General features: G+C 44.2%; 1 protein-coding gene and 2 long non-coding RNA genes across 5 annotated transcripts; 2 read left to right on the plus strand and 1 right to left on the minus strand.

Annotated features, from left to right (window-relative positions):
- Positions 1–22,078: 22,078 nt before the first annotated feature.
- LOC115172618 (uncharacterized) lies at positions 22,079–47,720 on the minus strand. Its single transcript, XR_003871464.1, has 3 exons — positions 47,599–47,720; positions 45,234–45,266; positions 22,079–22,442 (listed from the first exon to the last, which is right to left on the minus strand). It is a non-coding gene; the product is annotated as an uncharacterized LOC115172618 (long non-coding RNA).
- LOC115172619 (uncharacterized) lies at positions 38,199–40,561 on the plus strand. The gene is made up of 3 exons (XR_003871465.1): positions 38,199–38,363; positions 39,657–39,788; positions 40,523–40,561. It is a non-coding gene; the product is annotated as an uncharacterized LOC115172619 (long non-coding RNA).
- LOC115172617 (steroid hormone receptor ERR2) lies at positions 47,274–110,439 on the plus strand. Of its 3 annotated transcripts, none has more exons than XM_029730238.1 (8): positions 47,274–48,038; positions 60,949–61,017; positions 71,545–71,954; positions 77,677–77,793; positions 84,445–84,555; positions 85,027–85,188; positions 101,212–101,481; positions 107,561–110,439. In XM_029730238.1, the coding sequence occupies exons 3-8, from the start codon at positions 71,558–71,560 to the stop codon at positions 107,803–107,805; spliced, it is 1,302 nt and encodes a 433-aa protein (XP_029586098.1). In that variant the 5' UTR covers positions 47,274–48,038; positions 60,949–61,017; positions 71,545–71,557; the 3' UTR covers positions 107,806–110,439. The 3 variants fall into 3 exon arrangements, with proteins under 3 accessions (XP_029586098.1, XP_029586097.1, XP_029586096.1); XM_029730237.1 differs by lacking the exon at positions 47,274–48,038 and adding an exon at positions 52,423–52,888; XM_029730236.1 differs by lacking the exon at positions 47,274–48,038 and adding an exon at positions 60,417–60,791.
- Positions 110,440–122,139: the final 11,700 nt, after the last annotated feature.

Consider the following 122,139-nt stretch of genomic DNA (forward strand, 5'->3'; position numbering starts at 1 on the left):
CCCATATCGCCTATAACCCCCATATCGCCTATAACACCCATAACCCCCAAATCACCTATAACCGCCATATCACCTATAACCCCCATATCACCTCACCTAGGGCACCGGGGCAATATCACCTATAACACCCATATCACCTATAACACCTATATCACCTATAACCCCTATATCACCTATAACCCCCATATCGCCTATAACACCCATATTAGTGGCTATTTTAGGTCGTACTGGTACGCCAGATTAGTGCAATCATCAATTTCTAGAAACACAACACTTATCACAGATAAGTATCACAGAAACACACCACTTAGAATGAATAACAGATACATGTTCATGAAGAGTTGCTATGGATTAAATGTATCAAAATAACTGTTTAAAACATTCAAAACAACGAATTGGTCTATAACTATGTTATAGTCAAACTGTTTGACAGTTTGACTGTTTGTCATTTTGCCATTATTTCCAATTTGGGGTCAAAAATGACCCCTGTTGGTGCTTTTAGGGGTTGAAATATGTTGGTGCTTTTAGGGTTATGAAGTTAAATAAACATTTTTTTAAATACTATAGTAAGTGCCTATTAAGTGCCAAATAAAGTAACAGGGTTGACCGTAACAGGGTTGACTGTAACAGGGTTGACGATTTCATCTTAAATCTGCTTGTGGCGGGGGATTGGAAACTGGTATGCAACAGGGAGTGGCAACTGAATGCAAGGTAAAAAAAAGTGTAATTGTTAAAACATTTCTAGCCTGTCTATTTATGGGTAACAGGGTTGACGTGTTATGCCCGACCCGCTTAGTTTTCCACAACAAAACACCAGAAAATTGCCAAACAGAGTAGAACTAGTTCACCTGCTTTTACACTATGATTTGACAATTAGATGTTCAATGTTTCTTTTGAAAAAAAATATTTAAAAAGGAATAGTTTCACCATATTAAAATGAGAGATCTCTGTCGCGTAATCATACTGAAGGTAGCTAAGAAGTCAAGCGCAGGAGAGCAGAGATGTCAATGTAGCGTCTTTAATAGGCAAGTCCCAAAACGGTACAGGTACAAGGTCCATAAACGCCCGAGACAATGGAACACACAGTTATACATGGAAGGAGGAAAACAACGCTCCTACTATACTTAACACACGGTACACATGTGAATAAACTGAGGAAAAAACCTCCACGAGCAACGTGAAAATAACCCTGCACAAACCTAAGCGGGGAAACAGGGGTAAATATACACAGAGAAATTAAAGCAAATGAAAACCAGGTGTGAATCAAAGACAAAACCAACAAAAAATGTAAAATGGATCTGTGATGGCTAGTAGGCCGGCGACGCCGACCACCGCCCGAACAAGGAGAGGAACCATCTTTGGTGGAAGTCGTGACAGTACCCCCCCTTGACGCGCGGCTCCCGCAGCACGCCAACGCCGGCCTCGAGAACGACCCAGAGGACGAAGTGCAGGGTGATCCGGATGGAGGTGGTGAAACTCCCTCAGCATCGATGGGTCTAATACATCCTCCACCGGCACCCAGCATCTCTCCTCCGGGCCGTACCCCTCCCAATCCACGAGGTACTGAATGCCCCTCACCCGACGCATCGAGTCCAGTACGGACCGAACTGCATACGCCGGGGCCCCCTTGATGTCCAGAGGGGGCGGAGGAACCTCCCACACCTCAGCTTCTTGAAGCGGACCAGCCACCACCGGCCTGAGGAGAGACACATGAAACGAGGGGTTAATACGGTAATCAGGGGGGAGCTGTAACCTGTAACACACCTCGTTTATTCTCCTCAGGACTGTAAATGGCCCCACAAACCGCGGACCCAGCTTCCGGCAGGGCAGGCTTCGGGTCGAGAGCCAGACCCGGTCTCCGGTGACGGTCAGCGCTCGCCTTCTGCCGCCCTTCGGCCCATTTCAGGTACCCGTGGGCGGCCTCCCAGGTCTCCCTCGAGCGCCTCACCCATTAGTCCACCACAGGAGCCTCGGTCTGGCTCTGATGCCACGGTACCAGATACCCCAACACACACTGGAAGGGCGATAGGTTAGTAGAGGAGTGGCAGAGTGAGTTCTGGGCCATCTCTGCCCATGGAATGAACGTCGCCCACTCCCCTGGCCGGTCCTGGCAATACGACCGCAGAAACCTACCCACATCCTGGTTTACTCTCTCCACCTGCCCATTACTCTCGGGGTGAAAACCTGAGGTAAGGCTGACCGAGACCCCCAGACACTCCATGAACGCCTTCCAAACCCTGGACGTGAACTGGGGACCTCGATCAGAAACTATGTCCTCAGGCACCCCGTAGTGCTGGAAGACATGTGTAAACAGGGCCTCCACAGTCTGTAGGGCCGTAGGGAGACCGGGCAAAGGGAGGAGACGTCAGGATTTAGAAAACCAATCCACAACGACCAGGATCGTGGTGTTGCCCTGTGACGGCGGAAGATCGGTCAGGAAGTCCACCGACAGGTGTGACCAAGGCCGCTGTGGAACAGGAAGGGGTTGTAATTTCCCTCTGGGCAGGTGCCTAGGAGCCTTGCACTGAGCGCACACCGAGCAGGAGGAAACGTAAACCCTCACGTCCATGGCCAAAGTGGACCACCAGTACTTCCCACTAAGACTTCGCTCCGTCCTACCGATGCCCGGATGACCAGAGGAGGGTGACGTGTGAGCCCACCAGATCAATCTGTCGCGAACATCGAACGGAACGTACATCCGTCCAGCTGGACACTATGGTGGAGTAGGCTCTGAACGTGACGCCCGCTTGATGTCCGCGTCCACCTCCCATACCACCGGTGCCATCAGACAAGAGGCCGGAAGTATGGGAGTGGGATCAATGGACCGCTCCTCTGTATCATACAGTCGGGACAGTGCGTCTGCCTTAGTGTTCTGGGAACCTGGTCTATATGACATCGTAAACGTAAACCGGTTGAAAAACATATCCCACCTTGCCTGGCGAGGGTTCAGTCTCCTCCCCGCCCGGATGTACTCCAGATTACGGTGGTCAGTCCAGATGAGAAAAGGGTGTTTAGCCCCCTCAAGCCAATGTCTCCACATCTTCAGAGCCCTGACGACAGCCAACAACTCCCGGTCCCCCACGTCATATTTTCGCTCCGCCAAGCTGAGCTTCCTCAAAAAGAAAGCACAGGGGCGGAGCTTTGGTGGCGTACCCGAGCACTGTGAGAGCACGGCTTCAATCCCAGCCTCGGACGCGTCCACCCCCACTATGAATGCCAAAGAGGGATCCGGATGCGCCAGCATGGGAGCCGAAGTAAACATAGCCTTCAGGCGACCAAAAGCTCTGTCCGTCTCAACCGACCACCGCAGACGCACCAGTCCCCCCTTCAGCAGTGAGGTAATGGGAGCAGCCACCTGCCCAGAACCCCGGATAAACCTCCGGTAGTAGTTGGCAAACCCTAAAAACCCTAAAAATTGCTGCACTTCCTTTACCGTGGTGGGAGTCGGCCAATTACGCACGGCTGCAATGCGGTCACACTACATCACCAACCCTGATGTGGAAATGTGATATCCTAGGAAGGAGACGCCATGTTTGAAGAACAAGCATTTCTCAGCCTTGACGTACAGGTCATGCTCCAACAGTCGCCCAAGTACTCTGCGCACCAGAGACACATGCGTGGCGCATGTAGCGGAATATATCAGAATGTCATCGATATAAACCGCCACACCCTGCCCATGCAGGTCCCTGAGAATCTCGTCAAGAAAGGATTGGAAGACTGCTGGAGCATTCTTCAACCCGTACGGCATGACGAGGTACTCATAATGGCCGGATGTGGTACTAAATGCTGTCTTCCACTCATCTCCCTCCCAAATACGCACCAAGTTATACGCGCTCCTGAGATTCAGTTTTGTGAAGAAGCGTGCCCTGTGAAATGACTCAATCGCTCTGGCGATGAGAGGTAGCAGGCAACTGTACCCCACTGTAATGGAAATTAGACCTCTATAGTCAATGCACGGACGCAGACCTCCCTCCTTCTTCTTCACAAAAAATAAACTCGAGGAGGCAGGTGACGTGGAGGGACAAATGTACCCCTGCCCCAGAGATTCAGAGACATATGTCTTCATAGCCACCGTCTCCTCCTGTGACAGGGAATACACGTGACTCCTGGGAAGTGCGGTGTCTACCAGGAGATTTATCGCACAATCCCCTCGTCGATGAGGTGGTAATTGAGTCGCCTTCCTTTTACAGAAGGCGATAGCCAAATCGGCATATTCTGAGGGAATGCACACGGTGGAGACTTGGTCTGGACTCTCCACCGTCGTTGCACCGATGGACACTCCTACACACCTGCCTGAGCACTCCTCTGACCCCCCCTTCAGAGCCCTCTGTTGCCACGAAATCTTGGGGTTGTGACAGGCCAACCAGGGTATCCCCAGCACCACGGGAAACGCAGGAGAATCAACAAGGAAGAGACTAATTCTCTCCCCATGACCCTCCTGCGTAACCATGTCCAGTGGAGCCGTGGCCTCCCTGATTAGCCCTGACCCTAATGGTCGACTATCTAAAGCATGAACTGGGAAGGGCTTATCAATCCGAACCAGGGGGATCCCTAAACTATAAGCAAAACCACGGTCAATAAAATTCCCCGCTGCGCCTGAATCTACTAGTGCCTTATGCTGGGAATGTGGGGCAAACTCAGGAAAAGAAATTAACACATACATGTGAGCAACAGGGGACTCTAGGTGACCCTGGTGCCTACTCACCTGGGGTGACCGAACAGCCTGTCGTCTCAACTCCCAGAAGAGCTTCTCCAGCACCGGTCAGCAGTATGCCCTCTACGACCACATCTCGTACAGGAAAGGGCTCCTCCTCCGGTCGCCCACTGCAGCACCTCCTAGCTCCATGGGCGTCGGAGTGAAGGTGCTGGGGGATGAAACTGACAGAGCCCGATCCGGACGTCCGTGGGTAGCCAGCAAGTTGTCCAGACGAATGGACATGTTCACCAGCTGGTCCAAGGTGAGGGTGGTATCTCTACAGGCTAGTTCGCGCAAACTGCACCTATAGTGATCGATCAGAGCCCTGTCGTTCCATCCCGCGCCGGCGGCCAAGGTCTGGAACTCCAGTGCGAAGTCCTGCGCGCTTCTCGTCTCCTGCCTCAGATGGAACAGACGTTCACCCGCCACTCGGCCCTCAGGTGGGTGGTTGAACACTGCCCGAAAGCGGCGGGTGAACTCTGGGTAGTGGTCCCTCGCCGAGTCTACCTCATTCCACACCGCGTTGGCCCACTCCAGGGCTTTGCCTGAGAGGCAGGAGACGAGGGCGTTCACGCTCTCACGTCCCGAAGGTTCCAGGTGAACGGTTGCCAGGTAGAGCTCCAGCTGGAGTAGGAACCCCTGGCACCCGGCAGCCGTCCCATCGTACTCCCTCGGGAGCGCGAGCCAAATACCACTGGAACCAGGCGACAAATGAGAGGGTTGTGGGGCAGGTTGTAGTGTGGCTGGTGGAGGTGTAGGAAGGCCACCTCACTCCAACCTGTCCATCGTCGCCATCACCTGATCCATCGCTGTTCCCAGAAGTTGCAGTACTGCCGTGTGTTGTTGAATGCGCTCCTCCATAGATATCGGGAGAGCGTCTGCTCCTGCTGACTCCATAATCCTGGTGCGGGGTTCTGTCACGTAATCGTACTGAAGGTAGCTAAGAAGTCAAGCGCAGGAGAGCAGAGATGTCAATGTAGCGTCTGTAATAGGCAAGTCCCAAAACAGTACAGGTACAAGGTCCATAAACGCCGAGACAATGGAACACACAGTTACACATGGAAGGAGGAAAACAACGCTCTTACTATATTTAACACACGGGAATAAACTGAGGAAAACACCTCCACGAGCAACATGAAAATAACCCCACACAAACCTAAGCGGGGAAACAGAAGTAAATATACACACAGAAATTAAAGCAAATGAAAACCAGGTGTGAATGAATCAAAGACAAAACCAACAGAAAAGGAAAAATGGATCGGTGATGGCTAGTAGGCCGGCGACGCCAACCCCCGAGCACCGCCCGAACAAGGAGAGGAACCACCTTCGGTGGAAGTCGTGACAAGTTCAGTTCACGTAACAGAATTGACTTTAAAATGAGGGACAGACGTAAATGAATCACTAATCACATTAAATAAATAACCATTTTCAGAAATTACTTTATCAAAGCAACAAAATAACTAATGTTTTACATTGATGGTGAAAACTTGAAGAAATGTTGGGGTTAAGTGGGTAAAAATCTTCCTAGAAGTCACAGAGGGTGTACGGAAGTCTATCTAATTTATTGAATTCTCCATGTGGTCTATATTAAAAGGGACTTTATTTAATATAACAGGCTTTTAAAATTCAATACATTTACATTTACATTTAAGTCATTTAGCAGACGCTCTTATCCAGAGCGACTTACAATATTGGTGCACAATTTATACTTAAAATATCAAAGGGACTCTTTTCGTGGAACAACCCCGTAATGATTACCCCTATTGCTTTTAGTATTACCTACAGAAATGAGATATCATCATTATCGCTGGCTGCACAAAGGCAGCCTTGGCATTGTTAAAACAATTTGCTGCGCACTAATATAGGCTGTCAGGGAGCCGCATAGGTCTAGTTCTAAGAGTTAAGTTGTAGGGATGTGTAGCCTGGGGAATCGCAGCGGATAGGAGTCTCATTTCCTCATCAAACAGAGTGAGTGATTTGGAATATTTATGAGGGTCCCAATTTAAGTTAAACATTTAACAAAAAAGCCTCAGATTAAAATTAGACAGCAGAAAGAGTTAGAGTCCCTGTGGGGAAGCTAGGCTAAACGTGGAATGCTTAAGATGAATTAAAGTGTCAATTCAGAGACAGACAGAGGGGTTCCAGTTCTAAAATGGTTCTGTACATACACGATAGTGGTAGATATTGAAAAGTACTGAGTGACTTGAACCATCATTTTGCAGAAAGAAAGAAAAAGTCCTTTGATAAAAAGCTAATTTGCGTTTCTGCTACATGTTCTAGTAGTGTTACGATTTCAAACTTTAAATCAACGAGACACTGATTAATGGTATTATAATTGTGTATGAAAATAATGTAATGAATTAAGTAACTTTAATTAAAGCAATTTTATTCTTTATTACAATAATTCTAGAAGCTTGTAAATGATGATTCTACCGTCCGTAGGCCTATAGTTTAGAGGCAGTTTATGCATTTCAACCCTTTTAATCCTAACATTATTTAATCCATGATAAAATCTAATCATCCAGCTGTTGAATGCAAATGAATTACAAAGCCCCTCTCTAATAGCGGCACTTGCTGCATCATTGCGTAATGTGAGATATGAGTGTTAGACTTAGATACCATGCCTAGGTCAGAGGTTAGACGTAATTCAACTCCATATTGATTCAACTGATAATCCATGTCTCCTTCTTCCCTTCCCTCTCCACCTCTCTCTTTCGCTCCTCCTCTCTCTATCCCAGCAGATCAGTGAGTGAGGGAGGAAGGGTAATGGTATAACTGGCACTCTGGACTGATGCACTCTACTTCCTGTTTAATCACTGGGCCCTGAGGGACTTCCTCCATGAATCAGACGGAGAAAAAGTTCAGGTGCTCTATATCACTGGGAGACAAAGGAAATGTGTCGTGTGTGAGAGAGTGTGTCATGGGCTGTGTTATAACAGCCACCACTGCAGACATCCACGCAGAGAGAGAGTGTGAATAAGAGAGAGAGAGAAACTGCTGAGCTCCCACCATCCCGGGATTTTGGATTTATTCCCCCATCGCTTTATGGTCGCCTCACTGAGTTCCTGCAAGGCCTTTACACCTGGGCTGAAGGCTCAGGTTTGAGGAGGACTGGGAGGCTGGGTAGTTCTTATTGATCACCGGAAACTGCTCCATGCTACTTCACTCTGTTTATGAATGTGAGTTCAGGATTATGCTGGATCCATTTCTCATTCCCTGCCATTTATAAATGGCACACCCTATATTTCAGGGATCTAAGAATGTAAACGGCCTGCCGGCCTTCACTTTCAAACTGATTTGAGTTTCAAAAAATGTATCTGATTGACGTACGTGTTTTTCACATACGGTAAATCACACTTAAATAATGACATGCATACATACTGTAGTCTATAGCAGTAGTCTGCACCTTTGCACTCCCATCCTCCCAGAGTGGAAATCCAGTTTGTTTATGTTTTCAGTGGCAGCCTTCAGGGAGTAAGGGATGCCTCTACCACAGAGCCACAGCTTCAGGCCATCATATGTTGCCCTTCAAAGCTCCCTCTCCTCTCCAATCTGCATCCAATGGCTTGTGTGGTGTGGTGTGGTGGTGGTGGTGTGTGTGTGTCACAACAGCATCCCAACAGGCTGGGGATACTGAGATGAGGCTCCCTGCTATCTGGAAGAGTGCTGCTTAGGGGTCATACACCTGTCTCCCTGGCTTTTCATCTCAGCACTGATGTGTCATTACTCAGCCTCTCCTCAGTAGATGCAGGAGACTACATGTATGTGTATACCCCTGATGATTCACTATGACAAGACAGCCACAGTTAAATGATATCTGCCAGAGGGGATACGACTGGATGGATTGTCAATAGAGTTCATCATTTTATGGCAGTTACCATACTACTGACTATAGATACAGTGCCTTCAGAAAGTGTTCATACGCCTTGACTTATTCCACATTTTGTTGTGTTTCAGCCTGAATTCAAAATTGATTAAATATATTTTTTCTCTCACCCATCTACACACAATACACCATAATGAGAAAGTAAAAAACATGTTTTTAGAAATGTTTACAAATATATTGAAAAAGAAATACAGAAATATCTCATTTACATAAGTTTTCACACCCATGAATCAATACATGTTAGAATCACCTTTGGCAGTGATTACAGCTGTGAGTCTTTCTTGGTAAGTCTCTAAGAACTTTGCACTCCTGGATTGTACAATGTTTGCCCATTATTATTATCAAAATTCTTCAAGCTCTGTCAAATAAGTTGTTGATTATTGCTAGACAACACAGGAGGTTTGTAGTACCTTAATTGGTGCGAACGGACTCGTGGTAATGACTGAAGCGGAATAGGTGGAATGGTATCAAATACATCAAACACATGGTTTCCAGGTGTTTGATGCCATTCCATTTGCACCGTTCCGGCCATTATTATGAGCCGCTCTCCCCTCAGCAACCTTGTGTGCTAGACAACCATTTTCAAGTCTTGCCATAGATTTTCAAGCAGATTTAAGTTAAAACTGTCACAGTAAGCAACTCCAGTGTTTATTTGGCCTTGTGAACTGAAATGTATCTTCCGCATTTAACCCAACCCTTCTGAATCAGAGAGGTGCGGAGGGCTGCCTTAATCAACATCCACGTCTTCAGCGACCGGGGAACAGTGGGTTAACTGTCTTGCTCGGGGGCAGAACGACAGATTTTTACCTTGTCAGCTCGGGGATTCAATCCAGCAAACTTTTGGTTATTGTCCTGCTGTAAGGTGAATTCATCTCCCAGTGTATGGTGGAAAGCAGACTGAACCAGGTTTTCCTCTAGGATTTTGCCTGTGCGTAGCAACATTCCGTTTATTTTTTATACTGAAAAACGATTACAAGCATACCCATGACATGATGCAGCCACCACTATGCTTGAAAATATGGAGACGCGTACTCAATAATGTGTTTTATTTGATTTGCACCAAACATAACACTTTGTATTCGGGACAAAAATGGAATTGCTTTGCCACATCTATTGCAGTGTTACTTTATTGCCTTATAGCAAAAATGATGCATGTTTTGGAATACCTCCCTGGTCTTTGTGGTTGAATCTGTGTTTTAAATTCACAGCTCAACTGAGGGACCTTACATATAATTGTATGTGTGGTGTACAGAGATGAGGTAACACTATTATTGCACACAGAGTGAGTCCATGCAACTTATTATGTGACTTGTTAAGCACATTTTTACTCCTGAACTTATTTAGGCTTGCTAAAGCATAGGGGTTGAATACTTATTGACCCAAGACATTTCAGCTTTGCATGTTTTATTAATTTGTAAGACATATATTATTTTAATCATTCCACTTTGACATTATGTGACATTATGTGTAGGACAGTGACAGAAATCCAAATTTAATCAATTTTAAATTCAGGCTGTAACACAACAAAATGTGCAAAACGTCATGGGATGTGAATACTTTCTGAAGGCACTGTATACAGTAGAACAAAGATAGTACGTGCATGTATGTGAAGACATAGGAAGGACACAAATACAAGCACGGCAAACCACTAAGAATGTGGTGTTGAACCACATGGTGATAAGCCAGTGAATTCAAATATGTGGAAAGGTCTTAGTCTCCAAAAGTTAATACAAATCAACAGGGAATGCAAGACTCTTGTGTTAGAATGCATCTGGCTGTTGAAGAGCTATCTGAATAGGTCTCTCTTGAAAGAGAACAGACCACTTGATAACCTCCCTGCATCTACAATTGGCCTTCATTGAAGTCAATTACAGGCAAAAGCACTCAGTCTCACACAGCTCTGTAGCGAGGGCTGAACGACAATAGCTGAGAGTCAGTTGTTAACACCTGTTAGTGGTAAGCATTAAGAGAATTTATGACTGAGTCTGATTTATTATAATGTTCCCCTGGTTGATGAAAATGTTTTTTTTTGCTATAATCTTCCGGCCTGGAATGAAGGTCCTCAAAGGCAGCCCTCCCATGGTTCTCTTGTGATCTCATTTTCTCTGCAAAGGGGTGAGTTGGTACGCTCCCTGTGATCAGGTAGGCAGGAGGGAGGTGGAGCAGCCATCCCATTGACCTCTGGGTAAATCTTTCCATGGTTGGAGGCCCATGTAGCCTGCGCGAGACGGCGGTGGGGCATGGATGACTGAAGCAATAGGGCTGTGATTAGCTGACATTGCTGCTTCGTTTTGCAAGCTGGTCTATTCTTGGGCGTGGGTGGGCAGATGGGGGCAGGTGAGCTGAAATGGGAATGAAGGTATTGATCCCACAGCCTTTATGAGAATGACACGCACAAGCTATTTCTGTATGGGGGAACATACTATGCATTATGACTGTGACGTAGATAAGCTCTTCAAAAAGTGGATTGGACACATTGTCTATGAGGAGTAGCTGCAGAAGATATTAACTTTATTAAATGATGCATAAACACATGTCATAAAGGCTCTATGGAACATCCATCACACATTGTAAGTAAGGTACACTATGTAACAGGGATTCCAGTGGATCCTTTGCTGACTGGTTCTGGTGAAGATATAATTGTTGGACAGAGAGCCAGTGTGTTGATGACACTTCAGCAACATTAGGAGTAATAATTAAATAAAAAGGGATTCTTTCAAATCCCTTTCATTGACAATGCCAAGCTGTGCCTAAATCATATTTACAGGGCAAGTGGACTCCCTCCTATGTCGAGTCCACATACACTACCGCTCAAAGGTTTGGGGTCACATTTTTTGTCCATTAAAATAACATAAAATGTATCAGAAATACAGTGTAGACATTGTTAATGTTGTAAATGACTATTGTAGCTGGAAATGGCAGATTCTTTATGGAATATCTACATAGGTGTACAGAGGCCCATTATCAGCAACCATCACTCCTGTGTTCCAATGGCATGTTGTGCTAGCTAATCCAAGTTTATCATTTTAAAATGATAATTTATCATCAGAAAACCCTTTTGCAATTATGTTAGCATAGCTGAAAACTGCAATAAAACTGGCCTTCTTTATACTAGTTGAGTATCTGGAGCATCAGCACTTGTGGGTTCGATTACAGGCTGAAAATGGCAAAGAACTTTCTTCTGAAACTCATCAGTCTATTCTTGTTCTGAGAAATAAAGGCTTTTCCATGTGAGAAATTGCCAAGAAAATGAAGATCTCATACAGCAACATTAAGGCAGTTATATACCATTTTAAATATTACATGACATTACATTTCATAACACATTTCACAATACATTAAGTGTGTTCCCTCAGGCAACTACTCTACTACCACATATCTACAATACAGAATCCATGTGTACGTGTGTGTAGAGTGTGCGTGCTAGCATGTGTATGTGTATGCGTTTGTCTGTGCCTGTATGTATGTCTCTTCACAGTCTCTGCTGTTCCATAAGGTGTATTTTTATCCGTTTATTAAATCTGATTCTACTATTACCTGATGTGGAATAGAGTTCCATGTAGTCATGGCTCTATGTAGTACTGTGAGCCTCCCATAGTCTGTTCTGGATTTGGGGACTGAGTGGTTGCTGATGATGTCCACCTGCGCACCCTTATAGTCACTCTTGTTCCTGGACGAGCCTCCAAGTATGTAATGGCCACAGTTCTCTACGTTACATTAACCAGACAACAAGCAAATGGCATGTTGGCACTCACACAACGGTGATGTCAGTGTTTTGGGGAAACATCCCCCTCTGCCCCGTGGTGCTCATGGGAGGTGATTATTGGCATGCTGCGACCAGAGCAGCGCCAACAGCCAGTGTTTTCACCCGTCTTATTCTCACTCACACCACTCTGTGAACTCTCCTCCACTCTTTTTGCATAAAGTAATTGCTGTCAGGGAGTGTGTGCAGTGCAGTGCAGTGCTTGGGTTTCGCTCTAAGAGACAAGATTAGGGAATATAAGAGCTAAGTCAGTGCTCAGGCACTCACAATGCCTCTCACAACACCTCTCACAACATCTACATCTGCCATTGGGCCTGCGTGGATCAGGGCTGACAGTGATGAATATTTGGCCAAAAGTTTGCATTACACATAATGATTTTCCCTAATGAGAATTGATGAATGCAGGCAGGACTGGGGAGAGTGTGATGAGAGGAGAGACCACTCATTAGCATCCAGTCAGGCTGAGCTGAGCTGGGCTCAACTGGGCTAGGCCCGCATTCTTAGGGAAAGATCAACCACTTTGTTTCAATCCCACTAGTCATTTCAGAGATGAAAGCTACTCTATATGTGGGACTCTTTGGAAGCCATCTGATGCCTTAAAAAGGCCAAATCAATAAAGAAGTCTCCTTACCTATCAGAGACCATTTGCACCATGTGTAGACACATTAGACACAAGGGTTCATGCTAGGCCCCCTCCTGTACTCCCTGTTCACCCATGACTGCGTGGCAACGCACGTCCCCAACTCAATCATCAAGTTTACAGACAACCCAACAGTGGTTGGCCTGAGGTCACTTTAATAATGTTTACATGTTGTTTTACACACTTCATACATGGGTTCATCCTTTAAAATTTGCAGCGTACTGCAGCGCAGCTTGCATATACTATATTCTAGTCAAGGCCTATCCTATTTAACTATTGCTGTACATATACTATTCTTCAGATATACTACATATTTGATCCATATACTGTTCATATTTTCTTTACATCCCATCACATATGCATATCTTTATACTCTGGACTCTGACATTGCTCATCCTAATATTTATATATTTCTTAATTCCATTATTTTACTTTTTAGATTAGTGTGCATTGTTGTTTATTGTTAGATATTAATGCACTGTTGGAGCCAGGAACACAAGCATTTCGCTACACCAGCAAAAACATCTGCAAAATATGTGTATGCGACCAATAACATTTGATTTGAAATGTTATTTTATTTTATTTCATGGAGCTACAATAGGCCTAAGTTACAATTCAAATACATGTAGTTCCCCTTTAGAGATGTCTACTTGTCCAACTGCACTTATAATGAAACGTGTGCACTCAGCTCACAGATATGAACAGGAACAATTTAGATATTCCAATATTCAAGCATCCATATGCATGAAGCCAGGCTGCCGCGGACCCACCAATGGCCGTCCTGTGAAGGGGTATCGGCTGCACTAACAGATGGCATGGTGGGGTTTGAAAAGCGATCGCCCTGAACGAGCCCCAGGCAGCCCTAGAGGCCGGCACTGAGCCCTCTCTCCACATGTGGCCAGTCAGGAATGATATTATGTGGTAATAGTAGTTAATAGTGAACCAGGTCATTAGCATCACGTGTAACTTTATGGACCACATCCACCAGCCTGCCTGTGTACACAACGGGCTGTGGCCGGTATCCGCAGGTTTAACTTTTACACTGCACATGATCACTGCCAATAATATATTATTACAGACTATAACTTATTACAGACTCTAAAAGACTTGGATAAACATTGTGCAATGCAGTAGGTGCTTAATGGCTGTGGCTATGATTTATGAAATTCTCAGTAGAAAAATATTTTAGCATAATATTAGCATAATAGTATTCTGTTGGTGATTTGATTAAGAGAATGATTATTAAGAAGCTAAATCTAGCTACTTTTAAAGCTCCTTCTCTGAGTCTGCTGGTGATCCTTCTAAATTCTGGAAAACTGTTCATTAGTTCTGTCAGACAGGCATCACTACTGAAAGAAAATTAGATAAGTGATGAATTTAATCAACATTTTATCTTAACAGGCTTTCCGTTTGAGAGGACTGGTGGTTTAAATAACCCCGATCAGTCAGTTTGCTGCTCCCAGCCTCTCGTTGACTTGAAAACTCGCCAACTACTATTGAATCTGTGTTTTCACTTAAACAAGTTGCTACCTGTGATGTGCCAACTGCCTTGCTTAAAAACCTACTGGGGTCGATGTGCTTCACCTGTTTTTACTGCACCTTTCCGCCCCCTTGATTGCTGAATCATTAACACATATTCTGTATCTGATCATATCTGACCCCCACACATGAGCCTGCTCAACCTGAGAATGCCCGGCTCTTACAATCTCCAACTCAATGGAGTTCAGTAGAGAAGCAACTACTACACCTGCTGCATGGAGTGGTTATACTGAGTGGCTTCAGTATATGCTGTCTTGTGATATGCTAAGACATATTGTCTAAGTATTTGTATTTATTTTTGTATTGATACTGCTCTTCTTGATACAGCATTTTGTGTCAAACTGAGGCAATATGATTCTCATTCAGACAGGCTATGGCTGTGGGTGGACACCATCCACAACCTTTTGTTTGTTTGACAAATGCAGCCAATTCCATATCCATTCCATTTAGGATTTCACAGTCACAGACACAGGGACGGGCTGTCAGGGTCATTGTTAGATGCTAAGGAGGAATATCTAGACAGACATTATAGGATAGACAATTGCTACATTGTATTTTCATTTGATATGATTCAAAAGAGAATTAGAATATCTCTGTCTCCCACAAAGTGAAATAATGTATCTAAGGGAGGCATTGAAAACCATTTAACCACTTTGAGCTGTATTCATAATTGGATTTTAACTGCAGATCCAATCGTACATCCAGCAGTCACCAATCTCCAATATTGGATTTTTCGAATATTTTTATTCGCTGAGTCCTCTCTGTATTCCCATCCTGTTGAAATGTCATGCTTTTTAATCAGCCAATGTGCAAAATGTCTTACTGAATTGTGCACACACACACACACTGTCTGTCCAGCCTATTAGAGAGATGGAAGATTATGTTCTAAATGAAGTCATTAGTTACGCAAACCTAATGATCATCCTATTTGTGTATATAAATATGATCCATTTCCCCTGCTTCAGACAAATATTTATTTCCTCAAATGAATTTGGACACATTGAATAAAATCAACAACAACAACCAAAACAACATCAGGGCCCATAATGAAATGGAGCAGAGGGAGAGGCAGAGGCACTCAGGTGATTGCATTCATTACCCCTCTCCACTATACAGACCCCTTCACAGGGATTACCCCTAGTTCAGGAGAGGTTGATTATTAGACGCTCGCAGAGGTTTCATTCGAATCGCCCCAGTTAAACGAGAAATTACAGGCTGAGGAGAGAGGCTAATAACAGTTGTTAACCCCGCTCGGGCAGCTGCGTAAAAGAGCGCCACAATAACGAGGTGCACCACCAAGGTTTGAGGAGCGACGCAGCTAGCGCACCCCCGAGGAGAAGCTAACTTATTAAAATAATGAATTAGCCAACCAGATTACTGCAGCCTGCGGCAAAGGCAATTATCCCTCTCCAAATCCCTGGACAGGGCTCCCCTGCGCCACGATAAAACAAGTGCTCAGAAAGCAGGAGCCCGCCGCTCCACGTAAATGAATAGGCTGTTAATTAGGATCTCTCCCGCTGCGGGTAGCTTTCCCACAGCCACAACACTACTTCCACTACTAGTACAGAAGAGAGAGAAGGGGAGAGAGAGATAGAGAGAAAGAGGAAAGAGGAGAAGGGGAGGAAATGAGCTATACAAGGAAGACAGTGGGAAGAAAAGAAAGAAAGAGGGAAGGGTTTAGGAGAGAGCATATAGAAAGACAGCAGACTAGAAAATAGCAGAGAGAGAGAGAGAGAGAGAGAGAGAGAGAGAGAGAGAGAGAGAGAGAGAGAGAGAGAGAGAGAGAGAGCAGACAGCCATGGTGGCCCTGATTGTAAGCTTTGTGTGAGAGGCCCCTGTGGAAACAAACAGAGAGAAGCCAATCCCAGGCAGAGCCCAGGGCTGTACTCTCTGCACGGCAGAGCTGTGGGGGAGCGTGTGTGTTTGTGTGGCCTGCCTGGTCTACATAGCCATCCTCTAACAGCTCAACCCTGCTCTCCACTGTGTGTTAGACATGCTTTATACTGTCAAATCAAATCAAAGTTTATTTGTCACATGCGCCGAATACAACAGGTGTAGACCTTACAGTGAAATGCTTACTTACAGGCTCTAACCAACAGTGCAAAAAAAGGTATTAGGTGAACAATAGGTAAGTAAAGAAATAAAAACAACAGTAAAAAGACAGTGAAAAATAACAGTAGCGAGGCTATATAAAGTAGCGAGGCTACATACAGACACAGGTTAGTCGGGCTGATTGAGGAAGTATGTACATGTAGATATGGTTAAAGTGACTATGCATATATGATGAACAGAGAGTAGCAGTAGCGTAAAAGCGTAAAAGAGGGGTTGTTGGGTGGTGGGTGGCAGGACACAATGCAGATAGCCCGGTTAGCCAATGTGCGGGGGCACTGGTTGGTCGGGCCAGTTGAGGTAGTATGTACATGAATGTATAGTTAAAGTGACTATGCATATATGATAAACAGAGAGTAGCAGCAGCGTAAAAGAGGGGTTGGGGGGCACACAATGCAAATAGTCCGGGTAGCCATTTGATTACCTGTTCAGGAGTCTTATGGCTTGGGGGTAAAAACTGTTGAGAAGCCTTTTTGTCATAGACTTGGCACTCCGGTACCGCTTGCCATGCGGTAGTAGAGAGAACAGTCTATGACTGGGGTGGCTGAGGTCTTTGACAATTTTTAGGGCCTTCCTCTGACACCGCCTGGTGTAGAGGTCCTGGATGGCAGTTAGCTAAGCCCCAGTGATGTACTGGGCCGTACGCACTACCCTCTGTAGTGCCTTGCGGTCGGAGGCCGAGCAATTGCCGTACTAGTCAGTGATGCAACCAGTCAGGATGCAACACTGACACTGTGAAGGAGCAGTCTGAGTCTGACAATAACACTGACACTGTGAAGGAGCAGTCTGAGTCTGACAATAACACTGACACTGTGAAGGAGCAGTCTGAGTCTGACAATAACACTGACACTGTGAAGGAGCAGTCTGAGTCTGACAATAACACTGACACTGGGACTGAGATGTTTACGGATACCACTAAGGCCTTTCCTACTACCTTACATTTTGGTGTTACGAAAAAGATTACTTTTATTCCAGGCCTTACACTCAGTTATTAACAATTGGCTGGCTATATGGTGCAAATACGCTCATAGTATAGATTGGAGACAGACCCTCTCCGTCCACTAAGGGTTAAATCTATCTTCTCTCCTGAAGGTGAGTGGGCCATCAGTTCTGGCTTATAAAGAGAGAAAGTCGGGCAAAGATGGGTGACAAGTGAAGTAGGGCAATGGAAACACTGAAAAAGAGTCCTGCTGTACTTTATGACATACAGTATACACACATCTTAACGGTTATAAATACTGAAGTATCACATGCTTGACACCATGAACCAAATCTGGCCACCTTCTGCTTTCACCTTCCAACTACACATCAGTAGGAATCAGAAAGTTTTGAAGAGTGGACTCACCTTGTCCTGTATAGCTATACTTATACATTATAGCAATATTTTGTCAAACCTGGAAACTATGCCAAAATGGATGGCTAATAAAGCTAAAACTGCACCACATTTAGATTTTGTATGAACTCCAATAAGGAGGCAATAGTTATCTCTTAAATTACTGACAATTGAGCAACTGGTCTACTGTAGGTATGCAGATAACTCTGCTGGTCTACTGTAGGTATGCAGATAACTCTGCTGGTCTACTGTAGGTATGCAGATAACTCTGCTGGTCTACTGTAGGTATGCAGATAACTCTGCTGGTCTACTGTAGGTATGCAGATAACTCTGCTGGTCTACTGTAGGTATGCAGATAACTCTGCTGGTCTACTGTAGGTATGCAGATAACTCTGCTGGTCTACTGTAGGTATGCAGATAACTCTACTGGTCTACTGTAGACATGCAGATAACTCTACTGGTCTACTGTAGGTATGCAGATAACTCTACTGGTCTACTGTAGACATGCAGATAACTCTACTGGCCTACTGTAGACGTGCAGATAACTCTGCTGGTCTACTGTAGCTGTGCAGATAACTCTACTGGTCTACTGTAGACACGCAGATAACTCTGCTGGTCTACTGTAGCTGTGCAGATAACTCTGCTGGTCTACTGTAGCTGTGCAGATAACTCTACTGGTCTACTGTAGACATGCAGATAACTCTGCTGGTCTACTGTAGCTGTGCAGATAACTCTGCTGGTCTACTGTAGCTGTGCAGATAACTCTGCTGGTCTACTGTAGCTGTGCAGATAACTCTACTGGTCTACTGTAGACATGCAGATAACTCTACTGGTCTACTGTAGCTGTGCAGATAACTCTGCTGGTCTACTGTAGGTATGCAGATAACTCTGCTGGTCTACTGTAGGTATGCAGATAACTGCTGGTCTACTGTAGACATCCAGATAACTCTACTGGTCTACTGTAGGTATGCAGATAACTCTGCTGGTCTACTGTAGACATGCAGATAACTCTACTGGCCTACTGTAGACGTGCAGATAACTCTGCTGGTCTACTGTAGCTGTGCAGATAACTCTACTGGTCTACTGTAGACATGCAGATAACTCTGCTGGTCTACTGTAGCTGTGCAGATAACTCTGCTGGTCTACTGTAGCTGTGCAGATAACTCTGCTGGTCTACTGTAGCTGTGCAGATAACTCTACTGGTCTACTGTAGACATGCAGATAACTCTGCTGGTCTACTGTAGCTGTGCAGATAACTCTGCTGGTCTACTGTAGCTGTGCAGATAACTCTACTGGTCTACTGTAGACATGCAGATAACTCTGCTGGTCTACTGTAGCTGTGCAGATAACTCTGCTGGTCTACTGTAGCTGTGCAGATAACTCTGCTGGTCTACTGTAGCTGTGCAGATAACTCTACTGGTCTACTGTAGACATGCAGATAACTCTACTGGTCTACTGTAGCTGTGCAGATAACTCTGTTGGTCTACTGTAGGTATGCAGATAACTCTACTGGTCTACTGTAGGTATGCAGATAACTGCTGGTCTACTGTAGACATCCAGATAACTCTACTGGTCTACTGTAGGTATGCAGATAACTCTGCTGGTCTACTGTAGACATGCAGATAACTCTACTGGTCTACTGTAGACGTGCAGATAACTCTGCTGGTCTACTCTAGGTATGCAGATAACTCTGCTGGTCTACTGTAGACACACAGATAACTCTACTGGTCTACTGTAGCTGTGCAGATAACTCTGCTGGTCTACTGTAGACGTGCAGATAACTCTACTGGTCTACTGTAGACATGCAGATAACTCTACTGGTCTACTGCAGGTATGCAGATAACTGCTGGTCTACTGTAGACATGCAGATAACTCTACTGGTCTACTGTAGGTATGCAGATAACTCTGCTGGTCTACTGTAGACGTGCAGATAACTCTGCTGGTCTACTGTAGCTGTGCAGATAACTCTGCTGGTCTACTGTAGCTGTGCAGATAACTCTACTGGTCTACTGTAGACATGCAGATAACTCTACTGGTCTACTGTAGCTGTGCAGATAACTGCTGGTCTACTGTAGACATGCAGATAACTCTACTGGTCTACTGTAGGTATGCAGATAACTGCTGGTCTACTGTAGACATGCAGATAACTCTACTGGTCTACTGTAGGTATGCAGATAACTCTGCTGGTCTACTGTAGACATGCAGATAACTCTACTGGTCTACTGTAGACGTGCAGATAACTCTGCTGGTCTACTGTAGGTATGCAGATAACTCTGCTGGTCTACTGTAGACATGCAGATAACTCTACTGGTCTACTGTAGCTGTGCAGGTAACTCTGCTGGTCTACTGTAGGTATGCAGATAACTCTGCTGGTCTACTGTAGACATGCAGATAACTCTACTGGTCTATTGTCGGTATGCAGATAACTGCTGGTCTACTGTAGACATGCGGATAACTCTACTGGTCTACTGTAGGTATGCAGATAACTCTGCTGGTCTACTGTAGACGTGCAGATAACTCTGCTGGTCTACTGTAGCTGTGCAGATAACTCTACTGGTCTACTGTAGACATGCAGATAACTCTGCTGGTCTACTGTAGACATGCAGATAACTCTACTGGTCTACTGTAGCTGTGCAGATAACTCTGCTGGTCTACTGTAGACATGCAGATAACTCTACTGGTCTACTGTAGACATGCAGATAACTCTACTGGTCTACTGTAGGTATGCAGATAACTCTACTGGTCTACTGTAGGTATGCAGACAACTCTACTGGTCTACTGTAGACATGCAGATAACTCTACTGGTCTACTGTAGGTATGCAGATAACTGCTGGTCTACTGTAGACATGCAGATAACTCTACTGGTCTACTGTAGGTATGCAGATAACTCTGCTGGTCTACTGTAGACGTGCAGATAACTCTGCTGGTCTACTGTAGACATGCAGATAACTCTACTGGTCTACTGTAGCTGTGCAGATAACTCTGCTGGTCTACTGTAGACATGCAGATAACTCTGCTGGTCTACTGTAGACATGCAGATAACTCTACTGGTCTACTGTAGCTGTGCAGTTAACTCTGCTGGTCTACTGTAGACATGCAGATAACTCTACTGGTCTACTGTAGACATGCAGATAACTCTACTGGTCTACTGTAGCTGTGCAGTTAACTCTGCTGGTCTACTGTAGACATGCAGATAACTCTACTGGTCTACTGTAGACATGCAGATAACTCTACTGGTCTACTGTAGGTGTGCAGATAACTCTACTGGTCTACTGTAGGTATGCAGACAACTCTACTGGTCTACTGTAGACATGCAGATAACTCTACTGGTCTACTGTAGACGTGCAGATAACTCTGCTGGTCTACTGTAGACATGCAGATAACTCTACTGGTCTACTGTAGACGTGCAGATAACTCTGCTGGTCTACTGTAGCTGTGCAGATAACTCTACTGGTCTACTGTAGACATGCAGATAACTCTGCTGGTCTACTGTAGGTATGCAGATAACTCTGCTGGTCTACTGTAGACATGCAGATAACTCTACTGGTCTACTGTAGGTGTGCAGATAACTCTACTGGTCTACTGTAGGTGTGCAGATAACTCTACTGATCTACTGTAGGTATGCAGATAACTCTACTGGTCTACTGTAGGTATGCAGATAATTCTACTGGTCTACTGTAGACATGCAGATAACTCTACTGGTCGTTAATACACTGAGTGTACAAAACATCATGAACGTCTGCTCTTTCCATGACATACAGTATTCCCACTGTTATGTCTACTCCCGCTCTCCCACTGTCACAAGCGTCGTATGGAGTGGACCAAAATGCAGCGGGTATGTGAATCATCTTCTTGTTTTATTGAAAGAAAATGAACACTGAACAAAAGAACGACGAAAACAGTCCTGTAAGGTACACTGACTATACATGGAAACAACCACCCACAAAACACAAGCTGAAAACCCCTACTTAAATATGGCCTCCAATTAGAGGCAACGAAGAACAGCTGCCTCCAATTGAAGGACAAAGCAAAACCCTGAACATAGAAATAGAACAACTAGAAAATCACATAGAAATAGATGACATAGAACAGTACCCAAAAAACCCAACAACACAAAACAAACACACCCCTGCCACGTCCTGACCAACTACAATAACAAAATTACCCCTTTACTGGTCAGGGCATGACACCCACTCTGGCTCCCATCTGATCAACGAAATAGAAGGAGCACTGGAGTAGGAAGCCACAGCCTTTTGATGGAGTCCTGTCATATTTGTCCGGGAGGGACAAGCGGGCATCGCTGACCAGTACGGACTGCTGGATGGGCTGGGGTACTGGCTCACTGAGTCGACTCATTGAAGAACGCGGAGGACCCCATCCATAGCTGTTCCCAAATGAGGCAGCTGGTCGTGGTGTTCGCCAACCATCTGGGAGATGTCTTGATTAACTGCTGCTTCCATTTGTAGAGGTAGTATTCTGTAAAGTAGACGCAGGGAGTCAAGAAGCAGATGCCGTTAGTGAGTTTAATGATAACAACAGGGAACGATACAAAACAAGAGAAGCGTCTGACATGGAAACACAAACAATACTACCAGATGACTGACAAAACAGAGTGCTAGATAAACGGTAATTAAGGAAGGTAGTAATAAAGTCCAGGTGTGGCTGAAAGTAAATTGTACAGATGGGTTGCCAGGAGTGATGCTTAGTAGACTGGTGACTGAACCCGCGCCATGCCAGGTGGGCCCTTCACCAGATTCTATATCGAGCTGACATATCACGCAGGTTAAAATAACATCAAAGCTGATGCCCTGTCCCGTCTCTACAAATCGGAAGAGGTTCCTGTCTTGAGTGCACCCATAATTCTGCCCTCTCGAGTCTTAGCCCCCGTGCTCTGGGACGTAGATGTGGATATTTGCCAGGCCCTGGAGAAGGAACCCGCACCTGCTACCTGTCCTCCTGAGCGCACCTACATTCCCACAGGGAAAAGGGATTGGCTGTTGATCATGGCACACACAGCTGTCGTTGCTGGATATCCAGGTATCACCCGCACCATTCAGTTAATCTCTGGAGAGTACTGGTGGTCCACCTTGGGACAGGACATCACTCCTTATGTCAACTCCTGTTTCGTGTGTGCCCAATCCAAATTCCTCCGGAACGTTCCAGCAGGGAAACTCCTTCCCTTTCCAGTGCCTCAGCATCCTTTGTCTCATCTTTCCATTGATTTTGTCACTGATCTCCACTCTTCTGAAGTTTTTTCCAAAATTTTTGTGATAGTGGACAGAATCTCTAAATAATGCTGTTTAATCCCTCGCTATACAGGTCACTAAGGCACTGTTCTGGCTGGCCTTCCGGGGGATATCATCTCTGATTGTGGCCCCCAATTCACATCACGTGTATGGAAGGCCCTGGTGGAGAAGCTAGGGGTCACGGTAAGCCTCACTTCTGGGTACTGGCCTCAGTCTAACGGGCAGGAGGAGAGCATGAACCAGGGGAAGTTCCTGAGGAGCTACTGCCATGACTGTCAGGGGGAGTGACCCAATGCCCAAGTGAGACTCCAGCGCACCGTCCCACGTCCATCCTCCTGATTCCTGCTTACAAGCAAAAATTAAAGCTGGAAGCACCATTGACTAGATCAAAAAGTGGTCAGATGAAGAAAATGCTAAGCTACAGGACTGTTTGGCTTGCACAGACGGGAATATGTTCCGGGATTCCTGCAATGGCATTGAGTAGTACACCACATCTGTCATTGGCATCATCAATAAGTGCATAGATGTGGGCCTGAGCTAAACTACTTCAATGCTCGCTTCGAGGCAAATAACACTGAAACATGCATGAGAGCACCAGCTGTACCGGAAGACTGTGTGATCATGCTCTCCGCAGCCAATGTGAGTAAGACCTTTAGACAGGTCAACATTCACAAGGCCGCAGGGTCAAGAGGGATTACCAGGACGTGTACTGTGAGCATGCGCTGACCAACTAGCAAGTGTCTTCACTGACATTTTCAACCTCTCCCTGTCCGAATCTGTAATACCAACGTGTTTTAAGCAGACCACCATAGTGCCTGTGCCCAAGAACTCTTTTTTTATTTATTTATTTCACCTTTATTTAACCAGGTAGGCAAGTTGAGAACAAGTTCTCATTTACAATTGCGACCTGGCCAAGATAAAGCAAAGCAGTTCGACAACATACAACAACACAGAGTTACACATGGAGTAAACAACATACAGTCAATAATACAGTAGAAAAAAATAAAAATAAGACTATATACAATGTGAGCAAATGATGTGAGATAAGGGAGGTAAAAGCAAAAAAATGCCATGGTGGCAAAGTAAATAAAGTATAGCAAGAAAAACACTGGAATGGTAGATTTGTAGTTTGAAGAAAGTTCAAAGTTCAAATATAAATAATATGGTGCAAAGGAGCAAAATAAATAAAATAAATAAATACAGTAGGGGAAGAGGTAGTAGTTTGGGCTAAATTATAGATGGGCTATGTACAGGTGCAGTGATCTGTGAGCTGCTCTGACAGCTGGTGCTTAAAGCTAGTGAGGGAGATAAGTGTTTCCAATTTCAGAGATTTTTGTAGTTCGTTCCAGTCGTTGGCAGCAGAGAACTGGAAGGAGAGACGACCAAAGGAGGAGTTGGCTTTAGGGGTGACCAGAGAGATATACCTGCTGGAGCGCGTGCTACAGGTGGGTGCTGCTATGGTGACCAGTGAGCGGAGATAAGGGGGGACTTTACCTAGCAGGGTCTTGTAGATGACCTGGAGCCAATGTGTTTGGCGACGATTATGAAGTGAAGGCCAGCCAACGAGAGCATACAGATCGCAGTGGTGGGTTGTATATGGGGCTTTGGTGACAAAATGGATGGCACTGTGATAGACTGCATCCAGCTTGTTGAGTAGGGTATTGGAGGCTATTTTGTAAATGACATCGCCGAAGTCGAGGATTGGTAGGATGGTCAGTTTTACGAGGGTATGTTTGGCAGCATGAGTGAAGGATGCTTTGTTGCGAAATAGGAAGCCAATTCTAGATTTCACTTTGGATTGGAGATGATTGATGTGAGTCTGGAAGGAGAGTTTACAGTCTAACCAGACACCTAGGTATTTGTAGTTGTCCACAAATTCTAAGTTAGAACCGTCCAGAGAAGTTATGCTGGATGGGCGGGCAGGTGCAGGCAGCGATCGGTTGAAGAGCATGCATTTAGTTTTACTTGTGTTTAGGAGCAGTTGGAGGCCACGGAAGGAGAGTTGAATGGCATTGAAGCTCGTCTGGAGGGTTCTTAACACAGTGTCCAAAGAAGGGCCAGAAGTATACAGAATGGTGTAACCTGCCTAAATGACTACCGATCCGTAGCACTCACGTCTGTAGCCATGAAAGGCTGGTCATGGCTTACATAAACACCATCATCCCAGAAACCCTAGACCCACTCCAATTTGCGTACCGCCCAAACAGATCCACAGATGATGCAGTCTCTATTACACTCCACACTGCCCTTTCCCACCTGGACAAAAGGAACACTTATGTGAGAATGCTATTCATTGACTACAGCTCAGCATTCAACACCATAGTGCCCTCAAAGCTCATCAATAAGCTAAGGACCCTGGGACCAAACACCTCCGTCTGCAACTGGATCCTGGACTTCCTGACGGGCCGCCCCCAGGTGGTAAGGGTAAGTAACAACAGATCCGCAACGCTGATGCTCAGCACAGGGGCCCCTCAGGTGTGCGTGCTCAGCCCCCTCCTGTACTCCCTGTTCACTCATGACTGCATGGCCAGGCACGACTCCAAGACCATCATTAAATTTGCTGATGACACAACAGTGGTAGGCCTGATCACCGACAACAACGAGACAGCCTATAGGGAGGAGGTCAGAGACCTGGCCTTGTGGTGCCAGGACAACAACCCCTCAACGTGATCAAGACAAAGGAGATGATTGTGGACTACAGGAAAAGGAGGACCGAGCACACACCCATTCTCATCGACGGGGCTGCAGTGGAGCAGGTTGAGAGCTTCAAGTTCCTTGGTGTCCACATCACCAACAAACTAACATGGTCCAAGCACATCATGACAGTTGTGAAGCGGGCATGACAAAACCTATTCCCCCTCAGGAGACTGAAAAGATTTGGCATGCTCCTCAGATCCTCAAAAGGTTCTACAGCTGCACCATCAAGAGCATCCTGACTGGTTGCATTGTTGCCTGGTATGGCAACTGCTCGGCCTCCGACCCCAAGGCACTACAGAGGCTAGTGCGAACGGCACAGTACATCACTGGGGCCAAGCTTCCTGCCATCCAGGACCTCTATTACGTTTACTCCCACTTTCCCGCTCCAGCACTCAACGTCACCGGTCTACTAACCACCGGTCCTGGCAACGCATCTTTACGCACACCTGGAAACCATCATTACGCACACCTGCGCCCTATTGTCAGTCACACCTGGACTTCATTACTACCTTCATACCAGGCGGTGTCAGAGGAAGGCCCTAAAAATTGTCAAAGACTCCAGCCACCCTAGTCATAGACTGTTCTCTCTGCTACCACACGGCAAGCAGTACCAGAGTGCCAAGTCTAGGTCCAAGAGGCTTCTAAATAGCTTCTACCCCCAAGCCATAAGACTCTTGAACATCTAGTCAAATGGCTACCCAGACTATGCGCATTGCCCTCCCCTCTCCCCTCTCCACACCACCGCCACTCTCTTTGTCATCTATGCATAGTCACTTTAATTAACTCTACCTACATGTACATACTACCTCAACTAACCGGTGCCGTCGCACATTGACTCTGTACCGGCACCTCCCTGTATATATTGTTATTTTTTACTAATGCTCTTTAATTACTTGTTATTTTTATCTCTTGTTCTTATCCATATTTTTTTAAACTGCACTGTCAGTTAGGGGCTCGTAAGTAAGCATTTCACTGTAAAGTCTACACCTGTTGTATTCGACGCATGTGACTAATAAAATTTGATTTGATTTAATTTTGAAAGAGCAGGCGGATCGCCTCCACAGTGAGGCCCCTGTGTTCCATCCTGGTGATCGCGTCTGGCTCTCCACCAGGAACCTTCCGCTCTGCCTGCCCTGTAAGAAGCTGAGTCCCCGGTTTGTGGTGCCATTCAAGGTCCTCCGGAGGGTCAACAAGGTAACTTACAGATTACAACTCGCCATTAACTACCGGATCTCCCCATCTTTTCATGTTTCCCTCCTCAGTCCAGTGGTTCCTGGTCCCTTGGCTGATGCCGTCCCCCACGACACCCCTCCGCCTCCGTTGGACATTGAGGAGAGCCCTGCCTATGCCGTCAGATCCCTCCTGGACTCCCGACTTCGTGGGGGTCGGCTCCAGTACCTGGTGGACTGGGAGGGGTACGGTTCAGAGGAGCGGTGTTGGATTCCGGTGGATGACATTCTAGATCCCAAGATCATCTGAGATTTCCACCTTCCTCGACCGGACTGGTCCGCTCCTCGCCCGCGGGCCCGTCCCCCTGGCTGGTGTCATCCTGGGGATGGAGCCGCTCGTCGGGGGGGGGGGGGGGGGTTACTGTTACATTTACTCCCGCTTTCCCGCTCCAGCACTCGATGTCACCGGTCTACTAACCACCGGTCCTGGCAACGCATCTTTACGCACACCTGGCAACCATCATTACGCACACCTGCGCCCTATTATCAGTCACACCTGGACTTCATTACTACTTTCATTAATTACCGTTTATCTAGCACTCTGTTTCATCAGTCATCAGGGAGAATTGTTTGTGTTTCCATGTCAGACGCTTCTCTAGTTTTGTATCGTTCCTTGTTCGTTATCATTAAACTCACTAACTGCACCTGCTTCCTGACTCCCTGCGTCTACGTTACACCCACCCCTTGACTTTTTACCCATTTTGTTGTGTTACAGCCTGAATTTAACATTGATTAAATTGAGATTTTTTTGTCATTGGCCTACACACAATACCCCATAATGTCAAAGTGGAATTATGTTATTTGAAATTTGTAAAAATGTATTAAATGAAAAGCTGAAATGTACAGTATGTATTGAGTAAACCCCTTTGTTATTTTTTTTATTTATTTCACCTTTATTTAACCAGGTAGGCAAGTTGAGAACAAGTTCTCATTTACAATTGCGACCTGGCCAAGATAAAGCAAAGCAGTTCGACAACATACAAAAACACAGAGTTACACATGGAGTAAAACAACATACAATCAATGATGCAGTAGAAAAAAATAAGACTATATACAATGTGAGCAAATGATGTGAGATAAGGGAGGTAAAGGCAAAAAATGGCATGGTGGCAAAGTAAATAAAGTATAGCAAGAAAAACACTGGAATGGTAGATTTGTAGTTTGAAGAAAGTTCAAAGTTCAAATATAAATAATATGGTGCAAAGGAGCAAAATAAATAAAATAAATAAATAAAGTAGGGGAAGAGGTAGTAGTTTGGGCTAAATTATAGATGGGCTATGTACAGGTGCAGTGATCTGTGAGCTGCTCTGACAGCTGGTGCTTAAAGCTAGTGAGGGAGTTTCAGAGATTTTTGTAGTTCGTTCCAGTCATTGGCAGCAGAGAACTGGAAGGAGAGACGACCAAAGGAGGAGTTGGCTTTAGGGGTGACCAGAGAGATATACCTGCTGGAGCGCGTGCTACAGGTGGGTGCTGCTATAGTGACCAGTGAGCGGAGATAAGGGGGGACTTTACCTAGCAGGGTCTTGTAGATGACCTGGAGCCAATGTGTTTGGCGACGATTATGAAGCGAAGGCCAGCCAACGAGAGCGTACAGGTCGCAGTGGTGGGTAGTATATGGGGCTTTGGTGACAAAACGGATGTTACTGTGATAGACTGCATCCAGCCTGTTGAGTAGGGTATTGGAGGCTATTTTGTAAATGACATCGCCGAAGTCGAGGATTGGTAGGATGGTCAGTTTTACGAGGGTATGTTTGGCAGCATGAGTGAAGGATGCTTTGTTGCGAAATAGGAAGCCAATTCTAGATTTCACTTTGGATTGGAGATGATTGATGTGAGTCTGGAAGGAGAGTTTACAGTCTAACCAGACATCTAGGTATTTGTAGTTGTCCACAAATTCTAAGTTAGAACCGTCCAGAGAAGTGATGCTGGACAGGCGGGCAGGTGCAGGCAGCGATCGGTTGAAGAGCATGCATTTAGTTTTACTTGTGTTGAGGAGCAGTTGGAGACCACGGAAGGAGAGTTGAATGGCATTGAAGCTCGTCTGGAGGGTTGTTAACACAGTGTCCAAAGAAGGGCCAGAAGTATACAGAATGGTGTCGTCTGCGTAGAGGTGGATCAGAGATTCACCAGCAGCAAGAGCGACATCATTTATGTATACAGAGAAAAGAGTTGGCCCAAGAATTGAACCCTGTGGTACCCCATAGAGACTGCCAGAGGTCCAGACAGTAGGCCCTCCGATTTGACACACTGAACTCTATCAGAGAAGTAGTTGGTGAACCAGGCGACGCAATCGTTTGAGAAACCAAGGCTACTGAGTCTGCCGATGAGGATGTGGTGATTAACAGAGTCAAAAGCTTTGGCCAGGTCAATGAATACGGCAGCACAGTATTGTTTCTTATCGATGGCGGTTACGATGTCGTTTAGGACCTTGAGCGTGGCTGAGGTGCACCCATGACCAGCTCTGAAACCAGATTGCATAGCGGAGAGGGTGCGGTGGGATTCGAAATGGTCGGTAATCTGTTTGTTGACTTGGCTTTCGAAGACCTTAGAAAGGCAGGGTAGGATGGATATAGGTCTGTAGCAATTTGGGTCAAGAGTGTCACCTCCTTTGAAGAGGGGGATGACAGCAGCTGCTTTCCAATCTATGGGAATCTCAGACGACACGAAAGAGAGGTTGAACAGGCTAGTAATAGGGGTTGCAATATTTTCGGCAGATAATTTTAGAAAGAAAGGGTCCAGATTGTCAAGCCCAGCTGATTTGTAGGGGTCCAGATTTTGCAGCTCTTTCAGAACATCAGCTGAATGGATTTGGGAGAAGGAGAAATGGGGGAGGCTTGGGCGAGTAGCTGTGGGGGGTGCAGTGCTGTTGAATGCAGTAGGGGTAGTTAGGTGGAAAGCATGGCCAGCCGTGCTTATTGAAAAATGCTTATTGAAAATCTCAATTATAGTGGGCTTATCGGTGACAGAGTTTCCTATCCTCAGTGCAGTGGGCAGTTGGGAGGAGGTGTTCTTATTCTCCATGGACTTTACAATGTCCCAGAACTTTTTAGAGTTGGAGTTGCACGAAGCAAATTTCTGTTTGAAAAAGTTAGCCTTGGCGTTTCTAACTGCCTGTGTGTATTGGTTTCTAACTTCCCTAAAAAGTTGCATATCGCGGGGGCAGTTCGATGCTAATGCAGAACGCCACAGGATATTTTTGTGTTGGTTAAGGGCAGTCAGGTCTGTGGAGAACCAAGGGCTATATCTGTTCCTGGTTCTAAATTTCTTGAAAGGGGCATGCTTATTTAAGATGGAGAGGAAGGCATTTTTAAAAAATAACCAGGCATCCTCTACTGACGGGATGAGGTCAATATCCTTCCAGGATACCAGGGCCAGGTCGATTAGAAAGGCTTGCTCGTTGAAATGTTTCAGGGAGCGTTTGACAGTGATGAGTGGAGGTTGTTTGACCGGTGACCCATTACAGGTGCAGGCAATGAGGCAGTGATCGCTGAGATCTTGGTTGAAAACAGCAGAGGTGTATTTAGAGGGCACGTTGGTTAGGATGATATCTATGAGGGTGCCAGTGTTTGCGGCTTTGGGGTTGTACCTGGTGGGTTCATTAATAATTTGTGTGAGATTGAGGGCATCAAGCTTGGATTGTAGGATGGCTGGGGTGTTAAGCATGTCCCAGTTTAGGTCACCTAGTAGCACGAGCTCTGAAGATAGATGGGGGGCAATCAGTTCACATATGGTGTCCAGAGCACAGCTAGGGGCCGAGGGGGGTCTATAGCAGGCGGCAACGGTGAGAGACTTGTTTTTGGAGAGGTGTATTTTTAAAAGTAGAAGTTCAAATTGTTTGGGTACAGACCTGGATAGCAGGACAGAACTCTGCAGGCTATCTCTGCAGTAGATTGCAACACCGCCCCCTTTGGTCGTTCTATCTTGTCTGAAAACGTTGTAGTTAGGGATGAAGATTTCAGAGTTTTTGGTGGACTTCCTAAGCCAAGATTCAGACACAGCTAGGACATCCGGGTTGGCAGAGTGTGCTAAAGCAGTGAATAAAACAAACTTAGGGAGGAGGCTTCTAATGTTAACATGCATGAAACCAAGGTTATTACGGTTACAGAAGTCATCAAAAGAGAGCGCCTGGGGAGTAGGATTGGAGCCAGGCACTGCAGGGCCTGGATTCACCTCTACATCCCCAGAGGAGCAGAGAAGAATAAGTATGGCAAGCCTAAATAAGTTAAGGAAACAAAATGTGCTTAACAAGTCACACAATAAGTTGCATGAATTCACTAGGTGCGCTATAATAGTGTTAGAAATGATTTATGAATGATGACCTCATCTCTGTACCCCACACATACAATTATCTGTAAAGTCCTTCAGTGAAGCAGTGAATTTCAACCACAGATTCAACCACAAGGACCAGGGAGGTTTTTCAATGCCTCGTAAAGAAGGGCACCTATTGGTAGATGGGTTAAAATAGAAAAAGCAGATATTGAATATCCCTCTGAGCATGGTGAAGTTATTAATTACTCTTTGGATAGTTTATCAAAGATACAGGCATCCTTCCTAACTCAATTTCTGGAGAGGAAGGTAACCGATCATGGATTTAACCATGAGGCCAATGGTGACTTTAAAACCGTTACAGAGTTTAATGGCTGTGATAGGACATAACTGAGGACGGATCAACAACATTGTAGTTACTCCACAATACTAACCTAATTAACTGAGGGAAAAGAAGGGAAGCCTGTAGAGAATATAAATATTTGAAAACATGCATCCTGTTTGCAACAAGGCACTAAAGTAATGCTGCAAAAAATGTGGCAAAGCAATTCACTTTTTGTCCTGAATACAAAGTGATATGTTTGGGGCAAATCCAATAAAACACATTACTGAGTACCACTATCCATATTTTGAAGCGTAGTGGTGGCTGCATCATGTATATGGGTATGCTTGTAATCGTTAAGGACTGGGGAGTTTTTCAGGATAAAAAATCTACGGAATGGAGCTAAGCACAGGCAATATCCTGGAGGAAAACCTGATTCAGTCTGCTTTCCACCAGACACTGGGAGATGAATTCACCTTTCAGCAGGACAATAATCTAAAACACAAGGCCAAATCAACACTGGAGTTGCTTCCCAAGAAGACAGTGAATGTTCCTGAGTGGCCGAGTTACAGTTTTGACTTAATACAACAATCTATGGCAAGACCTGAAAATGGTTGTCTAACAATGATCAACAACCAATTTGACATAGATTGAAAAAAAAGAAAAGAATAATGGGCAAATGTTGCACAATCCAGGTGTGGAAAGGTCTTAGAGACTTACCCTGAGAGACTCACAGCTATATTCACTGCCAAAGGTGCTTCTACAAACTATTGACTCAGGGGTATTTCTTTATTTCATTTACAATACATTTGCACAGCTTTCTAAAAACATGTGTTCACTTTGTCATTATGGGGTATTGTGAGTAGATGGGTGAGAATTTTTTTATGTTATCCATTTTGAATTCAGGCTGCAACACAACAAAATGTGGAATTATCAAGGGTTGTGAATACTTTCTGAAGGCACTGAAGACTGACCAGGTGAATCCAGGTGAAAGCTAAGATCTCTATTTAAGTGCAACTCTATATTAGGAAGGTGTTCTTAATGTTTTGTACACTCAGTGTATTTTATTTACTGTATGGTGCTAACTCATGCAGCCCCATGGTTTATTCACTCTTTGTTTGGTGTAATAATACTGACATTCCTAAATGTTTGTAAGGGTTATTACATCCTCTGCTACATGGAGCAAAATATGAATGCCTTGGAAATATTAATTATCCACTATAATCGTCAAAGTTATTCCTGGGTGTATTACACCACTGAATTATATTAGGAGAGAATACTGTCTCTTCAAAACAACGAAGTCAATCATTTATTTCCTCAACACATATTTTATCACTTGCTTTTGTCCAATCCATGTTTTCTTGAAATCAACATCCTTATGCGTTGAACAGTGTAAATCATACTCTCACAGCTGTTAGAATGAGTGGACCAAGATGCAGCGTTTTCGTAGTTCCACATATTTATTTAACCAGTGAAACCGAATGCAACAATTAAACACTTCAAAATATACACAAAACAACAAACTGTGATGCAGGAGGATCAAATACACTCACAACGAATAATCACCCACAAACACATGTGAAACAAACAACAACTTAAATAGGACCTCCAATTAGAGACAACGACAACCTGCTACCTCTAATTGGAGGTCATGCCAAACAACACCAACATAGAAATGCAAAACTAGAAACTGAACATAGACATAAAAAACTGACAAACACCCCCTGTCACGCCCTGACCACTCCAACATAGAAAATAACCACTCACTATGGTCAGGACGTGACAGTACCCCCCCCCCCCAAAGGTGTGGACTCCGACCACGCCTAAAAAACAACACAACACAAAGGGAGGGTAGGGTGGGTGACAACTGTCTGTGGCGGCGGCTTTGGTTCCGGGCGTGGTACCCCCACTGCCCATTGATACTCCCGCTTCTGTATGTCCGGAGGAACCAGACCAAGGATCCTCGCCGGATGCTTCAGACCACCAACCACCGCTGAAAACTCGAAGCTGCAGGCCGCCGCTGACGACTCTGAGCTGCAGACCGCCGCTGAAGGCTCGGGGCTGCAGACCGTCGCTGGAGACTCGGGGCTGCAGACCGCCGCTGGAGACTCGGGGCTGCAGACCGTCGCTGGAGGCTCGGGGCTGCAGACCGTCGCTGGAGGCTCCGGACTGGGAGGCGTCACTGGAGGCTCCAGACTGGGAGGCGTCGCTGGAGGCTCCGGACTGGGAGGCGTCGCAGGAGGCTCCAGGCTGAGAAGCGTCACTGAGGCTCCGGACTGAAGAGCGTCGCTGGAGGCTCCGGACTGAAGAGCGTCGCTGGAGGCTCCGGACTGGGGACCTTCGCTGCAGGCTCCGTGCCATGGATCATCACTACTGGTTCCGCGTCATGGATAATCACTGGAGGCTTTGTGCCATGGATCATCACTGGAGGCTCCGGGCCATGGATTATCACTGGAGGCTTCGTGCCATGGATTAACAGTACAGGCTCCGGGCCATGGATCCTCACTGGAGGCTTCATGCCATGGATTATCACTGGAGACGTCGTACCATTGACCATCACTAGAGGCTTCCTACAGGGTGCTGGAACTGGTCTCACCAGACTGGGGAGACGCACTGCGAACCGCGTGCTCAAAGCAGGCACCGGTCTTACCGGGCTATGGAGGCGTACTGGAGGAAGAGTGCGCGGAGCAGGCACAGGGAACACTGGGCCTTGGAGGCGCACTGGAGGTCTGCTACGTGGGACTGGCATAGGAGGCGCCAGGCTAGTAACACGCACCTTCGGCCTAGTGCAGGAACAGGACGTACTGGGCTATGGTGGCGCACTGGAGGAAGAGTGCGCGGAGCAGGCACACGGTACACTGGGTCTTGGAGGCGCACTGGAGGTCTGGAGCGTACGGCCTGCACAACCCGCCCTGGTTGGATGCTCAACTCCGCTCGATAACTGCGGGGTGCGGGCACAGTTCACACCGGCCTTTGAATGCACCCTGACGACGCAGTGTGCTTCACCGCAAAATACGGTGTCTGCTCCATCACTTGCTCCCCACAGTAAGCACAGGAAGGTGTCTCAGGACTCCATCCTGACTCTGCCCAACTCCCCTTCTGCCCCCCCCCTAAAAAAAATGTGGGGCTGCCTCTCAGCCTTGCCTTTCGGTGCATATAGAGCCTCGTAGTATCGTCGCTCCTCTTTCGCTGCTTCGATCTCCTCCCTCGGACGACGATACTCCCAAGCCTGCCTCCAGGGTCCTTTACCATTTAAAATCTCCTCCCAAGTCCATTCCTCCAGATACTTCTGCTGCTCCTTACCACGCTGCTTGGTCCTTATTTGGTGGGTGATTCTGTCACAGCTGTTAGAATGAGTGGACCAAGATGCAGCGTTTTCGTAGTTCCACATATTTATTTAACCAGTGAAACCGAATGCAACAATTAAACACTTCAAAATATACACAAAACAACAAACTGTGATGCAGGAGGATCAAATACACTCACAACGAATAATCACCCACAAACACATGTGAAACAAACAACAACTTAAATAGAACATCCAATTAGAGACAACGACAACCTGCTGTCTCTAATTGGAGGTCATGCCAAACAACACCAACATAGAAATGCAAAACTAGAAACTGAACATAGACATAAAAAACAGACAAACACCCCCTGTCACACCCTGACCACTCCACCATAGAAAATAACCACTCACTATGGTCAGGACGTGACACATACATTTTTTCTAAAGAGGATGTTTATACAGCAATGCAGATAGGCAGTGCATGAATCAAGACGTTCTTCTGCGGTGTATATGTGCCTCCCAGGCTTGACATGAATGTCATTTCATGTCACTTGAATGCCTTTTATGGGACAAGGGCTCTTTGAAATATCTAAGAGTCCACCTCCAGTGCTGTAGCTGGATACCACTGGCCCTCAGAACACTGAAGTCATGTAGACAGGGCCAATTAATGGCCCAGAGTTTTCTGAGAGAATGAATGAGGAGCTTTAAGAGGATTCCTCCACCTTAAATCCCCACGCGCTGCGCAGCCAGCTCCCTGACTGCCTGTGAAGAACAATCAAACAGCAGCTCCCCCTCCTATCCATCACTTTAAGACATTAGCCAGACATGGTCTGGAATATTAACGAGCTCCTTTGCCAGGGAGTTCCACACCAGAGCCTGCGTGTGGCAACATACATTTTTAATCACAGGGGGGAAACGAGGGCTTCTCTTCACACTCATCTATTACTGTGTGTTTACCACTCCGTGAATACTCCAGGACTCTCATAACAGTAAACATGAATGAACTTATATAGCACTTTCTGTGCACATTTTTAAAAAGATATCAATAAAGGCATCAATATGATAAGGACAAAAGCAAGAGGGAAATGTTTGTGTTATTGTACTGATCTTACAATATTACATGCTTTTATGCTATTGTTGTCCCCATATCCACACTATTCAAATATAATTTTCTGCAGGCATAGCCAACCTTGGTTACCAATTTATCATGAATTGACATTCCATTTGGGTTCTTTACCTCCATGAGGAAGATCTGTTCCTGAGCCATGATTTGCCTCCCTCACTCTAAGGCTCTCTATCTCCTGTCTCCTAGCTCTATCAGCTCCTAGGGCACAGTCTACTCTATATGTACAGTAAGACTGCTGGGCCTCTCCCTGGCCTGCCTCTCTCCCTGGAGCTGCCCCTCTCCCTGGAGCTGCCCGTCTCCCTGGTCTACCCCTCTCCCTGGAGCTGCCCCTCGCCCTGGAGGTGCCCGTCTCCCTGGAGCTGCCCGTCTCCCTGGTCTACCCCTCTCCCTGGAGCTGCCCCTCTCCCTGGAGCTGCCCGTCTCCCTGGCCTGCCTCTCTCCCTGGAGCTGCCCCTCTCCCTGGAGCTGCCCGTCTCCCTGGTCTACCCCTCTCCCTGGAGCTGCCCCTCTCCCTGGAGCTGCCCGTCTCCCTGGCCTGCCTCTCTCCCTGGAGCTACCCCTCTCCCTGGAGCTGCCCGTCTCCCTGGTCTACCCCTCTCCCTGGAGCTGCCCCTCTCCCTGGAGCTGCCCGTCTCCCTGGTCTACCCCTCTCCCTGGAGCTGCCCCTCTCCCTGGAGCTGCCCGTCTCCCTGGCCTGCCTCTCTCCCTGGAGCTGCCCCTCTCTGGAGCTGCCCGTCTCCCTGGTCTACCCCTCTCCCTGGAGCTGCCCCTCTCCCTGGAGCTGCCCGTCTCCCTGGTCTACCCCTCTCCCTGGAGCTGCCCCTCTCCCTGGAGCTGCCCGTCTCCCTGGTCTACCCCTCTCCCTGGAGCTGCCCCTCTCCCTGGAGCTGCCCGTCTCCCTGGTCTACCCCTCTCCCTGGAGCTGCCCCTCTCCATGGAGCTGCCCGTCTCCCTGGTCTACCCCTCTCCCTGGAGCTGCCCCTCTCCCTGGTGCTGCCCCTCTCCCTGGTGCTGCCCCTCTCCCTGGAGCTTCCCCTCTCCCTGGTGCTGCAGGCGTTCTTAATGTTGCGATAGGGGCAGAGCGGGCAGCATGTGGGTAGGGAGATACCCTGATCACCCCTCCCTGGGTCTACCACTGTGCCTCCCAAAATGCCAGTGTGATACCACTGATCAGCCGCTGATTGGCTGAATACCCAGGATGGTGGCAGTTTTCAAATTACCGGTTGTTTGTTTGGAAAGATATATAAAGTGGTCTGTGCATTTGAACAACTGCATAAATGCACCTATTTCACTTTCGCATGTAAAAACAAAATCTTCTGCTGCCCATGTTGCCACAAATTATCTAACTGGGGATAGTTAGCTAGTATAATGTCACAAGTATGATGAGCTTGCCAGCAACTTTAGTTAGACTTGATTGGTATGCGAGCTAGCAAGCTAGCTACTGGTATGCTAGCTTGCTGGTAGCTAGTGTCCCCTAGCTAGCATCTAACGTCTGGAGGTGACAGAGCCACGTATTCTTTTGTCATACCAGATCTGCGAGAAGGTTCTAGCTAGAGCATCCCTCTATCCTTCGACTGTTGATGGATGTGGATGTCCGGTTCAGGTCCCAGGCTCCCACTGACTCATGATTATTTACTCACATGTTCATTGCAATTTAGAGCCATCTGTTCAGTACCTGATAGTGCAGACCCAGAAGGCGTGGGCATTCATTTCAATGCCCCAGGACTGTCCATTTAATTTGTGCTGTGAAAAACATGTGATGAAATCTTGCAATCTCATTGCTGCAGCCCCCCCCCCCCAATAGCAAGTAATGTAAAAGCTTGCAAGAGCTGGGCGGCAGGCCGAACGTCCGGAGCTGCTAATGGCTGAGCAGTAGGTAAATAAACAGCTTATTTTGAACAATATACTGTATATTTGAAACAGTAAAAGGTACACAAATTAACCACACTTTTATGTCAATTTTAAGCATAGTCCTTGAATTCTATAATATATATTTTGTTGTAAAAAAAATACATATACATTTTTTTTAATTATTATTTGTATTTGTTTCAAGTGGGGCACCACTCCTAACGCCCTAATGGACGCTCCGCCACTGCCACTGGTAGAGATTGGGAGAGGAAAAATTCTCAACCAGAACGTAAGAGAGAATCACTGCTTTGTTGGAAACAAGTCGGTCTAAACAGTAATTGGAATGGAACTAAATTCAAACACATTTCTACAAGGTAATAAAGTCATGATACAAAATTTGATGTTTTGTAAGATAAGTGTTTTGTTTATGGTCAATGAGCAAAATATTTTTTAGAGTGAGATTTATTACAGTCTATGTTTAATTTGTTTAGATGATCACATATAAATCACATTGTTTAGTGTGGAAATTACGTTGCTCAACTAAATGAGGTAGAGCACGCATGGGCTGCTTCTGCCAGCATTTATCAATCTCAATCCCACTCACAGCCTCCCAAATTGAAAACTAAGGAAATTCATTTTGTGCTCAATGGAAGTTTTCCTGTGGAAATTTTGCCTTCCATTAAGAATCAAATTAAGTGCTGGACCACTGCTTTCTGAGAGTCGCTTTTAACTGCTCCCCCCACCACCACCACGATGTGCACAATAGCATGCACGCACATGCTTTAAATGTTTTATTTATTATGTTCTCATGGAGGTAGCCCGAATTGGAATGATGTTGAGTGAGAGGTGGTTTATCACAATGGTGAGTGTGTTTGTGCATTTCTGTGCGTGTGCGCACAATTGTCTGTCATGGGGGGTGTGCAGCTATTATTCATTGCTGTGGGTCAGCCCTTGTAGCTTGTGATGGCAGGTGACCAGTGTCAGACAGGAAAGGTCACAACCCTGCAGTCTATGCTCTCTAACCATTTACTGATGTAGAAAACCATAGACACAGGTGAGGTCTGTTAGTTTGACTCAATATGCACGTTATGCACATCTCATATCCTCACATGACCTACTGAACGTCCAAAGCATGTTGCCAGGTTGGAGGCAAAAGAAGCAACACCTGGATGTACAGGTTTCACTATGCTGACTTAGTTCAGCAGTTCCAAAACTGTTTCACTAAGGTCCCCTTTCCAGCATTTCTTAAAACAACAAATCTTTGAGCAAAAAAATCGAACTAAAAAATGGGCTAGTTGATCTGGACATTTCTAACAAATTATAAATAATATAGCTCTCTAAGGTATGCAATGACTAACATGACAAGAGGAATTGATGATGCACTATCCAATTTCGAAATTACACTTTGTGCATTCTACTATTACAACTTTCAAGAGTAAGTTTAAAGCTGGACTGAGTTGCTAAAAAAAAATCTCTCTATCTATATTATATATTTTTTGGGGGGGTGGGGGACAACCCCAGTGCACCCCCTGCCGACCCCTTGCTCCATTCCTGGGGGGCGCACCCCACAGTTTGGGAACCACTGCCTTAGTTGGATCCCTTTCAGCTTGATGTGTTTTCTCTCTTTCTTTTTCTCTCTCTTTCCCCTCTTCTCTCTCTCTCTCCAGAACTTAGTCGGCACAAATCCTTTCTTCTTCACTGGTGTGTCTGCATGAGTCTGATGACGGTGAAGTCTGGAGGCTGTGTTTTTGAACCGCCTCTCTGCCAGCTATTCTCTGTAGGATTCCACTGAGTTTAAGGTAACTGTTATTTATCTCATGTGTTATGCACCAGACATTCAGCCTTTGTGAATGTGCGTGTGTAGGTGAGAGTGAAAGTGTAGGTGCATAAGTGTATCTGTGTGTGTGCGTGTGTGTGTGTGTGTGTGTGTGTGTGTGTGTGTGTGTGTGTGTGTGTGTGTGTCCAGACGGTTTTCACAGGTTCACAGGCCTGTCAGTGGACTAGATGAAGGTGTATGGCTCTTGTTTCATCCTCTCCACGGCCTCAGGGGTGTCTTCCGTTGATTGCATTACATTCACAGCAACCTTCCCCTCATTAGTGGCAACCATGTTTTAACTCCTTATTTCACTTGGCTGATCTGAGGCTAGACACCTCTCTGCATGCACGCACACGCACACAAATGGACACACACATGCACACGCACACACAAGCAGGCAGGCACTCAAACACACACAATTACAACAAAGGATGTAGTGTTTTTTTGTAGGCTACATATGTCCATATTTTGTCTTAGATTTAAGTTACCATAGACATGGAAGATAAAGAGGGTTATGATTAGATTTAGCTGACCAAATCACATAGAATAGCTATATTTTTGCTTGTAAGATAAATCTCTTAGTTTAAGATAAGCTATGAAGTTCCACGTATGACATGTGCAAATGAAACCTTTGTACTGTCCCCTCTACTGTGAGAAGAGGGCATTGATAGGAAAGTAGATAGGGCTGATCAATAAGAAGTGCCGTTTTTTCCCCAGGCCTTCCTTCATATCTCTCCCCCTGTGTGTGCTGCGGAGGGGTCGGGGGTAGGGTCAGGTAAGTGGTGGCGTGGGCGGGTTTCTGCCCCTTTATCAATCAAGATTTTAATTACACACGTCCAGAGCGACAGCTAGATTAGAAACCAATCGACGCTATCGGCCACAAAATCTAATTACTGTTTATTGACAGATAAGGCCAGGCCCCCTTCACTTTCCCAAATAAGATAAACCTCCCCCACCCCACCCCTAACACAAAGAGGACCTGCTCCAACTGTCCATTAAATACTTTATTATAAGTAATTCTCTACTTAGGAATCAATGTATGCTTATGGAGACAGGTAATCCCCCAAGTATTATATGGTATTCTATGTCAAGTTATCTATGGAGCTGAAGAGATTACCTCTCATGTATCCAGAAACAACAGGAATCTGAATTAGGACCAGTAATTTTACACATAATTGGACAACACAGCCAAGACAAACGAGACAGGTCTTTATTTGGGCAACCATTAATCTCTCCTAACATTATGTTCAAGTGTTGCCAGTGTTGGTACATTATTCAGGTGTCTTCTATAGTTCAGCTGTCAGTTCCACCTTAATATGTGACTGACCGCCTTGATTCGGTCTTATTTGAAATTGTGTTTTTTACATTGCATAAAAGCAGAGACACAGAGCTACAACATGGTATATCATACACTGCATTTGAGGAACAATGGGAAAGTAATTCTGCTTTGAAAGTTAATAAACCTCACTTTTGAGAAAATGGCCTTCGAACATTTTGGTAGCTACTGGAGAGCTCTTCTTTGTCTACACCCATTCAGCATCGTTCACACCCTCTTAAGCTTTAGCCCCACCCATCTCTTTAAGGGTTGATCCGAGCATTCTGTACTAACAACAACAGTCAAGCACCCAAGCTAACTGGCTAACATTGGCTAGCTACTTCAAGACACAAATGAGAGAACAGCTCACTACCAGAGCTGGTTAGGATGCTTTTATGTTATCCAGAGCGTTGGTGACTGCAACTGTGCCGCTGGCAAAAATGTGCGCTTTTTTGACTTAGTTTACTGACAACGGCCATATTCAACGGGTGCTGAATATCAGTTATTCTGCGCTCAGGCACACTCAGACAAGAGTGCTCTTAAATCGGAGTAGTTTTCTAGCTAATTTGCCAGCTTCGTCTATCAACAGTTGTCGCAGTGACATTGTTTTTGAAATGGTTACGTGAATAGTCTTTGGTTAAGACATGTAGTTAGCTAGCTAAACAATGAACCATAATCGCAACTCATGACGTTACTACCCTGCATGAATCTGCAGGTAGTTAACCAACCAGGTTTAATGTTAGCTAGCTAACATCAAGCTATAAATAGCAACGCAAATGGCTCTTAGATACGAATAATAAGATCATACACATAACGTTAGCTAGTGAGCCAGCCAGCTAACGTTAGCTAGCTAGCTAACAGTACACTTTCATTTGAAATTAAAATGATTTCTGTCAAAATTAGAAATGTGTAATATCTGAAAAAGTAGCTAGTTGGAGTATCTTACCAGTATACATTATGGATGGATGCCCCTCCCTGTCACAGATGCCATGGTTGCCCTTAGTTTGAAGATATAATGTGGAGACAGGTGTTTTCTCCATCTCCTTAGCTATCATACTCTAATTCCACTGATTTCAAAATGTGGTCCTTCAGAAAGCGGAGAGCAACACTTACAGTGAGGGAAACAAGTATTTGATCCTCTGTTGATTTTGTACGTTTGCCCACTGACAAAGAAATGATCAGTCTATAATTTTAATGGTAGGTTTATTTGAACAGTGAGAGACAGAATAACAACAAAAAAATCCTGAAAAACGCATGTCAAAAATGTTATATATTGATTTGCATTTTAATGAGGGAAATAAGTATTTGACCCCTCTGCAAAACATGACTTAGTACTTGGTGGCAAAACCCTTGTTGGCAATCACAGAGGTCAGACGTTTCTTGTAGTTGGCCACCAGGTTTGCACACATCTCAGGAGGGATTTTGTCCCACTCCTCTTTGCAGATCTTCTCCAAGTCATTAAGGTTTCGAGGCTGACGTTTGACAACTCGAAACTTCAGCTCCCTCCACAGATTTTCTATGGGATTAAGGTCTGGAGACTGGCTAGGCCACTCCAGGACCTTAATGTGCTTCTTCTTGAGCCACTCCTTTGTTGCCTTGGCCGTGTGTTTTGGGTCATTGTCATGCTGGAATACCCATCCACGACCCATTTTCAATGCCCTGGCTGAGGGAAGGAGGTTCTCACCCAAGATTTGATGGTACATGGCCCTGTCCCTTGTCCCTTTGATGCGGTGAAGTTGTCCTGTCCCCTTAGCAGAAAAACACCCCCAAAGCATAATGTTTCCACCTCCATGTTTGACGGTGGGGATGGTATTCTTGGGGTCATAGGCAGCATTCTTCCTCCTCCAAACACGGCGAGTTGAGTTGATGCCAAAGAGCTCCATTTTGGTCTCATCTGACCACAACACTTTCACCCAGTTGTCCTCTGAATCATTCTGATGTTCATTGGCAAACTTCAGACGGGCATGTATATGTGCTTTCTTGAGCAGGGGAACCTTGCGGACGCTGCAGGTTTTCAGTCCTTCACGGCGTAATGTGTTACCAATTGTTTTCTTGGTGACTATGGTCCCAGCTGCCTTGAGATCATTGACAAGATCCTCCCGTGTAGTTCTGGGCTGATTCCTCACCGTTCTCATGATCATTGCAACTCCACAAGGTGAGATCTTGTATGGAGCCCCAGGCCGAGGGAGATTGACAGTTATTTTGTGTTTCTTCCATATGCGATTAATCGCACCAACTGTTGTCACCTTCTCACCAAGCTGCTTGGCGATGGTCTTGTAGCCCATTCCCACCTTGTGTAGGTCTACAATCTTGTCCCTGACATCCTTGGAGAGGTCTTTGGTCTTGGCCATGGTGGAGAGTTTGGAATCTGATTGATTGATTGCTTCTGTGGACAGGTGTCTTCTATACAGGTAACAAGCTGGGATTAGGAGCACTCCCTTTAAGAGTGTGCTCCTAATCTCAGCTTGTTACCTGTATAAAAAGACACCTGGGAGCCAGAAATCTTTCTGATTAAGAGGGGGTCAAATACTTATTTCCCTCATTGAAATGCAAATCAATTTATAACATTTTTGACATGCGTTTTTCTGGATTTTTTTGTTGTTATTCTGTCTCTCACTGTTCAAATAAACCTACCATTAAAATTATAGACTGATCATTTCTTTGTCAGTGGGCAAACGTACAAAATCAGCAGGGGATCAAATACTTTTTTCCCTCACTGTATGCCCTTGTTCTACGCGATACATTTTTTTTAAAGCCACATTAAGACAGGATTTCCTACACATACTGACCAGCTCAAATAGACAGACGTCTGCTACAGTATATGGCAGACCAATCCAATCTCATCTCTCGGCATGTCCAGCCCACTCATTATCTTAGCCAATCATGGCTAGCGGTAAGGTTGCTGTCTTTTTCTGTGGCTAAACCAACTAGGCTCATAATTTAACAATTTTAATTTGTATTTACAGATGGCATACAAGTCTGTTTTAAGGCGCATGAAAGTTCCCATTTTCCAAAAGGCATTTCTGCAAAAAAACGTATACGTTCAAATGGGTCTCCTGTGAAGTAGTGACCCGCGACATAAGCCTAGTTTCCAGAAACGAGTCACATATATGGTATCTTAATAACCAGTGGTGACCGACCCCTGACCTCTGACCCTGAGGACCATACAGGTAGATCATCAGGCATTGTGACTCCCACTGCTCAGAATGCTGCCCTCCAGAGGACAGTCCACTCCCCCTGCAGTCTGGGGAGCATGGAGGTCCATGCTCTGCTGCTCTCTGGAGCCTGTCTGCTCTCCATCATGGAGGTCCATGCTTTGCTACTCTCTGCTAGTCTGGAGCATGTCCGTCTACTCTCCATCAGCCGCTTTATAGCCCCCACCGCACCGCCACAGTGAGCACTTCACTTTTAAAGCCGAGAATCTGCCTCAGGTAAATATGGAGTAAATGATTGGATTATTGTTCTTTCATTTGGCCGTGTAGTAATGGCTGGATTATAAACATTGCAGAGTATAGATTTCCTGTCAGATCCTATGAATCAGACATCCTTATCTCATTTCCAGACTGCCTCTCCACCCAGCACTGCCATCTCCCAGCCAGGGAGTCTGGGGGAGCAGAAGAAACATCCCTGCAGCCACCCAGCACAGCACAACACAGGCACTCCAAAGTCCATTCAAAGATTTCAAAAACCACTTAGGTCTCCTGTCCATATTTGTTAAGCAAGTAAATCTAAGGGATGAGGTGCACTGAATTCATAGAAATGGGAAGAGAGGGGAGATGTCTTCCAAATTAAATTTAGGGGATGGGGGATAGAGGCGAGCTGACAGCAGTTGTTGGGAGAGAAGCTGCACTCTGATTTGGTTCGAACCATGGAAAGAAAAATGTTTGTCTTTCTTTGAATTATGCAAATGTTTTGAGAGGGAGTTGAGATTAATGCCTGGTTTGTTTGATCCCGGGACATCACTAATGGTGATTCTGTCTGATGGTTGATGTTTCTTAGCTCCTCTCTCTGCCTGTTTGACATGGGAGTTACTTCACTGGGTTTACAACATCATCATGATTAAGTTAGTAAACAGTGTAGAGCTAAAGGAAAGCAGCCATGCACGGAGCTTACCTTATAGTCTCTATCCAGCTCTCTCCTACAGATCTATAGAAATAGGAGAAGAAACACACAATATTAAGTAAATAAGACAATTATAATAGTGGACTACACTGAAAAGCACGAGTGCACAGTAGTTTGAAAAGAAATCAGTCTATTCATTCATCAAATAAAATCAAATGTTATTCATCACATGTTTCGTAAACAACAGGTGTAGACTAACAGTGAAATACTTACTTACGGGTAATTTTCCAACAATGTAGAGTTAAAGATAATGCAAAAAAAATAAACAAATATATAAAACAAATTGTGACACAAGGAATAAATACACAGCGAATAACAAACAACAAGTACAAATAACATGGCTATACAGGGAGTACCTGTACCAAGTTGATGTGCAGGGGAACAAGGCAATTCAGGTAGCTCTGTACATATAAGTAGGGGTAAAGTGACTAGGCAACAGGATAGATAATAGACAGTAGCAGCAGCGTATGTAGAGTGTGTGTGTGTGTGTGTGTGTGTGTGTGTGTGTGTGTGTGTGTGTGTGTGTGTGTGTGTGTGTGTGTGTGTGTGTGTGTGTGTGTATGTGTATGTGTTTGTTTGGTGTCATTGTAAGTATGTGTGAGTGTGTGGGTGGAATTACTGCAAAAAATGGTCAATGTAGGTAGTCCGAGCAGCCATTTGATTAGTTATTTAGTAGTGTGTTTAGCAGTCTCATGGCTTGGGGGTAAAAGCTGTTCAGGGTCCTGTTGGTTCCAGACATGGTACAGTAGTACTGCTTGCCATGGCGCTTGGGTGGCTGGAGTCTCTGACACCACTGATCCCACCAAGGCACTGATAATAACTCCATGCAGGATGGAAACTCACTGGTTTCATTGACCTGCCTAGTAAGTGAGTGAGTTGCTGAAAGCTGAGCCAATAATCACCTTGAAATGTAACCATCTAAGGAAGCGTTTTTTTATTGGGAACTAAACAGGGCCACTGTTGTAATTTCTCCAGCCTGATGGATTCTGTGCGTTTAACAAATTGCATTTATAGATTTTCCCTTTGAAGGGATAATCTGATCTTTTAATTTATATTTCTACCATGAAACTCAAACATCAAGTGATCTTCTGAAACCCCTGGTGCACCTCAATTGGAATACATTTTCACATGCACTTAATTGCATTTAAATATATTGATATTTTAAAAGTGACTATATTATCATTTTAATGTAACTTAGCCTAATGTTCTCTTTCAAAGGACTTTATCAATAGCCTATCAACATGGACCCCAGTATTTTATCTTTGGCTTATTAATGTATTCATTTATAATGATGATTACTTCATGATTTCCATAATAGAAAGGTTTATGTTTTTATTGATCTAGAGTGGGCAAATTACAGAAACAAATTGCATTTTGTTGCTGGCAGGTTCCTGTCATTCCTTCAGTTCATGAATTGCAATGTGTTATAAATAAATAAAAGTGCCTCCCTCGTCCTAGGTGGTCTGGTGAAATACCACTCCCTCTAGCGGAGAAGTTGACGTGCCTGGTAGTCCCTCAACTATAACCTACAAGCCTTCGAGGAAGGTGTATTCAGGAATGAGGGCTTTTCTCAGTTTAAGGCCAGCGTCAAATGGAAGACTTCATGATCATCCCATACTGTGATCTTTAAAAGTAGGCAATTTTATGTTAGCCAACTCATTACATTTTTTTTAATGTATTTTTATTTTACACAATTGCCTACGAAACCTATGAAACAATAGATTTGATAACAAGCATATCAAACACTGAAAATAACTTTTATGTTTACTAAATTCAATGCTGACACACCAACAGTGGCTTACTGTCCATAGTTTACACTAATTTCAGCAACTCTTGATGCATCCCACTGGGCACAGATGGCAGTCAGTTCAACTGTTTATTTACATTCGGTTGAGTTGTCAACTAACGTGAATTACATTCGAAATCAACACAAAAAAAGGCCATTGGATTTAGGTTAAAAGTTGGGTGGTTCCTATGAAATTCGCTTATGTTGATGACTTTTTGCAAATCCAATCAGTTTTCCACGTTGCTTCAACGCGTCACATTGATTGTTTTTGTTGAAATTACGTGAAACAACATTGGATCAACCAGTTTCTGCGCAGTGGGATATTTCCAAGAGGAACAACTAATTACACGTTCTCAGACAATAACTGAAATGAGGTCATCCGTTATGAAGAAAGGGGTTTCTGACAATTTGCATACAAATCTGGCCCCCACTCTCACCGTCTCAAAACTTCCTGGGGATCTGTCACAATGTTAGCTATGTGATACTTTTGCAACGCCCTGATCTCACTCTGCTACAGACGACGCTACTATTGTCTTGTTATCTATTCATCAACAGTGGAATCCAACCGACCTTTTCCAGAACTGCCGTGGTATTTAAGATTTGCACCGCGTGTCAACTGTCACTGTTGTTTTCTTGGTGAAGATTTACACTAATCCAGGCACACGTTGCTGTTATGGACCCCGAGAGGGAGGGGAAAGGGAGCGAATATTCAGTGTCAGTTATCCAAATTATCTCTGACTTTTTCTCAGTAACTATAACAGTAAAGGTCAGTAATGACTTCTCAGCTGCATAGGCATCTTGATCTCTGCGACGGATGTTTGGTTTCGCCGCAGGGGATGGAGAATATAGTGTAAAAGGGCGAAGGCTGGAGGAGGAGTTGATAGATGTAGCCTACTGTCGTATGACTAAAACGGCGCATTCACAATCACAAAGGTAGCCGCTCCTACAACCTGAAGACACCAACCCTACACCGTAGCACCTGAGGGATTTGATATAACCTGTCTGTAAAGGTAGAGTATTCTCCACCTTACTTTTCTCTTCCATTTATTATCATTGAACTACTTTTCTGAAGGCTATTTACAAGTTGTTGGCAGGTCCACTATCACTTCATTTATTAGCCTATGAATTTAATGGTTCAATAAAATATTTTGAATGAAAGATGGTCAGATTTTTTTTATTTACTTGTATTTTGATGGAAGTTATTGTGTGTGGAAACACTGAAATAAATTATCTCATGCAACTTTTTAAAAGTTCATATTTGATGTTGACTGCTGTTATTAATGAAAACGCTATAGCCTACTGCTGACCCCGTTGGCAGCTCATATGCATGTAGGCTACCTAGACTACCAACTTCCGAAACAGTACCCTGAAACAGTGCACACTTTTGATAACCCAGCTATTCAATGTTTTATAACTGTGGACAGTTTCTTTTTTTTTCTTTATGATTTTATTTTTGTATTGATTGTGATGAGGGCTGCCTGTTTTTTTTTATGAAGGACTGTTAATCAATGGGGCTGAAATTTAAATCAACTTGAACTGCGTCGCACGCGCCTCGTGGGCATAATGAAAAACAAGAACATGATTAGAGCGAGGGAGCGAAAGAGAGGAGGACATCCCCTAAAGCCAAACGGTCAACACAATTGCCAGCCCACGTCGTATTCATGTGTTATCTTACCTTCAGAGTTTGAGTGAGTTAAATTGTGATTCGGCACCTCCAATCACTCATTACTGCCACGCACAGGTCGGAAGGCTACAATAGCTCAATACAGTGGAGGTTTTTATTTAGACATTTTGAGGAAGTACATAACGGGAGGAAATGAAGATAGTTGCTCAGCGAAACTCCACATTTGCAGAGTAACAAACGTATTTTGACATTGAAACACTTGCAGCGCTGTCTAATGGGAGCTCGAATCAGAGCTTCTAACGCCAGATACTGGGGCCTACTATTGCTATTGTCTGTTCGAAAAACAGTTGGGACTGTGCAATTTGGGCTGTTGTTTAATTCGCATAACAGTCCCTGTAAGAAACTGGAAGTCCATGACAGACATTTGTTATCATTTTGAGACAGCTGAAGTCGTTGAGAACCCCAAATTCTAGCCACTTCGCAACCAGCAGCCTAGCCTACTTCTTGGATCAAAAACAGGTCATGTGAGATGTCATGGAACTCGGGAGTATTAATGCTGTATCTGTCTAACAGGAAATTAAGACACAAGTATGCGTGTTTTAGTACTTCATAATCTTGTGGTGACACACACACACACAGGACTTCAACACGTTGCTATTCTTATAGAATATGTGCTGTATGTATTGTCTAAATTGAAGCCTTTATATCAGATCTGCAGGGTGCACATTTATTTTTGGTGATCTATGTGCTATGAAATAAGGGAGGTCTGTGAATGCAACACTAGTCCAAATGATTGTATGGCATGAATTGCGAGTGCTGTATTACTTTCTGTTATAACTCTGCTTCCACATTTGCTCACCTAATAGTGATCAAGTGTGTTCAATGCATAGAGCAGTCTCTTCTCTTTTTGTACCCAATTTCTCCCTGTCAAATAATTTTCCACTATAGTGGTAAGGGAAGGTTTCATAACACACCTGATTACGAGGGCATTATAAACAACATAACTTTTTTCATAACTGAGCTTACGCTACGACAGTCTGGCCAATGTCATCTAGTAAGCACCAGAAGTGAAGTGTAATATTTCTCAATGAAATTCCATCATCTCATTCTCTGATATTCAGGCAGGTTGTAAATGTGGGGCAGTATCAACTCTGGTAGGCTCGTAAAGGACAAGGATGAATTTAGCATATTTGCTGAAAGAGACATCACATCCAAATACAAACTTGAATATGTAACCCTGTAAGTAATCCAATTCACTATATAAAAACCTCTGTGTGTGTGTGTGTGCATGTGTGCGTGCGTGTGTAGTTACGTACTGTAGCTGCATAATGAATGAGACAGGGGGTTTTTTCAATGGAGGATTCCAGCAGTGAACGAGCCTTCTTGATAAGCATTCCAAAGGGATTGCACCCATCCCCTTAACCAAATCAGATGGATTACGAATTAGGATGAATGACCTTTAATCCAATGTTTTTCAATGAAATTACAGTCTGTTTCAAAATATCTTAAGACATCATCTATTTGATACAAGGCTCAAAGTTGATGCCTTTAGCACATGCCAAAGCCCTATGCCATGAGGTCGCAGGTCACTGTCTGTTGTATTTTACAGTAGGTTGATAGTAGTTTTATTCCTACTGTATGCTGACTCATGAAATCCCTTGTCAGCGTTGTCTGAAATCTCCACTACGTGTCTTTAGGGTTTTATCTGGGTCAAGGAAATTGGGTAGCACTTTGTTTTTAAGAAAACACATAGTCTTGATTTGTCATTGAGTTTGTCTGGATATTTCTCATTATATCATTGGAATATTCAGTCAGGGTTATTATAACTTTAACAGATGTTTAAGATTTTATAATTGATTCACACTAGTTTGATTTTGGATTGTATATTGTGCTTTATGTACAGTAGCAGCCATGTCAATCAATGGCTTAGATGTGGAAATATAGTTCTTTGGTGGACTGTAAGTCATTTGTTGTATTTTTTAAGAAAGACTAGGTGTTTTTATGTGTGCTACTTTAAAGCAGATCTGATGGGGATGTTGTTGGACATCAATAGGCCTGTGATGATCAAGAGGGATTGCGTGATGTTTTGCATCGATTATGGAAACGTGAGCTGATTAATAGAACTGGATTCTTTGTTAAACTGGAATACCAACATGCAGTTATGGGGCAGTCCTGATTTACCAGACATACTGTTACTGTACTGTAAGGAGGGAGAATTTGCCAACCTCCTCTCTTTTGTAATCTATTATTGGAAGACATTGTACTCAGTTCCCCAAGTTGTCGACTCTTCAATGATGAAATTATTAAATCAACTATGAAAAGTAAGCCACTGGCCACCATCTCTGAACTTGCTTTATTCAAGTAGAGCTAATTAGATAAAAACAGTAAAGTCATGCTATTTGACTTATCCCAGAATTGTGAGCCATTGTTCGACTGCTCTTTTCTACGTTAAGATGCCATGTTAAGCTGTGTTCTTATAATATGGGGATACAGTAACATGGAGCCCCTCAATGACTGTGAAATGGTATCTGCATTCTCCACATTCTTCCTGGGCTTGATCAACAGTGAAACACAGGCGGTTTTAAACGGAGGTCAGAGAAGACAGGGCTGGATTTTCCGCTGCTTTAGAAGCTGATGGGCTCTCAGAGTTTGAGTTATGGCTTGAGATCATCTCTCACAGCTGGTGAAAGGTCCACAATAGTCCTTCACATGTAACACCAAGCGCATATGGCCACGTACAACTCAGTACATGGATTTACTTTCCTCAACGGATGCAAAGTTGTTGTCTTTTGCTAGTAAATGTGTGTTCCCAGTTGTCTCTGTGTTGTTGGGTTTCAGTTTTCTGTGCTTTTTGACTTGTTCTGAATCCTAACATGTCAGATTTGTTGTTACTTCAGCAGAAATCCCAGAAACATTCCTTACCCCATGACTTCAACGGGTGACTATCCAGAAAAATGGATCACTCTGTTTCTGCATAGATCTGAAAGATTTATTGACGGGACATACAAACAGGCTGAAATGCCTCTGGGGTACTGAAAAACCACTACTGCTGTTAGTTAGCAGTTTTAAATTAAGCTAATTTGAAGGATCAACAGTAAAGCATTGCTTTGTTACATTGCTTTGTTGTGGTTATAACCTGCAGAAACAAATACTTTTTATGTAATGAACTGTTGTTATTCTTTTACACTTGTGTATGTTGTGTAAAAAACTTTTTTTTAACATAAATATTCCTTGTGCTATTTCAATTAGTATAAAAACTTTATTTTTGTGAATCTGAAAATAAATGTTGAATTGAATTAATAATATAATTCCTTTTTGTTTTACTATAAATGTTTTCCTTTTTTCCGGACTAATTGAGATTAAGTGGGCTCAAAGAGGAAATCATATTATTTGATTTTTATAGATATGTGCTTTATTTCAACATCAATAGGGCATACATGTCCAGCAACTCCTGTATGTAATCATATTTGAAATTAGCATTGTGAATGGCTGCATGTGAGTTTTTAGCTGTCATATTTTTATTTGTGTGTTTTTCAACATGTTTTAGTGTGTCGTGTGAACTCTTTTAAGTGCATGTTGTAAAGTATATGCATCTGTCTGTTCGAATGACAGTGGCGTTGTGTATGTGTGTGTGTGAGCATGTGTGTGTATTTTTGTGTAGCAGAGAGCTCTATTGAGCGTTTGGTTCCCTCCTCCGTGCTCTGTCCCTTTAAGTCCTACCCCTCGGAGACAACAGCAGCTGTTCCATATTCATCAAGCCACTGAGTCTTAAAGAGCCCTATCCTGACCATGGAAAGAGTCATTCCTCTCTCTCGCTCTCTCACGCTCTCTGCATCTTAGCGCTCATCCGCCGCTGCCTGCGCTCCTCTCGATCTCGCTGTCTCTCGCCCCCCTCTACCTCTTTCTCTCTCCCACTCCCCTCTCTCGATCTCTCATATACACACAGACACACACATACGCGCACAACCATAGACACAGACACAAACACTCTTCAACTCTCTTACGCACACACTCTCGAACACAGTCAGATACAGCATACCTGTGCAGGCTGGGGGAAGCAGTTCTGGAGGGGCTTTTCACCGTTCTCTCTGAGGGTGCTCTGCTGTCATTTTGGGGGAGAAGCAGGTCTCAATTGTTTCCTATTTCCTCTTCCTCTTCTCATTCCTGGAATGCTAAAACTGGACTGATGGACATTTCAGAACTTTGTCTGCCAGACCCTCTCAGCTATCATAACCAGTAGGTGCACTTCTTTCAGCCTTCCTTTTAACATACCCGTCTTTTGTGATGTTGGATATAGCTTTGTTCCCCTCTTGCAATCTTTCTTTCTTTTTCCTCCTCTCTCCTTTCTCTTCATGTTTTCTTGTAGAAGTGCTTGCATTTGTTTCCTTTACAAAGGACCTGCCGATCTCAGCGCTGAACTTTTTACTGCTATTGTTAAGATGCACTGTGCTTTTCCTGGCTCTCTTGCTCACACTCACACTCACACACACACACACACACACACACACACACACACACACACACACACACACACACACACACACACACACACACACACACACTAATGTGCACTATCTGACTCTTTCTCTCTATATATGTTATGGAGGGCTGTTAATTCATACAGGACTGTCTGCTGCCAGTGATACCCTGAAAGCAACAGGACAGGTGTGCTGTGGTGTGTCTTTGGTTGTGTTCAATAGGGAGAGAGGACCATTAGCCCTTTAGCACATTGTCAGCCATGTGTGTCACTGTGCACATTTCATTAAGAGCATGGCCGATCAATTAGGAGTAGCTCATTGCAACGTGCAAGTGTGTTTTTCCTAAAGAACAGGGGGAACGTGTCCTGTTGGGTTAGGAGCTTGTTCTGGGATGGCTTTGTTCTCTGTCCGTGTCCTGGCCAGACTGCCACCCTGACAGAATCAGAATACATTTAAAAAGATTAGATTAAAGTGAATTCATGGAATTAGTGAGGATGAATTGCACGCTGCAATATTTGTATGTCTGGGGATAGACGTATGAAAGAACCGTGTAATCCCAGTGATCAGTCAGATCCATCCCAGCTAGTAGCACATCAGCCAGGCTGCCTGTCTGAGAAGCCCTCATTATCTGTGGGCTTGCTTAAAGTTACCTTGTAATTTTATATGCACTTCTGCTTTTATACATTCATATCTTGTTGGCATGTAGGAGATGTATTTTTTATTTTATAGCTGACTGGTATGATTGCTTGAATAAAAATGCAGAAGTATCTCCAATCCTATTTTATTAATCTACTTTAGAAAGTGTTCTAAAAATACAACAGCTAGATATCTATACATGTATGTTTTAATATACTTTTACAGTACAGCTATATATTTTAAGCCCAATATTCCACTCAGCAGTGACAATCTTTTCATTTGCAGGGTCTGTAAGCATTATCATGTGCTTTTGATGAAATTCTTTATACTTGCTGTCACATCCTCATGTAGTATTCCAGACAGTCATTATTTCAACCCATAACCCGTTCCACGCAAAAATCTAATCAGCCAAATGTGTCTGTCGTTGTTGCAGGATTATGATTAAAAGGCATGTCTGCTGAAAGATTGAGATATATTTATTTATTTTTGTCATTTAGCAGATGCTCTTATCCAGAGCAACTTACTGGAGCAATTAGGGATAAGTGCCTTGCTCAAGGCCACATCAACAGATTTTTCACCTAGTCGGCTTTTTGGATTCAAACCAGCGGCCTTTCAGTTACTGGCCCAACATTCTTAACCACTAAGCTACCCGCCGCACTATGATATGATAGAAAATAATAAATGAAAGAAGTTGAGTAGTATAGATTTTCATGTATAGTATTTCAAAGCAATACAATCAGAGGTGTTTTCAGGAACTCTGGTTTGTGCATTAACCATATCCCGCTCAGAGAGAGAAAAGCCAATCTAGTGAACTCATTAACTCCTTAGACGGACTGTTATAATCTCCTTTGTTTTACAGAGGTTCTATACAACTCTGCCTTTTAGGTACACTTCAGTGGTAAAGGGTCAAAGTAACAAACTTGCTCATCATAATATACAATAACTATACAATAACTACTGAGACATATTTAAGATATCTTTATAAGTATTTACGTTTGCATAGTATACTGATTTATTATGAGAAAATGATTTTTAACGCTCAAACCTTTGAAATGCAGTCATTCACCTCAAAATGTGACTCTCATGTATTCCTTTTTATGATTTTCTTCCAAATCATGTTGTTTGGTGCAATGTTAACAACATTCTAACCTACTTTGGTGGTTATTCACTGTAAGCACTCTAGCCAATATGGGGTGCATAAATTCAATAATTAAATTGCAGTCTATAAAACCAGTTTTTATTTTAGATTGACTGACATTATATTTCCGATAGGGAATGTTGAATTTAAGATCATTGTGGCAAGTGTTTCAACAGAAATTTGCAATATAATGATTTTGAATTTCATTGGAAAGGTGGGCACAGTGCACAATACAAATAATGTTAGTGTTAAATTAAGCAAAGCTTTACTTTGGTGGCTTTAATGATAAATGTACACTAGGTGATGCAGAATTATTTATTTATTTTATTTTGCATCATGTAATATAACATATAGTATATCATTCAGTGGAATCCGATTATTAGATACAAATAATATTGTATCTCAATGTTGTGTTTCACACTTCCACTCATGTAACATTTTTAAGACAAGCAATTCTAATTTGAAATTTGTACAAAAAATACAACTACAAGGGCTGGTTTGCATTGAAAATACTGACTGTGTTTTACATGTTTTATTTTCTATCACATACGATGAAGAGACAGCGTGTATTTCCTTCTCTTCTGTGATATAGAACAGGTAATATCTGTAAATGTAATATATAACACCATATTAATTATAGGTTTGACATAATTGTGGTGTTCTATGATATAGGTATTAGATGTATGTGCATGTAAAAATGAAATTAGCCATGTATAGCAGGAATTACATACAGTAGATGTTTTGACATGCAATGGCTGGCAATGTCTCAAACATAAATCAGTTTAAGATCAGCTGTGATCTTTTTCATAAATTGCATTGAATTAATTTAGATATTTATGTAAAGTAACACTCTAGTATACACTTAAGATGTATTTGAATTTATTTAAAATAAAACGTCCAACAATTTTTTTTAAATAATCTTTACAAAGCAGTTAATCCGAAAGTAAAATCATTACGCAAAAGATTAAAGACTTTATAATGAAAATAACATTGGACAACATCTAAAATTAAAGTCTTTGCTTCTAACTAATGCAGTGTTGTTTGTTATAGGACATAGTTTGCATTGAGTTTACAATGTGTTGTTATCACTGGTCCCTCTGCTTGGTCCGTGGACAGCAGTATTTCCAGCCCCTCGGTGTGGTGTGGTGGTGTGTGTCTCCGGTGCTTGGTTGCTGGGATTACTGGGACGTATGTACACCATGTAATTAGCAGAGCAATGATGTAGAAGCAGTGTAGTATGCTACTCTATAGATTGACCTGGGGGCCTGAGTGACACTGCCTACGACTGTAGGAATCGGATTGAATCAGTGATAGTTTTTATTTCAGACAATATGGAGAAGTATGTATAGCCTATTACTGCTTGTTTGAATTGATCACTCAAATACATTTTCCCTAAAAAAGAGCAATAGTAGGTATGAAGTGGCATGTCTCTCTCCACAGCTTCAGGCTTGCTCTATATTTATTCTCCCTACGTATAGTAAGATTGGGATGGATAGTAAGCTACATATAGTAAGATTGGGATGTATAGTAAGCTACGTATAGTAAGATTGGGATGGATAGTAAGCTACATATAGTAAGATTGGGATGTATAGTAAGCTACGTATAGTAAGATTGGGATGGATAGTAAGCTACCTATAGTAAGATTGGGATGGATAGTGAGCTACGTATAGTAAGATTGGGATGGATAGTAAGCTACATATAGTAAGATTAGGATGTATAGTAAGCTACCTATAGTAAGATTGGGATGGATAGTAAGCTACGTATAGTAAGATTGGGATGGATAGTAAGCTACGTATAGTAAGATTGGGATGGATAGTAAGCTACATATAGTAAGATTAGGATGTATAGTAAGCTACCTATAGTAAGATTGGGATGGATAGTAAGCTACGTATAGTAAGATTGGGATGGATAGTAAGCTACGTATAGTAAGATTGGGATGGATAGTAAGCTACATATAGTAAGATTGGGATGTATAGTAAGCTACCTATAGTAAGATTGGGATGGATAGTAAGCTACGTATAGTAAGATTGGGATGGATAGTAAGCTACATATAGTAAGATTAGGATGTATAGTAAGCTACCTATAGTAAGATTGGGATGGATAGTAAGCTACGTATAGTAAGATTGGGATGGATAGTAAGCTACGTATAGTAAGATTGGGATGGATAGTAAGCTACATATAGTAAGATTGGGATGTATAGTAAGCTACCTATAGTAAGATTGGGATGGATAGTAAGCTACGTATAGTAAGATTGGGATGGATAGTAAGCTACGTATAGTAAGATTAGGATGGGTAGTAAGCTACGTATAGTAAGATTGGGATGGATAGTTAGCTACGTATAGTAAGATTGGGATGGATAGTAAGCTACGTATAGTAAGATTGGGATGGATAGTAAGCTACGTATAGTAAGATTGGGATGGATAGTAAGCTACGTATAGTAAGATTAGGATGGGTAGTAAGCTACGTATAGTAAGATTAGGATGGATAGTAAGCTACGTATAGTAAGATTGGGATGGATAGTTAGCTACGTATAGTAAGATTGGGATGGATAGTAAGCTACGTGTAGTAAGATTGGGATGGATAGTTAGCTACGTATAGTAAGATTGGGATGTATAGTAAGCTACGTATAGTAAGATTGGGATGGATAGTTAGCTACGTATAGTAAGATTGGGATGGATAGTGAGCTACGTATAGTAAGATTAGGATGGGTAGTAAGCTACGTATAGTAAGATTAGGATGGATAGTAAGCTACGTATAGTAAGATTGGGATGGATAGTTAGCTACGTATAGTAAGATTAGGATGGGTAGTAAGCTACGTATAGTAAGATTAGGATGGATAGTAAGCTACGTATAGTAAGATTGGGATGGATAGTTAGCTACGTATAGTAAGATTAGGATGGATAGTAAGCTACGTATAGTAAGATTGGGATGGATAGTTAGCTACGTATAGTAAGATTGGGATGTATAGTAAGCTACGTATAGTAAGATTGGGATGGATAGTGAGCTACGTATAGTAAGATTGGGATGGATAGTGAGCTACGTATAGTAAGATTGGGATGGATAGTGAGCTACGTATAGTAAGATTGGGATGGATAGTAAGCTACGTATAGTAAGATTGGGATGATGGATAGTGAGCTATGGATAGTGAGCTACGTATAGTAAGATTGGGATGGATAGTAAGCTACGTATAGTAAGATTGGGATGGATAGTAAGCTACGTATAGTAAGATTGGGATGATGGATAGTGAGCTATGGATAGTGAGCTACGTATAGTAAGATTGGGATGTATAGTAAGCTACGTATAGTAAGATTGGGATGTATAGTAAGCTACGTATAGTAAGATTGGGATGGATGGTGAGCTACGTATAGTAAGATTAGGATGGGTAGTAAGCTAGGTATAGTAAGATTGGGATGGATAGTGAGCTACGTATAGTAAGATTGGGATGGATAGTGAGCTACGTATAGTAAGATTGGGATGGATAGTAAGCTACGTATAGTAAGATTGGGATGTATAGTAAGCTACGTATAGTAAGATTGGGATGGATAGTAAGCTACGTATAGTAAGATTGGGATGGATAGTGAGCTACGTATAGTAAGATTGGGATGGATAGTGAGCTACGTATAGTAAGATTGGGATGGATAGTAAGCTACGTATAGTAAGATTGGGATGATAGTAAGCTACGTAGAGTAAGATTGGGATGGATAGTGAGCTACATATAGTAAGATTGGGATGGATAGTAAGCTACGTATAGTAAGATTGGGATGGATAGTAAGCTACGTATAGTAAGATTGGGATGGATAGTTAGCTACGTATAGTAAGATTGGGATGGATAGTAAGCTACATATAGTAAGATTGGGATGGATAGTGAGCTACATATAGTAAGATTGGGATGGATAGTGAGCTACATATAGTAAGATTGGGATGGATAGTGAGCTACGTATAGTAAGATTGGGATGGATAGTGAGCTACGTATAGTAAGATTGGGATGGATAGTAAGCTACGTATAGTAAGATTGGGATGGATAGTGAGCTATGGATAGTAAGCTACGTACAGTAAGATTGGGATGGATAGTGAGCTACGTATAGTAAGATTGGGATGGATAGTGAGCTACATATAGTAAGATTGGGATGGATAGTGAGCTACATATGGTAAGATTGGGATGATAGATAGTAAACTACATATAGTAAGATTGGGATGGATAGTAAGCTACGTATAGTAAGATTAGGATGGGTAGTAAGCTACGTATAGTAGGATTAGGATGGATAGTAAGCTACGTATAGTAAGATTAGGATGGGTAGTAAGCTACGTATAGTAAGATTAGGATGGGTAGTAAGCTACGTATAGTAAGATTGGGATGGATAGTGAGCTACCTATAGTAAGATTGGGATGGATAGTGAGCTACGTATAGTAAGATTGGGATGATGGATGGTAGCTACGTATAGTAAGATTGGGATGGATAGTGAGCTACGTATAGTAAGATTGGGATGGATAGTGAGCTACATATAGTAAGATTGGGATGGATAGTAAGCTACGTATAGTAAGATTGGGATGGATAGTAAGCTACGTATAGTAAGATTGGGATGGATAGTGAGCTACATATAGTAAGATTGGGATGGATAGTGAGCTACATATAGTAAGATTGGGATGGATAGTGAGCTACATATAGTAAGATTGGGATGATGGATGGTGAGCTACGTGTAGTAAGATTGGGATGTATAGTAAGCTACGTATAGTAAGATTGGGATGGATAGTGAGCTACGTATAGTAAGATTAGGATGGGTAGTAAGCTACCTATAGTAAGATTGGGATGGATAGTAAGCTACGTATAGTAAGATTGGGATGGATAGTGAGCTACGTATAGTAAGATTGGGATGGATAGTGAGCTCCATATAGTAAGATTGGGATGGATAGTAAGCTACGTATAGTAAGATTGGGATGGATAGTAAGCTACGTATAGTAAGATTGGGATGGATAGTGAGCTACATATAGTAAGATTGGGATGATGGATGGTGAGCTACGTGTAGTAAGATTGGGATGGATAGTAAGCTACGTATAGCAAGATTGGGATGGATAGTAAGCTGAAATTCACAGAACTTGATTTGTTTAAGTTGAAGTCTCTCTTGGTTCAGGCAGCAGGAGGTAACATATGGCAGTCAGACAGGCTTATTGTTGCTTTCCTATTGCTCTGGCTGTTTCAGCGCAACTCAGAAATCAGCAAATGCTGAGGGTTGTCAGTTTGAGTTCATCTGGGCTCGCTAGCAAACACACACGCTGAGCGGCAGGCAGCTGATTGAGACAGGACTCCTCTCTATCCCTAAATGTTCCATCAACACCCTCACTGCTCCTCCCAGCCATACTCTACATGTCCATTTTTCATTTAGTAAATGCTTTCTGATGCATTTTCATAAAAAAGCAAAAGTTAGAACACAGCAATGAATTACATTTCAATTTGTTTGACTTCATTTCCAGGTTGCTACATTAGGCTCAGTAAAATGCCAATCTCTAACATGCCCATCTCTAACATGCCCATCTCTAACATTCTTGTCCCTTTTCTCTTTATTCTTATTAGGTTTCAGAGAACAAGGCGAGGGAATTACATTAGTGTAGCTTAAGTTAAAAGCTCTTTGCTCTTTGACCAAGTGTTTCAGTGTTATTGGGTTAATCTGATTTTTGCTGTCTTCATGGAGATGCTATCGCAGGGTAGAGGTAGTGGCGGGTAACCAAAGCAGTCCTGCACAGACACCATCCAGATGGGATCAGCTTACGGTAATTTGGTTTCAGAATACATTACCAGAAGAGGCTCCTGGCCGAGAACGGCCACCCCGCTAAGAGCCAGGAGTCTGTGGTCGCTGTGGCCACTGCAGACAGCCAGCTCCAGCCGGCCCAGGTGACCACCGCTGTTCCCCGGCCCATTCCAACCCTCCTCCTGCCTCTCTCCCTCTGCACTTAAGGGAAGGTGTCGGGATACGTGCCTTTTAAGAAAAACCTAATGTTTTAAATTCAATTTGTCACCCAATTCTAAATGCATCTCCTTGTACCAACAGGGCTTCGTTGTCCAATTCATTAGGGCGATTACTCAGTCCACTGGCCACACTGGAGCCCTCACATTTCTGGTAAGCCCTGCATATAAGTATCATTTCTTTCACTGTAAACATGTCACTCAGACCAGGCTGTTCAGGGAGGGTGGGGGGGGGTGTTGCCCCCAGCCCCCAGGGCGTTAAGGGATGCAGAGTGGATTGACCCTCCCTGCTCTCCATTTTTTTTCTGTGTGTTTGTAATTGTTGGCTACTTGCATCTGCTTTTTAAGGGAAGCTCTTCACACCACTTCACTTACACCTTCACATGCAGTGTCACCCTTCACTCTTCCCCGCTCTGGCCCTTCATGCATCCTTCTCCCCCAGTTAACAAGGCAGGACAGAATATAAGGACAGAGTATTGAGATTCAAACTAAATTAACTGCACACATCTACTTCACCTTCCCTGAACATAGCATCCCGGGGTCCCATTTAACTAGGGCCTCATTGAGATGCTTAGTTAGTTCTTGTAGGACACATAATAAAGATGATAAATTCCTAGAGCATGGTTTTTACTGAACTAAGTGGACTTCAACTTATGTTTGTTTGATGTTTCTTTGATCATTTTGCTTTTGATTACAGACTGTTTATGTGAAGTGTGTGTACTGATATAGTTTATCTCAGAAGACCTCGATAATTGTTTTTAACACCCATTGTTAACACTCTAAAATGACAGCTTTATTTTGGTTACCATGACTCATACTAGCTCATGCAGTGTTTGGCCTTTCTAGTCTTTTCTGTAATGAGCCGCGTGTCACTTTGACCGTTTCACGACATCCAACTTCACTGAAACCACCAAACGTCACCACAAGTCCCTCTTGATTTTGGCCACGGTAACCTTGGACACCTTCACTGCAGTGTGAGAATGTGTTTAAAAATAACCAGGTCCATTAGTCTAGGAGGATAATGCTAGCCTGGCTACGTGGGCTACTCTCACGCCCTTGTGGCAGCGAAGTGCTATCACTGACACGGTGCGTCAGCACTTCTTTCTGTTGCTCCAACACTGAAAGGCCCCTCTTGATTCACACACGCGCACACACACACACACATAAGGAGGCTCAGATGGAGGACTGTCAGAGAAGCTGTGGAAAAAGTGTAAAAACATAATAACTGCGTTCTGAATATTATAATACATTATTAGTTCTCATGAGAATATACGATTTCAGAGTCCATGAGTATGCCAAGATTTGTTTTTCTAACACATTGGGACAAACAGCTGTAATTACATATGTATTACTAATATTCACTGCACAGTGAATATGTGGTTAGAGTGTGATTATCCAGTTATAGTTGAATCATTGAAGATCTTTCTTTGGTTTGGTGTGTTACTCATCTCGTCATCTGTCTGTTTTCATTCATTCCTCTCTCTGTCTGTATTTGCGTCTGCTTTGCTGCCCAATAGACACCAGACTGAATGATAATTCTGCAGCTTTTAGATACACTCTGTCTTAAATGTAATGGAGGGAACATGCTAAGTCCGCTAATTTACACTTGGTAAAAAGCGTGACGTGGAGTGGACGATGCGGGCGTTTATCAGTGAATGTTATTGGTATTGAGCGGCCAGTCCTTTGAAGGTTATGTTTCTGAGCAGTAATTGAAATGCAAAATAACATTAGGATCGATGGTTAGCTCTGTTTATTTATGAAATCAATATTGAAACCGTCCGTCACAATAGCAGCTCTGATTCTTACTGACAGCTTAAGTACGGATGGACTGACTCTACGCGGCCTCTGCAGCCCTTCCAGGCCTCCCAGCCATAACAGCTGTTACCCTGAGAGCCATTTGCCTCCTTGCTCTGCCCTGCCCTACTCTGCTCTACTCTGTTCTGTTCTGTCCTGGCCGCCCAAGCAGACTGATGGCATGGAGCATTCTAGGAGGTTCTGAAGACATATTGTAGGACTGTCTGAATGACAGCATTTATGGGCTTGGATGAGGATCGACACTAAAGCTACAAGTTCAAGAGTTTCCATTAATACTGGAGTAAATGCAATCCAGTCTTGATGTAAAGGGTATGACATTGTAGGGTGTGTACATACTCATCGGACCCTCGCTGTTGTTGTGTGCATGTGTCTCTCCCAGAGAGAGAGAACACTAGCACGTTCTCCTGGTTGGGTTTGCCTGCCCTGGGACCAGAACTTCTAAATCACCAACCATTAACATCCTAGCATGCAGGCTAACTACTGGCCACCCTCTGCCTCAGTGTGCAGTGCTAGTTTCACTGTGGTGACTGGGAATATTTATTGATGTGTTTATTTCCTAGGGTCCTTGTCAATAGGCTTTGTAGTCACATTACAAAATGGAAGGGAATCTTGTAGTTTGGGGTTTTTGGTAAATTGAAAATGTTGAATTTTAGAATATTTTTTTTAGAATATTAGCAGGGCCAATGAGAGATTTCTGGGGGGTTCACCTGTGAGTTAGAAATGTGTCACTGACAGTCGTCGGCTGTGATCTTTTTCTGGGGTTTGTCTTTTAGGAAGGTTACAGCGTCCATTTCATTTCTTGTTTTAATTCAATGTCAAAGTTCTATCTTCTCTACGTAAATCAAAGTCCATTAGATGTCCGTTTTGTCCCTCTCAGTGCTGTGCTGACCCGTGGCTGTCTCAGTAAACCAGACGGCATTATAATGTCAATCTTTATTCATCATTCTCTCTGCCGTAGAGAAGCCTCTCGGATTTCATTTCTGGAATGTCATAGCAGGGGCATGGACATACATGATGCCGTAGAGGGTACATTGAGGCTTGGCAGGGGGTATTGCATGTGTTATGGAAGGTGGAAGCTAGTCATGTTGTGTTTTTACATGTTTGTGTTTGACCTTTTTATAATTTCATATTTGTGTACCCAGTACCCTCAAATGCACACAAAACCCAGTGAAATGGTTTAGTTGAGCTGAGTAGTATAAACTGCCAGGTATCTCTTTCACTAACACTGCTCTGACACCAGACGGTGTCGGCTGCTGAGATGTATGTTTAGATTGCCCCCTGAAGGAGACTCATTAATTCAAAAAATATCCCCAAAGTTTAATTATTCCTGAATGGCGTGGTGTTGGATGTCAGCATATAAATCATCCACCCCACCCACCTTTTTATAATCACCACTATTTATGGGGAGTGAGGGGAGGGTCTGGGACATGAGCCTGTAAAGAGCTGGGGACCAGGGAGAGACTAGGGAGAGACCAGGGAGAGACTAGGGAGAGACCAAGGAGAGACTAGGGAGAGACCAGGGAGAGACTAGGGAGAGACTAGGGAGAGACCATGGAGAGACCACGGATAGACTAGGGAGATACCAGAGAGACTAGGGAGAGACTAGGGAGAGACTAGGGAGAGACCAGGGAGAGACTAGGGAGAGACCAGGGAGAGACCAGGGAGAGACTAGGGGGAGACTAGGGAGAGACTAGGGAGAGACTAGGGGGAGACCAGGGAGAGACTAGGGAGAGACCAGGCAGAGACCAGGGAGAGACCAGGGAGAGACTAGGGAGAGACTAGGGAGAGGGGCCCTGAGTGTCTCTGGAGCGATTTGAAGGGCTTTAACACACCATCCCATAGCCGTGAAATAAAGGCCTGGGGCCGGTTCCATACAGTGGAATAACTAGAGATCATTGGTGTCCTCTGCATCGAAAGAGATTCAGTTATCGCCTCAAAGATGATGAAAACAAACAAACAAATCTAATTCATTTTGTCCTCACATTTTTATCAGCATACTGTATGTTCAACATTGAACATTATTTCAGTGTTCCATATTCCACCAAAAATGTGGAACTCATCCATGTGCTATGTTTATGTGTGAGCCTGTGTAAACATTGACACATTTGATTGCGGTTAAATTATTCTGGACACCTGATAAACCCGTTAGTCTTGCCTTGTGTGTGTATATATATTGTGTGTGTGTTTGGCCCTTCCTCTGATGAAGAGGGTAATTTATGGTAGTGGCAGGACGGGCTCTTTGTTTAAAGCAGGTAGAGTTCCCCCCTAAACAAGGACAGCCTATCAGAGGAAGATTAATGAAGTAATTTCATGCATGGCTCCTTGCCTCTGTCCCCCTGTACTCGGAGTCACTGTGTCTCAACCTGTGATTTACATTGGTCTGCCTTAAATAGGCTTAACCCTTTACAATAATATTTCCTCTGTTTGTCCACACACACTGCAGAGTGCATGCGATGACTTTAACCCTATACACACCCTCTGTGCATTAGTCATATTTCTAGAAATATATGTGTGTTCTAGTTAGATTTGACATGCATGTATAGTTTTCCCTTGCTGGTTATACAGTAGTTCTCCTTGGTTCACAGGATTGTGTCTGTGCTGGTTCCAGAACAGTGTTGTGTGGTATACAGCTGGAGCCAGATCTCTGTGCTTGTGGTTTAGGCCAGGGAATAGAACGGCTGGTAAGGCTCAGTTTGGAAAGGGAAAGGGGGATACCTAGTCAGTTGTACAACTGAATGCATTCAACTGAAATGTGTCTTCCGCATTTAACCCAACCCCTCTGAATCAGAGAGGTGCGGGGGGCTGCCATAATCGACATCCACGTCTTCGGTTAGACATGGTGAAGTGTATGGGATCTGAATTACACAACACTGTTTATGATTAGGCATTAGGCATCCACTGCCAACGATTAATGCTCTCGATGACACATTTGATGGTGGCTAATTATTTTGCTGAAAGAGCACCATTAGACTTTCTTCCTACAGTGAGATGTGATGATACAGAATAGCTCCCTGAGCTACTCTACTCTACAGGGAGCTTCTCTGCTGTGTATGCAGACTAGTATGTTAACTCTTTTATTGCCGTAGAACCATGTCTGAACTGGTAACCCACTCCCTAACAGAGTTCTGGCATCTTCATCTGATCTTTCCTACCGTCATTTGTTTTCCGAGGATTCTTAGCCCTTTTCAGAATAGGATCTCTCCAGTGTCACTCAGGCAGTTTACGTCAGACAAACAGCAGTGCCTGTATCATAAGACGGCCTGTTTTCCCTGCCAGCATCGTTTCAACAGGAAGAAAAGAGGGGGGATCAATAGATGTGATCTGTGTCTTGGGCAGCCAGCACTGTCTTGTGGCTGGCCTGTTGGAGCATGGGGCTCATGTTGTCGTAGTGGGTGAGCTCATGGCTTTATAAAGACTACAGTGACATCGCTGTGGAGCAGCTAAATTTAATCCTCTGTTGGAGACTGAAAAACTGAATTGGCCGGGCCACGGAGCTGCATGGTCCCCGCAGTGGTAACCCTGCACCACCCAGCCCCATCCCCTGGCCTACGGACTATTGATCTGGGGCCCACGCCGCTCTCCATAAGCACGCATAAACAGCCCTGTCTCCCTTCCGCTCTCTCTCTCTCTCTCACTATCACACCCTCTTTTTTGCTTTCTGTTTGTCTGTCTCTCTATTGTGTTCTTCTATAGATCAGCACATTATACATCTCTGTCAGCTGACGTGTCCGTTAACAAAGAGGGCCCGCCCATCCCACCCCCTTTACACCTACCCTGCCCCTTCCTCTATCTGTTTAGAGCAGGCCTAATGAATGAGAAAATCCCAAATTAGGAGGTTTTCCCAAACTAAGAATAAAATGGGTCTCTATTGGGTGCAGGGAGTGCCTCTAACCTCTATACCAACCACTGCCTCCTTTAACATTTCCTACGCTGTGTCTCCCCCTCCCTACTTACACACACCTCCCCATTCCCCTGATGGTCATTAACCTGGACCCAGTTATATAGAAAGACATCCTCCCCCTAAGCTCTGATCTCCCCCATCCCATTTCATTTACATGGCCCCATGTGAATACAGACACCCTCCAGAAACGTCTCCTAAAGATGACGTTTGTCTGTATTCCAGTGATTGTAGCCAGTCAGCCTGGTCCTGGTTCCAGTCAGTCAGGCCTCTCTCCCTAAATGAGTCGTTCTCCATGCAGCCGAGCAGTAAGAGGTGACGGTGGCCCCTGGAGGTGAGGTCACCATGGCAGCTGCCAGTGGGCTCTGGAGGTGGCGGGAGGCTGAGCGAGACTGAGACGGTCTGTCAGGAGCTAATTGAGTTCCTCCTCCTGCGCTGACTCTGGGCCAGTGGCTTATCAGGGACATCGCCAAGGGGCCTCCAGGCAGATCTGCCCCTACTGGGGCATCTGATATCACCATCACCCCGCCTGTGGATGTCACCCCCCCAGTAGGAGCAGAGAGGGGGGCTGGGGGCTGGGGTGAGGTTAGCCAACGCTATCAAACCATGTTTTTGGCATCCCACAGCCCACAGCCAGAGAGTGAACAGTACATTCTAAAATGATCTCATGCCTTTGTAAAACTCAAAGGAGGAATCATTTGAGTACACATTTTACATCTCTCCCCATTTTACATCTCTCCCCATTTTTCATCTCTCCCCATTTTACATCTCTCCCCATTTTACATCTCTCCCCATTTTTCATCTCTCGCCATTTTACATCTCTCCCCATTTTACATCTCTCCCCATTTTACATCTCTCCCCATTTTTCATCTCTCGCCATTTTTCATCTCTCCCCATTTTACATCTATTTTACATCTCTCCCCATTTTTCATCTCTCCCCATTTTACATCTCTCCCCATTTTACATCTGTTTTACATCTCTCCCCATTTTATATCTCTCCCCATTTTTCATCTCTCCCCATTTTTCATCTCTCCCCATTTTACATCTCTCCCCATTTTTCATCTCTCGCCATTTTTCATCTCTCCCCATTTTACATCTATTTTACATCTCTCCCCATTTTTCATCTCTCCCCATTTTACATCTCTCCCCATTTTACATCTGTTTTACATCTCTCCCCATTTTATATCTCTCCCCATTTTACATCTCTCCCCATTTTACATCTGTTTTACATCTCTCCCCATTTTATATCTCTCCCCATTTTTCATCTCTCCCCATTTTTCATCTCTCCCCATTTTACATCTCTCCCCATTTTTCATCTCTCCCCATTTTACATCTCTCCCCATTTTTCATCTCTCCCCATTTTTCATCTCTCCCCATTTTACATCTCTCCCCATTTTACATCTCTCCCCATTTTTCATCTCTCCCCATTTTACATCTCTCCCCATTTTTCATCTCTCCCCATTTTTCATCTCTCCCCATTTTACATCTATTTTACATCTCTCCCCATTTTTCATCTCTCCCCATTTTACATCTCTCCCCATTTTACATCTATTTTACATCTCTCCCCATTTTTCATCTCTCCCCATTTTTCATCTCTCCCCATTTTGAGTTGAGCTTTTATTATAAACACTTGAGGTGTGTGATGTGCTCATGTAAAAAGTCAATGCTAATGTGAATAAGAGATACAGAATGTCTGAGTGTCTGTGTCTGTGTTTAACACTTCAGTACGGGCATTAGCACCCTACAGAAGTCAGCATAGAGCTCACAGCAGGAATACTTACAAATTGGCCCAATTAGTTTCTCCAGGCTCTGTCGTGTTCCTGTGACAGTGTGCAGAATGTTCAGGCCGTGTTCAGAATGCTTCTGGCGGCCCAGCCAGGGAAGGGAAGGGAAGCGCTGAGACATGGGGATGAGTGCTCTTTAGTTCCCTCTCCTTCTGAAGAAGAGGAGCGGAGAGCGGGAGAGGAGATCATTAGGGCAGCTAATCCTGGTCACAGCAGCAGCACTGGAATGATATCAGGGATCTGAAATGCTGTTAGGAGGACCAGCTGGAATCTGATTAAAACCAAACTGCTCAGTGTGCTTTTGTGGGCCCATAACCCACCACTCAGCATGAATGTTGATCCGTACAAAGGGAACAAAAGGAGGAGGAAAATGGAGAGAAAGAGAGATATCTTTGACATGCAGTCCTCCAGTATGCAGCCAAGCAGCATAATGGAAAAGACACTTACTGAACCTGAGAAGAAGACAACTATGGATTTCACAACATACCTGGGTCTTCATCAGTTCAGTAGACCTTTTCATTTTATGTCCTGTCTGGGATACATCCTAATTAGCACCTGGTCCATATGTTGTATTTTTATTAACACAATTCCTGCTGTCAAATTATTCATGTTCATATTTATTTGCCATATTAATAATAGTATTTATAGATTTAATTTGAACCTGTCCCATTTGAGAATAAGATTAATAGAATATTAATAGAAATGTAAGAAAATATTTGACGAATGTACACTAGGTTCAAATGGTTAGTATTCATTCAATGTCATTAATCAATATAAGCAGCCTTGTTAGAAATATAAGCACAGCGGTAGCATAATGTGTCAATGCAGAATGAGTTAAGGAGATTCTAGCCAGCACATGTATTATAAATGACCACATAGAGCTGGAGGGGAAACAGTTAAGACACTTATGCAATTATGCTAAGTGTCACCCTGGAGGTGACCTTTGAACTGGGGTTAAGCTTACTCTGAATTTGTGAAATAAAAGCTAAATGGAACCTTCCCGCATGCTGCCATTTTAAATATATTGCCTTTAATAAGCCGAGTGCATGTGACCTATTATACAGGTGCACAGAGCTATCTAAAGCAGAGAACATAAAGCAGATGAATAGAGGCTCCTTTCATTCATTTATGTGGATGCAATCCGCAAGAGTAATTTAAACAGCGACATTACGTTAAAAAGCATCAAGGGAATGGAGCTTTTTATTTCATTATCTTGTTATTTTCTTATTTTGTTCTCACTTTCTAAGAGTACATAGAGTCATCTGTTTGAGATATAAATATTCCTTAAAACACGAAGAGAGAAAAAAAATCTTCAAACTTCCTTGGTTTTACTTTTACCTCATTTTTTGTAGGTATTGTCCAACTTGTTTTTATAGTTACTGTGAGAAATACTGTAAATAGAGTACCATGATACCTAGTAAAAAGTCTGGTTATGGGTTTTATATTATGTACGCTCTATATTGAAAGAAATTCCCGGAGTGTTCAGCCGAAGGGCTTATTCCACAAGGTCAACGGTTTTAACAGAGGGCATTTTTTATTATTTATTTTAGCAGTTAACCTTTTTGTGAATTTCCAGAGGTGGTGGGCACCTGGACCTCCAATGAATATACATGACAGGAGGGAGGGAAACCCGGGAATTAGATTTAATTTGACATGCTGACCCTCATCTCCACGGGCCCATGAAGCCAGGGTGAGAAAATAAGGTTGACCCTCTGACCTCTGGGCCTGAACCCTACTGTCACCCACCCTTACAATTAAATCAACCAGAGAGAAAGAGACAGCTATCCCGGCTGGCCCTTCTCTAGCTGGCCGATGGGGATATGGAAAAGGTCTCTGTCTCACCCTCTCTGCACTCTGAGACGGCCGACCGTGTGTCGGATAGATCCTGATGGAGACGTTAGGAGTACTGGTAGAGAGTATCCCCTCTCTTCCTGTGCTGCTGATGGGAAACTGACATGTCAACTATGGAAACATTACCATTAGTTGGCAACATATTAATATAACTAATGTACTAAAGCAGGACTTAGGCTGTCTAGCTGCCATCAACCATGAACGCCGGTGTCTGCATTTGCATAGGCCACGCAAGGCTCAATTTCATTAATGTGGGCGAGTGCAGATGACCTTTCACCTTGTCAGTGGTGCCTAATGCAGAGGTGTGTGTGACCCTGCCACGACCCTGATGGGTCGCTGTGTCCACACGACCTTTAGAAAGCATAGAGGTTATCCATCTCTCATAGCGCTCTATCTCCTCAATTCCCTCTGTTTGTCCAGGAAAAGACCAGGCTAGAAGAATCCGCTTTAAATGTGGTGGCGACAGAAATACATTTGTATGGACAAAGAGCTGTTTTAGGGTTAGTTGCATTGTATCGACACAACCAGAGGTTGCAATTTATTTCAGTCACGGCAGGCAATACATCAGATGAGATGCTGTTATTAACCAGACAGTGAACAAAGTCAATATCCTTCTTTTTCTTTTTGCCTGCCTGCTGATTCAAGGAGACTGCTCCTGGTATGTTCTCTGTATTCTGGCTCCAGTCTGAAATATGGATCCCAGGAATGCAGTCGTCCCTGTGTTAGCATTGACTGTGTTCCTGTGTTAACGAGTGTGGTCCGTGTTGAATGTGTTTATTTCACCTGTGTGTTCTCTCTCTCTCATGGCTGGTGGCATGTGGGGCTAATGAAGCTCTTAGTATCCTCCCACCTGGTTGGCTGGTTCATGATGAGGGTTAGGAAACACTGTGGTGAGGATGAGACAGAGAGGGAGAGAGAGATCAGAATAAAAGAGAGCAGCAGAAGTGTCACTGAATGTGTGATGATATGGAAGAAGTCCTTCTCTTTGGAGTGTGAAGTGAATTGCTCTGTGTGAACAGTAGCCTACAGAGTTTTCACACGTAGTCAAATTGTACAAAGATGTGTTTTCTCTCTATAGCTGTCATGGTATCGTTAGACAATGTATAGATTTTAGTTTTGTGGGTAGCACCAGTCGATCTGAAACTGTTCATGTCTATAGTCTAAAAGGCCATGCTAATGGTCCTGTTTCTCACCCCTCCCCTCTCTCCCCTCCCCACCCCTCCCCTCTCTCCCCTCCCCTCCCCACCCCTCCCCTCCCCTCTCTCCCCTCCCCACCCCTCCTCTCCTCTCCCTTTTCTCCCCTCCCCTCTCTCCCCTCTCTCCTCTTCTCCAGGCTGCTGAATAGAATGGCTGTTGATGACCGGCACCTTCCCTCCAGCTGCGGGTCCTACATCAAGACGGAGCCGTCCAGCCCCTCCTCGGTCATCGACACGGTCAGCCACCACAGCCCAAGCGGCAACTCGGACGCCAGCGGCGGCTATGTCAGCGCCATGAACAGCCACTCCAACGGCCTGGACTCTCCCCCCATGTTTACGCCCGGCGGGCTGGGCGCCGGCCCCTGCCGCAAGCGCTACGACGACTGCTCCAGCACCATCATGGAGGACTCACCCATTAAGTGCGAATACATGTTGAACTCCATCCCCAAGAGGCTGTGCCTGGTCTGTGGAGATATAGCCTCTGGGTATCACTATGGCGTGGCCTCTTGTGAGGCCTGCAAAGCCTTCTTTAAAAGGACGATACAAGGTATTTCCCTCCCGCTCCCTACAGACACGCAAGAGATCTGCCCTACTACACATGCAGACACTCCATACAGGGTTTTACCTCCCCTCCTCCTAACACAATCACCTACTGCTCTAAACCACTATCTTGTTGTTAGACAGAACATGCTGAGTTGTTGCATGTAGCTGTGTTCATCAACATTATTTTCCATTTATCTCCCTGGGAAAAGGTATATTTTTCAAGGCCGGTGACTCCAGTTGTGCTGCTATGGATCCCCAGCATTGCTAAAACACCCAGGGTAACTTAATAGTGAGGGGAATTACATGCAGTGCAGCACAGTATGAGGCAACACATGTCCACAGGCACTGCATACACAATGGACAGCCACACACAGGACAGGCCACTAGCCAGAGCCTGCCGCTCGCAATGACATCATCAGCTGGGGTCAGGTTAGGTGGGGGGCAGTGGTGGTGACATCATCATCAGGGATCAGGTTTGGTGGAGAGTGGTTGTGTTATGTGCCCAGATGCCTGTGGGGGGTCCAAAGCAGGAGGTTGACTATGTGTGTGTGTGTGTGTGTGTGTGTGTGTGTGTGTGTGTGTGTGTGTGTGTGTGTGCACCTGGTGAATAGGGTGTGAGTGGTGCAGATCTGCATGGTATGATGTATCACAGGTTCCCATCAGAGAGGCAACGACAGGCCCCCCTCTGTGTGTCTCTCTGTGTGCTCTGTCCTACATTGATCATTGGGACCTACGGTACGGACGGAGATATCGTTGAGCCAGGGAAAATCACTGCTCAACATGCACAGCTGCCCCTGCTTAAGTCTGCTTAAGAATCTGAGAAATTAAAAGGAAAAATACAGGAGGCAAATATTGAAATATTTAGCTATAGTAATGGCATGCAGTGAAGTAAACATATTTATCTTGCAAAGGAGACAAATTCATTTGAACTTGTATTTCTTTATTTTGTATAATTGTTTTATACCTCAAATATGTTCTGTAAAAATAATAGTCTGTATGTCTCAATTTACGTCCTTAGCTTCTTGAGAATTGTCCCCCGAAAAATGCCATTATTGTGCCCAGGTTATCGAGTGCAGGCTGTCTAGTAGGTGTTGATTTTGAACATCCCAAATCCTATCAGCTTTAAACAGTCTATGTATCTTTGCAGTCAAACAAAAGCATTAGGCCAAATCCTGCTGTTTACCATGCTGCCATCAGCTATCCTGTCTATTGACATAAGATGATCATTTTCTCTCAAGTAACATAACTGCGCTTTTGTCCCCTTGCTACAAACCATTGACAGTGACACACAATAGAACAGAGAAGAGCAATCTGGGAAAGAAAGAGACGTCTTAAGTGGAGCAATAGCCTGGTACATGAAAAGAAAAATGGAAAGAGTTCTCTTTTTTTTCCTCCCTCACTTTACATTGTCGATTTGAAATTCCTCTCTTTCTCCTCTTGGAGGGCTGCCTGTAATGGAACTAATCTGCCGTCGTTTGTCCGAGCCACAGGAGTTTTGTCAATAACAATCAGCGTTTGGAAAGTGTAATTAAGGCCGAGGCTTTTCATTAGGAGGAAGGGAGGGGGCTGTCCCCAGGGACTGCAGGGCCAATTAGAAACTCAGGCACGCGTCGCACGCTGGGTAATTTCAGGGAAAGGAGGGAGAAAAAACCCTAGGATTTCTTTAGATTGGAGAGGGACCCGAGCGCTCTTTCAGAGGAGGAGAGGAAAAGCTTAATGGCATAATAATCAGACAGGGGTACCAGTCCAGGCAGAAGAGGACAGGGACGAGGACCATGGGACTTTTTAGGAGGGGGATGAGGAGGGGGTGAAAGCTTCTGAATTAATAAAAACCACACAGGATGACTGGAGGAGGAATAGAGGGAGCAGTAAACAGTGGGACATAAAGTCCTTGGATGAAGAAGAGGTTGCAGTAGATGAGACCTGATTAATTAAAGAAAAAACGAGGCTGTCTATCCAGGGTGGAGGGTATGAGATGACTTCCCTTAATGAGAACAACACAGAAGATGTGTCTTTTACACTCATTCATCACATTGTTTTTAAGCAATAACATTAAAGCTAATGGACTTTTTTACGTGACATTTTTAGCACATAATGAAATTTGAGACGATAGTGACCACACGGTTGACTGTCTGTGTTTAATATTTTTCAGAAATCTCGGTTTCTCTACCTGGGGTTCCTAGATTTATTTAGCATTGCCTACTCTTAACTTCCCTTCTCTCCTTTACTTCCTGATGTTCCACTGCTGTAAAAGAGATCTGCTGCCCCTACCTTTTCAACAGGATGGAATGGCAAATCCATCTTCTGTCACCTAGTCATTCAGTGAAAAGCCCCCTGAACTCTTACATGGAGATAGTTACATTAGTCATGCTCGAGGCCCAAATTAACGTCAACCTAGATCACCATCCATCCCGGACAAACTCCTATTCTCATAGCTCCCTAATCACAGGCCCGTGCCGCACCTCGCGTGTCCTGCCAATCAAAAGCATCAATCTCTTATTGAACCTTATTTTTCTCTCATTTTGAACCCAAGTATAAAATTGCTTGAAAACCAACTGAACTCAGTGGCCCTCTTTTTTTTATATGAAGTAATAGACCTTGACAGTAAGCCTGTAAAAGTCAGTTTAGATTTTGATGAGAAATACCTGCGATTTTACTGTAATTTACTTATAGGACCTGACTTTCCCTCACTGCCCTGGCACAGTTCCTGAAAAGCCATAAAATAAATTGAGACAGATAAATATCGAGAGAAGAAAATCATTTTTTTCTTCTTTCCTTCTCAGATTTCTATGTTATTTGTTTAATACTGTAACCTTTGAAACCAGAGATGAACCCAGCATTCTAGTTCAGGGTGTATATTAACTCCTCCAATGCTTGAGTGACTGGCTGTATAAATAGACATTTGTCTGAGGATCACTCCTTGTGCTATTAATGCCAATAAACGTGAACCAATCATGTATTTTTATATATATATATATACAAAACATCCTAATATTTAGTTGCACCCCCTATTTTGCCCTCAAAACAGCCTCAATTTGTCGGGGCATGGACTCTACAAGGTGTCGAAAGCATTCCACAGGGATGTTGGACCATGTTGACTCCAATGCTTCCCACAGTTGTGTCAAGTTGGCTGGATGTCCTTTGGGTGGTGGCCCATTCTTGATACACACTGGAAACTGTTGAGGGTGAAAAACCCAGCAGCGTTGCAGTTCTTGACACACTCAAACCGGTGTGCCTGGCACCCACTACCATACCCCGTTCAAAGGCACTTAAATATTTTGTCTTCCCATTCACTCTCTGAATCGGCAGACATACACAATCCATGTCTCAATTGTCTCAAGGCTTAAAAATCCTTCTTTAACCTGTCTCCCCCCTTCATCTACACTGATTGAAGTGGATTTAACAAGGGACATCAATAAGGGGTCATAGCCTGGATTCACCTGGTCAGTCTGTCATGGAAAGATCTTTGTACAAATGCTTTGTACACTCAGTGTATATTGGTCTATGCACACTGTCCTCTTAGTGTATATGAGAGAGTATGCCTGTGTGTGTGTGTTTGGGTTTAATGAGTGTGGTTGTTTGTGCATGGTCTCTGTTTCAAATCAAATCAAACTTTATTTGCCACATGCGCCAAATACAACAAGTGTAGACGTTACCGTGAAACGCTTACTTACAATCCCTTAACCAACAGTGCAGTTCAAGAAGAAGAAAGTATTTACCAAGTAGGCTAAAATAAAAAGTAATAATAAAAAGTAACACAATAAGAATAACAATAACGAGGCTATATACAGGGGCACCGGTACCGAGTCAGTGTGGAGGGGTACAGGCTAGTTGAGGTAATCTGTACATGTAGGTGGGGGTGAAGTGAATATGCATAGATAATAAACAAACAGTGAGTAGCAGCAGTGTACGGGGGGGGGGGGGGTTATAGATTCCAGAGTCGGCTACTCTGATGATTGCCTCCTGTGAACAGATGGGAAATAGATGGGCTTATTATTATGGTATGGTTGTGCTATGACAACAGACACAACAGGAAGAGAGACATACCTCATCATCTCTCTTTTCTCACACATTTATTTACCTCAATTCCAAAGAGATGAGAGGAATTAGCATGATGATTTCTAACCCAGATACAGAAGAATGTCTAATTATTTAATACATCTTGGGACCCTCCACTTGATCTGTCCAATAACATTAACATAATTGCATAAGTTGTTAAAGGGGTTGGAGGGTTGAAGGGGGAACATTTACATTTACATTTTTTTTTTAACTTCCTGTTGTTCCACTGCTGTAAAAGAGACCTGTAAAAGAGTGGGAACCCCACTGGAATGTTATACAGCACTTACTCTCTCTCTCTTTAGAAAACACTGAGCGAGGGTCAGGGTGGACAGAGGAGCAGGTTGGCTGTGTCCAGATGGAATCCAAATGTGCCTGTGTATGGCTGTTTATCTATAGGCAGGAGAGCTGCTGGAGCACAGTCTGTGCAGGTAGACAGGATAATACTGGATATAGGCCTATGTCAGTCTATATGGAAGTCATCAAGGTTAATCCTTCTAGATGAGAAAGGAACTGTACACAGCGTTGAATAGATAATAGTTGAGTAGATAACATGGCTTTGTGGTAGATAAATAAAAGAATCCAAGCTTAAGAATGCACATGAGAAAACATCAACGATAAAATAAGTATTGTGTCTCCAGTGTGCCTCAGAATGTGCTTCTCTGTTCTTCCATTCATGATGGACAAGGAATGATTCTAATTCAGGTCCTCGAGTAGCTTGATATTATTTTGAAAGCCTTCATTGAAAATCTTGACGACAGTAAAATGTAGGGAATCGGACACGAGGAGAATGCCATCGTATATCCTGTCCTTCCTTTCTATTGCTAATGCTACAGCACAGGCAGAAACATCTCTTTTATTGAGTAGAAATGAAACTCTTTTTCATTGTGTTGTCCCGGTATCAGACGCTGTAGTCCTGGATGTGAATAATGCATAAGGCGTCTTGCCTGTACACTATGTAAATAGTCAACAATGGCAACAGCGGTAACAACAGGTTTGGGGCTTCTGGAGCATTATGTAAAGTGGCTGGGGGCCGTGTGTCCGGCTCTCTCCCCTGCTATTGAGGCAGCAGGCGGCAGGGCGGCCAGCCCCTCTGAAGGGAAGCGGGATGCAGGCTGGATGGTTGGCTGCTCCAGGGGCCTGGAGGGGACATGCTCAGAATTAATGAGAACAATTTAGCAAGGGGCAAGGGTGCATTTATGAAGGGGTCCATGAGGAGTACTGGAGGTCTCCTCTCCCTCCCTCCCTCCTTCTTCACCCCCACCTCTGGAAGTTACCTTGTTCCCTGGAGGTCACCTCATCTCACCTCAGACACACTACTGTAATGGATTGTTGCCCAGGAGATGATTAACAAATGCTGATGCCCAATGTCTGGTCTGCACAAACTGATTTTTATAGACCATAGAATCCTGTGTGATATACAGTAACTGTTCCACTGGTTTTTAACCTAGAGAACACACTGCCTCGTACAATGTAAATGACAATGTCCTAAAATGTGTATTGTATCCTTACTTTTATGCTTACTTTTATTCTACATGTAAAAAAGGAGAAAAAAAAGGTAAAAACATTTAACCTTTTGCTTTTCCTTTGCCTATAACTCAATAGGAAGATACACTGCGTTATAAAGAGGGATCAGGTTAAGGCTAACCCATATTTCTTGTCCTTCTCAGGCAACATAGAATACAGCTGTCCCGCCACAAACGAGTGTGAGATCACAAAACGGAGACGCAAGTCATGTCAAGCCTGCCGCTTTATGAAGTGTCTCAAAGTGGGGATGCTCAAGGAAGGCAAGTAGATCTCTGCAAGTCTCTGTCTGTCTGTCTGTCTGTCTGTCTGTCTGTCTGTCTGTCTGTCTGTCTGTCTGTCTGTCTGTCTGTCTGTCTGTCTGTCTGTCTGTCTGTCTTGGTATCACTCTCTTTATGTTAATTAAAATAATCTCAAAATTCGCAGCAGTGGCCAGACAACTGATCTGAGTCCCAGGTCTGTTCTGTCCTCCCCCTACCAACACAGCAGTAAATCATGGGCAGCTGAGCTGGGGACAGAAATATGCTGAATAGGTCGATCCTGCTGTCTGAGTAATAGAAATGTAACAGTATTCCGACTGGAAAGGCTTCTGCTGGGTCCCTGAGCACACACTCCGGCTAGTCTCAGCTCTCCCCGGCATATTGATCTGCTAAATGTTTTCCGAACATCTCAGCTCTCTTCTTGTGGATGATTTTATAAAGTCACCCCAACTGGGAATTCAGTGACAATTAAAAATGCTGCTGATGGATTTCTCCGGCCAGGTTTCTTACCCCCTGCCAGGCCCCCTGAGACCCCAGGCTGGGCTGCTCCTTCCGGGGGAGGCCCCGGACCCCTAGCCCCCTACCAACCTGGCACCCTTCCCTTGCATTACTGCCGCTTTATCCCCCTCCCCTCCTCACTTGTTGGTCTCTCCAAACAGCCCCAACACATGAATAATGAGAGCAGTGTGGCTGGGGAACGGGGAGGTGCTGTCATATTTATTTAGCTGCCCGCTGGGAAGAGCTCTTTAAGGAAACATGCTCTTTATGTCTTACTTTCCGCGAGCGCTGGTGAGAATAGGTCAAGTGGTGCTTATGTTTGACTAAGCATGATTATCCCTCCACTGCCACTGTACTACAGGGTAGACGTGAAGAAAAGACTCAGAGGAAGATATTCTCTATTACGGTGGCAGAAAAACCCAACATGATTAGTCATTTTATACTCTCATTTTATACTCCATAGCAGTAGCCTAATTACAATCCCTTAAAATATGTTGTTAACTAAGCACAACCATTTTCATGTTGTTTTTGGTATCCTTACTCATCAACATGACATGCAGTATACCCAACTTTTACCCCACCCCCATCTCCCTTAATTCACCAGAGAATGGAATGTATAGTACATCCTATCCCATCTCTAACTCCAGCGGCATAGTAGTCTATATAGATCTCTGCTTTGTAACATAATCTCCTTACTGCATGAAGCAAGATAAAGCCAGAAAGACAGATTCATCGCTTTACTATCCGATGAAAACTTAATGCCAATATATCATCTGGGGGAATAAGAGACTACAAAATATATAGTGATGGTCATAAATGCCTGGCCAGTGTCGGGTCAAAGTAGGAGATAGTATAGAGAGAGTGTAGAGATCAAATATGCAGAGAGAGACTTAGTCCAGCATTCTAATGAATACTTATGTATATTCAGCATATCCACAGATTGAAAACTACGCTAATTTCTACGGAGTGGGTTTCGCCACATATTAGAATGGAGGTAGAGATTACCTCTGGCTCTGTGAAGTCCTTCAGGAATCAGGTCACCCTCCTCTCTCCCACCTCCGGCGACGCTTTTCAAACACAATCAAAAGAAGTAAATACATTTCCCAAATTAACAGAAATATGTGAAATGCATCTTAATGCACGCCACACTCTATCTTCTCCTTAAAGCAAGGTCAGGTGTCTTACGGCGGCGTGCGTGAGTGTGAAACCAATGAATCTGGTCACGGGGACGAGGGACTGGAGGAGATGCTAGTCTAAGCTCTACGAAGCCATCGGCTCAACGCCATGTCCAGGCTCAGGGGCTGGAGATGGTCAACGCTCATGTGACTAAAGCTACCCCTCTGGAGTTCATTACTGCAGAAAGGTCATTCACTCAAGAAAAAAGAAAATACTAATTATAACTTTATAGCTCTACCAAAGGTGTAATGCAGTTTTCTACCATCAGGCGCTCTATGGAACTACAGTACATTTTAATGCATCACAGCACACCTAACATCTCTTTTTAAATGTTCACATTTTAGTCATTTAGCGCTCTTATCCAAAGTGACTTACAGTAGTGACTACATGCATTTGTCATACTTTTTCATGCTAGTCCCCCGTTGGAATTGAACCCTGGCGTTGCAGGCCCCATGCTCGAATAACTTTGCCACACGGGCCATGATATGACTGAATTTCAAGACATTCAGGGAGATCTTGGAAGTGCAAAGGAATTACTTTTTTCCCTCAGTGCCCATGTTAAGGTTAATAGTTAATACCTTTCAAAGCAAGGCATTTCAAGGCTTTAACTCCCCTACTGATTAAGCGAGTACATGGTAAGGAATTAGTGCATGTTTTTAGTCCATTGGAAAAGGCTCCAGTTTATCTCTGTAGACGTCTTAAGGGAAGTGTAAGGGAAGTGATCTCCAAAGATCAGCAGTCCGCTTAAAGGGGATCTGCCAGAGACTTGAGTTAAATCGCTCTACTTTCCCCCGACTGTATAAAAGAGGAAGTGATCAATAGAAGAATCAAATGTCAGGGGCTACAGGTTTCTCCTCTGATCAATGGAGGGGGATCAGAGCTGAGAGGGAGAGAAAGAGGAACAGATACTATTGAGAGATTACATTGACATAATTCAGTGGCAGATGCCCCCACACACACTCAGACACACACACATGCAGACACACACACACACACACACACACACACACATACGCACACCACACACTCCCACGCTACAGTACTGCTGTGCTACCTCTCAGTAATAGGCTCTATCTTGTCATGTTCTCTGGGCTGACAGGTGAGAGCACAACAGACATGTTTTAAAGGAGGGTGAAAGACGCTGATACACAATAAACCTTCCTGTATATCACTCTGATAAGAAGACACGCGATAGAACAACCACATGCCACAAGAGCACCCCTATCATCCTTACTACAACATAAAGTACGTACATACAAGCCACGTACACACAAAAAAGTACGTACATACAAGCTGCATACACATAAAAATGGATTCACGCCAACACATAATTAAGACATGTACACAGACAGCCACTGAATGTGTGCTTCAGGAAATGGGGATTTAATTGTTTGGTTCCATAAGAACCTATTAAAAGAATGAACATGCAATGTGAGATGTTTCAAACAGCCCAATGCTTTTCCACAAAGTGTAACTTGGCCTTCATATGGAGCCTGCATCTTGAGTGGGGAGTGAACCCAGCGTGATGTTACTGCAATAGGGTTAGATAGTTCCACTACGCTATGGGCAGGTGGACAGAGCATGTGATGAGAGCAGACTGGGGGCCCAATCAGCAGATAGGGATAGGGGGGCCATCGTGTGACCATTTTTCCGCTGCCCTCGCTCATCACCACTCGTGATTAAAAATGCTGCAACACGCTTACAAGCATGCAAAGCTGGCAACAGGGGCTCTTTGAAATAGTGCTGACGGGGGTTTAGCAGGGTGGCTGCCTTGAAAGGCAGGGTTCACCATGCCTCGCCATGTGGCCTTCTGATTTTCCCAGCTAAAATAGGGTCCGCCTAAGCCCCCCTTGGCACTGCCAACCATCCCAGACATCCTGACACTTTCCCCAGGGAGAGAAATCCAGAACAGGTGACAGGCTCAAAATAAGGGACCCTACTACGGCCGGCCACACAAAGTGAGGGAAGACAGGCCCTTTAGTAGGAGTGTGCTCTGAGTGGGATTATTATTGTTTTTGGAGAGAAAGAGGAGCCCTAGGTCAGCTGGCCCCAGCCCCGCCCCTAGCCCGCCGCTAATCTGTGCACAAATGCCAGCCGCCTTGGCCAAAACCCCTTTACCCCTTTACCCCTGCACCCTGCACCCTGCTTTGAAGAGCTGACACCCGAGATAACCGGCCGCTACCACCCTCCCTTTACCCACCCACCGGGTGATGGTGCAGGCCGTTAAACACAGAGGTGATGAGGCAGAACTCACCCCTCTTCACACACACATTCACATACACACAGACACATTTACATACACACAGAGACATTTACATACACACGGACACATACACACAAATACATGGTACCGATGCACTGGACACAAACAAACAATCCAAAGCTTGGTCCATGGCTCACCGAAGTGACACATAGGCTTGACCAAGGCCTCTGTGAGTTTCTCCAAGAGGAGTCAGACACATGGAAAGAACTGGTCTACTTCTCTCTGTCTCTCTCTCTGTCTCTCTCTCTCTCTCTCTCTCTCCCTCTCTCTCTCTCTCTCTCTCTCTCTCTCTCCCTCCCTCTCTCTCTCTCTCTCTCTCTCTCTCTCTCTCTCTCTCTCTCTCTCTGACACAATCCCTTGCTCTCTGTCTCATTCTCTCCCTGTCCTCCCTCCCTGTATGGTCCTGTTCAACTGTAAAATGAGACAGGTTAGTGCCAAGCTTTAATTCCTGTCAGCATCTGGTAATTATGACCGGGAAAGCTCTAATTACAAGAGGCACCCATGTACCTGGGACTCCTCGTCACTGTGGCTTTACGCTGGCTGACACGTACAGCCACATGACTCACCAGCCAGCCCATCCCAACACCACGGGACAGCTCATAGGCTACGGTACATCCATACCACCTGGCTGTATCTGAGCTCCTCAGGAAAGCCCAGAGAAACTCTAGAATGTGGTGACATCACAATTATCGCTGGTATTTTCCACTCCTATAGTACAACCAGATAAATCTGAATCGTAACGCTCCTAAGCACTTAAACCCAGCAAGCACCAACGTGGTGACATAGGAGTCCATCTTGTCATGGGTTCATACTCGAGGCCTCGTCCCTGAATAGATTTACTGGTCAAATATTCCTTGACACTATTTTTACATGCTACATATGACAGATGTAAATTGGGGAATGAGGAATTTGTGATGTTCACTAATGTGGCAGGCGTCAGATGATCCCCCAGTGTTTGCTGAGAAGGATGGGTCTCTTCTGGGAATTGTGGGTAATTAGGTTAGTAGGTTGTCAGTGTCAGGAAATTTAAAGACAATCCTAATCAGATGTGTTTCTAGGGAATCAAATAATTTGTTAAGTAGAATAAAATCTCCTTATTCTATTCCTACACGATAATCCTGTTTGCTATAGCTACCCATGCATAGAGTCTAGTTTGGGAGAAGGGGGTGAAAATGAAAATGACCATTCTCATAATCCATCGTTTCAGTCCTTTCTATTGAATGAAGGCTATTATTTACGTACTAAATCATCTCCTTTTTTCTCCCCATCCATCCCCACTGTCTGTTCCCTCCATCGACCTCTAATCACTGTACATGGGGACATCCAAACCCATCCTCCAAGAGAGTACAGGCTGAGGGGGGAATTGTATTAGCCTCATTTGCAGTGGTCACACAATACCCAGCTATGACACTGTCTTTGTAGTTATAAAGTGATGAAATCATCAAGCAAGTGCTCTCCCTGTCAGTGATTTTAGCAGAGGGCACTTGGTGTGCTGACAAATAAATCTCCTCCACCAGCTAGACCATACATACAGTACAGGATAATACCTCTGATCAAATGTGGTTTAGCATCCATTTGTTTAGGGGGTTTAGGTTATACATAATGGGGAAATAGATAGACATTTGCTATACAGGGTAAAGATCCATCAGGCACATTCAGCAGTGTGCAGGACCGTGTCCCTGTGCAGCCCCAACAGGATGATGCACGTTCAACAGAAATGTTTTGCATACGATTAAATGAAATCACCAAACACCATCCTGTATCACATAAATGGAACACTGCAGATTAAATATTTTAACTCTGTTGAAAAATAATAGAATAGAAAGGACAATCCAAATGGAAACATTCAAATAATGAAATAATAAATAACTTATGTTACGATGAGGTTGGTGACATTTACAGTATCAGTGCAGGACCTGGTCCCCTGTGAGTGGCAGAGAGTGATAAGCCTCATGCCTGTCCCGTGAAAGAGAGGTGAAATAAGGAGCTTTTATTGGAAAGCTAACCTCTATCTATCTGTGTCATAATTCTATAAGACTGTACACCAGACAGTGTGTGGATGTGGTTGTGTGTTCATTCCTCCTACAGTAGCTACATGGCTGGACACAGAGGCCTCTAGACACTGAGCTCACAGGTACCTGCCTTGTTGTTCATTAGTATGCCGTCCACCTCACCCCAAAAACTAAATAATTAGAGGGCCAGTCTGTGAGATCATTGACCCTGCATTAAATATTCATATGTTTAGAGCTCCGTCAGGCTCGGCAGTGTCACCGTAGACCAGCCAGGCGTGGACCACATATGGGAACGCAGCGCCAGCCGGCAGTCCCTCTGACACCCTGACACTCCCTTTACTCTCTCTCACCATGCAGACAACAGAACAGAGCCATTCCTCTGGGCAGACACACACACCTCAGCTTGGTCAGGCTTTTAGAAGTAATGCCCCCTCATATAACAAGAGGAATACTTTAGATTTGTTTTTGATCACGTCGGAACCTGATGAGTGAATCTGAGTGTGTGATTGGGGAATTAGACGGAAACGTTTGTTGTGTTACTCTCTACCAATAACAATGTACTAATTGTGGAACTACTTAAAACTGTGTTCAATTGTTATTTTTATTGATAACATTCCTATGTTGTAGAATTGATTGATTCATTTTATTTGTCAGAATGGTGAAATTTCCTACTCAAAGGTCTCCTTGCTCCTTGTCATGTGTCAGGTGTGCGTCTGGACCGTGTGCGAGGGGGAAGACAGAAGTACAAGAGGAGGATGGATGCAGAGAACACAGCGTACCTGGGCCTCACACTCCCCCCTCCTGCCAAAAAACCCCGTGAGTAGTGCTCTGTCACCTCACTACCCACCCCCTTCCCGCAGCGTTCCCCCAGACCAGGTTCAGTTAAAGACAAAGGCATTTTATTCAGACCAGATTCTCCTGTTGTCTGGATAGGTGTATTTCCATAGGAGAGCACTTCTAGAGAATATATATTAGGCCAGACAGGCATTGTTCTGGTAACAGCTGAGTTATGACAAATCTCAGAGCAGATGACCGATATTAAACAGTGACTGGCTTCTCAGGGATAGCAGTCCTAGGAATATCCTCTCACATAATGTTGAGTAATGTGAGGATTGTTTTTATTATCAACCATATTAAACCATTCATTCGTTTACTTGTTAGAGGGAGAAAGAGAGAGTGAATGATTGTATATCCTAGCATGTACGTTTGTATCTGAGAGTACCTGTATTTGCATCACAGTAATGTGACCTTTGACTGTTGTTTTGACCACCTCTGCTTCCTCGTCAGTCACAAAGATAGTGTCCCACCTGCTGGTGGCCGAGCCAGAGAAGATCTACGCCATGCCTGACCCCACCATGCCTGAGAGTGACATCAAGGCCCTGACCACGCTGTGTGACCTGGCTGACCGGGAGCTGGTGGTCATCATTGGCTGGGCCAAGCATATCCCAGGTACGCCCACCCATCTACAGCCCACTGCACTAGTTGAGCACCATAGAAAGATATAGAACACCATTCACTCATGATCAGCTATAACATACTGTGTAGTTAGAAAAACAACACGTGATAGCAGTTTAAATACAGATCTAGCCATTCATTTCAACTGGTCCAATCTGACATCATGATTAGTCCTTGTTAGTTCCATTTAGAGTAGTTCAACACCAAGTCACCCTAATGAACCCTCTATCCCATCATCCATTTCCCTGCCTTTGCTAACGATGGGTGCGCATGCACACACGCACACACACACACACACACACGCGCACACACACACACACACAAATGCAAACACAGATAATTAATGCCTCATGGACCTAGGGGCAAAATGGAGACAGCTTTAAAATAATCAAATCAATAGAGTCCAGCTAAAATCCCTACTCTGAATGGGGAGGGACTACAGCCCTGGTGTCAATATATACCATAACCACAGGGGAGATTTAGAGCAGAGCACAGGACCCTCCCTCTGAAACAAGACAGCTCACTCACTCACACACACACACACACACACTTCAATTGAATTATTGATAGGCATAATCATGTTTCTCCTCTGCTCCATAGACATCGTGATAGACGAGGTGTTAGGTAATGAGATGCTGTTAAATTAAGAATACCACATTCTATGTCAGGAGACATTCTGCTCCCTTCTAGAATTTTCTCCTGATTCTGACAGTGAACATATTGTTTAGGTACTCTTTTAGCAACCAAAGCAGAGTCTGTCTGATCTTGAGGTTGACCCTGATAACTCTAAAACATTATAGCACACCAGGCATAGAGGTAACCCACTGAACGACTGTGTCCCTCAATACAGCCTCTGTTGTATAGCCTCTCTGTACCCTCGTCTTCTCACCAGCATAGCAGACGTGTGTCTGCGCTGACATCAGCCGCAGAATGCCTGTTGTAGTTTAAGCTGGGCCTCTCCTGGTTCTCACCTTGTGTGCAGGACATGTAGGTGTGACAACTGTACCTGGACAGACAGGTGCTCGGTATATCTTAGAAGAGAGGAAGTGTAATAGTCAGCTACAGATCTAGAGATTAGGACTTTCCCAACCAGACTGTTCTGTACAGCCCATTGTCAGCAGAGGGAGAGTTTAACCAAGGAGCTTACCCAGGACTGGATCAGACTGACCCAGTAACACAGTCCCATCCCATTTAGCTAGCCAAAACAAGCCAGCCAGGTACACTACCTCTGGCTGGAATATACAGAGAAAACACTACTGTTCACCTCTGGCAATGTGCAGGGTTGGAGTATTATACAGAGAATATTCTAGAATTCTCTTCAAATTATTGAATAACTATAAAAGTATATGAGAGTTGAATCAGTTTGATTACCGATAGGCTATTAAACTGTCATGTTGTCAGGGCCTTTGTCTTCCTGTGTTGACATACAGTACAGTAAATATGGCGTGCTAACTAGAGTGCTCTGTATGGCAAAGCTTTTAAGTGCTGCGTTAATCCGATTATCATAACCTGCATTGTACAGTGGATAGTTGACTAATCTTAATTGGATTTGCCATGGAAGGCCTGAGAATGCTCATCACTCCGTAATGATGGTTTAACCCAAAATCCAACCGGAAGCCAGACTGTCTGACATTTCTAAATGTGTGGAAATGCTTGGCTTTGCATAGTGCTACTGTTGTACTGTACAAGCTGCAGCAGGATGATTTAGCATTCTGATCTGCCTGTATACCCACACACAAACATATGCATCTCTTACCTATTGTTTATATGTACATGACTACTCATAGGAGTCAGGTAAATATAAACAACAGCGACTTACTGTGTTCAGGGGTTACACATATCAATTACAGAGTGTAAATTCTATTTTTTACTTGTAAAAATTATAACACAGTGTCAGGACTATAATCAAATGTACAACCTTTATGATTCTTTACCTACCCCAAAAGTGGTAATAAAATGGTAAAATTAGAATGAAAAGGGAGACTGAAACTGTAACTCCAAAGCTCCCCTGTTCTCCCTGTGGTGAGCTCTGTATTAGGTCATTCCCTCTACACCAGCCATGAAATGGCTGTATAATTGAGTTGTACATGGCTGAACCTGATCAGAGATGGTTCACTGGCTGACCCAGACTCCATGCACTAATACTCTATGCACCAATGGCACCCCAGGGCAGTCTAGCACAGCCACAGAGCACAGAGGACCATATTTCTCCCCCCATCCACGCTCTCTGTGAGGAAAAGAGAGGGAGAAAACTGCTGATTGCATTCTGATAGATTTTTTGGCCTTTGGCAATGGAATTAAAAAGATTAACAGTTCATTATGAAGTGGGCCACATTGATTAGGACATTGACAGATGGGCAATGACCAGATTCCAAAGGTAACAATTTATACGTCAAGAGAATTGGCACTTAAGTTCTCCCAATAGATTTTTCATTGCCCCTTTTCTTGGCTAACATTTGAAAAAGTGTTTTAAAAGTGCTGTAATTTGACATGGAGAAGATCTAACCGAGTCTAATTGGAGGATGATTAAGGAACAGCAAAGCAATACGATTAGCTTCTGTAAACGGTATCATTCTCTCACAAGATCCCATATCAATTTAGTGTGTTATCTCTCCTCTAATTTATGGGCTAGAAATACATTAAATTACCATACTACATTATAGTATAATTGTACAGTTATACTGTAGCTGAGGATCTCAACCACAGACGGCTGGTGGCACCGGAATTGGGGAGGACAGGCTCATAGTATTGGCTGAAATGGACGGAATTGTATCAGACACAAACACATGGTTGATACCTATCACGTTTCAGGTAAAACCCAGATGTAGACAGTGTCGAAGAAACAAAAGTTTATTTCTAAAACAGGGGCAGGCAAACGACAGGTCAAAGGCAGGCCAGGGTCAATAATCCAGAGTGGGTGCAAGAGGTCCAGAACGGCAGGCAGTCTCAGGGTCAGGGCAGGCAGGGGTCAATAATCCAGTAAGGTAGAGAACGACAGGCAGTCTCAGGGTCAGGGCAGGCAGGGGTCAATAATCCAGTAAGGTAGAGAACGGCAGGCAGTCTCAGGGTCAGGGCAGGCAGGGGTCAATAATCCAGTAAGGTAGAGAACGGCAGGCAGTCTCAGGGTCAGGGCAGGCAGGGGTCAATAATCCAGTAAGGTAGAGAACGGCAGGCGGTCTCAGGGTCAGGGCAGGCAGGGGTCAATAATCCAGTAAGGTAGAGAACGGCAGGCGGTCTCAGGGTCAGGGCAGGCAGGGGTCAATAATCCAGTAAGGTAGAGAACGGCAGGCGGTCTCAGGGTCAGGGCAGGCAGGGGTCAATAATCCAGTAAGGTAGAGAACGGCAGGCGGTCTCAGGGTCAGGGCAGGCAGTGGTCAATAATCCAGTAAGGTAGAGAACGGCAGGCAGTCTCAGGGTCAGGGCAGGCAGTGGTCAATAATCCAGTAAGGTAGAGAACGGCAGGCGGTCTCAGGGTCAGGGCAGGCAGGGGTCAATAATCCAGTAAGGTAGAGAACGGCAGGCAGGCTCAGGGTCAGGGCAGGCAGAGTGGTCAAAACCGGGAAGAAATCGAAAACAGGAGCAAGAAACAGGCAGGAGCAGGGGAACAAACGCTGGTAGGTTTCACGAACAAAACGAACTGGCAACAGACAAACAGAGAACACAGGTATAAATACACAGGGGATAATGGGGAATATGGGCGACACCTGAAGGGGGGTGGAGATAAGCACAAAGACAGGTGAAACAGATCAGGGTGTGACAATACCGTTCCATTCACTCCATTCCAGCCATTATTATGAGCCGTCCTCCTCTCACCAGCCTCCTGTGATCTCAGCCACAGGACTAACTAACACAATACCTAGATAGACATAATAATTGTTAGTCAATAGTCCACACACTGTAGTCAGACTGTACAGTCAGTACATTGAGTTTACGTATCAGGAAGTAAGTTGGTGTTGCTGTTCCCTGGCACAGTTTGCTTTTATCATTTCTGAGGATAAGGTTTTCTAATGACAGCCTTTACTTTTGATGAATTAGTAATCATTATGAAGCTTTGAATGCCAGCGTCTCTCTCTGCTCCAGATAGAGCCAGCAGCAGAGGGAGGAGACTAACATGGCCGTGGGCTAACTAGGACTGGGGCTGGGGCCCGGTCATTAAGGCCAGTGTTAGGGGGACGATGACAGATGGCTTGTTGCTCGTAAGGTGCTAACAACCTTTGACACACATAGCTGCCCACTGCCCCCCCACCCCACCCCACCCACCCCCTTCCCAGCTGCATTTCACTGTCCAGGCGTTTTAGGGGGAACTCAGTATACTGCCAGTCTCCACATGGCTATGACCTGTGTGTTCTCCTCCATTAGAGTGGTGATGGTCACAGAGGGCGAGTGCGCTGCTGAACCCCCAACCCCTCCAAAACAACCTCAGCACTTAACCCAGGCACAGTGTGAATGTCATGTGCCCCAATGTGGAATCTGCCATGCATGCCGCTTGTGTAAGAGGGCCTCATTGTTAGAGGAGGCAGACGTTTGTCACCTGCTGTCAGACCTCGCATTCTGCTTCCAGGGTCGGAATGTTTTCTGACGGGAATTCTGTGGCATGATTCTGTAGGTTCACTGAGTGCTGGATGTTCTCCTCCTGCTGTTTGTTTCTAGTCCACAGACCTAAACCTGCTCTGCTATGATTGATAGTGTATTTCAATAGGGGAAACACACTACATATCCTAGTATGTTTTGTAAGACATTTCATGGTATAATACATTTTTTTCTCCAAATTGGTAAAACACAGAATTTTTTTAAGTCTAGCATTGCAGTTCGACCCAAACAACCTAATGAATTGGCCTGGTTCTTGTTGTTATTTATTAGTGATCTACTTTATTTTATTCCAGCCTGTTAGCTCAGTATACAGACTACGTTGGTCATGAAGCTTTGTTTAGTTGTTAGCGGGGAACAAGGCGGTGATGTTTAGGAGAGATCACGCCTCTTGTATGTTGTCGTATCTGTGTCAGCTCCCTACACCCCCCTCCTTCCCACAGCCCCCTTCGGGTTCCTGTTTTCTTTTTGTCATTAAATTGTGAAATCTACTTACTGTGTTGTCGGGCTGATCCCACTCAAGCTGTGTAATATCCTTGTAATAGAGTGTGAATACTGCCGGGCAATACATCAGCACCTCATCAGTGTACTTTATTAAATATAGACACCAACAGACAGCTCTTAGTATATTCAATTTACCCTCTGACGTAGACTTCAACACACCAGATAAAGATAGATTGAGCAATCAGGTGGATGCTGAGGCCTGAACCCATGGAGGCAGACAGGCAGGCAGAGTGGGTGCTGGGAGATTGAGATGGGGGGAGTATCAGATGGCCAGGCAGGGATGGAGACCAGGAGGGAGACTGAGAGAGAGAGAGGCAGGCAGGGAGGGAGAGAGAGGCAGGGATAGCGAGACACAGGTAGGGAGAGAGGCACGCAGGCATGGAGGCAGGCAGGCAGGGAGGGAGAGAGAGGCAGGGAGAGAGAGAAAGGCAGGCAGGGAGAGAGAGAGGCAGGGAGAGAGAGAGAGAAAGGCAGGGAGGGAGAGAGAGAGTGGCAGGGAGGGAGAGAGAGGCAGGGATAGAGAGACACAGGTAGGGAGAGAGGCAGGCAGGGAGAGAGCGAGGCAGACAGGCAGGGAGGGAGAGAGAGAGAGAGAGAGAGGCAGGGAGGGAGAGAGAGAGGCAGGGATAGAGAGAGGCAGGTAGGGAGAGAGGCAGGCAGGGAGGCAGGCAGTGAGACTGGGACAGAGGCAGGGAGACTTGGAGAGAGGCAGGGAGGCAAGGAGGGAGAGAGACAGCGGGAGAGAAGCAGGGAGAGAGACAGGCAGGGAGGCAGGCAGTGAGACTGGGACAGAGGCAGGGAGACTTGGAGAGAGGCAGGGAGGCAAGCAGGGAGAGAGACAGCGGGAGAGAAGCAGGGAGAGAGACAGCGGGAGAGAAGCAGGGAGAGAGACAGGCAGGGAGGCAGGCAGTGAGACTGGGACAGAGGCAGAGAGACTTGGAGAGAGACAGCGGGAGAGAAGCAGGGAGAGAGACAGGCAGGGAGGCAGGCAGTGAGACTGGGACAGAGGCAGGGAGACTTGGAGAGAGACAGCGGGAGAGAAGCAGGGAGGGAGACAGCGGGTGAGAAGCAGGGAGAGAGAAAGCGGGAGAGAAGCAGGGAGGGAGATGGGTAGGAAAGGGGCATCTGCCAGGAACAGCGAAGGGGGAGTATTTGGTTTTGTTACAGTGCTACAAATTGTTACCATTTTAAATGAGCAGTTACCAGCAAGCCAAGCATCAAATCTGTCTGCATGCATTTTACATTTTGATGTAAGAGGACGTACAAAAGGCTCAACATCAGCAGAGTATAAATAGTATTACTAATTTGCAGTGAGGAAGTCCTTCAGAGAGCTGATGATGTGCCTTTAGACATTGTCAACTAGGCTCTAGCTGTCCCTCCCTCATTAAGGCGTGTTGCTGGTTGGCAGCAGAGATAAATGATGTGTAATTATGTGAATGATTAAAGTCAGAATCCTCCTGGTCTTTGGGCTAAACAGAGATATATAACACCAAACGAGTGCTGTGGGAATCTTGAGACGGTTAAATACTCCCGAGCCAGGGTCACGGGGTCAGGGGGTGCAGATTAAGACAAGGGGATTACTGTATTCAACGTTATACAATCTCATAACGTTCACAGGCCGCTGGTCAAATCACCCATTCCCAGCTACTTATAATTGGACAATGGTCTGGTTATCATTTTAAAAGTAGAGATAGCTGGCACTCCTGAAAAGTGGATTACTGAACCATTTAGTCACAAAACAGGATGAAATGTATTAATTATCTATCATCCAGCTATATGTGACTATCAAATCAAATCAAATTGTATTGGTCACATACACATATTTAGCAGATGTTATTGCGGGTGTAGCGAAATGCTTGTGTTCCTAGCTCCAACAGTGCAGTAGTATCTAACAATGCAGTAGTATCTAAAAATGATTCACAACATTACACACAAATCTAAAATAATAGATTTTCCACTGCTGAAATTCAAGATGTACTGAAATGGATATACCGCTGAAATTGGAGGTGTACTGAATTGTATTTGTAAAAGCGTATATGACAGGGTAGTTTGGGTAATGTGTTATGTAATATTTTACCAGTGAAGGCTTGTGGCGGCCTGACTTGAGCTGTGTGCTGTACGTGTGGCCGAGGTTCAGGTCAAATTATTTATGTCAAGCACAGCAATTTATTACCAAGAAGCTATTGATTGGGTCCTGACGCTTTCATGTAAATTCAGGAAGAATCATGGCCGGCAGCTGCAGCTTACGCACACACACACGCACAAACACGCACAAACACACATGGCCACGCACAAAACACACGGGCACACACACTGGCACACACACACACACACACACACAAGCTTGCACACGCACATTCCAACCAAAATGACCAGACAGCTTAGCATCTGCTCCAGTCTGTTTGTATCAAACAGATGTATTTAATCAACCTTACGACAGTACTGTATAACTGATCAGGAGCACATATCATAAACATTACATCTTCTTGCAATAAACTCTAAATGCATCTGTCTCTGAAATAAAAGTAGTAGATTTGGGGATGTTTTAAAAGAGAGTATTTTTGAAATAAAAGCTTTGATATACCTAGATGAGCAGCCAGTTTAGTACAGAGCTGAACAAGATGAGCTGAACCTCTGGGGCCCTTTTAAAGGCAGTATTGCTCAAACTAGATGGCGGGCACTTGACTGGCTGAGGTGAGAATGCCGTTGGGCAAAAGTCTTCAGGGCTCGCTTGTCCTTCTGATAGCCAGCCATGATATACTGTACACTACATGACCAAAAGTATATGGACACCTGCTTGTCGAGCATCTCATTCCAAAATCATGAGCATTAATGTGGAGTGGGTCCCCCTTTGCTGCTATAACAGCCTCCACTCTTCTGGGAAGGCTTTCCACTAGACGTCGGAACATTGCTGCGGGGACTTCCTTCCATTCAGCCACAAGCGCATTAGTGACGTCGGGCACTGATGTTGGGAGCGCCTGGCTTGCAGTCGGCGTTCCAATTCATCCCAAAGGTGTTCGATGGGGTTGAGGTCAGGGCTCTGTGCAGTCCAGTCAAGTTCTTCCACACCGATCTCGACAAACCATTTCTGTATGGACCTCGCTTTGTGCACGGGGATACAGGAAAGGACCTTCCCCAAACTGTTGCCACAAAGTTGGAAGCAAAGAATCGTCTAGAATGTCATTGTATGCTGTAGAGTTAAGATTTCCCTTCACTGGAACTAAGGGGCCTAGCCCAAACCATGAAAACAGCCCCAGACCATAATTCCTCCTCCACCAAACTTTACAGTTGGCACTATGCATTGGGGCAGGTAGCATTCTCCTGGCATCTGCCAAATCCAGATTAGTCTGTCGGACTGCCAGATGGTGAAGCGTGATTCATCACCGCAGAGAACGTGTTTACACGTCTCCAGAGACCATTGGTGGCGAGCTTTACACCACTCCAGCCGACTTTTGGCATAACGCATGGTGATCTTAGGCTTGTGTGTGGCTGCTTGGCCATGGAAACCCATTTCATGAAGCTCCCGACAAACAGTTATTGTGCTGACGTTGCTTCCAGAGGCAGTTTGGAAATCGGTAGGGAGTGGTGCAACTGAGGACAGACGTTTTTTACGGCCTAAGCGCTTCAGCACTCGCAGCTGAGCCATTGTTGTTCCTATGACGGTGCCATGTTGAAAGTCACTGAACTCTTCAGTAAGGCCATTCTACTACCAATGTTAATTTATGGATATTGCATGGCTGTGTGCTCGATTGTATACACCTGTCAGCAACGGGTGTGGCTGAAATAGCTGAATCCACTAATTTGAAGGGGTGTCCACATACTTTTATATACAGTTGAAGTCGGAAGTTTACATACACTTAGGTTGGAGTCATTAAAACTCACTTTTCAACCACTCCACAAATTTCTTGTTAACAAACTATAGTTTTAGCAAGTCAGTTAGGACATCTAAGTAATTTTTTCAACAATTGTTTACAGATAGATTATTTCACTTATAATTCACTGTGTCTCAATTCCAGTGGGTCAGAAGTTTACATACACTAAGTTGACTGTGCCTTTAAACAGCTTGGAAAATTCCAGAAAATGATGTCATGCTTTCGAAGCTTCTGTTTGGCTAACTGACATCATATGAGTCAATTGGAGGTGTACTTGTGGATGTATTTCAAGGCCTACCTTCAAACTAAGTGCCTCTTTGCTTGTCATCATGGTAAAATCAAAAGAAATCAGCAAAGATCTCAGAAAAACATTGTAGACCTCCACAAGTCTGGTTCATCCCTGGGAGCAATTTCCAAACACCTGAAGGTACCACGTTCATCTGTACAAACAATAGTATGCAAGTATAAACACCATGGGACCACGCGGCCGTCATACCATTCAGGAAGGAGACGCGTTCTGTCTCCTAGAGATGAACGTACTTTGGTGCGAAAAGTTTAAATGAATCCCAGAACAACAGCAAAGGACCTTGTGAAGATGCTGGAGGAAACAGGTAGAAAAGTATCTATATCCAGAGGAAAACGAGTCCTATATCGACATAACCTGAAAGGCCACTCAGCAAGGAAGAAGCCACTGCTCCAAAACCGCCATAAAAAGCCAGGCTACGGTTTGCAACTGCACATGGGGACAAAGATCATACTTTTTGGAGAAATGTCCTCTGGTCTGATTAAACAAAAATAGAACTGTTTGGCCATAATGATCGTTATGTTTGGAGGAAAAAGGGGGAGGCTTGCAAGCCGAAGAACACCATCCCAACCGTGAAGCACGGGGGTGGAAGCATCATGTTGTGGGGGTGCTTTGCTGCAGGAGGGACTGGTGCGCTTCACAAAATAGATGGCATCATGAGGATGGAAAATTATGTGGTTATATTGAAGCAACATTTCAAGACATCAGTCAGGACGTTAAAGCTTGGTCGCAAATGGGTCTTCCAAATGGACAGTGACCCCAAGCATACTTCCATGTTGTGGCAAAATGGCTTAAGGACAACAAAGTCAAGCTATTGGAGTGGCCATCATAAAGCCCTGACCTCAATCCCATAGAACATTTGTGGGCAGAACTGAAAAAGCGTGGAGGCAAGGAGGCCTACAAACCTGACTCAGTTACACCAGCTCTGTCAGGAGGAATGGCCCAAAATTCACCCAACTTATTGCGGAAGGTTGTGGAAGGCTATCCAAAATGTTTGACCCAAGTTAAACAATTTGAAGGCAATGCTACCAAATACTAGTTGAGTGTATGTAAACTTCTGACCCAATGGGAATGTGATGAAAGAAATTAAAGATTAAATAAATAATTCTCTCTACTATTATTCTGACATTTCACATTCTTAAAATAAAGTGGTGATCCACACTGACCTAAGACAGGGAATTTTTACTAGGGTTAAATGTCAGGAATTGTGAAAAACTGAGTTTAAATGTATTTGGCTAAGGTGTATGTAAACTTCTGACTTCAACTGTATATAGTGTAGCAGCCCCTGTCTAGCGAGAATGACTCTCTTTTCCCCCTATCGCTTTCTCTCTGTCTCTCTCTCTTTGTCTCTCTGTCTCTCTCTGTCTCTCTCTGTCTCTGTATATCTCTCTGTGAGTTTCTCTTCCTCTCTCTTCTCCTTATCTCTCACTTCCTCTTTATCTTCTCCCTATCTCTCTCTTTCTTTCCCTCCACCCCTTTCACTCTCTCTTTCCGTCTCCCTCCCTCGCTTCATCTCTCTCTCTCCATCCCTCTCTCTCGCTCTCTCTGTCTGTTCAGTAGTCTGATTGAGGATGAAATACGAGGGGGCTGCAGCTGGAGGGGGCCACCATGCCTCGTAATTACTTCTCTTTTTATGACCCGTGCTAATGGCCCTCGGGGAGAGGGAAACAATAATAAATTAATAGAATATGAACTCCCGCTCAACAGAAATCTCCAGCATTTCATTTTGGGCCGTCCTCTGCTCTGGCAGATGAAATGGCACCCTGATTAATCTGACGAGGGGTGGACCCAGAGGCAGCCGGCGCTGGTGTGGCCTGCCTGGTCTGCCACCATCTCACCCCCCTCCCTCGGTGAAGGGGTCTGTCGGAGATAAGGAGGATGGGGATTTTGCTCTCCCCAATTGGCTTTTTACAGTTGTATCCAGAATAACAAGCTAAGAATCCGAAGATGAACTTAAATATATTTCTACATGTGTACGTCTATAGGATTCTCACCTTAGAGGACAGAGGTAAGAGACTGTAACAGGGCTGTTTGGACAGGGATATTGTTGTATTTAAATCCAGTATAGATAAGTCAGGGACCAGAGCAGGAAAAGCTGAGGGAAATCATCTGTCAAAGAAAACATTTATTCCTGTGTTATAACTTTCAGATGTGATTTATACAAAATATTGCAGTGAAATCCTATTCAAGATTTGCCTTTATCAACCAGAGAGACCAGCCAAGCTTGTCAATGTTTTCGAACCCGTTTCAAGTGGCTATGTTTATTGTAAACACAAACAACAACTGGTGTGATTTTATACTGTGCCTAGCCAGGGACAGGGATCATTGTGAGAACCAGCTGAGGCATGAAGTGAATTAGTCTACTGTTGAACCCAGTCATGGTCTTCAGTGTCTGGTTAAGAGGCGAGGAAGAGAGCATGTTCCCTGTCCACAGCCACCACATGTCTGTCTGTCACCCTCTGAAATCGCAGGGACCGAGAGAGCTGTCCCCCCCCCCCCGCATGACTGTGATTGTGTGATATTATGGACAACAGTAGTATGCTATGTCAACATGACATTTCTCCTGAGGACTGCTTGTCCACATGTAATGAGGAGGTACATTGTGGTTTGAACTGTGATACAGTACAGATGATTCACTGTAACCTACTGTATGTTGAAGTTCCGTTGTTTACTGGATAAAATACATCTATTGTCATGTAATGTCATTTTTAAATTGATAATGTAGATGCCTTTAAAACACAATCCTCCCCTAACATCACAATTCCGTATATGAAAGCATGCTTATTCAAAATGAACAAAAGAGATTTCAGAAATGTTTTTATTGCCCTCTGCTTGTTTAGCCTACTTACCCAGTGTAGCCTTGTGGAAAAAGGCCTTCAACAGGTCTCTAAGTTTTGGTCAATATTGTGCCGTGTTTGCTCAAACCCCACCAAGGCAGTGGTGTGGAAATTAAGATGTAAATATTGATATTTCATTAGAGGAAATCACCCACTCCGACAGCACTTAACCGGGCTGCCTTCACAGCATGGCGGCCAGAGCGCTGTGTGACCTATGGAGTCTGGAAGTCACTTCATTACTCGATTAAATTGAGTGGAAAACGGCAAGTCAACGACACAAGATCCCATTTGGAGCCATAATTTAGGCCCTGAAGAGAGACAGAGCAGGGGAAAACACCACCTCTCCATCTCACAACACTGGATTCAATTCAAGGACTTTTAGCGTCAAACGTAATTGCAGGTTGCTGTGTTCAGTGTGTGCATATTGCTGAGAGGTGTCTGGTATAACAGAGGGATTTTGCATTCTCTTGTACAAATCTAGAACAAGTGCTTTCTATGTGCTGTCACATTGAGGGCAAGGTGTTCCGGTTGAGTACTCCTTGGCATTAAAAGGGTGCACAAAGCCTAGGCTGTGATTGCATGCCAACCTGACGCAGAAATCAGGCTGAACCTTGTCTACACTTGCATGACAATTTCCTTGTGGCTAGTCCAGATTATCTCGCTAATGGCAAGGTACGGCTTTTCCAGTGCTGACAGGGACATTTCACAGCAAAGGATTTAAAATTCAAAAGGCACTCTCTCTTTGTTGCAGGTGAATGGTAACAATTGAATAAGATGAGAAAAAATAAGAAACCGGCACACTACTCTTGCTAGTATCACTGCTCTTTATTAAGCTTTACGTATCGGCCTGAAGGCCTTCGTCAGAGCTTTAAAAAGGATTTAAAATGCATTTTTATGTGTAGTATCACAGGCATCTGCACTAAGGTACTCATGGCTTCCTCCTACAATTATATTAGTATGTGCTCCTAGCAGTTTTGGTTAGTGTCTGTATCGTGCTGTTCCTGTCTGTGGTTCACAGACCCCGTGGCCACCCGGGTGGGGTGTGCCTGCCGTGCCTGTCCTGGGCCCTGCACCTGTCTCTGTCTCTGTTTGATCAGACCCTCCATTCGACTGACTATTGATTCCCCTTCACATTGTGAAGGCCCTCACATTCCGATCGCAATCTGTTAATGAATGTATCCTCCAGCTCTTCCCTCCTGTGGTCATCACTACGATAAGGGAAATGAAACTCTCCACTACCCCCTTTTCTCTCTCTTTCCCTCTCTACCCTTTTCTTTCTGTTTCTACCCCCTTCAGTGTATCTCTCTCTCTATGTGTGTGTGTCAATACTGTAATCTATCGCCTCTTAATAACCTGGGAGCAGATAGTATTGCAACAGCAAACTTGTAAAAGCAATCGTTTTAATCAGGCGACGGGCTAATATGCTGTCAGAATGGGGGCGCCGTGGGAACGCTAGACCAGGACAGGAGGTAAGGAGAGGGATGCTCCAAGTAGTAGGGGGAAAGGGTAGTAGGGGGAAAGGGTAGTAGGGGGAAAGGGTAGTAGGGGGAAAGGGTAGTAGGGGGAAAGGGTAGTAGGGGGAAAGGGTAGTAGGGGGAAAGGGTAGTAGGGGGAAAGGGTAGTAGGGGGAAAGGGTAGTAGGGGGAAAGGGTAGTAGGGGGAAAGGGTAGTAGGGGGAAAGGGTAGTAGGGGGAAAGGGTAGTAGGGGGAAAGGGTAGTAGGGGAAGGGTAGTAGGGGGAAAGGGTAGTAGGGGGAAAGGGTAGTAGGGGGAAAGGGTAGTAGGGGGAAAGGGTAGTAGGGGGAAAGGGTAGTAGGGGGAAAGGGTAGTAGGGGAAAGGGTAGTAGGGGAAAGGGTAGTAGGGGGAAAGGGTAGTAGGGGGAAAGGGTAGTAGGGGAAAGGGTAGTAGGGGGAAAGGGTAGTAGGGGGAAAGGGTAGTAGGGGGAAAGGGTAGTAGGGGGAAAGGGTAGTAGGGGGAAAGGGTAGTAGGGGGAAAGGTAGTAGGGGGAAAGGTAGTAGGGGAAAGGGTAGTAGGGGGAAAGGGTAGTAGGGGGAAAGGGTAGTAGGGGAAAGGGTAGTAGGGGAAAGGGTAGTAGGGGGAAAGGGTAGTAGGGGGAAAGGGTAGTAGGGGGAAAGGGTAGTAGGGGGAAAGGGTAGTAGGGGGAAAGGGTAGTAGGGGGAAGGGTAGTAGGGGGAATGGGGTAGTAGGGGGAAAGGGTAGTAGGGGGAAAGGGTAGTAGGGGGAAAGGGTAGTAGGGGGAAAGGGTAGTAGGGGGAATGGGTAGTAGGGGGAAAGGGTAGTAGGGGGAAAGGGTAGTAGGGGGAAAGGGTAGTAGGGGGAAAGGGTAGTAGGGGGAATGGGTAGTAGGGGGAAAGGGTAGTAGGGGAAAAGGGTAGTAGGGGGAAATGGTAGTAGGGGGAAAGGGTAGTACGGGGAAAGGGTAGTAGGGGGAATGGGTAGTTGGGGAAAGGGTAGTAGGGGGAAAGGGTAGTAGGGGGAAAGGCTAGTAGGGGGAAAGGGTAGTAGGGGGAAAGGGTAGTAAGGGGAAAGGGTAGTAGGGGGAAAGGGTAGTACGGGGAAAGGGTAGTAGGGGGAATGGGTAGTTGGGGAAAGGGTAGTAGGGGGAAAGGGTAGTAGGGGGAAAGGGTAGTTGGGGAAAGGGTAGTAGGGGGAAAGGGTAGTAGGGGGAAAGGGTAGTAGGGGGAAAGGGTAGTAGGGGGAAAGGCTAGTAGGGGGAAAGGGTAGTTGGGGAAAGGGTAGTAGGGGGAAAGGGTAGTAGGGGGAAAGGGTAGTTGGGGAAAGGGTAGAAGGGGGAAAGGGTAGTAGAGGGAAAGGGTAGTTGGGGAAAGGGTAGAAGGGGGAAAGGGTAGTAGAGGGAAAGGGGGATGATATGGCTATCTGTTCCTTCTAACCAGATTCCCTTTTCTTCCTTTTCGTTTGTCTGAATTCTCTCACCTCATCTTCAGAGGATTTGTGGGGATGGTTGTTTTTAAAAAGGTTTAATTCTATCCATATGTGCAGGCAGCGGTAGCAGCCTGTGTGTTTGAAGGGGGAAATGACAATAGTTTTATATGACCCAGACAATTTCAGCTCATCCAGTTGCTGTTTGTCAGGAACGGGGACAGGATTTAAGCATGCCTTTAGGGCTGTGTTGACCCACGTGACCCCTCGCTGTGTGAGTGTGTGCGCACACTCGTGTGTGTCTGTTAGTGTGAGTGTGTATGCATGCATGAGTGTGTTGTGTGTGTGTTTTTATCAACTCACCCAGCGTGGTACTGAGTGTGTGTCACGTCCTCGACCCCTCCAATGAGGATCTGTCTCTGTGCTAATCCCACCAATAGCAGTGTGACAGGAAACAAGGGCTGACCAGACGGCTTTGTGTCTCAAAGACCTTTGCACCGATTTACTGTCTTCACTTACAGTAAAGCCCACTGGAGTGCTGTGACAACCGTTTCAGAGAGGACCTTCCAGAGTGCATTTAAAATTAAACACCTCTGCTGCTAACATACCGTGGCATGTACTCTAGTCAGTCGGGGTGAGACTTTGAACTCATGTTTGGGTTACTGATCAGATCTGTCCATGAGAAAGACCTTGAAGGTGGACAGTACATGTTTGGCTTCATAGTGTTTTCATTAAAACAATCAGGGTGCTAATGTTAATTTAATAGGTCACCCTTAACTAGTTCACCCCATTTAATAGTTTACCGATGATAATTGCATTGATCATCGACAAAGTGAGAATATAAAGAGCCTATTAGAGTATTTTCACTGTTTTCTATTTCATCTTGAGGGCAGAGCATGAGCTGGAAACACCCATACACACACAAACAAACAAATATATTTTAAGTGTCAGTGCATTGTAGTGCAGATAACTGCAGGTGAGAGATTCTCAGTGTTTTCCTCTGTCTCCCCAGGCTTCTCCACGCTGTCGCTGGGAGACCAGATGAGTCTACTGCAGAGTGCCTGGATGGAGATCCTGATCCTGAGCATTGTGTTCCGCTCGCTGCCCTACGAGGACGAGCTGGTGTATGCAGAGGACTACATCATGGACGAAGAACACTCGCGGCTCACGGGCCTGCTCGACCTCTACGTGTCCATCCTGCAGCTCGTACGCAAGTACAAGAAGTTGAAGGTGGAGAAGGAGGAGTTTGTCACCCTCAAGGCCATCGCTCTCGCCAACTCAGGTAGGACAATATACACCGACTCCATATATAGCAGAAATAAGACGACAGTCAGGGATAATAGGTGAATATTTGGATATTTTATTATTCACAAGGTTTTTTAATTTATGCAATATGATGAGATCAATCAATCTAAAAAACAATCAAATTTATTATTTAAGGTAATATTGTATTTTTGCTGAAAATGTATGTTTTGAAGATCAGAGTCTGATTTTTCAGTATTTTATGGACAATAAGATATTGTAAAATGGGCAATCACACGCAATATATCCATGTGGACAATAATAATACTTTTTGGAATTTGTAACTTTTTGTTGTAATTTTATGAATAAAGCTAGTATTTATACATTTAAGGACACATTTCATTAATCTCAAAAACTGTCATATACTGTATCAAATCTCGAGCCAGAGTTAATTTCAAATGAACAAACGATTAATATAGTGCCAGTGACACAAAAATGTTAAATTTGTTTGGAATATTTTTAAACACTCATTAATTTGCCACCACACCCCAAAATATTTTGGTGTTCCTTATTTTAAATATAAAACCAAAACATTTTCCATTTATATTGCGCAAATGCAGAAAACTGTTTCTAATTTTATATTGGAATATTATCTTATTATCTTATTCATAATAACAATTGTTCATAATTTATGTTGGTTAAGTCTCCATAACAGTAGCTGCAGGGCACGCCAACCATGGGAGATAAATTTAGCATTTCATTAGGAGCACAGGGCCTGTCAATACAATGTGTTAAGTCGAATGGAATGAGTATCAGGGAGTGATGGGGCTTGTTTGTTCCAATGCGAAGACGGTACACTCGTATCGACAGGCTGCTTTTGAGTAGGCAGGGCCTGTCCCTCTCTGATCAATGCCTGGCTGGACCACGGGCGCGCTTTCTCTTTTTTTGTCAGGCTGAAAAATGAAAACGCTGACGGTGGGCTTTGCTTTGCTTTCAGACAACAGAGCTTTGTTGGGGGGTGGGTGCGGGTGAGGGAGGGAGGGAGGCCGGGTGTCCGGGTAGGGAGGAGGCGTCCGGAACGTTTGAACAAGGTCTCTGTGAGATCACTCTCCCGGGAGCCCCTCTGTCTGACAGCTGTGAAAATTCATAGCGATTGATTTTGTAATTAGCAGTTTATCAATCGGATCGACTTGGGCTCTCTGATGGATTGCAAGGAAATTGTTTCTTCAAAGTAGTTTTTTTAAGCCTATCCCCTCCTCCATAGCCTACATGCTGCATGCTTTCCCTCTCCCTCGCTCTCGCTCTCCATATCTCCATCTCGCTCTCTCTCTGTATCTCCATCTCCCTCTCTCTGTCTCTCTCGCTCCATATCTCCCTCTCTCTGTCTCTCTCTCTCCATATCTCCATCTCCTTCTCCCTCTCTGTCTCTCTCTCCATATCTCCATCTCTCTCTGTCTATTGCTCTCTTTTCTTTCTCATCTGGTCTCTAGCTCTTTCTTTCATTCCTTCTTGCCTGCACTTCACCCTGAGACCTTTGTCCACTGTGCTCACTCATTCTTGGCATTAGATGAGTTTAATGGCAAAAATGTCACGCATGTGCTGAAGCACACATGCACACACACACATATACTCACTTATGTCTTTGATACATTTATTGGTTCTATGATTGACTAATCCTGTATGAAGCAAAGAGGAGATACAATATTGTCAGCTCTCTGACTTTCTGGTGAATTTCCCTTTTGTTCTTCTATTCTGCCCCCCCCCCCATCTGCTCATATCCCCCCACCCCCCCTGCTCAACTGCTCATTCACTTTCCAAAACGACCTACTTCATTTTACCGCTGTGGATTGGAAAGCGTCAGGGTGAGAAATGTCTCAAGGTCTTGGGAATATAGTTGTTCCAGTCAATGAATTTGGGACGAAGTCTGAAATCTGTTTTGCCTTTTATTGTCCCGCGTGGTGAAATATGCACCGCCAAGGTGATATGAGTCAAGCAATGACACACCGTCTCATAAGTGCCAGACACTGGTTAACCACTGAGAGAACCACAAGCCCAGTACATCCTTGAGAGAGAGAGAGAGAGAGAGAGAGAGAGAGAGAGAGAATATGAAAAGGGAGTGTTACAGCCTTCTGTACGTACCGTAAGAGTATCCGTGAACAATGCAATACACCACAGCACATCAGACAGGGAGAGACTGCAATGAGTCAGAGAGAACCCTCCTCTGACACTGAAAGGTAAGGGAGGATATGGGCTACAGAGTCAGTATGATACTGTACACATGGTTGTTGTTGATGTAGTTACACTGTTACAGTAGGCCTACAGTACATACATGTAGTTACACTATTACAGTAGGCCTACAGTACATACATGTAGTTACACTATTACAGTAGACCTACAGTACATGTAGTTACACTATTACAGTAGACCTACAGTACATGTAGTTACACTGTTACAGTATACCTACAGTACATGTAGTTACACTGTTACAGTAGGCCTACAGTACATGTAGTTACACTGTTACAGTAGGCCTACAGTACATGTAGTTACACTGTTACAGTAGGCCTACAGTACATACATGTAGTTACACTGTTACAGTAGGCCTACAGTACATACATGTAGTTACACTATTACAGTAGACCTACAGTACATACATGTAGTTACACTATTACAGTAGACCTACAGTACATGTAGTTACACTGTTACAGTAGGCCTACAGTACATACATGTAGTTACACTGTTACAGTAGACCTACAGTACATACATATAGTTACACTATTACAGTAGACCTACAGTACATACATGTAGTTACACTATTACAGTAGACCTACAGTACATACATGTAGTTACACTGTTACAGTAGACCTACAGTACATACATGTAGTTACACTATTACAGTAGACCTACAATACATGTAGTTACACTGTTACAGTAGACCTACAGTACATACATGTAGTTACACTATAACAGTACACCTACAGTACATACATGTAGTTACACTATTACAGTAGACCTACAGTACATACATATAGTTACACTATTACAGTAGACCTACAGTACATGTAGTTATACTGTTACAGTAGACCTACAGTACATACATGTAGTTACACTATTACAGTAGACCTACAGTACATGTAGTTATACTGTTACAGTAGACCTACAGTACATACATATAGTTACACTATTACAGTAGACCTACAGTACATGTAGTTACACTGTTACAGTAGACCTACAGTACATACATGTAGTTACACTATTACAGTAGACCTACAGTACATGTAGTTACACTGTTACAGTAGACCTACAGTACATGTAGTTACACTGTTACAGTAGACCTACAGTACATGTAGTTACACTATTACAGTAGACCTACAGTACATACATGTAGTTACACTATTACAGTACACCTACAGTACATGTAGTTACACTATTACAGTAGACCTACAGTACATACATGTAGTTACACTATTACAGTACACCTACAGTACATGTAGTTACACTATTACAGTAGACCTACAGTACATACATATAGTTACACTATTACAGTAGACCTACAGTACATACATGTAGTTACACTATTACAGTAGACCTACAGTACATACATGGAGTTACACTGTTACAGTAGACCTACAGTACATACATGTAGTTACACTGTTACAGTAGACCTACAGTACATACATGGAGTTACACTATTACAGTAGACCTACAGTACATGTAGTTACACTGTTACAGTAGACCTACAGTACATGTAGTTACACTATTACAGTAGACCTACAGTACATGTAGTTACACTATTACAGTAGACCTACAGGACATGTAGTTACACTATTACAGTAGACCTAGAGTACATACATGTAGTTACACTATTACAGTAGACCTACAGTACATGGAGTTCAACTGTTACAGTAGACCTACAGTACATACATGTAGTTACACTATTACAGTAGACCTACAGTACATACATGTAGTTACACTATTACAGTAGACCTACAGTACATGTAGTTACACTGTTACAGTAGACCTACAGTACATGTAGTTACAATATTACAGTAGACCTACAGTACATACATGTAGTTACACTATTAAAGTAGACCTACAGTACATACATGTAGTTACACTGTTACAGTAGACCTACAGTACATACATGTAGTTACACTGTTACAGTAGACCTACAGTACATACATGTAGTTACACTATTACAGTAGACCTACAGTACATGTAGTTACACTATTACAGTAGACCTACAGTACATACATGTAGTTACACTATTAAAGTAGACCTACAGCACATACATGTAGTTACACTGTTACAGTAGACCTACAGTACATACATGTAGTTACACTGTTACAGTAGACCTACAGTACATACATGTAGTTACACTATTACAGTAGACCTACAGTACATACATGGAGTTACACTATTACAGTAGACCTACAGTACATACATGTAGTTACACTGTTACAGTAGACCTACAGTACATACATGTAGTTACACTATTACAGTAGACCTACAGTACATACATGTAGTTACACTATTACAGTAGACCTACAGTACATACATGGAGTTACACTATTACAGTAGACCTACAGTACATACATGTAATTACACTGTTACAGTAGACCTACAGTACATACATGTAGTTACACTATTACAGTAGACCTACAGTACATGTAGTTACACTATTACAGTAGACCTACAGTACATGTAGTTACACTATTACAGTAGACCTACAGTACATACATGTAGTTACACTATTAAAGTAGACCTACAGTACATACATGTAGTTACACTGTTACAGTAGACCTACAGTACATACATGTAGTTACACTGTTACAGTAGACCTACAGTACATACATGTAGTTACACTATTACAGTAGACCTACAGTACATACATGGAGTTACACTATTACAGTAGACCTACAGTACATACATGTAGTTACACTGTTACAGTAGACCTACAGTACATACATGTAGTTACACTATTACAGTAGACCTACAGTACATACATGTAGTTACACTATTACAGTAGACCTACAGTACATACATGGAGTTACACTATTACAGTAGACCTACAGTACATACATGTAGTTACACTGTTACAGTAGACCTACAGTACATACATGTAGTTACACTATTACAGTAGACCTACAGTACATACATGTAGTTACACTGTTACAGTAGACCTACAGTACATGTAGTTACACTATTACAGTAGACCTACAGTACATACATGTAGTTACACTATTACAGTAGACCTACAGTACATACATGTAGTTACACTATTACAGTAGACCTACAGTACATACATGTAGTTACACTAGTTCAATTGGAGTTTATATCACATGTTTTGTTTGATCAATCATCATTTAAAATATGGTTTCCAGCAAGCTAAAGCATTAACATTCCAGTGATTATTTAATCAAATGTACAATAGTGTTTACTTTCATTCCACTCATTTGTTGTCCACGTGTCTGTGAGAGAAGAGGGAGGAAATGAATGAAAATGTGAAGGAAGTATTATTTCTTTATTGAAGCTAGTTTACACCGTCCAATTCCCTGATGGAGTGTTTATAAGAAAACAATCTATTCCGGAGCTGTCTTTTGGAACAGTGAGGTGTTTAATATGTATTCATTCACTGGGGGTTGGCTGCTGTTCATTCCATTGTGTGCTGCAGGAGACTGCTGCATTATATGGATTTTCAGTCTCATTGGTCAAAGGCCATACGAAAATCAAACCAAGGCCACCTGGCAAAAAAAAATACACAAAGTTTGTGTTTTTCTTTACGTTCTATTGTTTAACTTGTCGCAGTGTGAATTATGCTGATAACGTGTCTAATAGCTGACTACACTGTTAGATCACTAGTACACACCCAGCCATGTTTTACTTTAGCAAAAATACCTTTTTGGAATTCCTGCTGTGTTCATCAGCCTCGTTCAGCTCTCATTGCATTGGAAATGTGCACTTATTCTGCAAAGTTTTGATGTGTTACTATTTACAGAACTATTTTACATTTAATTAAATCAAGCACTGGTTTGTGTTGTCATTGTATCTCTGAAGGTGTTAAAATGACTCATGTTGAAGAGCCCCCTCTCACTGAGCGTTTCTTTCCCTCTCCTCTCCAGACTCCATGCATATAGAGGACGTGGAGGCAGTGCAGAAGCTCCAGGATGCGCTCCATGAGGCCCTGCAGGACTATGAGAGCAGCCAGCATCAGGAGGACCCCCGGCGGGCAGGCAAGCTGCTCATGACCCTGCCCCTGCTGCGTCAGACCGCCACCAAGGCCGTGCAGCACTTTTACAGCATCAAGGTGCAGGGCAAGGTGCCCATGCACAAACTCTTCCTGGAGATGCTGGAGGCCAAGGTCTGATGGAGGAGCAGGTGATGCAGACAGAAGGACATGGACAGAGGGGACTCAGGACAGGAGAGGAACACCCTGCTGACTGTGACAGGAGACAGACTGACCTCTCTTGCGCTCTCGCCCCCTCGAACCCAAGACATTTAAAAAAATAATTAAAATAAAGAAGAACAAATGCAAAACTTGGTTAAAAATATAAATATAAAATGATGCAGATTAATTTAAAATATATAAGAAATACTATGTACAGTAATAATTTTGTTTTGTTTATGGTCTGTGGTCATACTGTATGTGAAGGATCTCCCCCTCTCTATATATCTTTAATTGCAGGCTCTTAATTAACATGGTTTTATTTCTAGTCAGAATCTGCAGTTGAGGTCTCCATATGTGTTCTGATGACAACACACGTCAACCACTATGACTCACTTGTTAGACAGTTGTTTCACCTCCTGGACTTGACCAGGACATGTATATATTTATTAATAATGATTGACTGAGTGTACAGTTATGTCTGGTGAAGCCGACGGCCATTTTCTCTCTTTCTCCTTCTTTGGAAAAAAAATGAAAAGAAAGAAAGGACAGAAAGTGTTACCTAAATGTGAGCTCTACTGATCTAAATGTCCTTGAATATACCTCTTCAGAGCAGTGAGCTGTGTGATGTCGATTGGTCTCAGACAGGAAGAAGATAAACTGGTCACGTGACATGTTTAACCAAACTAGCGTAGCCAGGTAGTCAGTCGTCTTATTCTGTAGTAACTCAGCAATAAAGGGAGCCGTGCCGTGGACAAGTCATGTTAAACCTCCTATATCATCTGCTTCACTACGCTGCTGTTTCTGTCTGTCTGTCTGTCTGTCTGTCTGTCTGTCTGTCTGTCTGTCTGTCTGTCTGTCTGTCTGTCTGTGTCTGTCTGTCTGTCTGTCTGTCGCTAGAAGACCATGCCCTCCCATTTGTGTGTGAGTGTGTGTCCTGGCAATGGACGCACCACTCGCCTGTTGCACTGTAGTGTTTCTCCTCTGTAAACCCCACATTTGGTGATTGTTCAAGCCGATGGAAATTGCCTCTTGGCAACTGAGCGAATGACCCGATTTGGGCAGGGTGAAACATGATGAGTGGGATTGGGGCGGGGGTATCAAAGGATTTCTGCCGACTGGCAGAAGTCCAGAAGATTCCATGTTCAAACAATCAGAGGCCCATGTGTCAAATGCTCTATTTTGGGTCCTTTAAGACCGTGGCAGAGTCCTCCCACACACAGGGAGCAAAGTGTCCAGCATCTGCTAACAGCATTTTAAAAGCTGCCTGTCTTTTTATAGCTGGGACTGTCTTTATGGAGCTACAGCCAAACTGAGGTGAATGGCAGGTGCAGTGCAGTGATGTGTTGGTAGCTAGCGCTTCACGCTGACTGGGGGTATTTTTAACAAAGAAGGAGGTTATTGCCATAGCTGCCTGCCTGCTCTCTACTGTGCAGCTCTGCCTCCCTCCAGGAGTACAGTAGACACGTGGAACGCTGCTTGACCCCATGTTGACACAGTAGCTGTGGTGTAACACCTCTCAACAGACCAGGAGACAGACAGGCATCCTTAAAGACAGCAAATCACTCCCCAAGGTGCTCCTCTTGTGAGAAGCCATGCAGGCTACAAAGTGTCAGCATGTTTCAAAGGGTAGCACCAGTCCCATGGTGTGTCTGTACAAGGTGTGATCTCTGTGGGAAAGTGACGAAAGGGCCTCCATGCTCCCAGTGTGTAGGTAGGTCGACCTCCATGGTGCATGCTGGGACCTGTAGTTCAGTACTGTAGACTCATGCTGTTCTTGTTCTGCATGGGAGAGAATGTGATGGGAGGGGGATGATTATACTACTGACGTGATTAATGTGATGTGATACATGTTGGTGCTGTCACAATACGAAACTGTGATCAAAGGAATCCCTGACATTGGAAACGGGATGGTTGCTACTCTGCTTGTGATATCATTGACCAGTGTTAATCCTGCAGCACCCTATTTTACTGCAGCCTGATTGGTCACTTAATGGAGGATGACTACACACCCCAACACCTAATAATCCCAACTTGAACTAGCCGCTGTCTACTTAACAGGCTCCACTTTAGAGGGTGACCATGTAACTTGAACTATTTTACTGTTGTGCAATACAACGGGGACCAATTCTGACTGAAACCATGCTGTAAGCATGCTTTTACCAAGATTTTGGACAATTGGATTAATATTTCAATATTATTAAAAATTATTCTTATCAAAAATAAATATCAGAACTATATTTTCTTTGCTCTGCTGTAAAATACAAGTGTTTGTATGGACAAGTACAGATGAAACAGATCAGACAGTTTAGCAGAAAAACTTTACAACAAGCTTTTTGTAGTGATCCAAAATTCACACCGAACACGATGCAACGTAAACTCCAGGCACCTCCCTTCAATGCTTTCATTTGTATTTAGGCTCCTCTAGAAGTCTTACATTCAAACTGGGTCTATACAGTGTAATGTGTATATATATATATATATATATATATATATATATATATATATATACAGTATATCAATGCCAATGGTTACTGGACAGTATACAGTAGGTTGCCGAGTTACAGCAGTTCAAAATAAAGTACAGCATGCAGCGTCCTGCTGACTACTACCTCATCACTATTGTCGATACTTTCGATTTCAAGACGTATTCTTCATCAGTATCATCATCATCACCATCATGACTGTATTGAAATATACATGAGCCGTCCACGTTTCTATCAAAGATTTATTGTCTAGAAATGCCCCTGCCAAGATACTCTATATATACAAAAGTATGTGGACACCCCTTCAAATTAGTGGATTCTGTTTTTTCAGCCACACCCTTTGCTGACAGGTGTATAACATCGAGCACACAGCCATGCAATCTCAATAAACAAACATTAGCAGTAGAATGGCCCGTACTGAAAAGCTCAGTGACTTTCAACGTGGCACCATTATTGGATGCCACCTTTCCAACAAGTCAGTTTGTCAAATTTCTGCCCTGCTAGAGCTGCCCCAGTCAAATGTAAGTGCTGTTATTGTGAAGTGGAAACATCTAGGAGCAACAACGGCTCAGCCGCAAAATGGTAGGCCACACAAGCTCACAGAACGGGACCGCCAAGTGCTGAAGCGCATAGCGCAGAACAATCACTACCAAGTTCCAAACTACCTCTGGAAGCAAGTCAGCACAAGAACTGTTCGTCAGGAGCTTCATGAAATGGATTTCCATGGCTGAGCAGTCGCACACAAGCCTAAAATTACCATGCGCAATGCCAAGCGTTGGCTGGACTGGTGTAAAGCTCGCCACCATTGGACTCTGGAGCGGTGTAAACACGTTCTCTGGAGTGATGAATCACGCTTCACCATCTGGCAGTCCAATGGACGATTCTGGGTTTGGCGGATGCCAGGAGAACGCTACCTGCCCCAATGCATAATGGTCTGGGGCTGTTTTTCATGGTTCGGGCTACAGTAGGCCCCTTGGTTCCAGTGAAGGGAAAGCCTAACGCTACAGCATATAATTAAATTGTAGACAATCCTGTGCTTCTAAATTTGTTTGGAGTAGGCCCTTCATGTTTTAGCATGCCAATGCCCCCGTGCACAAAGCAAGGTCCATACAGAAATGGTTTGTCGAGATCGGTATCTAAGAACTTGACTGGCCTGCACAGAGCCCTGACCTCAACCCCACCGATCATCTGTGGGATGAATTGGAATGCCGACTGCGAGCCAAGTCTAATCGCCCAACATCAGTGTCCGACCTTACTAATGCTCTTGTGGCTGAATGGAAGCAAGTCCCCACAGCAATGTTCCAACATCTAGTGGAAAGCCTTCCCAGAAAAGTGGAGGCTGTTATAGCAGCAAAGGGGGACCAACTCCACATTAATGCCCATGATATTGGAATGAGATGTTCGACGAGCAGGTGTCCACATACTTTTGGTCATGTAGTGTATTTGTAATTATAGTCACCAGTAGTCTCTTACCATCCATATATCTGTTTGTAAAGGTAAAGCATGCTTAAAGTTGACTTCATGATTTGGCTATCAGTGGGCGAGACCCATTTTGGTTATGAAGCGGGTACATGTTTTTATTAACATCAATGTGTCAGAATTGGTCCCTTGATGATAAACTTGCATTAAGGAACAGGTACTTTAAATTATTTCCTGTGCCTACAGTATAAATATTAATGGTGTGAATTATATCATTTGGCAACAGTGTACATTGATATCTCTGATTGTTAAATCACCAATATCTGTGTCACCTTTATGTTTTGATTTCCTAAAAGGTAAAGGAAGAAATAATTAAATAACTCCCAGAAGTCTGTGATTCATTTATTATCCCACTACACCAGGGACCATCAACTAGTTTCACCTGATTTTTTTCTGGAGTGGATGGTCGGGGGGCCGGAACATAATTACAAATCATTTGTAGACTGCAAATTGACCGCAAGAAGCCAAAACAGATAATGTTTGACGATAAAAGAATCATTTCAAACCTTGCTTACATTTGCATACAATCACGTCTCTATTAGGTGTGGGAATACCTGGGAACAGATTTCTTAAATTAAAGTCATTTGGAGCTTATTTCCTGGTGTCTTTAGTCTTTTTTGTCCAACAATGAAAAGGTGTTGTTATTTTTATTTTAAAAAATTGCTCAAAAAACTTTGGGAGTCAAATAAAACCACCCGCGGGCCACCAGCTGGGGAAGCCTTGATGATGTTGTGATGCATTTAAATCTACATTTAAAATATCCCAAACAAACCTGACCTCTTTCAGCACAGTACATGCTTGTGTAAGGATATGTCAATCATAGTGCATTTATAAAGTCACATTTGTGATGACGAGGGCACATTTTTAGTAATAATATCATTAGACTCAAAAAGAGTATCAGACAGAATACATAAACTCAGCAAAAAAAGAAACGTCCCTTTTTCAGGACCCTGTCTTTCAAAGAGAATTCGTAAAAATCCAAATAACTTTACAGGTCTTCATTGTAAAGAGTTTAAACGCTGTTTCCCATGCTTGTTCAATGAACCATGAACAATTAATGAACATGCACCTGTGGAACGGTCGTTAAGACACTAACAGCTTAAAGATGGTAGGCATTTAAGGTCACAGTTATGAAAACTTAGGACACTAAAGAGGCCTTTCTACTGACTCTGTAGAACACCAAAATAAAGATGCCCAGGGTCCCTGTTCATCTGCGTGAATGTGCCTTAGACATGCTGCAAGGAGGCATGAGGACTGCAGATGTGGCCAGGGCAATAAATTGCAATGTCCGTGCTGTGAGACGCCTAAGACAACGCTACAGGGAGACAGGACGGACAGATGATCGTCCTCGCAGTGGCAGACCACATGTAACAACACCTGCACAGGATTGGCACATCCAAACATCACACCTGCGGGACAGGTACAGGATGGTAACAACAACTGCCCGATTTACACCAGGAATGCACAATCCCTCCATCAGTGCTCAGACTGTCCGCAATAGGCTGAGAGAGGCTGGACTGAGGGCTTGTAGGCCTGTTGTAAGGCAGGTCCTCACCAGACATCACGGGCGGTGTGTCAGCATCATCGGACTGAGCTTGTTGTCATTGCAGGCAATTTCAACACTGTGCGTTGCAGAGAAGACATCCTCCTCCCTCATGTGGTACCCTTCCTGCAGGCTCATCCTGACATGACCCTCCAGCATGACAATGCCACCAGCCATACTGCTCGTTCTGTGCTCTTGTCAGTGTTCTGCCATGGCCAATGAAGAGCCCGGATCTCAATCCCTTTGAGCACGTCTGGGACCTGTTGGATCGGAGGGTGAGGGCTAGGGCCTTGGTGGAAGAGTGGGGTAACATCTCACAGCAATTACTGGCAAATCTGGTGCAGTCCACGAGGAGGAGATGCACTGCAGTACTTAATGCAGCTGGTGGCCACACCAGATACTGACAGTTACTTTTGATTTTGACCCCCCTTTGTTCAGGGACACATTATTCCATTTCTGTTAGTCACATGTCTGTGGAACTTGTTCAGTTTATGTCTCAGTTGTTGAATCTTGTTATGTTCATACAAATATTTACACATGTTAAGTTTGCTGAAAATAAACACAGTTGACAGTGAGAGGATGTTTCCTTTTTTGCTGAGTTTATATTATTCCATGTTTCCAGTGGCTATTTTAGCATGTAAGTCTTGGTGGGGCAAGAAAGAAAAAATGTGGGATGCATGCCAGCAAAGCCACTACACAATACAACACTAAACAATACAGTAATTGCACTATTACAGTGACAAACGGTGCCCACAAACTGTTAGGGCCTACATAAAGCTATCCCAATGTCCCAACACATTACCACTGCTACACCTGGCTATCAGCTGAGCCTTGTCTGGCAGCAAAACAGTTAATTCAGCCTCATTAACTGCTTTTTTTAAAAACATAGCTGATATTTTTTGTATTTATTTAACCTTTATTTAACTAGGCAAGTCAGTTAAGAACAACTTCTTATTTACGATGACCTTCCCCCGGCCAAACCCTAACCCAGACGATGCTGGGCCAATTGTGCACCGCCCTATGGGACTCCCAATCACGGCCGGTTGTGATACAGCCTGGAATCAAAACATGGTCTGTAGTGACGCCTCTAGCACTGAGATGCAGTGCCTTATACCACTGCACCACTCGGGTGCCCCATGGCTGACTTGCTTAAAAAAATGTGGTTTCTACTGACAATTGCGATATATAAAGTATGGCATAAGGGGACGACAAGCAGATAAGAGGTAATCCGTAATTTCGATTAAGCAAGCTAGGACGTCCGTAGTCAATATAACTATTTGTTCAGCACTCTTGAAGTGTACAGCGACAGAATTCAGAACATGGGCTGTTCTTACAGTGTTCTCCCTGTACACCAAGTCAGAACTGTAGGATAAATAAAGGGGGCATATAAGCAGACAATGAAAGCTCTTACAATATTCGATGATTCAATTTCGAAAAAACAGCTGCACCACCAAGTCAGGACAGTAGGCCAAATTAAGAGGTGATAATAGACCAAAGTATTAGGGTGAGGCACATGGCCTACTAACAGCTTACTACACAACATACACTTAGTATTACTTTCTTAACTACAGTATTTTTTCTATTTATTTTACCTTTATTTAACTAGGCAAGTCAGTTAAGAACAAATTCTTATTTTCAATGACGGCCTAGGAACAGTGGGTTAACTGCCTTGTTCAGGGGTAAAATGACAGCTTTTTACCTTGTCAGCTCAGGGATTTGATATTGCACCCTTCCGGTTACTCGTCCAACGCTCTAACCACTAGGCTACCTGCCACCCCACAGGCATATTACATAATTTATGCAGCAGCATACAAGACATTTTTGGAGTCACCTTGCTGTGCTGTGCTCACTTGAACAGGAAGGTGGTGCGGCGGTCCTTCGTGGTCATATTTTGTTATCAAACTTTATTATCAAAATCTGACATTCTCTGGATTTCTGGTGCTTTCAAGACAACTGGGAACTCGAAGAAAAAAAGGTTGAATCATGATGATGTCAGTGATTTTCAGGTCGTAGCTCTGGAAGGAGGCCCGAGTTCCGGATTTACAATTCTGAGTTGGATGAAAGTTAAAAACGTATTTTCCCAGTCGCAACTCGTTTTTCCCGAGTTCCCAGTTGTCTTGAACTCAGTAAAGTTAGATTTTGCTGTTCCGAGTTAACAGTTGTTTTGAGCACGGCACAAATCATGCTTCATTGATAGCATGGCCAATGTTGCATGTTTATAATTTTAAACTAGGAAAAGATATCCTTAATCTTAGGCTTGGGACGACACAGCAACTCCACTGAATAGCAGTCTAATGATTGCTTTGCAATGCTTGCAGTTAGCCACTGATTCCTTCCAAACCACTCATTGTTGAATTTGCGATTTTCAAGTTGTTGTGTAATGTTTGTCCAATGGCCGATGAGCACCAATAGGTTTTACCTATAATTTCGCTTCTTTATTTCTCTTCATATGACAAGGATTAAAAATGATTTTCCAGTAGATTGTCGATTTGATTCATGATGATGACTGCTAGATAAGATTTTGAAAGTATGATGTTGACATGATCAGTCCAATCAAAGCTACTGTAGATATAACATAATTTGATGTAATTTTATCTGTGGCCAATGACCTTGAGCCTTCTTGGATGGGAACTTCTAATGTAACTCTATGGCAGCACCCAAGGGGCTTGAATTTTCTAGCTCTACCCTTAGACTTGGCGGTGGCGTAGTGTCCCCATGAGTGACAGAACACTAAGCCAATCACGGCGCAACGCTCCTTATTTTCTGCTGGCTTGCCCCACCACCACAGAAAGCACTGAGCTAGGCTGAAACACCTGCCTTACTCAAGAAAACAAGAAAGAGACCATGTTTGTATGCGGGTTTATTAACTCAATGATATATACTGCTCAAAAAAATAAAGGGAACACTTAAACAACACATCCTAGATCTGAATGAAAGAAATAATCTTATTAAATACTTTTTTCTTTACATAGTTGAATGTGCTGACAACAAAATCACGCTAAAATAATCAATGGAAATCCTATTTATCAACCCATGGAGGTCTGGATTTGGAGTCACACTCAAAATTAAAGTGGAAAACCACACTACAGGCTGATCCAACTTTGATGTAATGTCCTTAAAACAAGTCAAAATGAGGCTCAGTAGTGTGTGTGGCCTCCACGTGCCTGTATGACCTCCCTACAACGCCTGGGCATACTCCTGATGAGGTGGCGGATGGTCTCCTGAGGGATCTCCTCCTAGACCTGGACTAAAGCATCCGCCAACTCCTGGACAGTCTGTGGTGCAACGTGGCGTTGGTGGATGGAGCGAGACATGATGTCCCAGATGTGCTCAATTGGATTCAGGTCTGGGGAACGGGTGGGCCAGTCCATAGCATCAATGCCTTCCTCTTGCAGGAACTGCTGACACACTCCAGCCACGTGAGGTCTAGCCTTGTCTTGCATTAGGAGGAACCCAGGGCCAACCGCACCAGCATATGGTCTCACAAGGGGTCTGAGGATCTCATCTCGGTACCTAATGGCAGTCAGGCTACCTCTGGCGAGCACATGGAGGGCTGTGCGGCCCCCCAAAGAAATGCCACCCCACACCATGACTGACCCACCGCCAAACCGGTCATGCTGGAGGATGTTGCAGGCAGCAGAACGTTCTCCACGGCGTCTCCAGACTCTGTCACGTCTGTCACATGTGCTCAGTGTGAACCTGCTTTCATCTGTGAAGAGCACAGGGCGCCAGTGGCGAATTTGCCAAACTTGGTGCTCTCTGGCAAATGCCAAACGTCTTGCACGGTGTTGGGCTGTAAGCACAACCCCCACCTGTAGACGTCGGGCCCTCATACCACCCTCATGGAGTCTGTTTCTGACCGTTTGAGCAGACACATGCACATTTGTGGCCTGCTGGAGGTCATTTTGCAGGGCTCTGGCAGTGCTTCTCCTGCTCCTCCTTGCACAAAGGCGGAGGTAGCGGTCCTGCTGCTGGGTTGTTGCCCTCCTACGGCCTCCTTCACGTCTCCTGATGTACTGGCCTGTCTCCTGGTAGCGCCTCCATGCTCTGGACACTACACTGACAGACACAGCAAACCTTCTTGCCACAGCTCGCATTGATGTGCCATCCTGGATGAGCTGCACTACCTGAGCCACTTGTGTGGGTTGTAGACTCCGTCTCATGCTACCACTAGTGTGAAAGCACCGCCAGCATTCAAAAGTGACCAAAACATCAGCCAGGAAGCATAGGAACTGAGAAGTGGTCTGTGGTCCCCACCTGCAGAACCACTCCTTTATTGGGGGATCTTGCTAATTGCCTATAATTTCCACCTGTTGTCTATTCCATTTGCACAACAGCATGTGACATTTATTGTCAATCAGTGTTGCTTCCTAAGTGGACAGTTTGATTTCACAGAAGTGTGTATGACTTGGAGTTACATTGTGTTGTTTAAGTGTTCCCTTTATTTTTTTGAGCAGTGTATATACAGTTGAAGTCTGAAGTTTCCATACATTTAAACTCAGTTTTTCACAATTCCTGACATTTAATCCTAGTAAAAATTCCCTGTCTTAGGTCAGTTAGGATCACCACTTTATTTTAAGAATGTGAAATGTCAGAATAATAGTAGAGAGAATGATTTATTTCAGCTTTTATTTCTTTCATCACATTCCCAGTCAGTCAGAAGTTTACATACACTCAATTAGTATTTGGTAGCATTGCCTTTAATTGGTTAACTTGGGTGAAATGTTTTGGGTAGCCTTCCACAAGCTTCCCACAATAAGTTGGGTGAATTATGTCCCATTCATCCTGACAGAACTGGTGTAACTGAGTCAGGTTTGTAGGCCTCCTTGCTCGCACACGCTTTTTCAATTCTGCCCACAAATGTTCTATGTGATTGAGGTCAGGGCTTTGTGATGGCCACTCCAATACCTGGACTTTGTTGTCCTTAAGCCATTTTGCCACAACTTTGGAAGTATGCTTGAGGTCATTGTCCATTTGGAAGACCCATTTGCGACCAAGCTTTAACTTCATGACCGATGTCTTGAGATGTTGCTTCAATATATCCACATATTTTTCCATCCTCATGATGCCATCTATTTTGTGAAGTGCACCAGCCCCTCCTGCAGTCCCTCCTGCAGCAAAGCACCCCCACAAAATTCACGGTTGGGATGGTGTTCTTCGGCTTGCAGGCCTCCCCCTTTTCCCTCCAAACCTAACGATGGCCATTATGGCCAAACAGTTCTATTTTTGTTTCATCAGACCAGAGGACATTTCTCCAAACAGTACGATCTTTGTCCCCATGTGTAGTTGCAAACCGTAGTCTGGCTTTTTATGGCTGTTTTGGAGCAGTGGCTTCTTCCTTGCTGAGCGGCCTTTCAGGTTATGTCGATATAGGACTCGTTTTACTGTGGATATAGATACTTTTGTACCTGTTTCCTCCAGCATCTTCACAAGGTCCTTTGCTGTTGTTCTGGGATTGATTTGCACTTTTCGCACCAAAGTACATTCATCTCTAGGAGACAGAACGTGTCTCCTTCCTGAGCGATATAATGTCTGTGTGGTCCCATGGTGTTTATACTTGCGTACTATTGTTTGTACAGATGAATGTGGTACCTTCAGGCGTTTGGAAATTGTTCCCAAGGATGAACCAGACTTGTGGAGTTCTACAATAGTTTTTTCTGAGGTCTTGGGTGATTTCTTTTGATTTTCCCATGATGTCAAGCAAATAGGCACTGAGTTTGAAGGTAGGCCTTGAAATACATCCACAGGTACACCTCCAATTGACTCAGATGATGTCAATTAGCCTATCAGAAGCTTCTAAAGCCATGACATCATTTTCTGGACATTTCTAAGCTGTTTAAAGGCACAGTCAACTTAGTGTATGTAAACTTCTGACCCACTGGAATTGTGATCCAGTGAATTTTAAGTTAAATAATCTGTCTGTAAACAATTGTTGGAAAAATGACTTGTGTCATGCGCAAAGTAGATGTCCTAACCGACTTGCCAAAACTATAGTTTGTTAACAAGAAATTTGTGGAGTGGTTGAAAAACAAGTTTTAATGACTCCAACCTGTGTATGTAAACTTCCGACTTCAACTGTATATTTGACATTGTTTGCTAACTGACATGTGACACGTATTAATGCCCAAATAACATGCAAAACAGGCAAGCCCCCATATATGTATATATGTTGGGCTCAAAATGTGACGGGTCACCACTGCATGTTTCACTCTCTCATGTCTAGGCCACTTACTCATTGAGCTTTCAGAGTAACTCCAATCCCATCCTCCCCTCAGTGTATTTACCCAATCTGCAGGGACACTAGCATGTTGCTCGTCCACAGGGTTGACAGACACTCAGATTGTGCTTGACTTAACGCTGTGAGTTCAGGAGCGGTGAGAGCAGAGCAGAGAGCAATAGTCCCAGCAGACCCGAGGAGAGCTGCCGGGGCGGTAAAGTAGCAGGCAGGCCACCGGCGGAGAGCAGACGAGCTAACAACCTCGGCCTCCACTGAGCCAGGCCAGGAGCTATGGAAGTGAACCATAGAAAATGCATTCATCACAGAAAACAGGCAGACACGCTAACACTACCCGGGGAGGGGGAGGACTGGGATGGGATGGGGTGGGGGAGGTGTGGTGGAGGGAAGATGGTTCCATCATTTCAGGAAGCTGAGATTCCTGGGACTTGCGTATTCCCTGCTCTATATAATTATAAGAGGCAATTTCCTTTTTTGAAATAATGTCTAGCTAACCAATTAATTGTAATAATCCTCCATGTAAAAATGGCAGTATTAAACGACACGAGACAGCGCCAGGGTGATGGTGGCTTTAAGTTGACTGAAGGAAGAAAGGAAAGAGGGGTGTATTCTCTCTCTGTCGCTGTGGGGTCTGGTAGCTCCTACACATACTGTGTACATATCTGAGATGTAATGGGTACATTTAGAGTTGTTATTTTCATGCTAAATGAGGATCTTCCAGCCTTTCCAGATATCCGAAGCTGTACAGCACCCTCTGAACTGGAAACAGCCAGCCAGCTATTGACAAGTAAAAACACCTTTCATTAAGGTTACAACGCATCTCATCAGAATGCAATCTCCATTGCAGGTGTATGACGGCTGTGTATTGCTTAAGTGTGTTTCATTATTCTCTGAGCAGCACTGATGATGGGGAGGGAAAGGATTACACGTCAGTGTGAGTGATTGGGTTTGAACAGAGCTGCTGCACAGACTTTGCATCAACCAAAGGCTCAAATTACACTTAGGTTGAAAACGGAGCACGCAAATACCCAGGAGAACATGTGGCACAGATATAAAGCATGGGCCACCATCTCTCTCCCTGTCTCTCTCTCTTGCGCTCTCTCTCTCTCTCTTGCTCTCTCGCTCTCTTGCTCTCTCTCCCCTCACCCTGTCTAATTTTCTTTATCCCTTTCTCCTCTCTCTCCCTCCTTTCTCTTTTTAAATCCTCAGCTGCTCTGTACGATACGGTTGAACTTATAGTGAGACTGACTTTATTGTGCTTATTTATTGCTCCATTTGTGAAATTTGAGGCATTGCCATACAAGTCTATTATTATTCAATAACAGGAGCTGGGCATTTTCCACAACCTAAGGGTATCGGTGTCTAAGGCAGCACAATGTACAGAGAACTTTTACGTCATTTACTTTCAAAAGTAGGGTCAAATACTGTAGTATTGTGTTATATTTTGTGTCCTCTTAACAGGGGAAATGCTGACTAAGATTTCCCAGGACAGGACCATGTATCCTGTAGTGTTCAGTACTCAGGTTGACTAATGTAATGTGTAATGTAAGTGCTCAGCTGAATGAGGTTGTGGCCAGGGGCCAGGGGCCAGGGGCCAGTGGTAGGTGTTACTTTGAACCAATAAATCCTATTGCCCTTTTAGCCTGGCATCGCTCCATTCACTGTGCCTAAATAAACACTGGCTCCAGCCCCATCTCTTGCCCAATATTTTGTTCCGTACAACCTCACTTAGCTGTACCTTGTACCTGATTGATCTTATTCTACTGCAGTATACTATATAAAATATATCTAACCAACCATTTTTTCAATGTCATGATTTTTGTGAATCACTCTCCCGCTGTACCTGTTACTCAAGCATAAGATGATCCATGAAGCCAACACCTCTGACCCTCCTTTGGACTCTGTGTGGCTAATCAATAGCCTCTAACTGCCTAGCAGGCAGACTGGGCTACAGCCCGTCTGAGATTTCCTCCTTTCCCTGTCCAGCTTCACTGTTTTAAGTGCATTTATCAGGTTACACGCCTACTGTCCTCCCCATTTAATGCACTGGAAGCAGGGAGGTCAAGCTGTTGTGCATACACGGCCCTCACTGAATCAGCATGCAGGAGTGTTTTGGTCCTGATATCCACTCAGGCCTCACACACGCACACACACATGCACGCACGCACACACACACACTCACACGCACGCACACACACACTCACACACACACACACACACACACACACACACACACACACACACACACACACACACACACACACACACACACACACACACACACACACACACACACACACACACACACACACACACACACACACACACACACACACACACGTACAGAGGCTGGGGAAGAGTCAGCCGACACTCAGTTGAAAACATAGCCCGTTCTGGAGCCTGTATTTCTAAAGTGACATACCAGTCGAGTACATCCTGTGAGCTGATATGGTTCCTGGACAGAGCACTCACTGAGGTCATTCACACCAATTGGAGAGAGCTGCCTGAATGGCCCTGCATTTCAGCTGATCAACACCATAGAAATGAAGTGATCCAAAAAATCCCCTGAGCAA

Source organism: Salmo trutta, chromosome 33 (assembly GCF_901001165.1).
Source record: "Salmo trutta chromosome 33, fSalTru1.1, whole genome shotgun sequence".
Lineage (NCBI taxonomy): Eukaryota > Metazoa > Chordata > Actinopteri > Salmoniformes > Salmonidae > Salmo > Salmo trutta.

Coding starts and splice junctions, on each gene's coding strand:
- LOC115172617 (XM_029730236.1), top strand. CDS start 60,655: ATGGGATCAGCTTACGGTAATTTGGTTTCAGAATACATTACCAGAAGA. Junction 61,018..71,544: donor CTGGAGCCCTCACATTTCTG/GTAAGCCCTGCA, acceptor CCTCTTCTCCAG/GCTGCTGAATAGAATGGCTG. Junction 71,955..77,676: donor CTTTAAAAGGACGATACAAG/GTATTTCCCTCC, acceptor TGTCCTTCTCAG/GCAACATAGAATACAGCTGT.